Here is a 144,179-nt window from a genome sequence, read left to right as displayed (position 1 = left end):
TATCACCTATTATCTATCTTTGTTTTATCATTGATTTCTGTAGACAGAAGAAAATTCTTTTGAAGGTCTTATTGTGCAAGTACCTTTAGAAAATGTGTTCCTTTTTTCCCACTGTCTGTTGCTTATTTTCCAGTCTTCAACAAAATCTAAATTGTTGACACATTTCGTTAGTTATTTATTGAACAACATAGGCAATTTTGAATACTTTTGCTTGCATGCTATGCTTTTGGGACCATATTTATTGTCTTCCGTGTCAACAAATACACAAAAAAAATCTCATTCATGGCACATTTTGAAATGAGTAATTTTCGAAGACAGCATCGTGCTCTTCGTGAGCAAAAAATGATGCTTTGCTATGAAACCTATCTGATTTTATACACAATCTTTTGGGTCTTCTCAGCCTCAGAACAAGGATGACACTAACTACAAATAGCAGAACAATGGCCATCAGAAAGTTCAGTGTTCTTCCTGTGATAATTTGTTTTTCTGAAAGGATAGCAGGTGTGTGACTGAAGCTATTTAGGACTATTTTTCACCAAGATCTTGAATTTTTGTGAAGCAGAAAAAAAATAGGAATTTGCCAATATGTACAGGAAGACCATTTTGCTTTTAGGTACAACTGTACTGGGTCTGTTTGGGATGGAGTTAACTTTCTTCATAGCAGCCCATATGGTGCTGTGTTTTGGATTTGTGGGTAAAATACTGTTGTTAACTGTTCTGCACCAGGGAGGGTGGGTGAGAGAGAGAGAGAGAGAGAGACACAGTGCAGGGTTCTTTCTGGATCTCAATAAGAAAGGCCTGACAACAAATGGCTTTTAATAAGATAGAACAAAAAAGAGGAATATAGACAGTGAATAAATCTTATGTCCCTTCAAATGCTGGGAACCCTGTGTTCGTGCAGCATTGGATGGACCCTGCATGGATTTTCCCATGGCATGCTGTGCAGATCACACTGTGCAGATCTCATCCGTCGAGAGACATTCCTCCTTTTTGGTAATTCGAGCTATTATATATTTTTCTTACAAGAAAGCAATGCTATTCATAAAGGATGTTCGCATGAGAACTTTTTGCTGCATTTTAAGATAAAGGCAAGGCCACGCGGGTGGAGTAATTGCCAGTACCAAGTGGGAGCTGCCTGCAGAATCCTCTGTTACACTGAGGTGGCTGAGTTTATCCTGCGGCCAAGGAATTTGTGCAGCACAACACAGGCCTGAAGGCCAAGCTGTATGTGCAGCACGGCACAGCATAGACCTGGGCCTACTCAGGTTAACTGTTATGTTGATCACCGACTCCTCCATGTAAAATGGTCTTTCGGTCAAGATCACTACATTCCACCCCTTGATCCACGTACAGTTTACCTTTCTCAAAGTTGTTATAAGTTACAGATTATATATTAATAACATATGGGCTTCTCAAGCTCTAAGTACGCGGCCGTATGGAGCAGACATGGCCTGTTCAAAATCACGTACTCCTCAAATAGAATGTCTTCCGCAAGGCTCCCAATACAATAACACACCAGTGTTTTGGCTGTTGCTGAACAGTACTTGCACAGTGTCGAGGCTTTCTCTTTTTCCCACTCTGCCCCATCCAGCAAGTAGGCTGGGGGTGGGCAAGAAGTTGGGAGGGGACACAACCAGGTCAGCTGACTTGAATTGGCCAAGGGAATATTCCATACCATCTGATGCCGTGCTCAGCAATAAAAATTGGGGTAGCAGAAGAAGAAGGGGGTGAGGTTTCTGACTTCCAAGGTGGCCATTGTTTGGAGACTGGCTGGGCATCAGACTGCTTGTGGGAGGTGGTGAGTGATTGCCTTTGCATCACTTGTTTTTTTTTCCTGCTTTCCTTCACTTATTAAACTGTCTTTATCTCGACCCACAAGTTTTCTTGCTTTTGCTCTTCCTATTCTCTCTCCCATCCTGCTGGAGGGGCTGAGGGGAGTGAGAGAACAGCTGTGTGGGTGCTTAGCTGCTGGCCGGGGTCAACCTACAACTCAAGAATAATTCATCAGAATCTGGATACTGTCTAATGTTCATATGTTCTCAGGTCCACCTTTTAAAATGGAAGCTGAAAAACTGGAGAGCATGCCTAAAATTATTTGAACTCTGAGGAAAATAAAAGCCTAATTGTCAGAGACACAAATTTAAATTTGCCTATCAAAAAAGTAAAAAAAATTGAATTGATTGCATGGCATAAGTAGTTTTACAGGGAGAAAGGTACTGTTGTGGTTTAACCCCAGCTGGCAGCTAAGCACCACACAGCCGCTCGCTCACTCCCCCCACAGTGGGATGGGGGAGAGAATCGGAAGGGTAAAAGTGAGAAAACTCGTGGGTTGAGATAAAGACAGTTTAACAATTAAAGCAAAAGCCACGCACGCAAGCAAAGCAAAGCAAGGAATTCATTCACTACTTCCCATCAGCAGGCAGGTGTTCAGCCATCTCCAGGAAAGCAGGGCTCCATCATGCATAATGGTTACTTGGGAAGACAAACACCATCACTCCGAATGTCCCCCCCTTCCTTCTTCTTCCCCTAGTTTATATATGCTGAGCATGATGTCATATGGTATGGAATATCCCTTTGGTCAGTTGGGGTCAGCTGTCCCAGCTGTGCCCCCTCCCAGCTTCTTGTGTACCTGGCAGAGCATGGGAAGCTGAAAAGTCCTTGGTTTAGTATAAGCACTGCTCAGCAATAACAAAAACATCCCTGTATTATCAACACTGTTTTCAGCACAAATCCAAAACACAGCCCCATACTAGCTACTATGAAGAAAATTAACTCTATCCCATCCAAAACCAGCACAGATACTTAAGGGGTCTTTATTGTATTAGAAAAAAGACAACACAAACAGATGAAAACCCGTACGTGTTAAAAATAGGCACATATTTTAAACAGACAAAAATTAACCATCTGTACAAATGTCTAAGGAAACCGAAGAGCTCTCTATCTCTTGCTATCCTGCCTTGAAGATATATTTTAGCATTTTATTAAGATCATTGTAGGGGTTCATGTGAAAATCTATGTCCCATAAGAAACAAGAAGTCATTTGAGATGATCTCAGGTTCATTCTGTTTGTGTAACCTATGGACATCACTTAAACCACCTAACTTTAAACACTTAATTTAGGAGGCTATGTCCTGTAGGTACTCAATAGTCAGTGGAGGGAGACAGGATCCTCTATGAAAGCATTTAGGGACTATCTTCAGGAGGAGCCTTATCACTCTGCCTTGACTGTAAGGGGAGTCTAGAAAGAGAATGATTTCCTAATGTAGGTGGTTCCCAATGGGTTTGTAACACAGGCACAGCATGGTGCTGATGTATACATTGCTAGCCCCTCAATCTCATAATCCTCAGCAGTTAGAAGCACTTGGGAAGGCAGCACTTATCTGGGCAGGGAGGGGAAGAGATGCACCCCAAAAGTGTTTTTGGAATAGGTGTGCTTGGGAGAAGCAGAGACCTGCTGTCCAAGAGGAAGGCAGTCCTGGAGCAGGTAGTATTTCAGGTGTGATGTCTGTGCTAAAGCAACTGAGGATGTGCTAATTGAAGGGATAAACTCTGCTCTGGGACAGGAGCAGATGTCAATAAGAACTGCTTGCCTGGTTGTTTGGATGCCAACTCCAGAGCATAAATTGCTGGGACAGGAATGTCAGACAGTTGGCTTGTGAAGCTTAGTTTCATCTCTTTCTGTTGTTTGAGAGGGAGAGGTGGCATTCTGCTGCAGGCAATGGGAGCCAAATGGGAGCCAGAGGATGGCAACAAAACCTGGCAATGCAACAAGGATCTAGCTTTCTTTTGTGCAAAATCAAGATGCAAAATAATGTTCCTGTAAAAACAAAAAGTCCAGATGCCAAACCACACTCTCCTCTATAGAATAAGCAAAATCAAAACATGTGTACACTCATGGAAAAAAAAATGCTGTGTTTTCAGAGTACACACAACCATTAAAGAGGGATGCCTCTGCCTCTTTGAGTACCATTTATTTTATGCAGACATGAAATAAAGAATTTCAATAGTTGCCCCTTTATTCTTCACTGAATCATTCACATTCAAAACATGATGTCCAAATTGTGGTCCACAGTTTGGAACTGAGTCTGTACAGTACCTAGGACAGCCTAATCATCGCTCTACTGATGACAACACAATCCAGTAGAAGTATTTTCCATGGCTACACTGGAGTTATCAGCTGCGTAGTAAATAAATGATCCAATAATACCAACTCCCATCCTATTCTGCCCTAGACCCACAGCTCAGGTCCAGGTTTGTCAGTGAGCCACAAGGTAATAATGAAAATACTGAAAGAAGCTGTCAGTAGAAATAAATTTCCACTTAGGATTTCCACTGGAACGTCTTTAAAATCTCTTTTCAGTACATGATACTGCTTTCTAAAACTGAACATATTTGAAAAGGAGAGTCTTGTAATCTTCCTTTAGACCATCTTCATTCTCTTTTTCTTTATCTTCACTGACACCTTCTAGGTCACTCAGACTTCCCAAATTATTTTTTTTTTTTACTGTCACCTCTGTCCTCTTTTTTTCTCATGCAGGAACTTGTCAAATCCTGTCACCTCTCTCTCCACATCAGAGGATGGTGGAAAAATGCCATTGTAGTGACTATAATTCAAACTATTGCAATGATGTGACAGAAGGCCCCAGATTTGCCCTTACTGAGCTCTAAGAAATGCACACAGCCATATGTTCTCATATTTTGCTTACAGAGATGGTAATTCATATTGTTAGTTGATTGTTTTATTTCATGGCATAAAATGATAAAAGCAGGTGAACATCCTCATAGATTTTCCCTGTGGCCAGCTTTTTTTATAGAGGTTGCCTGGTATGTTGTCTTAAAACCATGTTCTTGCTAACACTATGATGATAAAAGAACAGACACTGATCATAAACTTTTATCTCCTACTGATTTTACAGAAAGATAGAGCCTTTGTATTAAGCTCATACATGCTTCTAAACATTTATATTTGTGTTGCTATTGTGTATCATGAACTATAAATTTAACTATAACATAACTATAGATTTAATTTGTTTTGTTCATGCCTTGTGTATTATGTAAATCATTGGCTATATAGTCTTTACTTGCAAACGCAGATATAATTATTAGTAATCCTCAAAGTCTTTTCAAAAGATACCATAGGCTTCTTTGAAGAGAGAAGATAATGTCAGCTCATAAAAATTGTGTTTCCATCTGTACTTTCAGTGTTTTTAAGGTCAGAAAGAGCCATTCAGATCATGTAGTCATATGTCTCTATTTTCAAGCCATAGAATTTCACCCCGGAAAATAATGTGAGCGTCATCTTTACTAAAAACTTGTCAGTTGAAAGTATCAAAGCAGCAATACTACAGTACTAGCAGTTTCTATAGCTGTTCTGCCCAATGGGAGCTGCAGTTGTATATCTGAAGGCAGAATTGGGCCTATACAATCTATTATTAAACTAGAGTTTTACTTGCAGATCTATCAAAACATATAGTAACCACACAGAGAGAAAACCACATGATTGCATTCAAAACTGGCATAGTGCTTCCAGCAATGCTACACTTAGGAACTATAGATCATACAAACAGTAGGACAGTGTCATAGCATATATCCCCTCATTTCCCCCACTTTGACAGGTACCTACTTCTGAAGAAGAAAAGGAGTTCCTGCTGCTCATGCAAGAGTTGGAAATGAAAATGCTAAAAAGGGAAGCAATGTTAAGGGGCAAGAAGCTTTAAAATCACTCTTAAGTTGCTTTGTCATTTTCCCTTTATGAAACCTATGTGTCAGGAGCAGGAATTAGTAAATTAAGGGACAGATCACACTTCTATGGCACAGCTTATGGTAAAGGGGTCTGTGCAGCTGCATTGCTACATAGCATAACCTACTGATGCCCAAGGGAAATGTGTGGGTGCTGCTTTGTGGAGCACATTTTGTCTGCAGCAATGGTCAGACAGTTCCTGAGGCCCCGGTGAGTGCTGAATGCAGCCCAGGACAGGCCTGCACAACTGCAGAAAATTAAAGGAGGAAGTTTCTTTGAACAACCAGGTCCTGCTCCAAAGCCCATTGAAGTCAGCCTGAGTCCTTCCAACAACTTCAGTGAGCTTCAGCTTGAAACACACACTGCAGTTCTGCCCAGATAATACATGTATAGCTCAAGCAAAATGGTTATATAGCTGTGCAGGGTGGGAGCAGGGGAAGGAGTGCATTCCTTGTGCTCTCTCCTTCCTGAGCTGCATTCCTGGTTTCAGTAGAGCACATCACGGTGGTTGGCAGAAATTACTCCAATGGAGGGCTGCATTGCTCATGGAAGACAAAATAAGGAAAGGGTCACCCCAGAAGAGGCATGATAAGACCTTTATGGCTCAGGAAACTCTTAGGAGCTCTAGATATGTGTGACTTCCACACAATGGGACTGCCAAGGCATGCCATCAGGTGTTCCACATGTGCTTCACCCCATTGCAGACAGGGCGTTTTGAAAAAAAACCCTTTAATCAGACTTATATTTCATATTCCTTTGTCTATGAAACTGGATTAAACAGGTAGTAACACAAGTGGTGTTAAGCCACTAAGTCTCTATGCCCTTTTGTGGAGATGTAAGAAACTAATTCCAGCAACAGACAGCTTTCTCCACCCCAGCATGCAAACAAAGGCAAGTCTGATACCCTCCTTCTCCATAAATAAAGCATGTATGTTTACATTCATCCTTTGGTCATTTGGGGATTTACAGATGAAAAGGTCCTGAATGGATCGATAAGTATCTTTGGCATAGGAGAAAACTGAGACACAGATAGTCAGAATGACTTGCCTGGGAGGAATTGTGGAATATTTATTAATTTAAATTTAAATAATAATTAAGGAAAAAACATGCATAGACAAGGCTCTAGGCATCTAACACATAGTTAATAATAACATCAGGTCCCAGCACTGAAACAAATTATTTCAAACAAGAACTTAGCCAGCCAGTTACAAAAGCTCTGTTCCAGTCCCACATCATTCCAGGAAGTATATTCCCATTGCTTTCCAAAAACCTTATTGAACAGATGTCTTTTGCAGTATGCCCAGAAGACTGGCAGCCCTAAATCATATATATTACACAAAGGAGAGGAGGTTAAGATTGTCTGTGCAACCTTAACTTCAACATAACACTCACTCATACGCCCTAGCTTTGCATGCCTTTGCAACCTCCTAGTCTTTTAACGAAGACTTTAAAAAGTATTTCTGTCTAGTTGTCTGTCTATTCAGTAACTCTGTTATTATAATTAAAATTATTATCTCCTAGTATTCATAAAAAAGAACTATCTTGGAATTAAAGAGAAACAGGGTATTAGAAATGAGTGGCAAAAATGAATTTATTTCTTTAAAAACATTGCAAAGCTCTTTTGATCTTAAGATTGCTGACAGGAAGTTTTTTTGGGGTACAAAAGACAAAAGTCAAGAGTTTGTGAGACAGGTTTTCTCCTCTGTACCATACAGGAAGGTAGATGGTGAAAAACTGAGATCCAAAGCATATACTTAGCTAGTTTTTTAAAAAAATCCATCATACTAGATACTAACACTTCAAAGAAGACTCATCCACTGATAGACTGGTCTGACACCGTATGGAGATCTGAACACTAAGCCCTTGTGTAATGTCTAAATAGCATAGGCTTTACACAGTGATTCTACATGGGATTTGGATAATCTTTGAAAAATCTCATCTACTTGACCTGTTCCACATCTCCTCTGAAATCCTTGGCTTTCAATAACAGTGTCTGTTCCCATTTCCCCTGTCATTGGTTGCTAGACCACTCAATGTGAGTGCATAGCTCATATTCTTAGCTACAGAGATTGAACCATATGCTTTAATACTGTCACCACTTTATATGTGTACTGCCCTCAAGGAATGGTACATGATGAAAGATCTACATCTCCATTACCTGAGTCCCCTATAAAGCAGAACAAGTTGCTTTCTTCTGTTTTGGGCTAAGCGAGAACAGGATGAGTGAAATTGTTCCACATATTGTAGCCAAAGAGAACAGTTTTACACTGTAAATCCACTGTAAAATCCAGTCCTGCTTAGCCTATAGTTTGGGATAAAAGGTAATTAATCTCAGGAAAATTAAATGTCTCAGAAGTGAGGCTGAATCGAGGTGCAGCTGTCCAAAGGCAATGTGATCTCTGTATTGCTTTTTGGCTGACCATTTGCATTTACCAGCTAAAGGCTTGTTAAACATGGTGTAATGAGCGAACTATAGGAGTGGGACCACCTACTGATGGAGAGTGTGACTGCAATCAGGCAAAGGAAAATTGTAGCATCTGTTCTCCAAAAAGCAGAGGAAATTCAGGGATTCAGTGATGAAGTATGAGGTTCCTTTAAAGTAACTGGAACTAGTCTAAGAAACAGAATCAGCTTTTTTTGGTAAGGAACTAGCGTATCTGCCTGGGGTCACTGGCTGCCAAAGAGCAAGATCAGAAGAAATCACTAAATGCCTTGGTGAGGGAAAGGGAGGGTCTTCCTGAAGCCTCTGTAAGTCTAATACTCTAGATCTTCAAAAGCAGGACAGAAAATCTATCTATGAGAGTCTGGTACTTCTCTCTACTGACAAAGTTAGCTTTCTTATAATCTAGTATGTTGGAGAAATCTGCCACCCATTCAGAAGATGGGAAAAGGTCTGGCTAACACTCTTTCTTCAGCAGCTATTCATAGATTGAAAAAGATTGATGTTAGTAAATCAGTGTGAGTGGGCAGCTCATACTCTCACAGCTGTAAAAACTTTTATAAGAGAATAGACTGGAGAATAAAGATTGAGAAGGTTATATGGTCTACTGAAAAAATAACCCTAGTTTAAGGAAGGTTTACTGTCTTTTACACAGTATTACCTTTTCATGCTTGGCAAATTAGCCAAACAATTATGAGGTGAATTGGTTCTCCATAAGATAAGATAAGATCAGATCAGATCTCATTTTTTCTTCCAGCTTCTGACTTGGGAAAAGTAATTTTTCAGTTAGTAAGGAACTACAGAGTGTTTTTACAACTTACTGCAGAACAAACCTTTAGGTACAGCCTAATTAATGCTTGCCTGTGCACACACAGTGGCCTAGAAGCTGAGTCCCAATATCCTCAAAGAAGTGTGTGATAAAAGCTTTGTCTGAGCAGAGCCTTGAGATGACACTGTCTAACTTTTCCTTACAGTGAGCGTTCCTAGCAATACTCACTGCTTCTCTCTCTCAAGCAAGGTTTTCTTAAAATGTAAATTAGTAAACACAAGAAAACTTTTAAAATAGCAGAATCTGAGATCTGTCAGAGGAGACATTAAGTAAAAATATGGGAATTAACTCCCCTCTCTCCATCTACCTTGCAGTTTTCCTCATCAGTCTTTCTTTCCAGTCCAGCAACCTTTGCCATCCTCTTGCACTGTACAAACTTCAGACAATTTCCCCTAGGTTCCTAGGAAATATTCCTTCTCTCTCACTTCTTAGTCTCCTCTGAGGGTTCACTTCTTGCCGTTATCAGTACCCCACTCCTGCTAGGAGTCTCAGCCAGTGCTTATATGGCACTCCAGAAACTCCCTGCTCAGTTTCCCCCAGGGAAGGCTCTATCTTCACATTTTTCAAGAGGGCTTTGCCTGCCTAAATTTATAAGGGCCATGGCAAGGCAAACTGTTTGCCTTCCTCCCCAGATGCAGCCTTTCAAACAAAACATACTGCATGTACACAGTAAAGTAAACTGCAAATAGATAAAACACCCCTTCACAAGGTGTACCACTTCTAGAATATTTGATACAGCAGCAGAATAGAGAGCCCAGTCAAATAAATAAACTTCTTCAAGAAAATTACTCCATTAAATAAAAACTTGTAAAGTCCTCAGAATTATAAATAGTTGATTAGAGTTTCCATGTTTCTTCTTTCAAGACCCTCATTCAGCTTTTGCTCGTCCTGTGATTTTCAATTAGAGCCTTCTTACATAGAAAGTATGTAAAATCAAATAAATTGTTAGCCCTGAGGAGGTGGAACACCTCCCTCATTATCCTTGCTCAAAGAAGGAGCCTTGATCTGATCTGAGGAGGGAAAAATATGCTTGCCTGGTTGGTACTCCCCAGCATGAACAATTAGACAGGAGAGTATTAATTGGTGATAAAAGTTACTCAGGAGTAGCTGGGTGCATAGGGGCTGTAACTTCTCCACAAAACAAAGGACTGTAACTATAAAACACATATCCCTGCTCAGCTCCTGTATCATTGCAGCTGCGTTTCATATCCACATGCCATCTTCGTTCAGACTCTAAAATTACAGACTGCTTTTTGAGAGAGGGCTTGAGGACCTGGTCCCATGTAGATAATCACTGTGTCACTGGAGAGGTGTTTTGGTGACTATGAGCTATGAAAGGCAATATTAAGTGCTCTCCAGATAGTCCCTTTTGGTTATATATGCTACTGCAGGCTCTTGCTTAGTGTTAACATGCTATTTTTACATATTTGAAGAAGTCCTGAGGTATAATTTCACTCTGCTAGTTTTCTGTGCTGTGAAAAAGTGCCCAAGTAAGTATTAATCACTCTGCAATGGACAAGCCAAAAATGTTGAACACAGAAAGTATGATCCAAGTGCTGCTGAGCAGTTACATAAAGGAACAATCAAATTCTCATTTATGCAAAGATCTCCTTGAACTGGTGTATGTTTCCACAAACCGTTCCTTCATGGTGAAGTTTTTTTGCATATGTAGACACACATTTAAACAGCATCATGTAGACTGACCACTAATTCTCAGCTTAAATTTTCTGATTAAAATGATTTTGCACTGGAAATGTATTATTAGTTCTCTCTCTCTAACATGATAGGTTTCTGCCCTACATTCTGCTAAGTTATATAAAAATATCACCAGAAAAATTAAAAAGTGAAAAATTGGCACCTTGTATATACAGGATATTAAAAAAAGAAGAATCATGACAAGTCAGGCAAACTTATCACTTTGCATAAGGAAATCGCCTGAAAAATAAATCCATAGAGATATGTTGTTGCATTAAATAATCTCTCTTTTATGTCCCCCATCTTAAAATGTGTTAGGAGGAGATAATCAACCCCTGAGGTCCAGCATAAAAGAAATGTGAGTTTGACAGTTTCAGAGTCTTCCTTATAGCCAGAACATATCCAAGGCCATACAGCAGAAGGAGTTGAAGGAGATTCTGCTCCTTTTCCTGTTATCCATCAGTCAGGAGAGAGAGGGACAGCTGACTATGCAAGTCATTGGAGAACCCATTTTTCTGTGGTTGTTGCTCTGACTAGCTTTCCCTAAAACAGTTGTTCAGTTGGCACTGTATTTCAAAGCTGCTGTTAGCCTGACAGTTAGTTTTCTGAACCAGAAATAATTTTGTTTTCTCTGAGCCATACTGACTCAATGGCGAGGTTTTGTGTGTATTCTTACAGTATCCTGAAAGTATCTTAGCATAATAGGAACTAAAGACAGGAATGTTATATATTTAATACATTAACTCAGAAGTTTAATTGTAATATTTAGCTACTAACAGGTGAGAGGATCAGAAAGACCAGCAGTGGAGAGAAATTTAAATACAAAAAGCAGAAGGTGATTTGTGGGTATCTGTTGTGTGTCGGAAGAAGAAAAGACCCCCAAATATTTCCAAACCAGGATATACTTCATGTATATTTTCATCTCACCCTGCAGAAAAGAAGGGAATCAGCCAAAAATACTGGATCAGAAAAATATCTTCTATGTTTTTAGGAGCAGGGTGTTCACTTCCTCTGCTAAATGAAAAGTTAAGAAAACAGTAGCCTAATGTTTCATAAATCCTTGCCTACATCATACTCCTGTGTGTGTTGATCAGCCATCTTTGGTCTTTTGAAAAACTGGTTTACAATCATGCTGTTCTTACTCTTTTCAAGGTTCTTTATCTTTAAAAAGGGATTAGAATTCATTCCACTGATGACTTCCATTGCTTGATCTATAAGTTGGTTCCAGTTCTGGAAACTTGGAAACAATAGCTATTAAATTTCTGAGATACATCGACAGAGAAAAGATAAAAGTCATTAAAGGTAATACAAGTTAAATATATTTATTAATTATTATATTTATTCTGTGTCTGTCATGAGCATTTTTCATGAGTTTTACTCATGAGTTATGTCCTGGTTTTGGCTGGGATAGAGTTAATTTTCTTCCTAGTAGCTAATATAGTGCTGTATTTTGGATTTAGGATGAGAATAATGTTGATAACACACTGATGTTTTAGTTGTTGCTAAGTAATGTTTACACTAGTCAAGGACTTTTCAGCTTCCCATCCTCTGCCAGGTGCACAAGAAGCTGGGAGGGGGCACAGCCAAGACAGTTGTTCCAAACTAGCCAAAGGGCTATTCCATACCATGTGACATTATGCTCAGTATATAAACTGGGGGCAGTTGGCCGGGGGCAGCAATCATTGCTTGGGGACTGGCTGGGCATCAGTCAGCAGGTGGTTAGCGGTTGTATCACTTGTTCTTCTCCTGGGTTTTGTTCCTCTCTCGCTCTCTTGTTGTTTTCCTTTTCATTAAAATTTGTTGTTATTATTATTATTATCATTATAATATCTTTTTCCCAATTATTAAACTGTTCTTATCTCAGCCCACGAGTTTTCTTACTTTTGCTCTTCCGATTCTCTCCCCCATCCCACCGAGGGGGAAGGTGAGCGAGCGGCTGTGTGGTACTTAATTGCCGACGGGGGCTAAACCACAACAGTCCTTTTTGGCGCCCAACGTGGGGCTCGAAGGGTTTGAGATAATAACAGATTAACCAGAGCATATTAAGGAATTTAGATCTGTTAATAGTTGCGGGCCACAATATTGATTCATCTATTCTTGATATTGGTTTACCTGATCTGCACCATGCTCAATTTTTGCTGTACATGTTAAAGATCGGTGTTGGTTTTTGCAGTTTGCTGTGTTCTGCAGTGATTAGTGATATTTTGCCTGTGAGATTTGCTATTAAAACAATGACCTTGAGCTTAATTTGGTATCTGAGTTTTGTACTGAAGCGATTACTGTACTTTGGGTACCACCTCATGGAGACAATTAGCAATTATACTTCTTTCTCTGAGAGGTTTTTTATGGAGGAAATACAGAATGGCATCTTCGCTACCTTCTTCTATGATGTTTCCTCCTTCATTACAATAACTTTTCAGTATCTTGAACATCCTTGGGTAGTTAAGATACTTCTATTGGTATTGCTTGGGAATATTGTTTTGGTTTTGTCTAAGGTTAATAAGCAATTTAAGAATATCATCCAGAGATCTGTCCCAAGGCTGGATAATTATGAGTGGCAGGGTGTGTGGGATAGCATGGGCAAATGCCTAGGACAGTGGGCACCTCCAATGTTTTGGAACTTCACCCCTGAACAAGTGCAGAATCCTGAAAAACTAGTAAAATATTTGGAAAAAGTATGTTGTCACCCTGGCAGTTCCAGAGAGACACCAATCACTGCAATGTGCTGGGGTCTGGCCCATGCCTACTGAGCCCTGCTCAAAACTGTTCAGAACCCTCAAGGGCAAGAGAAGGTCTCTGGATCTGGTGACAAAACGATGGGTACAGCGGCTACTCCAGCCCCCCCTGCGACAGGCACTGCGGCTACTCCAACCCCCTCGACGACAGGCACAATGGCTACTCCAACCTCAGTGACAGATAATGCGGTTACTCCAACCCCCACGACAGGCACTGCGGCTAAACCAGGGAACCAAACTGTGTCGGTATCAGTCGCCCCTATACACAGGAAGAAATCTTTGAAGCGAAAGTCAGCTCGTTTAGAAAGGGAAGATGAAAGAGCAGGGCCATCACAAGGAGAGCAAGAGGAAGAGGAAGAACTTGTGGATGAGACGGAAACCACCCGATCCCTATCCCTGAGTGAGCTGCGAGATATGTGAAAACATTTCAGCCGTCATGCAGGCGAGCACGTTGTCACCTGGCTGCTCCGATGCTGGGATAGCAGGGCCAGTAGCCTGGAATTAGAGGGTAAGGAAGCCAAACAGCTGGGATCCCTTTCTAGGGAAGGGGGCATTGACAAAGCAATTGGAAAAGGGGCACCAGCCCTTAGCCTCTAGAGGCGACTCCTGTCAGCTATGAAGGAAAGATATCCCTTCAAGGAAGATGTTATATATCGCCCAGGCAAATGGACCACCATAGAGAAAGGTATCCAGTACCTGAGGGAATTAGCCATGCTGGAGGTGATTTATGGTGACCTGGACGACGAGCAGTAATCCAAAGATCCAGATGAAGTCAGGTGCACACGACCCATGTGGTGGAAGTTGTTACGGAACGCACCAGCGTCCTATGCCAATTCATTGGCAATACTGACCTGGAAAGACGGAGACGGCCCAATGGTGGATGAAGCGGCTAGCCAACTGCATGAATACGAAGAAAGTATCTCTTCCTCCCTTGTCTCAGCTGTGGAGAAACTGGTCCAGCAACTCAAAGAGGATATGTCCTACTCCCCACCTGTACGGACCAGTATCTCACCTATTAGGAGTCAGCGTTCTTCTGCTCAAGAGAGAGGATATAGAGGGTATACACCACGGGGCACCCTGTGGTTTTACCTGCATGACCACGGAGAGGACATGAGGAAGTGGGATGGAAAACCTACCTCGACCCTAGAGGCATGGGTACGTGAGTTGCAAGGAAAAACAATCACCAAAGGGGGTTCTTCCAGGAAAATTGCTGCTCCGGTTTCCAGTGGACACTTCCCCAGACAGAGTAAAAGGGCTGATCTTACTCCTGATTTTAATGAAGAAACTTCTGACTCATATTTACAACAAATGGGTAATGAATACTATGACCAGGACTAGAGGGGCCCTGCCTCCAGCCAGGTGGAGGAAAGGGACAACCGGGTTTACTGGACTGTGTGGATTCGATGGCCTGGCACATCAGACCCACAGGAGTATAAGGCTCTGGTAGACACCGGTGCACAGTGTCCCCTAATGCCATCAAGCTATACAGGGGCAGAACCCATCTGTATTTCTGGAGTGACAGGGGGATCCCAACAGCTGACTGTATTGGAGGCCAAAGTGAGCCTAACTGGGAATGAGTGGCAAAAGCACCCCATTGTGACTGGCCCAGAGGCTCCGTGCATCCTTGGCATAGACTACCTCAGGAGAGGGTATTTCAAGGACCCAAAAGGGTACCGGTGGGCTTTTGGTATAGCTGCCTTGGAGATGGAGGAAATTAAACAGCTGTCTACCTTGCCTGGTCTCTCAGAGGACCCTTCTGTTGTGGGGTTGCTGAGGGTTGAAGAACAACAGGTGCTAATTGCTACCACAACAGTGCACCGGAGGCAATATTGTACCAACCGAGACTCCCTGATTCCCATCCATAAGCTGATTCATCAACTGGAGAGCCAAGGAGTGATCAGTAAGACTTGTTCACCTTTTAACAGTTCTATATGGCCAGTGCAAAAGTCTAATGGAGAGGGGAGACTAACAGTAGACTATTGTGGCCTGAATGAAGTCACGCCGCTGCTGAGTGCTGCCGTGCCAGACATGCTGGAACTTCAGTACAAACTGGAGTCAAAAGCAGCCAAGTGGTATGCCACAATTAATATTGCTAATGAGTTTTTCTCAATCCCTTTGGCAGCAGAGTGCAGGCCACAGTTTGCTTTCACTTGGAGGGGTGTTCATTACACTTGGAATCGATTGCCCCAGGGGTGGAAACACAGCCCTACCATTTGTGAGAGACTGAAAGAGTTAATGTCTCAAACATTGTGGCGACTTGAGGCGCTATTTGCATGGCGATGGCAGGTCGGTGAGCATGGGGTGGGGGTGGGGGTGGGGGAGAGCGGGAGCGGGAGCGGGAGCAGGACGTGCGGTACGTGGAGAGCACGTCGAAGGACGCGCGGTTCCGGGTTCTGCCAGACCTTACCATGTATGGCTAGAGATCACACAGAGTTGATCTGAGGAAGGGGGCTTGCAACTGCCCGAGAGACCCCTCGTGACCACCCCCCTCCCCCAGCGCCTGCGCAGAAGATTGAGAACTTTCTAGAACAAGAACCATGTAAGTCCTGAAGGGGCGTACCTGGAGGCGGGGATTAGCTTATAAAAGACATACCCCCCCCCCCCGGGAAGCACGCGCGTGCCCACCACTGGAGGATTGCCACGTCTGTCATCATCATCGCGGGATCCAAGGGTGGTGATACTTTTTCTTTCTCTTTCCTCCTCTCTTTTCCTTTCCTTTTCTCGCTTCTCTCTTCCTCTACTCTTCCAATATATGCAAGTTTGGGAAAAATTGTGACGGGTTGCCCGGAAAATAGCTCCATTGACAAATCGCCTCTGTTCGTTTGTTAAGCTCGCCAGTTCGTTAAGTTTGTCCGTTTGTGGAATTCGCCAGTTAATAAAGTTGCTGGCCAGCCTGTTCCTCTGAGTCATTGTCGTGACTCTACCGACCACGCGGCTCTGCCGAGCAGAGATGGGCTTTTGTTGGTACACAAACCGTTGGGGAATCGAAAAGATTCACCCATCTCGCAACCCACCGAGTGGGATGAGACATTAATTTGGTGTCAGAAGTGGGATTCCCTGACTTGATCAGTGAGAGGAACAGGGAGGGGATATCGATTGAGTCGAGAAGGGAGGACGTGAATCGGCTGAGTCCGAGTCCTCTGGCAGATAGATGATCATGGCTTCCTGGGTTCAGCCTGATCTGGACTGCTCCCCTTTGTTAGAGTTGTTAAAAGCTGTTGTTTTGGGTGTTTTAGTAGCTGCGCTGATGGCAGCGCAGAACTATAAGTGCACGGTAAAACGGGCTGAGTGAGAGGCGAGCGAATCGTTACAAGATTTGGTTAAAAGCTTGCAAGCGGAGCTGGCAGCTGAGCGGAAAAAAGGGGCTTTGGTTGAAAGCTTGCAAGCGGAGCTGGAAGCTGAGCGAAAAAAGTGGGATTTGGTTGAAAGCTTGCAAGCGGAGCTGGAAGCCGAGTGGAAAAAACGGGATTTGGTTGAAAGCTTGCAAGTGGAGCTGGAAGCTGAGCAGAAAAAATGGGTGCGAGCGGAAACAGCAGCGAATAGGTTGCAGAATCAGTTGCGCGATGCTTTTGTCAGGGAGTGCGAGTTGCGGTCGGAGCTAGCGGAGGCGCGGAGGGAGGATCTGGAGAGCGAGTGTGGGCACTCTGGTCTGTCTAAGGAACGCGAGCTAGTTGACGGGGGGGTAGCTGGCTACTACCCCTGGGAGGAAATGGAATGGGCGAAGTGCCAACATGAGAGAACTGCTCCCCAACTTTGCCCACTTCTTAAAACAGAATTTCAATATGAAGGGGGTGCCGATACCGCGCCAGAAATCATAACAAAAGAAATAGCCTATAGTGCAACTGAATTGGCGAAATTACAAGAAAGATATAGTAGGCTCCCTAGAGAAACGGAGACGGAATATGTGTGGAGGGTCTCCCTCACGGGGGGGGGACAGAATTAAACTTTCTAAGGAGGAGGTGCAGGGATACTGGGGTCCAGGCGTGTTTCTAACTGTCCCCGACACTCGAGCCCCCTGGTCCCTCACTCAGAGGGCGGCATACTGGGCTGGAGGGATAGACCCTTTGGAACGGGGAGATCCGGTGACCATCCCCACTCCGGGACTGGATCAAATTACCGAAAGCGTGCAGAAAGCCGCCTGCCTCCAGCTCATGCATGGCCGGCACTTAATACCCCATCAGCCCTCCCCGATGTTGCTAAAAGCCAACCCCAATCGAATGAAACCCCTGATAAAGGGCCTCCCTGACCCCCTAAAGCTATATGCCATACAAATCCAGGACCGCCTAAGGGCAGCGCTCCCAATTCAGGAGCGTTTAACAGAAATGCTAATGCCAGGGAGAAGCCAAACAGCAGTCCACTCCGGCGGAATTCCCCCTCACCTGGGGAGAGATTGCTCAGGAGCTGATCAATTATAGCCGCAACGTGGGGATCTCCGGAGGGGAACAAAGGGGTAAAGCTACGGTTAGGAGAACCGAATTAGACAATCGGCCTTTAAACGGCCTACCCCCCGGAAGAAACCTAGGGTCAGGGATGATGAGGAGCCAACTCTGGAGGGAGGGCTTACATAAGGAAATACCTATAGAACTTATGAATGGGTTATCTCTGTCTAACTTGCAATTATTAGTAAAAGGGTGGAAAGATCTGGATAAGATTTACAGGCGAGAAGAGAAGACCCCAGCCGAACCGAACTCTCCCTCTGCCCCCCCCCGCGGAACACCAGGTTACTGAAGCCAAGTCGGGAAACCTGTTCCGCCATCCCTATTAAGTGAGCTGGGGGACGGCTTGTGGACTTATGTAAGACAGCTCACAATGAATCAACAGGGAGACTTGATGATTACCTTCCCTATAGGCCCCCACAAAACACCAGTTACCTTTTTAGTGGACACCGGGGCACAAATGTCAGCTCTGTGTGCAGACATGGCTGCCCGCAATGACATCGTAACCGATAAAAGGAAAATATGGGTTACCGATGTGTTTGGAAATTCCCTGCCCCAAAACACGGCCACGGTGAAGTGTTGGTTGCCCGAGGAGGACAGCCCCATTTGGGTAGTCATGGTTGTTGGCCCTTACCCAGTAAACATTCTGGGACTTGACGTATTAAAAAGGAGAGGGTGGGAGGACTCCAGCAGGAAGGAATGGAAATTTGGGTCCCCCACCACCACCTCAGTGTGACTGTTACAGATGGCCCCAACACTTCCCCCATCTAAAATAGTAAACATAAAACCTTACCCTCTACCGTTGGGAGCCAGAGAAGGAATTAGCCTGGTGATAAAAGAGCCACAAGAGCAGTGGGTGATTATCCAAACCCACTCCCCTTACAATTCCCCAGTATGGCCCGTGCGCAAGCCAAATGGGAAATGGCGACTGACGATTGACTATCGGCGCCTTAATGCGGGCGCTGGCCCGCTAACAGCAGCTGTTCCCAATATAGCTGAACTAGTCTTCACTATCCAAGAACAGTCACATAATAGTCTAGCCACTATTGACGTTAAAGACATGTTTTTCATGGTACCTCTGCAGGAAAACGATAGGGACAGATTTGCATTCACCTGGGATGGTATTCAATACACCTTTACCCACCTACCACAAGGCTACAAACATTCACCTACCCTAGCACACCATGCTCTAGCCCAGGCACTAGCGGAAGCCCCTCCTCCCGAGGAGGGAGTAAGAACCTACCAGTACATCGACGATGTACTCATGGGGGGGCTGATATCACCACTGTGGAGAAAACTCAGAAAAATATAATTACCCACTTGGAAGGACTGGGCCTTCAAATCCCTGTGGAGAAGGTACAATTACCTGTCCCTGAGGTGAAATTTTTGGGCATATGGTGGAAAGGTGGTACAGTTTGCATACCTCCTGAAACCCTGACTACCTTAGAGCAGGTAAAAGTCCCTGAGAACAAAAAGGAACTTGTCGTGGTTTAGCCCAAGCTGGCAGCTAAGCACCACGCAGCCGCTCGCTCACTCCCCCCCGGTGGGATGGGGGAGAGAATCGGAAGAGCAAAAGTAAGAAAACTTGTGGGTTGAGATAAGAACAGTTTAATAATTGGAACAAAATAATAGTAATAATAATACTGAATTGTAATGAGAAGGAAAACAACAAGAGAGAGAGAGGAAAAAACCCAAGGGAGGGGAAAAAGGAAAAAAAAAAAAAATTGATACAACTGCTCACCACCCGCCAACCGACACCCAGCCAGTCCCTGAGCAGCGATCACTACCCCCGGCCAACTCCCCCAGTTTATATACTGGGCATGACATCATATGGTATGGAATAGCCCTTTGGTCACTTTGGATCAACTGCCTTGGCTGTGCCCCCTCCCATTTCTTGTACACCTGGCAGAGGATGGGAAGCTGAAAAAGTCCTTGACTAGTGTAAACACCGCTTAGCAACAGCCAAAACATCAGTGTGTTATCAATATTATTCTCATATTAAAATCCAAAACACAGCACTAGACCAGCAACTAGGAAGAAAATTAACTCTATCCCAGCTGAAACCAGGACAGTATCCACCCCTTATTCTATACCATTTACATCATGCCCAGGTTCTACCCTTTCTAATACACCACTTTTCCTGTCTCTTGATATATATATATATATGTACACACAGCTATCATTCCTCTGGTCCATGGGCCATCCTTCTAAAATGTTAGTTAAGTTCATTTAGTCCATGACCTTGGGCTCCATCTTTCATAACAGTCCTTCAGGACAGGAGAGATGGCATGTGGTGTCGGATTGTTGCATGCTGAAGCCAGTTCTGGTTCCACCACTGCTGCACTTTGCTTGGTTTTCATCGAAGTTCTTCTTCATTAATCTGGGTGATCCTTACTGAAATACCATTGACATGGTGTATAGTAACCATAAAAGTGATGACATAGAGTATTGTATAGCAATTACCATCATACCATTTAGTTCATTGGCTATTCTCACCCAAAATCAAATCCCCTTGAGGTACACAGCAGACTTCCCCATCCTTTCACATCACCCACCAAGTGCACCCGGGTCCTTGAGCAAAAGCAATCCCACGAATGGGCTTGCCTTTGCCTGAGGCAGGAGTAACCCAGACTGTCTTCCCCAGCATGTTTTTTATGTGCACTACAGGGACGTTATCCCCTTCTACAGTGTGTAAAAGTTTTGATTGGGCAGGGCCAGCTCGATTGACAGATCCCCTAGTGTTGACTAACCAGGTGGCCTTTGCTAAATGTGTATCCCAATGTTTGAATGTCCCACCACCCATTGCTCTCAGTGTAGTCTTTAACAGTCCATTGTATCATTCAATTTTCCCGGAGGCTGGTGTATGATAGGGGATGTGATATACCCACTCAATGCCATGCTCTTTGGCCCAGGTGTCTATGAGGTTGTTTCGGAAATGAGTCCCCTTGTCTGACTCCATTCTTTCTGGGGTGCCATGTTGTCATAGGACTTGCTTTTCAGGGCCCAGGATAGTGTTCCGGGTGGTGCCATGGGGCACAGGATATGTTTCCAGCCATCTGGTGGTTGCTTCCACCATTGTAAGCACATAGCGCTTGCCTTGGCGGGTTTGTGGGAGTGTGATAGAATCGATCTGCCAGGCCTCCCCATATTTATATTTCAGCCATCACCCTCCATACCACAGAGGCTTTAACCTCTTGGCTTGTTTGATTGCAGCGCATGTTTCACATTCATGGATAACCTGTGCAATAGCGTCCATGTTAAGTCCACCCCTCGATCACGAGCCCATCTCTATGTTGCATCTCTTCCTTGATGGCCTGAGGTGTCATGGGCCCACCAAGCTATAAATAATTCACCCTTATGTTGCCAGTCCAGATCCACCTGAGCCACTTCAATCTTAGCAGCCTGATCCACCTTGCTGGTTGTTTTGATGTTCCTCAGTGGCCTGACTCTTGGGTACGTGAGCATCTAAGTGACGTACTTTTACAACCAGGTTCTCTACCTGGGCAGCAATATTTTGCCACAGTGCTGCAGCCCAGATGGGTTTGCCTCTGCGCTGCCAATTGTTTTGCTTCCATTGCTGCAACCACCCCCACAGGGCATTTGCCACCATCCGTGAGTCAGTATAAAGATACAGCACTGGCCACTTTTCTTGTTCAGCAATGTCTAAAGCCAGCTGAATGGCTTTTACTTCTGCAAATTGGCTCGATTCACCATCTCCTTCAGCAGTTTCTACCTCTTGTCATATAGGACTCCATACAGCAGCTTTCCATCTCCGATGCTTTCCTACAATACGACAGGACCCATCAGTGAACAGGGCATATTGCTTCTCACTTTCTGGTAGTTTGTTGTACAGTGGGGCCTCCTCAGCATGCATCACCTCCTCCTCTGGCGATATTCCAAAATCTTTGCCTTCTGGCCAGTCCATAATTACTTCCAAGATTCCTGGGCGATTGGGGTTTCCTATCCGAGCCCATTGTGTAATCAGTGCAACCCACTTATTCCACGTAGCATCAGTTGCATGATGTGTAGAGGGGACCCTCCCTTTGGACATCCAGCCCAGCACCAGCAGTCGGGGTGCCAAGAGGAGTTGTGCTTCAGTACCAAGCACTTCTGAAGCAGCTCGAACCCCTTCATATGCTGCCAATATCTCTTTTTCAGTTGGAGTATAGCGGGCCTCAGATCCTCTGTATCCCCGACTCCAAAACCCTAGGGGTCGACCTCGAGTCTCCCCTGGTGCTTTCTGCCAGAGGCTCCAGGTAGGGCCATTCTCTCCAGCTGCGGTGTAGAGCACATTTTTTACGTCTTGCCCTGCCCGGACTGGCCCAAGGGCTACTGCATGAACTATCCCCCGTTTAATTTGTTCAAAGGCTTGTCGTTGCTCAGAGCCCCATTGGAAATTGTTCTTCTTCCGGGTCACTTGGTAGAGAGGGCTTACAGTCAGACTGTAATTTGGAATATGCATTCTCCAAAACCCCACAATGCCCAAGAAAGCTTGTGTTTCCTTTTTGCTAGTTGGTGGAGATATGGCTGTTATTTTGTTGATCACATCCATTGGGATCTGATGATGTCCGTCTTGACATTTTACTCCTAAAAACTGGATCTCCTGTGCAGGTCCCTTGACCTTACTTTGTTTTATGGCAAAACTGGCTTTCAGGAGGATTTGGACTATTTTCTTCCCTTTCTCAAAAACTTCTTCTGCTGCATTGCCCCACATGATAATGTCATCAACGTATTGCAGATGTTCTGGAGCTTCACCCTGTTCCAGTGCCGTCTGGATCAGTCCATGGCAAATGGTAGGGCTGTGTTTCCACCCCTGGGGAATCGATTCCAAGTGTACTGAACGCCCCTCCAAGTGAAAGCAAACTGTGGCCTGCACTCTGCTGCCAAAGGGATTGAGAAAAACACATTAGCGATATTAATTGTGGCATACCACTTGGCTGCTTTTGACTCCAGTTCGTACTGAAGTTCCAGCATGTCCGGCACGGCAGCACTCAGCGGTGGCGTGACTTCATTCAGGCCACGATAGTCTACTGTTAGTCTCCACTCTCCACTAGACTTTCTCACTGGCCATATAGAACTGTTAAAAGGTGAACAAGTCTTACTGATCACTCCTTGGCTCTCCAGTCGACGAATCAGCTTATGGATGGGAATCAGGGAGTCTCGGTTGGTACAATATTGCCTCCAGTGCACTGTTGTGGTAGCAATTGGCACCTGTTGTTCTTCAACCCTCAGCAACCCCACAACAGAAGGGTCCTCTGAGAGACCAGGCAAGGTAGACAGCTGTTTAATTTCCTCCATCTCCAAGGCAGCTATACCAAAAGCCCACCGGTACCCTTTTGGGTCCTTGAAATACCCTCTCCTGAGGTAGTCTATGCCAAGGATGCACGGAGCCTCTGGGCCAGTCACAATGGGGTGCTTTTGCCACTCATTCCCAGTTAGGCTCACTTTGGCCTCCAATACAGTCAGCTGTTGGGATCCCCCTGTCACTCCAGAAATACAGATGGGTTCTGTCCCTGTATAGCTTGATGGCATTAGGGGACACTGTGCACCGGTGTCTACCAGAGCCTTATACTCCTGTGGGTCTGATGTGCCAGGCCATCGAATCCACACAGTCCAGTAAACCCAGTTGTCCCTTTCCTCCACCTGGCTGGAGGAAGGGCCCCCCTAATCCTGGTCTTGATATTCATTACCCATTTCTTGTGTATACGAGTCAGAAGTTTCTTCATTAAAATCAGGAGTAAGATCAGCCCTTTTACTCTGTCTGGGGAAGTGTCCACTGGAAACCGGAGCAGCAATTTTCCTGGAAGAACCCCCTTTGGTGATTGTTTTTCCTTGCAACTCACGTACCCATGCCTATAGGGTCGAGGTAGGTTTTCCATCCCACTTCCTCATGTCCTCTCCGTGGTCATGCAGGTAAAACCACAGGGTGCCCCGTGGTGTATACCCTCTATATCCTCTCTCTTGAGCAGAAGAACGCTGACTCCTAATAGGTGAGATACTGGTCCGTACAGGTGGGGAGTAGGACATATCCTCTTTGAGTTGCTGGACCAGTTTCTCCACAGCTGAGACAAGGGAGGAAGAGATACTTTCTTCGTATTCCTGGAGGTTACTAGCAGCTGCATTCACTGTTGGACCGTCTCCGTCTTTCCAGGTCAGTATTGCCAATGAGTTGGCACACGACGGTGGTGTGTTCCCTACCAACTTCCGCCACATAAGTCTTGTGCACAGGACCTCATCTGGATCTGTGGGTGACCGCACATCGTCCAGGTCACCATAAATCACTTCCAGCACAGCTAATTCCCTCAGGTACTGGATACCTTTTTCCATGGTGGTACATTTCCCGGGGCGATATACAACATCTTCCTTGAAGGGATATCTTTCTTTTATAGCTGACAGGAGTCGCCTCCAGAGGCTGCGGGCTGGTTCCCCTTTTCCAATTGCTTTGTCAATGCCCCCTTCCCTAGAAATAGATCCCAGCTGCTTGGCTTCCTTACCCTGTAATTCCAGGCTACTGGCCCCACTATCCCAGCATCGGAGCTGCCAGGTGACAATATGCTCGCCTGGACGACGGCTGAAATCTTTTCGCATATCTCGCAGCTCACTCAGGGATAGGGATCGGGTGGTTTCTGTCTCATTTACGAGTTCTTCCTCTTCCTCTCCCTGTGATGGCCCTGCTCTTTCATCTTCCCTTTCTAAACAAACTGACTTTTGCTTCCATGATTTCTTCTTATGTATAGGGGCAACTGACACTGACATGGGTTGGTTCCCTGCTTGAACCGCAGTGCTTGTATCAGAGTTATCCGGAGCAGCCGCAGTGCCTGTCGCAGTGGGGGCTGGAGCAGCCGCAGTGCCTGTCGCAGGGGGAATCGGAGCAGCTGCAGTGCCTGTCGCAGGAGGGGCTGCAGTAGCTGCAGTACCTGTCATTTTGTCACCAGATCCTTGAGGGTTCTGAATAGTGTTGAGCAGGGCTCGGTAGGCATGGGCCAGACCCCAGCACATTGCAGTGATTTGTGTCTCCCTAGAATTGCCAGGGTGATGACATCCTTTTTCCAAATATTCTACTAATTTTTCAGGATTCTGCACTTGTTCAGGGGTGAAGTTCCAAAACACTGGAGGTGCCCACCGTCCTAGGCATTTGCCCATGCTATCCCACACACCCTGCCACTCATAACTATCCAGCCTTGGGACAGATCTCTGGATGATATTCTTAAATTGCTTATTAACCTTAGACAAAACCAAAACAATATTCCCAAGCAATACCAATAGAAGTATCTTAACTATGCAAGGTTGTTCAAGATACTGAAAAGTTATTGTAATGAAGGAGGAAGCATTGTAGAAGAAAGTAGTGAAGGTACAATTCTGTATTTCCTCCATAAAAAACCTCTCAGAGGAAGAGGTATAATTGCGAATTGTCTCCATAAGGTAGTACCCGACATACAATAGCGGTTTCAGTGCAAAACTCAGATACCAAATTAAACCCAAGGTCACTGTTTTAATAACAAATCTCACAGGCAAAACATCACCAATTAAAGCAGAGCACAGCAAGCTGCAAAAACCAACACCGATCTTTAATATGTACAGCAAAAAAATGAGCATGGTGCAGATCAGGTAAACCAATGCTAGGAACAGATGGATCAATATCACGTCCCACAACTACTAACAGATCTAAATTCCTTAATACGCTCTGGTTAATCTGTTATTATCTCAAACCCTTCGAGCCCCACGTTGGGCGCCTAAAAGGACTGTCGTGGTTTAGCCCCAGCCGGCAGCTAAGCACCACGCAGCCGCTTGCTCACTCCCCCTCGGTGGGATGGGGGAGAGAATCGGAAGACCAAAAGTAAGAAAACTCGTGGGTTGAGATAAGAACAGTTTAATAATTGGATCAAAATAATAATAATAATAATGAATTATAATGAGAAGGAAAACAACGAGACAGAGAGAGGAACAAAACTCAAGGGAGGGGAAAAAGGAAAAAAACCAAACAAAAAACAAACAAACAAACAAAAAGATACAACCACTCACCACCCGCTGACTGACGCCCAGCCAGTTCCCAAGCAGCGATCGCTGCCCCCTGGCCAGCTCCCCCAGTTTATATACTGGGCATGACATCATATGGTATGGAATAGACCTTTGGCCAGTTTGGATCAACTGTCTTGGCTGTGCCCCCTCCCATTTGTTGTACACCTGGCAGAGCATGGGAAGCTGAAAAAGTCCTTGACTAGTGTAAATACCGCTTAGCAACAGCCAAAACATCAGCGTGTTATCAATATTATTCTCATACTAAAATCCAAAACACAGCACTATACCAGCTACTAGGAAGAAAATTAACTCTATCCCAGCCGAAAGCAGGACAGAACTGCAACATGGTTTGGGCTTACTGGTCTTCTGGCAAAAACACATTCCGGATTTCTCTATTATAGCTCGCCCTCTGTACGACCTAATGCGCAAAAGAGCCGCCTTGGATTGGACTCCTGTTCACGAGGAGGCTCTAAAGCTGTTAGTTTTTGAGGCGGGAGTATATCAGGCCCTGGGTCCGATACATCTGACGGACCCATTCCAGATTGAATGGGGTTTTGCAATCCACGGGGCGTCAATACATATATGGCAAAAGGGACTGGAGGGCCCCACTCGCCCCCTTGGATTCTTCTCACGCAGTTTCAAAGATGCAGAGAAGTGGTATTCAGCCTGGGAGAAGGGGCTATTTGTAGTAACCTTGGCCCTACAGGAAGTGGGAAAGATTATACGGAAACAATCTATAATTTTGCGAGGGCCCTTTAAGGTTCTGAGGCCTGTCCTGACGGGCACCCCACCTCCCATGGGAGTTGCGAAAAGGGAAACAGTCAGAAAATGGTATGCTCAATTAGAGCATTACAGCCACGCATATCAGGTGGAGGAAGGAACACCCAGAATACTTCAAATACAAGACAAATCATCTGTTCCCCTGGAAAAGGAGGCTCCCCCTACCTACATAAGGGAGGCTCCTCCCTATTGAGCCCCAGCTAAAAAAATGTATGGTTTACAGATGGCTCTTCAAAAAGGGAAGGTAGGGTTTGGAAATATTGGGCAGTAGCTTTGTGTGTCGACTCCGGAGGGCAGATCATAACCGAGGATGAAGGCAGTGCACAGGTAGGGGAACTGGTGGCAGTCTGGAGTGTAGTTACTAGAGGAAAAGACAATACCGACCCTGTGTATATTTATACGGACTCATATGCTGTATTTAAAGGATGCACCGCGTGGCTCCCTTTTTGGGAGCAGAATCAATGGGAGGTAAACCGGGTGCCGGTATGGCAAAAGGAAAAATGGGAAGACATTCTGCAAGTAGCTAAGAGAACCCCTATATTAATAGGCTGGGTGGCTGCCCACCAGGGAGGGAACCACCCCGCACACATTTTAAATAACCATACTTGGGTAACTTACTTACCCGCTTGGCTGTGATGACAATAGAAGCAGAAGAGGAAAAATGGGAGCATCTATTAGAGTGGCTGCATGTAAAACATGGCCACTCAGGAATTAAAGACCTCCTCAAGGAAGCTGGGAGCAGAGGATGGCCTGTCACTAGGGAAATGTGTGGCACTGTGATTTCTACGTGTGGTCTATGTCGTACTTGGCTGGAAAAACACCCACTACAAGATCCTCCACTCCACCTCCGGGATGGGAAGGGCTTATGGGAGACCTGGCAGGTCGACTTCATAGGGCCTTTCAGGAAATCGGAGGGGAAGCGATATGTGTTAGTAGGGGTAGAAGTTGTGTCCGGACTTGTTCAGGACGAAGCTGTGGTGCGAGCGACAGGAGAAAGTACGGTGAAGGGGTTAAAGTTCTGGTTTAGCGTCCTACCTAAGCCTCAGTCAATACAATCAGATAATGGCAGTCACTTCACCGCAGGGGTGGTTCAAGAATGGGCAACGGCTGAGGGGATACAGTGGATATTCCACACTCCCTATTACCCCCAAGCAAAACGGGATAGTGGAAAGAACCAATGGACTTTTGAAACGCGCCCTAAAGCCGCACGATCCTGGTTGGCCGGGACGCCTGAGAGATGCAATAACTAAGGTCAATAGTCGATGGGGGGCAAATGGATGTCCTAGGCTCACTGCTTTCTGCCCAAAACCTCCAAGTCTTCTCCCAGGGACGAAGGAACTGAAGGGTTCCAAAGGAGTCCCACATTATCTGGGGCAACCGGTACTAGTAAACCTACCAATGGTGGGAGAGGTTCCGCTAACCCTAAAGACTCCGTTGAACCTTTATGCTTGGGTGGCTACTGACACCCATGGGAAAGATCACAAAATTAACACCAGGTGGATAATCCCTTCCTTTTAAAACCGGTCCAAAAAGGGACCGAGTTTTCCTTTTCTTTTGCAGGGGGAGAACCAGACCGTCACCTGCTAAAGCGTACCGACCTCGTCAGAGGAGCATTGGACCTCGATGAATACTGCTCATGTTGTAATAATAGTCCTAATATGTATTTACTATTTCTCACATGGATGGTGGTCCTCCTCTCCTCCGGGAAAGGAAGACACGGGGGGGAGTGGAAACCATATTCCTTAAAAGCTTGTGTGGGAACCAATTCATGTGTTTACTAGAATCTGGAATAGAACCGACCAAGGGATATGTGTTGCCCTTCCCCGGTCAACCAAACAAGGATTGAGATTTGTTGTCGTCGTCGTTGGTTTTTGTTGCATTGCCCAATATTATGTATAACTTGGAAAAGTTCTTAACTATAACACTGGTCCTGGGGACACCCCCCCCCCCCCAAAACCTGGCTCTTGGAGAGAGTAAGGGTTCTGATAAGGGACATGTGTATTTGTTGGGGTTATCCTTCCCGCAGATATAGAAACCGGGATGTTCTGTGCAGCAAGACTTATGGTAGAGTCCAGTATTGTGGCATACCCCGTACACACTACCCTTTGCAGAGCCTGCCACTCACTGCAGAACCTGACATACCTGTAAAATTAGCATATCCCCGGCCCCCTTGGTACTAGTTTGGGGATGTTCTAACAGGAAACTTTATTCCTGCTTAACACTGAAATATCATGCTGGTCTGAAATGTGGATTAGTCATCCCATCCTTACGCCCATCTCGTGTTTTCAGTTTCACCGCCCCTCCCTGGCGAGTGCGCTGGGAAGTGGCAGAAGCCCCAAAAAACTCAATGTTGAATTTAAGTGATGGAGAATGTTGTATAACATTGTCCATCTCACAACTCCAGTACTCCTGCACTCTACTACTACCTGGAGGCGGGGATTAGCTTATAAAAGACATACCCCCCCCCCCCCCCCCCCCCGGGAAGCACGCGCGTGCCCACCACTGGAGGATTGCCACGTCTGTCATCATCATCGCGGGATCCAAGGGTGGTGATACTTTTTCTTTCTCTTTCCTCCTCTCTTTTCCTTTCCTTTTCTCGCTTCTCTCTTCCTCTACTCTTCCAATATATGCAAGTTTGGGATAAATTGTGACGGGTTTCCTGGAAAATAGCTCCATTGCCAAATCGCCTCTGTTCGTTTGTTAAGCTCGCCAGTTCGTTAAGTTTGTCCGTTTGTGGAATTTGCCAGTTAATAAAGTTGCTGGCCAGCCTGTTCCTCTGAGTCATTGTCGTGACTCTACCGACCACGCGGCTCTGCCGAGCAGAGATGGGCTTTTGTCGGTACACAAACTGTTGGGGAATCAAAAAGATTCACCCCTCTCGCAACCCACTGAGTGGGACGAGGCACCATTTGCTATGGACTGATCAAGATGGCACTGGAACAGGGTGAAGCTCCAGAACATCTGCAATACATTGATGACATTATCGTGTGGGGCAATGCAGCAGAAGAAGTTTTTGAGAAAGGGAAGAAAATAGTCCAAATCCTCCTGAAAGCCCATTTTGCCATAAAACAAAGTAAGGTCAAGGGACCTGCACAGGAGATCCAGTTTCTAGGAATAAAATGTCAAGACGGACGTCGTCAGATCCCAATGGATGTGATTAACAAAATAACAGCCATGTCTCCACCAACTAGCAAAAAGGAAACACAAGCTTTCTTAGGCGTTGTGGGGTTTTGGAGAATGCATATTCCAAATTACAGTCTGATCGTAAGCCCTCTCTATCAAGTGACCCGAAGAAGAACAATTTCCAATGGGGCTCTGAGCAACGACAAGCCTTTGAACAAATTAAACGGGGGATAGTTCATGCAGTAGCCCTTGGGCCAGTCCGGGCAGGGCAAGACGTAAAAAATGTGCTCTACACCGCAGCTGGAGAGAATGGCCCTACCTGGAGCCTCTGGCAGAAAGCACCAGGGGAGACTCGAGGTCGACCCCTAGGGTTTTGGAGTCGGGGATACAGAGGATCTGAGGCCCGCTATACTCCAACTGAAAAGGAGATATTGGCAGCATATGAAGGGGTTCGAGCTGCTTTGGAAGTGGTTGGCACTGAAGCACAACTCCTCTTGGCACCTCAACTGCCAGTGCTGGGCTGGATGTCCAAAGGGAGGGTCCCCTCTACACATCATGCAACCGATGCTACGTGGAATAAGTGGGTTGCACTGATTACACAATGGGCTCGGATAGGAAACCCCAATCACCCAGGAATCTTGGAAGTAATTATGGACTGGCCAGAAGGCAAAGATTTTGGAATATCGCCAGAGGAGGAGGTGACGCGTGCTGAGGAGGCCCCACTGTAAAATCAACTATCAGAAAGTGAGAAGCAATATGCCCTGTTCACTGATGGGTCCTGTCGTATTGTAGGAAAGCATCGGAGATGGAAAGCTGCTGTATGGAGTCCTATATGACAAGTGGTAGAAACTGCTGAAGGAGATGGTGAATCGAGCCAATTTGCAGAAGTAAAAGCCATTCAGCTGGCTTTAGACATTGCTGAACAAGAAAAGTGGCCAGTGCTGTATCTTTATACTGACTCACGGATGGTGGCAAATGCCCTGTGGGGGTGGTTGCAGCAATGGAAGCAGAGCAACTGGCAGCGCAGAGGCAAACCCATCTGGGCTGCAGCATTGTGGCAAAATATTGCTGCCCGGGTAGAGAACCTGGTTGTAAAAGTACGTCACTTAGATGCTCACGTACCCAAGAGTCAGGCCACTGAGGAACATCAAAACAACCAGCAAGGTGGATCAGGCTGCTAAGATTGAAGTGGCTCAGGTGGATCTGGACTGGCAACATAAGGGTGAATTCTTTATAGCTTGTTGGGCCCATGACCCCTCAGGCCATCAAGGAAGAGATGCAATATATAGATGGGCTCGTGATCGAGGGGTGGACTTGACCGTGGACACTATTGCACAGGTTATCCATGAATGTGAAACATGCGCTGCAATCAAACAAGCCAAGAGGTTAAAGCCTCTGTGGTATGGAGGGTGATGGCTGAAATATAAATATGGGGAGGCCTGGCAGATCGATTATATCACACTCCCACAAACCCGCCAAGGCAAGCGCTATGTGCTTACAATGGTGGAAGCAACCACCAGATGGCTGGAAACATATCCTGTGCCCCATGGCACCACCCGGAACACTATCCTGGGCCTTGAAAAGTAAGTCCTATGACAACATGGCACCCCAGAAAGAATGGAGTCAGACAAGGGGACTCATTTCTGAAACAACCTCATAGACACCTGGGCCAAAGAGCATGGCATTGAGTGGGTATATCACATCCCCTATCATGCACCAGCCTCCGGGAAAATTGAATGATACAATGGACTGTTAAAGACTACACTGAGAGCAATGGGTGGTGGGACATTCAAACATTGGGATACACATTTAGCAAAGGCCACCTGGTTAGTCAACACTAGGGGATCTGTCAATAGAGCTGGCCCTGCCCAATCAAAACTTACACACTGTAGAAGGGGATAACGTCCCTGTAGTGCACATAAAAAACATGCTGGGGAAGACAGTCTGGGTTACTCCTGCCTCAGGCAAAGGCAAGCCCATTCGTGGGATTGCTTTTGCTCAAGGACCCGGGTGCACTTGGTGGGTGATGCGAAAGGATGGGGAAGTCCGCTGTGTACCTCAAGGGGATTTGATTTTGGGTGAGAATAGCCAATGAACTGAATGGTATGATGTTAATTGCTATACAATACTGTATGTCATCTCTTTTATGGTGGCTATATGCCATATCAACAGTATTTCAGTGAGAATCACCCAGATTAATGAAGAAGGAACTTTGATTAAACTAGAATATCTAGAATATCTCTCATTTTTTCCAGCAGTAAATAGTGGAAAAACTTCCTTTCTTCCTTCAGTTGGGAGTTGTACCTGCACCTTCATGCTTAATAGGACAAATGAAGCTATCTCCTGTGAACTAACACTTTATGAACTTACCTAGGCTTTTGGCTTCCAGAACATTGCATGGCAGTGAGACCCACTACTTTTGTGCAATGTGGAAATACTACTTCCTTGTGAACCTGATGGATTCTTTGGGCATCCTTTGGTTCCTGTATTTTTGAGAAAGAGTGAGCAATTGCATATCTACTGTCTCCATACCATTCACATTCATTTATTTTCCAAATTGAAGACTCCCATTTTATATAATGTCTCCTTCAAAGGAGATCTGTCCCCAGGTCATCTTATTCTATATTCTTTTTGAGGTAGAGTAACCTGTATTAGATCCAGGTTTTCACACTGTAAGAACACATCTGCAAAGGATGTCATAATGACATTTTCTACTTTAGTTCTAAGTTCTTTTCCAGAAAAATTCCTAACATGGCATAAAAAGTTTCAAAAAAGTGACTTGGGCCTCCCCCAAGCATACACAAATTTATTTCCAATGAGTAAATGCCAAATGTAATACACTTTCACAAGTTTATCTTTCAAGTTATAGAGTGCTGCTGTGAGGCAACACCCACAGTGCAATTTCCTTCAAGTTTACATCTTATGCTTTGCTGAGTAAAGGTTCAGTATCCTTAGCCTGAGAGCACCACTGAAAACCAGGCTACTCTTCCTTGGCTACTGAATATGAATTAAGCATACCTTGGCCTAAGAATGTAGACCAGGAAACTCTTTTCAGCTTTTGCAAGTTAAGTAATATGTAATACAGTAAATTTCTAACTGAAGAAAGTTATGTTTTTCCTGATAAGAATCTCAGGTTTTACTTATAGAAAAATATCAAAGGGAAACAAAAGGGCTGCATTTCAAACACCACTCCTGTGACATATATTCAGATATTTAGCCACAGAAAGGTAGAAATTTAGGTTTTTCTTAAAAATCTGAAATGCCTTCCTTTCTGATGACTTTCTCAGTGGTCTGTTTCCTGTGGTTCATCCTTACAAAAAATTTTCTCAGAATGCAACCTCATAAAAGCCTGATAGCTTTGTACAATGAGGTGACTAGCTTGGTGGATGAGGGGAGAGCAGTGGATGTTGTTTAACTCAACTTTAGTAAAGCCTTTGATGCTGTCACCTATAACATCATCACAGACAAGATGACAAAGTACGGGCTAGATTAGTGGACAGTGAAGTGGATTGAAAACTGGCTGAATGACTGGACCGAGAGGGTCGTGATCAGTGGCATGAAGTCTAGTTGGAGGCCAGTCACTAGCAGTGTACCCCAGGGGTCAATACTGGGTCCAGTCCTGTTTGACATCTTCATTAATGGACACTGGAGTGCACCCCCAGCAAGTTTGCTGATGACACCAAACTGGGAGGAGTGGCTGATATGCCAGAGCATCGTGCTGCCATTCAGAGGGACCTCCGCAGGCTGGAGAAATGGGCTGACAGGAACCTCATGCAGTTCAACAAGGGGAAGCGCCAAGTCCTGCACCAGGGGAGGAACAACCCCATGCACCAATATATGCTGGGGGCCGCCCAGATGGAAAGCAGCTTTGCATAGAAGGCCCTGGAGGTCCTTCTAAAATCTTCCACAGAAGATTTTAAAATCTTCTGTGGCCAAGTGGCCTATTGCCCCTATTACCTTCAATCTCTCCCTGTATAAATCCTCAGTATTAGAAACCTTGAAACTGTGTTTGGGATTAGGCACTAACTTCAGACTAGTAAATGGTCTCTGAACTGGAACAATGTCTAAGAACATAATGAGAATTACATATTGAGAACTGTATTTTAATAATAAAATAAAAGTCAGATTTTACCAGTAGGTGGTGCTTCTGTACAAAGCATTCGTCAGATGCAAGTGATCTCATTTTCTCCCTTAGACATAAAATGCATTCTCAGTATTCACTCCTCCCCACCTATTTCAGCTTTCTTCTGCCATAACCTGCCCACAAAAAGAAAATGAACTTAGAATAGGTATATAGCTCATATTTTTAAAAGTTTTGGAGCAACAGTTTCTCTTGATGTTTGCAACATCCTCTGAGTTGGGTTCTCCTACATGCAAATCAGTATACTCTTCTGATACCTTCCACTACTTTTCAGCTTCTCTTTGGTAGTTTATTCATAAAAATTCTGGTGTGAATTATGAATTCATACATTTATACCATAAAATCATATCTAAATCCTTACTTGTCTGTGGTATTTTATTAATGTTAATCGAAAGATCAGTAAATTTAACTGCATTCCAAAAGGTATAACATGTACAGAGCCCAAATTTTTGTTATACAGTTTGCATCTAAAGTTGCATGTCAAAATGAACAGTGATAAAAATGTTTGGTGCATTTGAACTAATCAAATTAATCCCAGCAGAAAGTCCATGCCTCCCCTGTCTCAGCCAGCGCATACACACACACACAAGCATTAGTTATAAAGAAACCTACAGGTGGTTCCAACAGTGCAAAGGCTCAGCTTCCAAAATTTGTTATGACAAATATGTTGATATGTTATTTGTTATGAGAGAATGAAAGAGAAAGACTTTATTTCAATCCCAAGGCATATCCCAGAACCGCTCAACAGAACCATGTCTGTTGTGATGTTTTCATCTCTCTGATTTTTTTTCACAATACCTCCTAGTAAACAGTCCTCATTCTCTCAGCATCCACCAACACTGCATGAGCCTTTACACTGATGTTTTGTGTGTTTGTGCATTTCCAGGGGCTCCATGCCTCCTCAGTCTGTAACTGGGTTTCCTTTCCTCCTACAGAGCTTGCACTAGCACTCATTTATCTCGGAGTACAAATATCTCCCTGCCTTCTACTCAAAGCCTCAACACCAAGTCAGAACCTGTTTCTTCTCCTAGAGACCATACCAACACACCCTCAAGATACCCACGGCATATGCGCCATGAGGCGGGGAGATCTCCTGTTGATAGTTTGAGCAGCTGTAGTAGTTCATATGATGGAAGTGACTGAGAAGATCACCAGAATGAATTCCACTCCCCCATTGGACTCACCAGACCTTCACCAGATGAAAGGGAAAGCCCTCTGTCAAGCGCATGCGGCTCTCTGAAGGATGGGCAACATGATAACCTTATTACATTTTTTTTCTTGTAGTGCATGTGTGCTATACCTTAATGGGGGAGGGAGGTCAATATGCATTATGTGCCGTGTGTGGGAAAAAAAATCAGGTACTCTGTTTTGTAAAAGTACTTTTAAATTGCCTCAGTGATACAGTATAAGGATAAACAGAAATGCTGAGATAAGCTTAGCACTTGAGTTGTACAACAGAACACTTGTATAAAATAGATTTTAAGACTAACTTCTTTTCACTGTTGTGCTCCCTTGCAAAATGTATATTACAGTAGATAGTGTCATGTTGCAGGTTCCATGTTATTTACATGTAAATAGACAAAAGGAAAACATTTGCCAGAAGTGGCAAATCTTTACTGAGAGAGAAAGCAGCTGTTATGCAACATATAGAAATTGTACAGGTGTTTTGACAGACCCAGCAGTTGGGTGGCCATGAATCAATGCTAGGAAGAGACTCAGTCACCTAACATACCTAAAACGCTCACAAATATACAGGCATATCATTAGAGTATGACCCTCAGTTAAAAAGGATCAAAGACATTTAAAGAGGACCATACTTGTAAAAATGTTGAGTTCGAGGGCAAACATATTTATTTTTTTAAATTCTGGGTCTGCATCACTTCTTAAATAAAAAATATAAGAATATGTACATTAGGTTTTGCTTATTTTCATATTAAAAAGTAAGACAGTTTGCAAAGTATTTGTGGCTTTTGCAGTTTCCTTAAGCCAAAATGTGTTCTTTTTTTCCTTGATAGTTTTGCTAATCTTTTTAACAGTCCTGAAGAAAAACAGAGGACTTCTTTTTGTATAGAAAGCACTACCCTAAGCCATGAAGAACTCGATGCTTTGCTAACCAAGATAACTGTTTTCTCTTTGCAGAAGTTTTGTTTTTGAAATGTGTATTTCTAATTATATAAAATATTAAGGATCTTTTTAAAAAATCTGTGAAATTAACATGCTTGTGTATAGCTTTCTAATATATATAATAAATATGGTAATAGCAAAAATTTTTGTTATCGTAATAGAGGGGGAATTACATTTGTGCAGTTGCACATTACCTTTTTTCTTTCAGTTTTCTTTTACTGGGCATACATTTTACAGATCCAAGTCATCTGTTGAAAGAGAGATCCGTAAAAAGTTAGAATTTACCCATGGTGTAACAACCTAAATAATTTTAATACAACATTTTACCAGTTGGGTGAACTGCGATCACCTGTATATACTGATTAGTTCTTTCATGCTGTTTTGTTCATTGTAACAGGTTAAGGGCCCTTCTGTTACTTACATCCTGTGTATCTTGTAGTTTTCCATGGGTAAAATGACAAAGTGGCATAACTTGGCCCTTTCTCATAAAGGAAGCTGATATTCTGCCTGTTAGAACTGGATGTACAGCTCTAACAGCTGTCAGTTATGTGAGTGCAGGTGAATATTTCCAGAAGTGGTAGACAGAGTAAAAAGTGAGGGATTGGCACAAACACACCTATTATATAGATAACTCCCTTCTCTCACAGATTAAAAAAATTTTAGAGAGATTATCAATTAAAGGACCATTCAAAAGTCAATTTATCTTACACAACCAATATTGGCCATTACATCAGCATTGTTTTCATGGACCTCTGTAGTCACATTATCTCACAGTGGGAATGTCATTGAACAACACTCCCTGTGTATTTACACCCTAACAAGACTTGCTTCAGCATATGGCATCTACATTTTCTCCTGCCTCATATTTTTCCTTTGACTAAAATAGCCTGACCAGTTCCTCTTTGTCCCTCTTGTTTATTAGAAGAAGATGGTATATCCAGTTGTTTCAGTTTAAACTTCTGTTGGAGGAAAACAGTGTTTAAGCAAAATGTTAGTGCCATAGTAAAACTGGCTATATTTATCTTTTTTCCAAGAGTCGTTCCAACTCTCATTTACATACATTAACACTATGGTGAAGGATATAGCTGCAATAGCTAAATATCAACACAGAAGATTTTGTTAAGGGAAATATATCCTCTATTTCCCATCTATACATGCAGTTGCTGTGTGCTGCTCAATGGTAGAGTCTACCTCTCTGTATTAGCAAATGATGAATAGACTACAGTGTGCATTCTGACCTATGCTTTTCCCTTATGCCCTTTTATAATCCTGTTTTACAGGTATTCTCAGCCATGCAGGGGCTAGTGCATAATTTGGAAACTCTTTAAGCAGAATACTGTGCTACTAATGCATCCATCTTCTCTCATGTAGCAGTCTGCAGGGTAAAAAGATATGCATGTGGGGGGGTTAAGTGAAAATGGGGCCCATAATTAATTTTAAAACACAAAACAGCCTTTCAGAAACACTTTCTTTTCCTTCAGAAGAACCTATACTCATATTCTCCTGAGAATTTTAAAATTTGGTCTGTCAAAAATATACAAATATATCAGAAATGTACCTTGTCATTTCAACAAAAAATACAACTTTATCAGTATTGTAGTAGAAACTTGTCAGTGGAGGTGGAGGAGTTGGTCTATTGAAATATGAAGAATAGCCATATTAATAGTTCACCTTGCAATTTGCCTCAGCAACACATGAAAGAGGAAAGATAGCGTTTTTAAGGGAGATGCAGTATAATACATTACTGCAAGTAACTAAGCAGAAAGTAGTGTGAAAGGTATTGCCTGGGCAATTTACATTAAGTCTTTCAAGGATTTTTATATGAACACAAACAGAACAGAATCACATGAAAATGGATGCCAGTCATCCCTCTTGTTCCTGCTACTGAGGGCAACTAACATATAGTGGCAAGATAGTGGGGGATAATGCATATTTGTAAACTGATCTAATGAAAAGAAGCACAACTTTTATTGTGAAGTCACTGTTCTGTAAACTGTAGAGTTCTGTAAACTATAACTGTCTACCTTTCTCTGTTCCCTTGTGTACCTTACCATTTATTTTATTTGCAAAGGTAATTTGGGTTTACTGTGTGATTCCTTTGTATTTAAGGAGTTTGGGGCAGAGCCCTGAAAGAGTATTAACGTTTACTTGACCTTAACCCATGCTATATAATGTTTTAGGCAACATTCTTAATTACAAGTTCAAACACTTGAAGTGTCATTCTAGACATCTCCAAGTATTATTATAAGTAAGTTAACCTCTATTAAAAGGTGTTGGCAGTTAATGTCTAACTGCTGGTGACAGTTATATGACATACCCATTCTGCACAATCTGTATATTGTATGCATTGAGTCATTCACAGTAAAGTTTTTATCATTTCGATGTTTTTCAAAAGTTGTGTTTTATAACAAAATGGCTTATATTTTTCCCAGAAGAGGAATTCAGCAAATTTTAATGAATAACATAAAAATTTCTGTTGTCCTCAGATCTTTTCCAGGTAAAGCTGACATAAGAATAAAAGAAGTCATAAACTGTTTTCAAAGATGTCAACCCTTTTTATTGTATGTATTATCCTATGTACCCTCTTTTATTTATAGTACTAGCAAAGCTGTTTTGTTTTCCTTTTTCCTTCACCTTGAAGGACATGCTCTGCAATTTTTTAAAAGCCACTTGAAACCTCAATAAAGGATGTTGCCTAAACATGCCATACTTCAGCTGTTCCTGTTTGTGCCATCTGCTGTGATATCATCAGTTATATGGCATTAATTTCCTGCCACTACAGGTGTCTTGAAGGACTGATGGAACATTGGTGTCTGTTAGAATGCTTCAGACTGTAGATGTACGAAAAGGCTTTTGCTAATATATTTTTACCAAAGATATGGAACAATCCAAGCTTTGAGCCATAGACCTTCTTCATCAAAAGTATCCCTTTGATTATTTTTATAATCAGGTGTTGCATTTTTACTGTCCTTGCTCATACCTCAGACTGATCCATACCTCAGTTTGATTCAAAGAGGTCAGTTTAATAACTCGTTAAAAAAATGCAGTGCCAGAGTCTTTTATGGAATAAGTAATGTCAGACCTGGATTACAACAGGCATTACACTTGGATTACTTCAGATGGTTTGTTGCATACTTTTTTCTTTTTTTCTTTCTTTTTCCTGGGGATTTGTTTCCATAAAACAATGGCAATTATAAAATAGCTTATAAATGGGGGCATACAAGCATTTGCAACAAATATTAAGATAGAGGCTCACAGCAGCATAAGCTGGACTTTGTTGCCACTAGATGACAAGATAACTAAGTTAAACCACATCTGTGTATCTCAAGTGACTTAATTCAGCTGTCTGTAGTGAACAAAAATGGGAACATTTCAAAAGATTCTTCTGCTGGAAATAAGGTACAATTTGTATTTTATGGACAAATCAGTAAAGTTACTGGCTTTCTTAGTGATACAGTGTGTATGGTGTATTTTTTATTAATTTAAATAATGTTCCATTTTTAATGTTTTGCACTGTAATACATGAAAGAATCAACACTGCAATATATAGTTGAATCACAGTACAAATATCATTCCCATTACCAGTCTCCATATGCTCACCATCACAACACTGGGTGTCTCCAATCACTGGGAAGGAATACGTGAGTTGAAGCCAGCTCAAGCCTGTTCTCTTCAAAGTTAATTTTGTTGGCTGTTTGATTTTTATACTCTATGTTGGGCTGAGCCACATATACCCTTCCCCCATATTGGTCTGGCTGGCTCTGGAAGATAATACTTTCTATTGATTATTTTAGGAAGGCCATTCACATAACCAGTTGACCCACTCAACTGATACAGTTGTTTATCTACAAAAAAGGCCACCCTCTGGTCCCCTTGGTGTTGAGATAAGGTCAACTTCCTTTATGATAGCTGTGGCCACTTCCTACATTCTTTTCTGAGGTTCATGAGCTCATCATCCTTGCGTATCTTCTCTGAGCCTTCTTCCATTGTAGGGGTTCGTTGATCGGTCACACACCATGAGCATCTCAGTGCCTCACAAATGTTAATGCCCCACCACACATCATCCCACAAAGTTAGAGAAACTCCATTACTCTCACTTTACAACCAGAATTGTGAACAAGAGAAGTTAATAGCCAGATACCCTCACTCATTTGAAATTGAAATCCTGTCTCTAACTTCAGTGAAGCCTGGATTTTAATCACTTAATAGAGTTTGACACTGTCTCCCATAAGATCCTCATAGAGATCTGCTCATCTGCTGGATGAGCAGACAAGTGAGGTGGATTGAAAACTGGCTGAACAGCTGGGCCCAGAGGGTGGTGATCAGTGGCACAAAGTCCAGTTGGAGGCCAGTCACTAGCAGTGTACCCCAGGGGCTGATACTGGGTCCAGTCCTGTTCGACATCTTCATTAATGGCCTGGACACTTGGACAGAGTGCACCCCCAGCAAGTTTGCTGATGACACCAAACTGGGAGGAGTGGCTGATATGCCAGAGGGTCATGCTGCCATTCAGAAGGACCTCCGCAGGCTGGAGAAATGGGCTGACAGGAACCTCATGCAGTTCAACAAGGGGAAATGCAAAGTCCTGCACCAGGGGAGGAACAACCCCATGCACCAATATATGCTGGGGGCCGCCCAGATGGAAAGCAGCTTTGCATAGAAGGCCCTGGAGGTCCAGGTGGACGCCAAGTTGAACATGAGCCAGCAATGCAGCCAGCCATGGCAAAGAAGGCCAACAGCATCCTGGGCTTCATTATGAAGTGTGTTGATAGCAGGATCAAAGAAGGTGAGTTGCATGGAAGTTTGGGCAAGACTGCAAAACTAACATGTTTTTACTTGTAAGCATCACAGATCTTTAAAAGTTGCAAGTTATTTAACTTTTAAGGAACTTGGATTAATGCCTCTTTCAGAATATGGCATTCATACAACAGAACACTTTTGAATACTATGCTGGGACAATTGTTGAATATGTCCCACAAGAGAGCACAGATTACTGATTCTGTTTAGACTACAGACTTTTGTTTATTGTAAATATGACCCATTCATACCTAACCCTGCCTCATATGCAATGCCTACATTTCAATAGGTATAACATTGAGGGGGAAGAGGGGCTAAGAAGCAGGGAGGAGCAACGATTTTAAAACAATCCTTTAGCCTGTAGGCAGCAGGAAGAAATTGGTCATGTCTCTAGTGACAAACCTTGCCTATTCCTCATAAATTCACTAATGCAGACCCAAGGCTTTACACATTCCATTAATGTTCCCATCTACGCATACAAATGGAACTCCAGTTTCCTGGAGTCCCAGGTTTTGGGAATCTCAGACTGCTTAGCCATAGCAAACTTGGGCTACATTTATTTTGTATTTGTGTGCTGTGTTTAACATTTTGCATTAAGTGTTCAGAGTGCCTGCAACAGGTAAAGATAAATCTGCAGTTCATGTAAACATGTCCAAGGTAACTTCAATTGTGGTTAGCAGGTATTACTGCTAACAACATAGCCAGAATAGCATGGCATTCTGTACTAGCAAACTTCCAGAGTATCTCTTCATCTAATTCCAGCAGATTTCTGACCATGCATTGAGGTCCATTGTGCTTCAGCTTAACAGCTACAGATAGTTCAAAGCTAACATCGTGATGCCTGTGTGAATGATGAATTTGAAATTAGTACGTTGCTTCCAAAATCTGTAAAGTGCGCTGTTCTAATTTTCTTCTCTGTTCTGTCTTTGTGCTTCTCTCTGTGACTCATTCATGTCCTGTCTAGAGCTTTCAATGTCAAGTATTTGTTCTTTCTTGTCTGGACAATGACCTATAAGTTGTTTTAGACTAGACTATATATTGCCTAATTTTGGGGTTGGTTTTTTTTAATCACTGTTAGCTATGAAGGTTTCACTTTTTTGCCTGGAGACAACTGATATAATAGAACCTTTCACTGTAAGGGGATGAAACTTAAAGGTAATATATTTGCATGATAAACAGAGTTGATGTAAAACATAATCTTGCTATGGCAGTACATTACATAGCCTACCATTTTCTGTATTTAGGAGAGCTGCTCAGTATGGGTCATGCAGTCTCACAGTGAAAATACAGCATCCTGGAATAAGAATATGTGAAGGTGTGTGTATTGGTTTTGCGTGGCAAGGTTTTGGTAGCGGGGGGGGCTACAGGGGTGGCTTCTGTGAGAAGATGCCAGAAGCTTCCCCCATGTCTGATAGAGCCAATGCCAGCCAGCTCCAAGACAGACCCGTCGCTGGCCAAGGCTGAGCCAATCAGCGACAGTGGTAGCACCTCTGTGATAACATATTTAAGAAGGGGAAAAAAAACCACCGCGCAACAGCAGCCGGAAGAGAGGAGTGAGAATATGTGAGAGAAACAACTATGCAGACACCAAGGTCACTGAAGAAGGAGGGGGAGGAGGTGCTCCAGGTGCTGGAGCAGAGATTCCCCTGCAACCCATGGTGAAGACCATGGTAAGGCAGGCTGTCCCCCTGCAGCCCATGGAGGTTAATGGTGGAGCAGATATCCACCTGCAGCCCGTGGAGGACCCCACACCGGAGCAAGTGGAAGCGCCCGAAGGAGGCTGTGACCCCTTGGAGATCCCACGCTGGAGCAGACTCCTGGCAGGACCTGTGACCCCGTGGAGAGAGGACCCCACAGTTGAGCAGGTTTTCTGTCAGGACTTGTGACCCCGCAGGGGACCCATGCTGGAGCAGTCTGTTCCTGAAGGACTGCACCCCATGGAAAGGACCCGTGCTGGAGCAGTTCGTGAAGAGCTGCAGCCTGTGGGAAGGACCCATGTTGGAAAAGTTCATGGAGGACTGTCTCCCGTGGGAGGGACCCCACGCTGGAGCAGGGGAAGAGTGAGAGGAGAAAGGAGCGGCAGAGACGTTGTGTGATGAACTGACCGCAACCCCTGTTCCCCATCCCCCTGCGCTGCTTGGGGGGAGGAGGTAGAGAAGCCAGGAGTGAAGTTGAGCCCGGGAAGAAGGGAGGGGTAGGGGGAAGGTGTTTTTAAAATTTGTTCTTATTTCTCATTATCCTACTCTGATTTGATAGGCAATAAATTAAATTAATTTTCCCAAGTTGAGTCTGTTTTGCCCGTGACAGTAATTGCTGAATGATCTCTCCCTGTTCTTATCTCAACCCACAAGCCTTTCGTTATATTTTTTCTCTCCCCTGTCTAGCTGAGGAGGGGGAGTGATAGAGCAGCTTGGTGGGCACCTGGCATCCAGCCAGGGTCAACCCACCACAGTGTGTTGCATCACCAAAACACAAAGAAGGAAACAAGCAAAAAGAATCTAGAATCTAGACTACAAACAGTTGACAAGACAAGGTGCAGCAATTAGACCACCAAAATGGCCAGTATAAATGCAACTGATTGCTTTTCACAGAATCACAGAATCATTTAAGTTGAAAGGGACCTCTTGAGATTATCTAGTCCAACCCCTCTGCTCAAGCACAGCCACCTAGAGCCAGTTGCCCAGGACAGTGTCCAGATGGCTTTTGAATATCTCCAAGGATGAAGACTCCACAACCTGTCTGGGCAACTGTGAGCAGCCAGAAAGGCGACCTGGTTAGAAGGGGAAGATTACTGAATAGAAGAAAATGTCTGCTGAAAAATTCTGACAGAAAAAATGCCTGCCAGCCTGGGAACTGTTAGCCTGGGAACCAGAAACATCCTTGAAAAGTGCAGCTGGCATCTTCGAAGTACAGCTGGGTACCTATAAACTGGAGACATCCTGAGATACCATCAATAAGTGCAAAAACAAGGACCTGTAATGGCAACTTATCGTCTGAAAAGGTGAAAAATTGTGTGGTGGGTTGACCTTGGCTGGCCACCAGGTGCCCACCAAGCCGCTCTATCACTCCCCTTCCTCAGCTGGACAGGGGAAGAAAATAAAATGAAAAACTCATGGGTCGAGATAAAGGCAGTTTAATAAAGAAAAGCAAAGGCTGTGCATGGAAGCAAAGGAAACAAAAAAAAAATTATTCTCTATTTCCCATCAGCAGGCGATGTCCAGCCACTTCCTGGGAAGTAGGGACTCAGTACGCATAGCAGTTGCTTTGGAAGACAAATGCCTTAATAACAAATGCCCCCCCCCTCCTCCTTTCTCTTAGCTTTTATTGCTGAGTACCACGTCATATGGTATGGAATATCCCTTTGGTCAGTTTGGGTCAGCTGTCCTGGCTATGTCCCCTCCCAAGATCTTGCCCGCCCCCAGCCTACTGGGTGAGGGGGTAATGTTGGAGAGACAGCCTTGATGCTGTGGGAGCACTGCTCAGCAGTAGCAAAACACTGGTGTGTTATTAACACCTTTCTAGCTACAAATACAGAGCACAGCACTATGAGGGCTGCTATGGGGAAAGTTAACTCCATCCCAGCTGGACGCAATACAAATAGTCTGGAAAAAAAAATGGGAAAGCATCCTGCGAAAGTAAGAATTGGTAACTGCCATTGGTTGTTCTATCTTCAAGAACAGGAAAACAGTCTGGAAAAATAAAAATTGATCTGAAAGAACAGAAAACATCATCATCTATTTGCTGTTATGGGAAAAAAATAGAAATTAACACCATCTATTGGCTGCTCAGAGTGGTGGTTTCCTACGCCTTCTTATGTCTCTATGATATAAAAAGGACTTAATTTTTATCCAAAATGGAACCTCTCTCTTTGAGAACTTCCTGTGCTGCATGTACTTTTCCTTTGCTAAACAGGTTGAACTCTCTGCACAAACATTCTATGATAACTTGGACTCTCACCAGGGATTCCTGGCTGACTCCGAACTCTGTGACACGGATCATGTTTGAAGTGAGACTCTGTTACTTTATTGGTCCCCCTCTGGGCTCACTTCTGGGGTCAGTTTGGTTTGTCTTCCTACCTCTGGGATGGTTGAGTCCCCCTCTGGGATCAGTTTGTCCTCCCCTTTGGGATGGTTTGGCCCCTTCTGAAATCTGCCTAATTCACTTCCTACCAGTACTATATATCCATATAAATAATGTAGCATAAGTATATCTGCTATTATATTGTTGATAAGTTTGCTTCACTAATGATAAGTTTGTAGTAACTTGTAATAGTATACACCTACTTGGTTGTTGCTATTATTGATTGTTGCTATAATATTGATCATTGTTATATTATTGATTGCTGATAGTAATTTGTAATAGCTTGACATATATATATTCACTTTATTAATCATAGGTATACTTGCTAGTGGTAATTTTTGTGGTAGTATACTTGCTAGTGGTGATTTGTGTGGTAATCTGTAATAAAGTACAGAAATTTAGAGGATAAAAGCCTACATGTCCTTGTGCATTATGGAATCCTGCGAACCCACGGTTGCAATCTCTACACACCCACAGGCCAGGTAACCCTTCAGGTCGTGACAGCAACCTGTTCCAGTGTTTGACCACCCTTGCAGACAAAAACCTCCTGTGTTTCAGTTTGTGCCTATTGTGTCTTGTCCTGTCACTGGGTGCTACTGAGAAGAGTCTGGCTCCCTCTTCTTCATTCCTTCCCATCAGGTATCTATACACAGTGATAAGAACGCCCCTGAGCCTTCTCTTTTTCAGCCTCTCCATATGAGAGATGCTCCAGGCCCTTAATCATCTTCCTAGCCCTGTGCTGGACTCTCTCCAGTAAGCCCAGGAGCCCAGAACTGGACATAGCACTCCAGGTGTGGCCTCAAAAGTACTGAGTAGAGGGGAAGGATCACCTTCTTTGATCCTGCTATCAACACACTTCATAATGAAGCCCAGGATGCTGTTGGCCTTCTTTGCCATGGCTGGCTGCATTGCTGGCTCATGTTCAACTTGGCGTCCACCTGGACCTCCAGGGCCTTCTATGCAAAGCTGCTTTCCATCTGGGCGGCCCCCAGCATATATTGGTGCATGGGGTTGTTCCTCCCCTGGTGCAGGACTTTGCATTTCCCCTTGTTGAACTGCATGAGGTTCCTGTCAGCCCATTTCTCCAGCCTGCGGAGGTCCTTCTGAATGGCAGCATGACCCTCTGGCATATCAGCCACTCCTCCCAGTTTGGTGTCATCAGCAAACTTGCTGGGGGTGCACTCTGTCCAAGTGTCCAGGCCATTAATGAAGATGTCGAACAGGACTGGACCCAGTATCAGCCCCTGGGGTACACTGCTAGTGACTGGCCTCCAACTGGACTTTGTGCCACTGATCACCACCCTCTGGGCCCAGCTGTTCAGCCAGTTTTCAATCCACCTCACTTGTCTGCTCATCCAGCAGATGAGCAGATCTCTATGAGGATCTTATGGGAGACAGTGTCAAACTCTATTAAGTGATTAAAATCCAGGCTTCACTGAAGTTAGAGACAGGATTTCAATTTCAAATGAGTGAGGGTATCTGGCTATTAACTTCTCTTGTTCACAATTCTGGTTGTAAAGTGAGAGTAATGGAGTTTCTCTAACTTTGTGGGATGATGTGTGGTGGGGCATTAACATTTGTGAGGCACTGAGATGCTCATGGTGTGTGACCGATCAACGAACCCCTACAATGGAAGAAGGCTCAGAGAAGATACGCAAGGATGATGAGCTCATGAACCTCAGAAAAGAATGTAGGAAGTGGCCACAGCTATCATAAAGGAAGTTGACCTTATCTCAACACCAAGGGGACCAGAGGGTGGCCTTTTTGTAGATAAACAACTGTATCAGTTGAGTGGGTCAACTGGTTATGTGAATGGCCTTCCTAAAATAATCAATAGAAAGTATTATCTTCCAGAGCCAGCCAGACCAATATGGGGGAAGGGTATATGTGGCTCAGCCCAACATAGAGTATAAAAATCAAACAGCCAACAAAATTAACTTTGAAGAGAACAGGCTTGAGCTGGCTTCAACTCACGTATTCCTTCCCAGTGATTGGAGACACCCAGTGTTGTGATGGTGAGCATATGGAGACTGGTAATGGGAATGATATTTGTACTGTGATTCAACTATATATTGCAGTGTTGATTCTTTCATGTATTACAGTGCAAAACATTAAAAATGGAACATTATTTAAATTAATAAAAAATACACCATACACACTGTATCACTAAGAAAGCCAGTAACTTTACTGATTTGTCCGCAAAATACAAATTGTACCTTATTTCCAGCAGAAGAATCTTTTGAAATGTTCCCATTTTTGTTCACTACAGACAGCTGAATTAAGTCACTTGAGATACACAGATGTGGTTTAACTTAGTTATCTTGTCATCTAGTGGCAACAAAGTCCAGCTTATGCTGCTGTGAGCCTCTATCTTAATATTTGTTGCAAATGCTTGTATGCCCCCATTTATAAGCTATTTTATAATTGCCATTGTTTTATGGAAACAAATCCCCAGGAAAAAGAAAGAAAAAAAGAAAAAAGTATGCAACAAACCATCTGAAGTAATCCAAGTGTAATGCCTGTTGTAATCCAGGTCTGACATTACTTATTCCATAAAAGACTCTGGCACTGCATTTTTTTAACGAGTTATTAAAGTGACCTCTTTGAATGAAACTGAGGTATGGATCAGTCTGAGGTATGAGCAAGGACAGTAAAATGCAACACCTGATTATAAAAATAATCAAAGGGATACTTTTGATGAAGAAGGTCTATGGCTCAAAGCTTGGATTGTTCCATATCTTTGGTAAAAATATATTAGCAAAAGCCTTTTCGTACATCTACAGTCTGAAGCATTCTAACAGACACCAATGTTCCATCAGTCCTTCAAGACACCTGTAGTGGCAGGAAATTAATGCCATATAACTGATGATATCACAGCAGATGGCACAAACAGGAACAGCTGAAGTATGGCATGTTTAGGCAACATCCTTTATTGAGGTTTCAAGTGGCTTTTAAAAAATTGCAGAGCATGTCCTTCAAGGTGAAGGAAAAAGGAAAACAAAACAGCTTTGCTAGTACTATAAATAAAAGAGGGTACATAGGATAATACATACAATAAAAAAGGGTTGACATCTTTGAAAACAGTTTATGACTTCTTTTATTCTTATGTCAGCTTTACCTGGAAAAGATCTGAGGACAACAGAAATTTTTATGTTATTCATTAAAATTTGCTGAATTCCTCTTCTGGGAAAAATATAAGCCATTTTGTTATAAAACACAACTTTTGAAAAACATCGAAATGATAAAAACTTTACTGTGAATGACTCAATGCATACAATATACAGATTGTGCAGAATGGGTATGTCATATAACTGTCACCAGCAGTTAGACATTAACTGCCAACACCTTTTAATAGAGGTTAACTTACTTATAATAATACTTGGAGATGTCTAGAATGACACTTCAAGTGTTTGAACTTGTAATTAAGAATGTTGCCTAAAACATTATATAGCATGGGTTAAGGTCAAGTAAACGTTAATACTCTTTCAGGGCTCTGCCCCAAACTCCTTAAATACAAAGGAATCACACAGTAAACCCAAATTACCTTTGCAAATAAAATAAATGGTAAGGTACACAAGGGAACAGAGAAAGGTAGACAGTTATAGTTTACAGAACTCTACAGTTTACAGAACAGTGACTTCACAATAAAAGTTGTGCTTCTTTTCATTAGATCAGTTTACAAATATGCATTATCCCCCACTATCTTGCCACTATATGTTAGTTGCCCTCAGTAGCAGGAACAAGAGGGATGACTGGCATCCATTTTCATGTGATTCTGTTCTGTTTGTGTTCATATAAAAATCCTTGAAAGACTTAATGTAAATTGCCCAGGCAATACCTTTCACACTACTTTCTGCTTAGTTACTTGCAGTAATGTATTATACTGCATCTCCCTTAAAAACGCTATCTTTCCTCTTTCATGTGTTGCTGAGGCAAATTGCAAGGTGAACTATTAATATGGCTATTCTTCATATTTCAATAGACCAACTCCTCCACCTCCACTGACAAGTTTCTACTACAATACTGATAAAGTTGTATTTTTTGTTGAAATGACAAGGTACATTTCTGATATATTTGTATATTTTTGACAGACCAAATTTTAAAATTCTCAGGAGAATATGAGTATAGGTTCTTCTGAAGGAAAAGAAAGTGTTTCTGAAAGGCTGTTTTGTGTTTTAAAATTAATTATGGGCCCCATTTTCACTTAACCCCCCCACATGCATATCTTTTTACCCTGCAGACTGCTACATGAGAGAAGATGGATGCATTAGTAGCACAGTATTCTGCTTAAAGAGTTTCCAAATTATGCACTAGCCCCTGCATGGCTGAGAATACCTGTAAAACAGGATTATAAAAGGGCATAAGGGAAAAGCATAGGTCAGAATGCACACTGTAGTCTATTCATCATTTGCTAATACAGAGAGGTAGACTCTACCATTGAGCAGCACACAGCAACTGCATGTATAGATGGGAAATAGAGGATATATTTCCCTTAACAAAATCTTCTGTGTTGATATTTAGCTATTGCAGCTATATCCTTCACCATAGTGTTAATGTATGTAAATGAGAGTTGGAACGACTCTTGGAAAAAAGATAAATATAGCCAGTTTTACTATGGCACTAACATTTTGCTTAAACACTGTTTTCCTCCAACAGAAGTTTAAACTGAAACAACTGGATATACCATCTTCTTCTAATAAACAAGAGGGACAAAGAGGAACTGGTCAGGCTATTTTAGTCAAAGGAAAAATATGAGGCAGGAGAAAATGTAGATGCCATATGCTGAAGCAAGTCTTGTTAGGGTGTAAATACACAGGGAGTGTTGTTCAATGACATTCCCACTGTGAGATAATGTGACTACAGAGGTCCATGAAAACAATGCTGATGTAATGGCCAATATTGGTTGTGTAAGATAAATTGACTTTTGAATGGTCCTTTAATTGATAATCTCTCTAAAATTTTTTTAATCTGTGAGAGAAGGGAGTTATCTATATAATAGGTGTGTTTGTGCCAATCCCTCACTTTTTACTCTGTCTACCACTTCTGGAAATATTCACCTGCACTCACATAACTGACAGCTGTTAGAGCTGTACATCCAGTTCTAACAGGCAGAATATCAGCTTCCTTTATGAGAAAGGGCCAAGTTATGCCACTTTGTCATTTTACCCATGGAAAACTACAAGATACACAGGATGTAAGTAACAGAAGGGCCCTTAACCTGTTACAATGAACAAAACAGCATGAAAGAACTAATCAGTATATACAGGTGATCGCAGTTCACCCAACTGGTAAAATGTTGTATTAAAATTATTTAGGTTGTTACACCATGGGTAAATTCTAACTTTTTACGGATCTCTCTTTCAACAGATGACTTGGATCTGTAAAATGTATGCCCAGTAAAAGAAAACTGAAAGAAAAAGGTAATGTGCAACTGCACAAATGTAATTCCCCCTCTATTACGATAACAAAAATTTTTGCTATTACCATATTTATTATATATATTAGAAAGCTATACACAAGCATGTTAATTTCACAGATTTTTTAAAAAGATCCTTAATATTTTATATAATTAGAAATACACATTTCAAAAACAAAACTTCTGCAAAGAGAAAACAGTTATCTTGGTTAGCAAAGCATCGAGTTCTTCATGGCTTAGGGTAGTGCTTTCTATACAAAAAGAAGTCCTCTGTTTTTCTTCAGGACTGTTAAAAAGATTAGCAAAACTATCAAGGAAAAAAAGAACACATTTTGGCTTAAGGAAACTGCAAAAGCCACAAATACTTTGCAAACTGTCTTACTTTTTAATATGAAAATAAGCAAAACCTAATGTACATATTCTTATATTTTTTATTTAAGAAGTGATGCAGACCCAGAATTTAAAAAATAAATATGTTTGCCCTCGAACTCAACATTTTTACAAGTATGGTCCTCTTTAAATGTCTTTGATCCTTTTTAACTGAGGGTCATACTCTAATGATATGCCTGTATATTTGTGAGCGTTTTAGGTATGTTAGGTGACTGAGTCTCTTCCTAGCATTGATTCATGGCCACCCAACTGCTGGGTCTGTCAAAACACCTGTACAATTTCTATATGTTGCATAACAGCTGCTTTCTCTCTCAGTAAAGATTTGCCACTTCTGGCAAATGTTTTCCTTTTGTCTATTTACATGTAAATAACATGGAACCTGCAACATGACACTATCTACTGTAATATACATTTTGCAAGGGAGCACAACAGTGAAAAGAAGTTAGTCTTAAAATCTATTTTATACAAGTGTTCTGTTGTACAACTCAAGTGCTAAGCTTATCTCAGCATTTCTGTTTATCCTTATACTGTATCACTGAGGCAATTTAAAAGTACTTTTACAAAACAGAGTACCTGATTTTTTTTTCCCACACACGGCACATAATGCATATTGACCTCCCTCCCCCATTAAGGTATAGCACACATGCACTACAAGAAAAAAAATGTAATAAGGTTATCATGTTGCCCATCCTTCAGAGAGCCGCATGCGCTTGACAGAGGGGCTTTCCCTTTCATCTGGTGAAGGTCTGGTGAGTCCAATGGGGGAGTGGAATTCATTCTGGTGATCTTCTCAGTCACTTCCATCATATGAACTACTACAGCTGCTCAAACTATCAACAGGAGATCTCCCCGCCTCATGGCGCATATGCCGTGGGTATCTTGAGGGTGTGTTGGTATGGTCTCTAGGAGAAGAAACAGGTTCTGACTTGGTGTTGAGGCTTTGAGTAGAAGGCAGGGAGATATTTGTACTCCGAGATAAATGAGTGCTAGTGCAAGCTCTGTAGGAGGAAAGGAAACCCAGTTACAGACTGAGGAGGCATGGAGCCCCTGGAAATGCACAAACACACAAAACATCAGTGTAAAGGCTCATGCAGTGTTGGTGGATGCTGAGAGAATGAGGACTGTTTACTAGGAGGTATTGTGAAAAAAAATCAGAGAGATGAAAACATCACAACAGACATGGTTCTGTTGAGCGGTTCTGGGATATGCCTTGGGATTGAAATAAAGTCTTTCTCTTTCATTCTCTCATAACAAATAACATATCAACATATTTGTCATAACAAATTTTGGAAGCTGAGCCTTTGCACTGTTGGAACCACCTGTAGGTTTCTTTATAACTAATGCTTGTGTGTGTGTGTATGCGCTGGCTGAGACAGGGGAGGCATGGACTTTCTGCTGGGATTAATTTGATTAGTTCAAATGCACCAAACATTTTTATCACTGTTCATTTTGACATGCAACTTTAGATGCAAACTGTATAACAAAAATTTGGGCTCTGTACATGTTATACCTTTTGGAATGCAGTTAAATTTACTGATCTTTCGATTAACATTAATAAAATACCACAGACAAGTAAGGATTTAGATATGATTTTATGGTATAAATGTATGAATTCATAATTCACACCAGAATTTTTATGAATAAACTACCAAAGAGAAGCTGAAAAGTAGTGGAAGGTATCAGAAGAGTATACTGATTTGCATGTAGGAGAACCCAACTCAGAGGATGTTGCAAACATCAAGAGAAACTGTTGCTCCAAAACTTTTAAAAATATGAGCTATATACCTATTCTAAGTTCATTTTCTTTTTGTGGGCAGGTTATGGCAGAAGAAAGCTGAAATAGGTGGGGAGGAGTGAATACTGAGAATGCATTTTATGTCTAAGGGAGAAAATGAGATCACTTGCATCTGACGAATGCTTTGTACAGAAGCACCACCTACTGGTAAAATCTGACTTTTATTTTATTATTAAAATACAGTTCTCAATATGTAATTCTCATTATGTTCTTAGACATTGTTCCAGTTCAGAGACCATTTACTAGTCTGAAGTTAGTGCCTAATCCCAAACACAGTTTCAAGGTTTCTAATACTGAGGATTTATACAGGGAGAGATTGAAGGTAATAGGGGCAATAGGCCACTTGGCCACAGAAGATTTTAAAACCAAAGGAGCATTCAAACATTTTTACAGCAAGCAGAAGACATTTTGGGATTTGGAAGTATATTTTAAACATGTAGGAGAAACTGTTAAATTTAGACATGGTCATTTCAATTTATTGAAATATTCCACTTTTTCTGATACCTCATTGACTGAGTTGAGCTTTACTTAGGCAAAATCTACTATAACTTTCATGAAAGGCAAAATGTTTTACTTTCTTTTGACACATTTATACTTGAAACTATATGGCTTCACTATTGAATTATATCAACTGCTTTTATCACTACTTATTGCAATGTTAAATAACAGATGGGTCTTGTTAGACAACAGAGAAAAAAGGATGTTCTATCTCCAATTGCTTTCTTACCCTTCAATCCTATAGAGACAAGTTTGTCAAAATTTGCAGCAATCCCTTTCATGAGTCACAGAGTTAGTGATTAATAGCCCTCACTGCAGCAAATGTAGGTATTTTTCTAGCAAACAGGACATTTTTTGCTTTTGTAACTATTAAATAAACTGTATTGGGTCTGGCTGGGATGGAGTTAACTTTCCCCATAACAGCCCTCATAGTGCTGTGCTCTGTATTTGTAGCTAGAAAGGTGTTGATAACACACCAGTGTTTTGGCTACTGCTGAGCAGTGCTCCCACAGCATCAAGGCTGTCTTTCCAACCCCCCCACCCCCAAAGGACAGTAGGCTGGGGATGTGCAAGAGTTTGGGCAGGGACATAGCCAGGACAGCTGATCCAAACTGACCAAAGGGATATTCCATACCATATGATGTCATGCTCAGCAATAAAAGCTAAGAGAAAGGAGGAGGAGGGGGGGCATTTGTTATTAAGGTGTTTGTCTTCCAAAGCAACCACTATGCATACTGAGTCCCTACTTCCCAGGAAGTGGCTGGACATTGCCTGCTGATGGGAAGTAGAGAATAATATTTTTTTTTGTTTTCCTTTGCTTCCATGCACAGCCTTTGCTTTTCTTTATTAAACTGCCTTTATCTCGACCCATGAGTTTTTCATTTTATTTTCTCCCCCTGTCCAGCTGAGGAAGGGGAGTGATAGAGCGGCTTGGTGGGCACCTGGCATCCAGCCAAGGTCAGCCCACCACATAAACACATATAAGAAACCATAAATATCAAACTTGGTCATTTCAATTTACTGAAATATTCTACTCTTTTCCTGAAAACCTGTTGAAATAAATCCAACAAGAATAAAAAATACATTCCTGGGTTTTGTTTTGCTTTTCATTTCCAGTGACGTTATTTTTGGTTGCTTAGGAGATGCTAGGACTCACAGGCTGGCAATTTAGCATGTATGATAAGATTACATATGATTTTAGATGACAAACCTATAGCTAAACCCGAAAGTCTCTTAATACAGGATGGTGGAGCCTGGGGATTTGTTTTAGAAGTGTTTGATAAAAGTGAAGATCAGGTTTGAGACCACCTAAGGAACCTGAACATACACAAGTCCATGGGACATGACAAGATACATCCCAGGGTCCTGAGAGAATTGGCTGATGTAGTTGCCAAGCCGCTCTCCATCATATCTGAAAACTCAGGAGAAGTCCCCAGTGACTGGAGAAAAGGGAATAACACATAGATTTTTAAAAAAGGGTAAAAAAGAGGAACCTGGGAACTACTGACCTGTCAGCCTCACCTCTGTGCATTGTAAGATCATGGAGCAAATCCTCCTGGAAGACATGTCGAAACATATGGAAGGCAGGGAGGTGATTACAGACAGCCAACATGGCTTCACCAAGGGCAAATTGTGCCTGACTAATCTGGTGGCCTATGATGGAGTGACTGCATCAGTGGACAAGGGAAGAGCTACGGATGTGTATTGGGTCTGGCTGAGATGGAGCTAATTTTCCCCATAGCAGCCCTCAGTGCTGTGCTCTGTATTGGTAGCTAGAAAGGTGTTGATAACACACCAGTGTTTTGGCTACTGCTGAGCAGCGCTCACACAGCATCAAGGCTGTCTCTCCAACATTACCCCCTCACCCAGTAGGCTGGGGGTGGGCAAGATCTTGGGATGGGACATAGCCAGGACAACTGAACCAAACTGACCAAAGGGATATTCCATACCATATGATGTCATGCTCAGCAATAAAAGCTAAGAGAAAGGAGGAGGAGGGGGGGCATTCGTTATTAAGGCATTTGTCTTCCGAAGCAACCGCTACGTGTACTGAAGCCCTACTTCCCGGGAAGTGGCTGGACATCACCTGCTGATGGGAAGTAGAGAATAAATCTTTTGTTTTCCTTTGCTTCCGTGCATACCTTTGCTTTTGCTTTTATTAATCTGCCTTTATCTTGACTCATGAGGTTTTTTTCCATCTTATTTTCTCCCCCTGCTGTCCATCTGAGGAAGGGGAGTGATAGAGTGGCTTGGTGGGCACCTGGCATCCAGCCAAGGTCAACCCACCACAGGATGTCACCTACCTGGACTTCTGTAAGGCTTTGATATGGTCCCACACAACATTCTTGCGTCTAAATTGGAGAGATATGGGTTCGATGGATGGACTAATCAGTGGATAAGGAATTGGCTGGATGGCTGCATCCAAAGAGTTAGTCAATTGCTCAATGTCCAAGTGGAAACCAGTAATGAGTGGTGTCCCTCAAGGGTTAGTACTGGGACCAATACTGTTTAATATCTTCATCAGTGACACAGTGGGATTGAGTGCACCCTCAGCAAGTTTGCAGAAGACACCAACCTGAGTGGTGCAATTGATTCACTAGAGAGAAGGGATGCCATCCAGAGGGATCTTGACAGGTTGAGGAATGGGCCCATGCAAAGCTCATGAAGTTCAACAAGGCCAAATGCAAGGTCTTGCACCTGGGTCAGGGCAATCCCTTATATCAATACAGACTGGGGGATGAATGAATTGAGAGAAGCCCTGCAGAGAAGGACTTGGGGATATTGGTGGATGAAAAAGTGAATATGAGCCAGCAGTGCTAGCAGCCCAGAAACCCAAACGTATCTTGGGCTGCATCAGAAGCAGCATGGCCAGCAGGTCAAGGGAGGTGATTCTCCCCTTCTACTCTGCTCTCGTGAGACCCCACGTGGAGTACTGCATCCAGCTCTGGGGTCCCCAGTACAAGAAAGACATGGACCTGCTCGAGCGGGTCCAGAGGAGGGCCACGAAGATGGTCAGGGGGCTGGAGCACCTCTCCTATGAGGAAAGGCTGGGAGAGTTGGGGTTGTTCAGCCTGGAGAAGAGAAGGCTCCAGGGAGACCTTATTGCAGCCTTTCAATACTTAAAGGGGACTTATAGGAAAGATGGAGAGACTTTTTAGCAGGGTCTGTAGTGACAGGACAAGGGGCAACAGTTTTAAACTGAAAGAGGGCAGATGTAGATTGGAAATAAGGAAGGAATTTGTTACAATGAGGGTGGTGAGACACTGGAACAGGTTGCCCAGAGAAGTTGTGGCTGCCCCATCACTGGAAGTGTTCAAGGCCAGGCTGGATGAGGCTTTGAGCAACCTGATCTAGTGGAAGGTATCCCTGCCCATGGCAGTGGGGGTGGAACTAGATGATCTTTAAGATCTCTTCCAACCCAAACCATTCTATGATTTTATGAATCTATATGAGAAGGTGATATCACTTTGCAAAGCCGGGGACACTTAAAAACCCATGCTAGTTAAAAAACCTACACATATTCATTCAAATTTGTTCACATGGAAGAAACTTGACTTTACATGCATACTATTTTGTTACAGCCCCCAAAGGAACAAATCTAAAGAGATAATCTGTATTTTCTAAGAAATACAGCTAGTATTGTTACACTGCAATGTTACTTTTTTAATAGTGTTTCAAAAGTGAGTATGAGAATGCATTTCTATAGATACTTCTTTAGATTCCTTGTGATTCTTCACAGGTGTTATGTAAATAAGTGGCATACAAGTTTGTGGCAGTCAAAAATATTACAGATTGATCTGCATTTTGAACAGTTTTTTAAAATTGAAAAAAATCATTTTGGCAGATCAGGACTGAAATTTCGAGGTTTAAAACAATATAAATATTAAAACAATTGATATGAATTATTCAAAATTTCATTTAAAATACTGTCTTTTAAAAAATATTTTTTTACTAAAACTATTTCATAAATTTAATAGGTGCTTTTGGTGATGGTAATGTACATTATTTGGTTAAAATATTCTGAAACATTTTTACTAGAATCTCATATAAGCTGATATGGCCAATTACAAGGGAAACGTACTGTTACACATAGGTGTGAATGGCAAAAGAGTACATACTTAGGTGCAGTATTTAGTCTTGTATTGTAAACAGAAGATTGACCTCTGCTTAGAAGGGAAGCTTTTTATGATATAAAAAATGAGAATTCTTTTTGCTACGAAATGATTTCTTTGTGTGTGCGAGTGTGGAAACAGCTGTTTATGTATCTGTATGTAACAATGTATATTTTGCACAGTTGCTTCATATAAATATGCAGTTTTGGTCCAGGCATATATTATATTAATCATTTGAAACCTACACTAAGTTCACTGAAAACCAAATAGAGAGAAGTCTACTGAAGGAAGAAAGAGCCTCACATATATGTTTTCTTTTAAACCCACACTTGTTTCTCTAATTACCGTACCTCCTCACTTCAAATAAGCTTTTTGTTCATAAATGTATATAAGGAAACAGTGAAAACTCACTGTAAAATTGTTATGTCTGTAACTAGGAGAACAGTAGATATTTTTTGACTTGCTAGTAATTATTTTTCTTTCAGGTAAAAGCAAAGTATTTTTTTCATATTTTTGATCAAAGCAGAATAACAATTTTTGTGTCGTGATATTTTGATTAGCTTTCACACTTTAAGGTTTATACTTTTAAAGGGAATTTCTAAATAAAGAATAATTGGAAATGGAATCACTGGAACATCTTATATATAAGAAAAAAGGCTCAGTCTGAAATATTTTAGGCTTTAATTCAAAACAAGGAAGTTGGCAGAACTGATAAAAGTTCACAAAATATGATGTCACTACATCTAATATTTTCAGTTAAAAGGATTCAGTGGAAAATATTTGTTCAGGTCCTGTTATGCCTACTAACAAAAATTAATCATTGCTAATTAATCAGCTTGGAAGATAAGAATCACAGAACAAGTCAAAAGCATATATGAATTTGGGCAAGTCTTTCCTTTAGTTGGGCAGAAGTTTGGAGAAACTTCTCGTATGTAAATAATTATCTATATTGCAGATTCTTGAGATGAAATACTGTGACTGAGTTTGCACTTATATTTTATGAAAGCTAAACTTTCACCTGTGGATGACACTTAAGGCAGAAAAGATCCTCTCTTAGACTGATAACTATGGATGAGAGAGAGTGGTTTCCATGTAATGGACTTGTGCCTAAAGAATTTATAATGTTTATTTCAAAGTTAGGAATGAAATCCCCTCCTGGTTAACAGTGATTAACTTCTGATAAACTCTTTGGTCCATGTTAAATAAGTGGTAACCCTCTCTGTAGAAGACATTGCAACAATATTCAGACAAAACCCCTTATGTTTTGGGAGGGATACATTTTGATTTTTAATGGGATTAATGTGTATTTTTTCCAGATGTAGACCCAGTCAAAAGACTGTGAAAGTAATATTTTTCTTTTTAATCTAAAATGTTAAAATGTCTGACTTGCTTTAATGTCACAATCATATCAAAACAGACTCTACATTGTTATCCTATTCACCAGGCTCAGCAAAAGGCCAAAAGCTGTACAGACATGGAAAGTGAACTACTCCCATATGGTCAGATATTTTCCCTTAGGCCCACTGGCACTAGTACGGTTGCTAATTGCAGAGCCAACATGGAGACTTAGAGTTAGATTGTAGAAATCTTCTACACTTATCTGAAAGATGGTTCTGACAGTGCTGCTGAAATTGTTGGGGACTTATCTGGAGCAAGCTAATATGTCAATTACTAACCACATTCTTCTGCCATGCATTGAGGAAGAGGAGCTGATAGTGAAGCTTTCTGTGAAAAACAAACCAACCTGCTGGAGAACTGGAATACCTCTCTTTGCTGGTTTTGGCTGGGATAGAGTTAGTTTTCTTTATAGTAGCTAGTATGGGGCTATGTTTTGGATTTGTGCTGAATACAGTGTTGATAATACAAAGATGTTTTAGTTGTTGGTAAGTAGTGCTTATACTAAACCAAGGACTTTTCAGCTTCCCATGCTCTGCCAGGTGCACAGGAAGTTGGGATGGGATACAGCTGGGACAGCTGACCCCAACTGACCAAAGGGATATTCCATACCACATGATGTCATGCTCAGCAATATAAAGCTGGGGGAAGAAGAAGGAAGGGGGTATGGTATGGTATGGTATGGTATGGTATGGTATGGTATGGTATGGTATGGTATGGTATGGTATGGTATGGTATGGTATGGTATGGTATGGTATGGTATGGTATGGTATGGTATGGTATGGTATGGTATGGTATGGTATGGTATGGTATGGTATGGTATGGTATGGTATGGTATGGTATTTGGGGTGATGGTGTTTGTTTTCCTAAGAAACTGTTATGTGTGATGGAGCCCTGCTTTCCTGGAGATGGCTAAACACCTGCCTGCTGATGGGAAGTAGTGAATGAATTCCTTGCTTTGCTTGTGTGTGTGGCTTTTGCTTTCCCTATTAAACTGTCTTTATCTCAACCCACAAGTTTTCTCACTTTTACTCTTCTGATTCTCTCCCCCATCCTGCTGTGGGGGAGTGAGCAAGTGGCTGTGTGGTGCTTAGCTGCTGGCTGGAGTTAAACCATGACACTCTCCCAGTAACTTCTGTTCTTTTGTAGGCACTCATAAGTCTTTACAGACTACTGTTTATCAACAAACATCTTGCAGATTCCATAGCTTTTCAGTATATGTACTCACTCAGCTAGTATTCCCATAGCACAGGGATTTGGGAAGGTCAAACCCTTTCTAGATCTTATTTTCTCAAATGTCTGGGGATGACTGGATTTTTGTGTGATTGTCTTTATTTTTCTGCAAGTTCTAGCTCAGCTGATGTGGACTGGATATCTTCTGTGTACTTTCAAGTTTAAGTAATCCAGAATTTAGAATAGGTGCTTTTGTATATAGAACTCAGCAACTAAAATAAAGAAATGCTTATGATTTCCTGCACACATAGAAGACTTCTACAGAACTGTCAGTGAAGCAGCTTTCATAGCTGAATGGATTTATGAATCACTGAAAGAATAATAAGAGTAGCAACTCAGAATGTATTCCACCAGCCACAGCTATTATACTTTCTGTGATATGAATTAGAAACAGATAATGATGTATGACATATCTGAAAAAGCACATAGTTAGTTTAGGATTTAACTTATTTTTTTTGTTAACCAAATAGCCTTATTACATTCTTTGATACACCACTGAAAACCATCAGCTTATTGTAAAGTTATACATTGATATTTAACATGTGAGTTTTTGATTTATTTGAGACTTTGTCTTTAGTTGTATAGCTAGCCTGAATGTTGACCCAGAAACAGTGCAAACCTCAAAAGGAAACAAAAGAAGAATTAGAAAGTTAAGACTATTTTTTTCTAACACAGCAACTATTTCAGTTGTATGTTTTTTTTATGTAGTTAGTATCTATATATGCTTATTTATATAGAAGTGGGGTTCAAAAAGTGTATGTGTCCTCTAAAACACTTGTATAGCTGTCCTTTAAAAACCCAAACCGTTTGTACATGGTAATGAACTTACAGTAAGTTACAAAGTGTGGTCAGAAAAGTTAGAAGGAGAATTCTGAAGTTTTATAGTATTAAATACTTTCAGATTATGGCAACTGTCTTGTATAAAAATTAGTGCGTGTGCACAATACCTCTTTCTGAAAAAAATTGTTTAATTTTCTAATGCTTGTGAATTCAAATTATACTCAAATATACTCCAGTTGCTTTCAGCTTGTACTTTTACAATGAAAACTTTTAAAATTCAAACATGTCTGGCCATACCTTAGGTTAAGTGTGGAGTGTTGGCGAATTCTTAGGATCTTACTTGATAGAAACTGCAGATATTAGGATTTTTGAAAAATCATACTCTTAAAGTTTATTTGAATTAGCCAATAGGTTACTTTTTCAATAACTCATTAAAGTGTGAAAATTCACACAAGGAAATCACCTAAAAAATACTGAAATAATTTAGCAGTATGCTTCACCAATCTTGAAGAAATATCTTGAAATTAGCCACTAGAGGGCTGTCCTCCTCAACATAGGTAAATCACAATAAATTTTATGGGCTGCCGGGTTCTTAGGCCTAATTATGTTATTTGCTTGTATAAAACATTTTGAAAGAAGTGAAATTTGTATGTCATAGCTGAGCAGATGGGAGCATATGATTATTATAGAATGTTAAGACTTAATCTAAGGTCAAATCATTATGTCACTGATTAAAAATAATTAGAAATTTTTCAAGTTTATTGTAAAGGTTTGTGCTATAGTAACTGCAAATAAAAGGAATAAAGGGCAAAATAAAGCAACAGTGTTTAGTTTTGTCTTTAGTGGTGAAATAAAATGCTATTTAAAGAAATAAAGAGCAAAACATGAGCAGTAATCTTTACTACTGAGAAAATGTCAGGGACAGAGAATATTTCATTTTAGCTACCTGAAAAACTTTTCATGAAATATGTAGTTTCAGTTTTTGGAAATGGAGCTGTTATACACAGTAAATATTTCCTGATATGTTATCTTGATATATTCCAGATTTGGGATTACTGGGGATACAGAAGTCACTGTAGAACAATATGATAGTTTAAAGTAAACACTGCTTACCCCAATTGACTGAGGGCAGATGGTGGTATATTATGTAGGTGTTGCTGTTGCCAGCCAGTCACAGAACCAATATGAAGAGCGTTGGCTGTATTAAACCCAGAGAGAGATGATATATCTGCACTACTCAGAGAATATTCTAGATTTGAAAACAGAAAAGACAATAATTAAAAGAGAATTAAGGAGGAAGGAATTAAACAATAACTAGCATAATAATTTGCACATCACTTAATATGCCTTTTAATTTTAATTACACCAATCATATTAAGTTGCACTAGGAAAAACAGACTCTCCTCTTCAGTCAACTCATTAATTTGGGAGCAAATAATGCACTAATAATTATTCTGTAATTTACCAGGGCTTTTCTGGATCTGAAAGATCAAAAGTATTCTTAGCCTGTATATCCATCATAACTATATATGCATTTTCACGGAGCAAAAGACTTGAAAAACATCGTAATATATTTCATTTATGATCCTCCTCACAGAAACTAGTAGGTAGTCTGTGTCTGAGCAATGCATATCTTCTCTAAAAGCATCTGATATGTATACCAACATGTTTTATACAGTAGCAATGTGCATGGAAAATGGAAAGCATGTCTTGGGGCTTCATTTCTAGTCCCTTCTAAGTAACTATGTAATAGCCCACAAACTTATTAAACTCCATTGTGAAACTGCTTGCTCCCACTACCCTTATGACTTTAGGAAGGTGCATTCAAGACCTAGGTGAAATTATCTGTTGTATTAAGAGGATTAGGAAGTCTCTTTTAAGTTACAGTTCTTATTAAAGCCAATGGAAAAAAGCTATCAAAGCAGTTTTCTATTCAAACAAAATATATATTTTTAAATCAATATGTCTCAAGTCAGTGACAGATACAGAATAAGTAAATGAAGCATGAAAGCATATCAGCTATGAATTTTTTAGTTTAGCCCAGCAATCATTGGCTAATTCATTACTACTGAGACAGACATTTATCAGCATCTTGTTCCCTCCCCCACCTTTTACATCTGCACTGATACTTACCAGTACCATATGTTGTTGAGATGGCTGATGGGTATCCTCCCATCCCTTGCCCTGGTAGAGTAGGAGTTGCTATGGAAACCACTGGAGTAGCCAATGACTGAGCAGACTGGGAGTTAGTTATCCTCTGATTCTTTTAAAGTAAGATAAACATATTATTGACTAGCTTTAAGTCAGTTAAGTGTATTAGCTTTCTGGGTATGCTTTGTGCATAAGAAATACAAGCTGATATAAATTTGTAGAAATTAATCATTTAACATGTGGTTTTCATGAACTCTGTCAACTCTATAATTTACAATCCTTCAAGAGACCAGTTGTCACCATAGTAACCCATTACATCAGTATCTCCTGGGTAACTGAACTAGTAACAAGTAAGATTGCTTTTATTGTGGGTAGAAAAACTGATGAAATATGTAAATGCTATTCCTATTGTTTTGCTTTTCATTCAAATGAAAAAACAAGAAAGCATTAATGGATTTTATGCTTAATTCAGTGAGTGGCACCCCAATAGAACTGAATACTGAACTCTTTATAGCAGCAGATGGTGCTCTGCCTACTTTGCTTTTTGTAATAGCAAAACAAACTTCAAGGAGTATTAGGTAGCAAAGCAGTTACACATTTATCTTTAACTCTGAGGCACTAGATGCTGTAACGTAAAATTGCATTTGAGAACTCCAGTCCTGTGAGTGGCAGGACAAAACATCCAGAGAGCCACCAAAAAATGTAAGAAGGCTGTGTCATCTTCAATAGCACAAGATTACACACTATCAAAACTCCAAGCTCTAACAACAGGAAAGCTTTATTTTAACATGCATAATTTGAATATGTGCAAAAAGTGCATCTTTGTCTTCTATATTGCTAGATTTCAAAAATTATGATTCTTTTGTTTATAATATAGTAATGGTAAAGTTTTCTATTTTATTTCAATCACCACTTCTACACAAATATAAATCAGACAAAAGAACTGTTTTTTTCCCCATTATTAAGATGAAGGTCACTACCACTTACCAAAAGCAGATCAACATCCTCACACTGAGAGCATAGGAAAGGAGCATTAAAAATTGGTGAATGTATATATTTACCAGGGTGCAGATTTTCTAGTCTAATGAACAGCTTCATCTGATAGGGGTAGCAAATTAAATATTTTCTGAGCATAGCTTAGAAAAATAACAGTTCATAGATCTGTTCTTTGTCCTTTTAATGAGATGTTTGTCTCAACTGTGAAGACAATCTATTCAGTTTTCAGCACAACTCTTTGTCTTAGAATTAGTTATTTCTTCCACAACCCCAGTGGCTGCAGATAGTGTTGCTATACCTGGTTTCAGGAGACCTGACCATTCACAGAATCCCTTGGAAAGTATCAGTTTTTAAGGACCTTCAAATAAATCATTTAATGAAGACAGCTTGTCACTGCCTTGGTTGATTTTGAGTATAGCCCTGTAGGAGACTATTTATTACTTATCCTCTCAGAAGACAGCATCACATTTATGGGGGGTTTAGTTAGATATTCAAAGTTAATTTATAATGCATCAAGTTAAAGTAGCCAACTTGAAAGTTGTTTTAATAGTGTGTCTGTTAAATAATAGAAAAATGTGTTTATAGCATCACTTAAATTCACCATCAAGATATTTTTTTTAATGAAGTTCACTTTTAATGTTAAATCATTCATGAAAGACTTGCTTGCAACCACTAATCAACAATTTTACTTGTAACCACTTTCAGTAGGGAACTGAAAGATGCTCACATGACACCTTAACGATTCAACCTTCTATCATACTACTCTGCTTACATTTTTTTAATCCTGGCAGGAGATACAGCAATCTGATGCCCCATTTTATCTTGCTCTATCTATTTACTACCTCTCATCATTATAAAATTTGGCCTTTGGAGATCAGTGTGATAGAATTCAAATTAATTTATTTGTAGTTAATCTGCCATCTTCTGAGAAACCGTGTGGCTAAATATTTAAGAAAAATATAGTGTAGTAGTAATACTTCGGGTTGAATTCAGTCTTTATAATAAATCCAGGAAAGGCTCTTTCAGCTACTAGGAAGGAGAGTGCACAAGTTTAGACTGTGCAAGACACAGTTCCCATTTTGTAACTCAATAGAAAAATGAAGTAAAAATGACTTCATCAAAGCAATCAAATAGGCTCTGCAAAATGTCAGGCCTTAAGGTTAGATAGAAAGACTAAGTAAGCAAGAATATGGAATGTTTTTCTACTGATTTTAGTAGATTTAGCAGGCCTTGTAATTCTTAAATATCTCTTATTTGAAAGGGGAAAAAAAGCTTTGAGAATGCATTACCACTGATGGCATTGTATTTTTGCTGCCAGGTGGAATAAGCACTCGGAGATCTGGTTTATGGTTGTTCATTCCCAAATTCATTGGGAGCGGAGATTTTGCTTGCATATTCTTATTCAAATTGCCAGGTGAGCCCAGCAGACCTGGTGAGTTGCAGGGGTTGCCATACCCATTTCCTGTTTAAAAAAAAAGATAAAAGAAAAAAAAAGAGAGAAGGGTCATAAGCTCAAAGGTATTTCTTAAGACTGAACATTAAAAATTTCAAATAAAAAATTCAAATACATGTATCAAGTAATGTATCTATATAGGAAAATACAACTCATGCCATATTTGGAACAACTAGTCTTAAAATGCTTTCCTTCATGGCAGACAACATTTCACTGATATGCTGCATTTTAACTTGATTATATGACTCTATTTATAGTACTATAGTATATACAATGATATACTGTGCACTCAAAGGAGCCAAGATCTAACTTTGGCCTTAAAGAGAATTAGGAAAGTCAGATGATATTATGGCTTAAAAAAAAAAGAAGTCAAAGCTATGCTGTGTTTTCTCAACAAGTACAGAGGATTCTGACTTGCCTGACTCAGCCCTTTCCAGTTCATGATTTTGTTTTGTTTTTAATCAAAGGATGAATACAGCAAGGCTATAATTTCCAGAAAAGGCAGGGGAGGAATAGGAAGATTCTTAAATGTTTTTGGCTCTCTTTCCCCACACTTTTTGGACCTGATTCTGTCAACACTAAAGTCAATGGGAGCAAGAGCATGTCCTTATTTGGAATATGCCTCCATATTCTTCATCTTAATTTCTTTGCTGCTTTCTGCAAGCCCCAATAACAATTCTGAGAAGCAAATGCTTAATTATTTGTTTTCAGAAATGAGTTTCCTTCTCTCACTAAATAATACTAACAACTGTATATCAGTACTGTTACTGACCTACCATCCCGCTAAAAATGAGACCTCCCTTTTTAATCTAATTTCATCTCCTACCCTCACAAAGTTTGGGGAAAGAGATGACTTTTTAGCGTAGCCTTGAAATTCTGTCACTACAGGGTCAAGAGAGATACAGAAACTGCCCAGCCATAGTGAGGCAATAGTATGAAAATTAATTAATATAGAAAGAGAAAAATTTTGCATATAAATACCAGGAAAAAAAATTTTAGGGAAGACATTCTGTTCTGGGCTCATCTTTTGTTTACAGCTAGCAAGCTGCAACACACAAGCTAAAAACAGTGTGGGAAGATGAACTAGTGAGCACAGAACAGACCTATGAATTAGAATCCCTGGAACTTCACAATTTCCTTTGTAGTCCCAAAGTCAGTGAAGCACTCAGTATCTCACTTTTTTCATATGTGAAATGGGGGTTACAGCCCTAATGAACATAACTGCATAATGGAACTAAATTTAATAAAGTCTATGAGGTGGCCATAAAAATAACAGTAAATTATAGTGAATCTGTTTTCTAGTTTGGATAATGAAGTATGCCCAAGCATTACTACCATTAAATAATATTTTTAATCTGCAAGCACATGAACTAATTGTATTAATCATATCAACAAATTCATGAAGAAAATTGATCAAGGACTATTAAATACAAAAATACCACTTCAGGCTCTGGAACACCCTGAACCGTGAAAACTAGGATTGGGACACAGAGGAAGTATTACTAAGTGCTTGACTCATATTCTTTGGGTACCTGCTATTAGCCACTGGTCTGCCCTGGCTTTTTTATTCTTATGCTTTTACTTATAATAATCTTCCAACACTTTGAAAAAAGAATTAAGATCAAAACTTAAATGCACTCAGATCACTTCAGAGATTTTAAACAAAAATATTCTTTGTAGTTAGTCTGGTTGTTTATTTCCTTAATAATATCTTACAGTTAGTGAGACAAAATGAGTTAATTTTTAAAAAGTATATTTTACACTTATCAAGCAAAAAGAGCACTGGCAAGAATTTACCATTTCATGTTAGTAGGATTTTTCTTAAGCCAACAATTGCTCTCAACATGGATTTGCTATATTTTAAGCTCTAATTAATGCTATGTGTTCTTACAGGTGAAGAGATTAAAAGGGGCATTTTAAATATACAATATTGCTTTTTTCTAGAAACTACAGTGCCTTTTAAAAGCTGAACTTCAGTTTGACAAACTGAAGACTGGAAAAACAGTTATGACATGGTGAAAGGATCAAGAGAAGAAACTGAAGCAAAAGAAGAGCTTTTCTGGTGCTGGTTTCATACAGGAGCTATTTTACCAAAAGGAAGTAAAACTGCCTTGTGAAATCTGTTGTATGACAAGCATTTGTTCAGAGTGTGAAAATAAAGCTGTTTGAAGAAACAATGTAGTTTTTAAAAATTCTTCAATATGCTAAAATATTTAAGGAAACAGCATGCACTGTAGCCTATATGTTTGTTTTTATGCTTGCAATTTTTGGAGAAAAGAAACCTTTACAAGAAAACACTCCTGTTTCCTACAGAAGATTTGCTTAATATAATTTTCTATTAAAAAACTAAGAGAAAGAATGCATCCTTATCAAATTATACTGTTCAGAAACTTTATTCAGACCTTTAATATTATTTACCTACTGATGTAAAATACTTTGAACAGTGATAACATTTCTTACATTTATATTTTTAGAACTTTTATTTTAAGAACTACTGCAGTCTTCTCTTTACCAATGGATTTCTGCTGTTCATGGCATATTATGCCAGCTAGCATTTTGGAGCCATAAAATAGACATTCTTCCTTCCAGCCACCAAATTGTTATTCTTTTGGTATAATGTGGATTCTGGAATGTAAGACTGTGGAACTTAAACCAATGATATAGAAACCCATTATTTAAAAATCACTGATGAATACATGCATGTGGCTTGCAGTTAAGAAAAATCTGCATTTAAACTATCTATTTAAACCATATCCTCCTTACTCAGAAAGCTGTAGCTTGCTCTGAGGCAGCTGTCCCAACTTCAGATAAATCCACCAAAGAGAATGGTCTCATTTACATTCAGAGGCACACACACACAAACAAAAAGTATAAAATGCAGCATTTTTTACCCTTTCTTAAATATGTTATCACAGAGGCTCTACCAACGTCACTGATCGGCTCAGCTTTGGCCAGCGGCAGGTTCGTCTTGGAGCCAGCTGGAACTGTCTCCGTCCAACATGGGGGCAGCTTCTGGCATATTCTCACAGAAGCCACCCCTGCAACTCCTCCTGCTACCAAAACCTTGCCATGTAAACCCAGTACAATAATGAAAATAAAACCAGTAGATGCACAAGTTTTAAAGGGCATATGTCAGAATTTGTAAAATTTACAGTATTTTCAATTTTGGAAGTTTTCAGAGAAAATTATTTTTCTTAGTGTTGTTTGTTATACTGATCTGAAAGAGTAAAAATATTTTACACATAGAAGAGCTTGTTTCTAGACAGAACTAGTGGAGCAGCACATGTCATGAAATGCAGTGCCAGACTTTGTATTTGGACTAATGCCACAATATAAAGACAAATGCTTTCTGAGCATAGAATGCTCTTCTTGGGCATGTTCCCATATACTGCAATTAGGCACAAGTGCCATTAACTAGAGAGAATTTTGTCCAAGTGCAGATTGCATGATTAATCCTTATGATATCCCTTTTTAAAAACTCACATCCAGAAAAGCTATTTTTATGCACTGGTAGTTAGTCAGTCAATAAAAATTAATACAGAATATTAATCTAGTCATGGAAAACTACTATTTGAACTATGTTGCAAATTAAAGTACAACTATCTTAAATGGTCACTTCTGTATTGTAAGAATTTAAGGGTAAGAATAAGGCACAAGTTTATTCAGGATAGGACGGACAGTGAAGTTTATTTCTCTTCCTTCATACCCCATTAGTAACATCTGCACCTTACGTATAGTTTGGATCACTGGTATGACAATGGTTGCAAACTAGCTGCAATTCTCAATATTCTCAGAGTTATGGAAATGCTTCTCTACTGAGCATTTAAGTTTGGAACCTTTCCACATATTAAGGTAACACAAATAAGGAGTGAATAATTTATTTCCATATCTCTCAACATTCTTGAACAGCATTGTCATGAGTTCAAAGTCTCAAAGTATGAAAAATCAGATGATTTTTGTATTTTGACTTCTTGAAGTTTTGATCCTGTTGATTTTTTATTTTATCATTTCAAAGAAACAAAAATATAATTAATGAACAAAACCTCTATGGTAGTCCTAGAAGAGTTAAGAACAAGACAATAAATATGTCCTTTCTTTGCTTTTTTCTTTCATTTACTCTAATGCTTTTCACTGACCATATGGGTTGAGAATTTAGAAGATGTTTAGGAACCTGGGATGCCTACTTCCCATTAATTTTAATAGGAAAGAACTTTCAAATTTTTGAAGGAGTTTTAATAAATATTAGTAGTCATTTCAAGTTCTCAACAAGCATATGCTCTTACTTGTGGAAATTATCATAATTCTTCCAAGAAGAATATGTACATTCCATTTAATGGAGGATTCCTATTTCTTATTGGGTTACATTAAATACAAATACCATATTGTGGGATAATTGCTGGAGGTGACTTAGAAATTAAACTTATATTCACACTTTTAGGTAAGGCACAGCATTGAAGAAGCTTCCCGGGTGGAGTGCGACTGACATGCAAGGAATCCATTCCATGGAAGTTCCCTAGGCCTGCAACCTTAGATGTTGGTAACGCCAGGGGAACTTGGTGTGCTGACTCTAAGAGGAACTGCTCAGAGGGTGGAGCGGTGTGGAGATGCCGCGGCCAAGCTCTGCGATCATATGGGAACTTAAAGGTATCATGGAACTGATAAGCTGCATATTTGCTACCCTGGGCCAACAGCCTGCCACGTTTTTGACAAAATGCTGTCCTTTTGGTGAACTTTGCTCATTATAACATCATTATAATACCAAAACACACCTCCATCCCAAAAGCTACCCGCCTCCAAGGTGCAACCACTCCTCACTGAGCTTGTGCTCTGAATTTTCCTAGCTTATACCTTTAAAAGCGAAGCGAGAAAACTTTACACCAATCCTAAACAAAGGTATGTATGACTAGAGTCACTCAAGCTCCACCTGAAAGGTGAAAGATAGTATAAAATGGCTTAAGAGAAAGAGAATGTTAGGGAAGACACCATCGTGTACCACTCTGACGTTTGGGATCAGTCAATGGGCTGAGCCTCTCTTCCCCCCCATCAGGACGCCTTTGGGTAAGAGTCGAACACTTGGTTATTCCAAGTGCCTCCCCGGGAAACTTAGAAATCTCTCTAGAGTTGCTTTATTATCTTTTAACGCGTTTGTGTCCGGCCGTGTTACTCATATTCTTGGTATTTGCATGTGCTTTGCAGACAGTGAATTTATCACCGGTAATCCAAAGAACCTGTGTGTCTGTTGCTCTAATAAACTGCACTCTTCACTGATCTAGCCGTGGTAGTTCTCATTGAACACGACCAGACTCTTTAAGTGTGGCCGTGATAGTTCATGCGACACGACTAGACTGGGGGTGTAAGCGCGTTATTAGTGAATCCATAATCGTGAAGTTCAGTATGCTGAACACGACCGGACTTATAACGTTGTAAATTAATGCTGTCGCCTTAGCGAAAGCCCTGAGAAGGCTCTGGTTCTGATAAGTGGCTATACACACAGTCCTTAGAAAATAAACCGTTGACCAAGTCTGAGACTAGGACTGGACCTAGCCGCACCTAGACTCCTCTCTGAGAAGGAGTTTAGAAAGCAAGGGGGTCCTGTCTGAACCTCGTGACTCAACGGGAGGGTTTCCCCCCTCCAGCCACTCCTCAGACTCCTATTTGTATGCGACAGTAACTCTTAACGCAACACATATATGTGACATTATGACTGACCACCAAGCCTGTCAAAAGGAATGTTAAATTTAGAATGGGTCTATATAAATATGAGATCAAACTATGCTATAATTTACCCTGGAATTTATAATATAAGAAAAATAAATGAAACAAGAATAAATGCAGTAATAGAAATTTTGCTATTTTCACATTCAGTTTTACACTCCACTCGATTCAGTTTCCCACTACTTAGAAGAATGATAATTTTGCCTAATAGTAATTACAAGGCAATGAATAGGTGCCTTTCTCTTCTTGCATCTTATGTGTATATATTTTTTATACAACAATATGCATTGTTGGAACAGATCTTATTGTTTACCACCCAAACAAAATAAATACCAACAATAATGAACTAATGCCAGGAAGTTGTACTGGTGTTGACCTAAACATACTTTTAAAAAAGCTAATTGAAGGTTCTTACTTACATGTTGCATGTTAGTCATCTCATAGTACATGACCTTTACTAACTTCAAGTGGTAGAAGAAAACAAATCTGCAAATATGCTCATCCAGAAAAAGAATATCTTTACATTAAAGTACCTGCCCATTTCCACATTACACTAATAGACCTTTGTCCTGGTTTCAGCTGGGATAGAGTTAATTTTCTTCCTAGTAGCTGGTATAGCACTGTGTTTTGGATTTAGTATGAGAATAATGTTGATAACACGCTGATGTTTTAGTTGTTGCTCAGTAATGTTTACAGTAGTCAAGGACTTTTCAGCTTCCCCTGCTCTGCCAGGTGCACAAGAAGCTGGCAGGGGGCACAGCCAAGACAGTTGATCCATACTGGCCAAAGGGCTATTCCATACCATATGACATCATGCTCAGTATATAAACTGGGGGGAGTTGGCCGGGGGGCAGCGATTGCTGCTCGGGGACTGACTAGGCGTTGGTCGGCGGGTGGTAAGTGGTTGGGTTGCATCACTTGTTTTTTTTCCTGAGTTTTGTTTTTCTCTCTCTCTTGTTGTTTTCATTATTATTATTATTATTATTATTATTATTATTATTATTATATTTCAATTATTAAACTGTTCTTATCTCAACCCAAGAGTTTTCTTACTTTTGCTCTTCTGATTCTCTCCCCCATCCCACCGGGAGGGAGGAGGGTGAGTGAGCGGCTGTGTGGTGCTTAGTTGCCAACTGAAGCTAAACCATGATAACCTTCTTTACTGAATTACTGAGACCCAGCTGAGACAGATGTGGTATATAAAATTTATTGACTTGCTGTGAAAGAATTCTCAGGCATCTTGTGAAATATCAGCTGCTTTTTGTACTGAAATAGGAACTCTTTGCTCTTGTTATAGCTTAAGAAATCAACCATTTCAAATAATGTAAATATAAATGTAAAGATTCCTACAACAATATAGGGCTAAGTTGATATCTGACAGTGACATCCTCTCTCTAATTAGCTTATTCTGGTGATACAGGTAGTATAACTGTTACTAGGAAATTCTTGCTCTTCAAAGTCTAAAGCTATGTAAAGGGCTCTGTTGGCACTACAGTTTTCCTGTACTGGGAAAAAGCCAGTATTTGGGAATCATTAAAATGCTGTGAATAATATAGGCAATTTAGGTGTATGTGATGGCCACCTGCACTGGGAGTGCACAAAGAAAAAGGTTGCATTGTGTATCATCTCATTTCACGATTATTGAGGAGTTATTGAGAAGATTTCATTTTGGGAGCCAAGCAAAACTCCACTGCTCCCATTGCAATGGAGATAAATGGTCTGATCAAATTTGCTAAGGAAAACTGTGTGTATGATTTGCTTATATTTGCAATATATTGTCAAGAAAATGGCTTCCCTACTCTATAGCTCTTATTTTTCAGTTTTGCTACATCCCTGGGCTGGTTAAAGCACTTAGGCTCAGATCCTACATAGTCTGAAAGTCTGGGTCTTACTGCTTAATCTCATATTTACTATCATTAACAGTCCCCTAAAATTCTTGCCCAAAGTTCCAAATTGCCCAGGCACAGCGCATATGGTGAGAGACAATTTTATAAATGAAGGCTCAACTGTGAAGAGATTACCTCTCATCCCTATTCATGCTGTTCTGGCATTCCTAAAACCTCCATATGCATGTGTCAGGGCCCTGATGGCACTACTGGGCCTTACTGGCCTTGCCCAGGCTCCCCTGGGGCCTTCCCCCACCCCTGCCCATGGCCCAGGACCCCATTTCAGCCCAGCCCAAAGATGCCATAGGAGTGCTGGTCTTCAGCTCTGCCACAGCCATGCCCTGCCTGGCCATGGGCCCCACTGAGTTGGGCCGGACACGTGGGCTGACGTCCCAGGCTGGCCTCAGCCCATCCCAGTCCCCAAGGAGGTGCCTGATGCCCTGGGCTGGAGGCTGCCCCTGGCCTGCCCTGCTCCCTTGCTGGGGGTGATGGGACAGGCCCTGGCTGGCGAGGCCCTGCCATGCCTGCCCATGAAGCCCCCATAGCTCCAGGCTCTCCAGCCCTCAGGGAGCCACCCACCTTCATGGTACCCTGACAGCATGTTCCTTATCATGAAGGAATTAAAAACCAACTCTCTCTCTTCAGATCTTCATGTTGAGTACTGCCAACTACCTTAATGAACTGTTTACATGGATGAAGTAGTCAAAATTAATTCTAATCCATGAACTAGTGCCATCTAAAATTTGGAACATCCTTAGAATCTGTTGTTACATGTTGAATATTTGCAGGTGCACACATCAATTGCTGAAAAAGGGCATGTATGTCCAATACTGCAATGACCAGGCTCAGATTTCCTTCAAGACAGAGAGGCTGCTTCTCAGGCAGAAGTTGAAAATAAAGGAGTAGCTCTTTGGCCACTTGACAGTGCAGAACACACTGCAAAACACATTTTTGGAAATCTAAGGTAGTGTCACAAATCTAGGAGGCTAAAAATCTGAAATACTTTTTCAACCAGAGAAACAGATGAGTTTATTCACACACAGAGTGAAAGACCATGAGAACAAAAATCTGACTTTGTCTGTCACAGGCCATTACATTTCATGCAAATACTTTAATGCTGAATCAAGTACATGACTAAGTATATGGCAAACTAATCTGATCACCAACACTGTGGTTTATGTTTTTCTACTATAATAAAATACATATTTAAATGTTTTTAAAGTAGTTCTTGCACTAAGCATTCTCCCACCTTAGACTATGTAAGGAATTCACACCTTAAAATAAATGTAAAGGTGGCACCTGACTACAGAATTAGCCTGTGATCACCTACATGAGGAACTGTAAGCAACCCTTCAAAACATTTCTTATTGCAAATAGGTTTCCCAAGCTGCAGGCAGACATTTCAGAACATCTCTGGACTCCCTCCTTCCAACCTTTGTAATAGGGGTATATCACATATGCTGTGAGGGTATGGTATGTGTCTCAAACTCTGTCAACACAGAGAGAAGGGGAAGTGCTCTGCCTGCTTAAAGCTGACATCATCTTTATTCCTCCCTTTTTGCTCAACACAGAAACAGGGCAATAGATGATCCAAGTCCAGGTCATTTGTGTTTTTTAATTTTCCAGTACAGTTATTGTCAGTATGCTTATATTCTGATATTGTCTAATCATAACATCTTATTATTTGCTTTTGCAATTCTTTAATTGCATCTAATTTCAGGAATTTCAGAGCATAAAGCTTTAATGCAGAAATGCTATATTTCCTATATCTTTACCTCTGATTGTATTGAATAATTTCTTTCCACTTCCACAACACTGTTTTGTTCTAATATGTTTATATCAATATCTATGTCTATCTCAGAAAACATATATTTCAAATTATCTTGTTTGGTTTGATGCTTTATCTAATCAGCACAGTAAATAAGTTCTAATTAGTGAGAAAAATCACAAGAAAATTACACAGTGGTCTTCAATTTTGTGCTTTATAAAGACTACACTTTTGTAGTTCAAAAATATGGGCACCGCACAATGAGCATCAGAACCACATTCCTGTGCATTATCGGCTCTGGTGGTTTTTAAAGTCCAAATATCAGGGACCAGATAGTCACTTAAAGGTGTCTTACCATGGTGAAATAGATATCCTACCACTGTCACTGGAGCTGTAGCTGTTACCATGAGGAGTAGACACAGTGCAGTATCCCCTACCTTGCATAGCATTCCTTCCTCACCGACTGTTCACATTTGCATAGGTTAGTGTCACTCTCCGCACTAGGAATGCAGAATTCTTTTACACTAAAGTCCAGTCTATTAGAAGAGGTCAATGCCAAAAATCTAAGATGGTTTTCAACAGTGCTCATCTAAAATTTAGCCTGCAAGACAACTTTTCTGAAAATCTTGCAGTAAGTGGCACAGACCTGATCTCCTAGCATGCACAGGATGCACAAAATTATATCAGGACCTCATCTGTCTGAGATACCCCCCCCCCAATATATTTTCAGAACTTAGCTGCTCACTTATGATTTTCAGTTAATTCTTAGAATCATAGAATCATAGAATCATTTAGGTTGGAAAAGACCTTTAAGATTATCAAGTCCAACCATTAACCTAGCACTGCCAAGTCCACCGCTAAACCATGTCCCCAAGCACCACATCCACACATCTTTTAAATACCTCCAGGGATGGCGACTCCACCACCTCTCTGGGCAGCCTGTTCCAATGCTTGGCAACCCTTTCAGTAAAGAAATTTTTCCTAATATCCAATCTAAACCTCCCCTGGCGCAACTTGAGGCCATTTCCTCTCGTCCTATGGCTTGTTACTTGGGAGAAGAGACCAACCCCCACCTCACTACAACCTCCTTTCAGGTAGTTGTAGAGAGCAATAAGGTCTCCCCTCAGCCTCCTTTTCCCCAGGCTAAACAACCCCAGTTCCCTCAGCTGCTCCTCATAAGACTTGTGCTCTAGACCCTTCACCAGCTTTGTTGCCCTTCTCTGGACATGCCCCAGCACCTCAATGTCTCTCTTGTAGTGAGGGGCCCAAAAGTGAACACGGTATTCGAGGTGCCTTACCAGTGCCGAGTACAGGGGGACAATCACTTCCCTAGTCCTGCTGGCCACACTATTTTTGATACAAGCCAGGATGCCATTGGCTTTCTTGGCCACCTGGGCACACTGCCGGCTCATGTTCAGCCAGCTATTGACCAACACTCTCAGGTCCTTTTCTGCCAGGCAGCTTTCCAGCCACTCTTCCCCAAGCCTGTAGTGTTGCATGGGGTTGTTGTGACTCAAGTGCAGGACCCGGCACTTAGCCTTGTTGAATCTCATACAACTGACCTCGGCCCATTGATCCAGTGTGTCCAGGTCCCTCTGTAGACCCTTCCTCCCCTCAAGCAGATCAACACTCCCACCCAACTTGGTGTCATCTGCATCCTTACTGAGGGTGCACTCAATTCCCTCATCCAGATCATCGATAAAGATATTAAACAGATATTAATAAAATATTAATAAAAGATATTAAGAATATGAATTGCAGTATACAACATAAGACAGTGTGGTGTCCTAATGAGCAAGAATGCACAGACAAAATAAAGAGTGAAATCACTGTCTCACTGAAGCAAAGAGTACAGTTTCTACAGACTTCACTAGGAAAAGAATTTTATCCAAAGAATCCAAGTTATTCTAGAGGAATATTTGTAATTTATTGTCATAAAGGAAAAAAGTCAGTCATGCCTGTCTTTAAAATCCTACTTACAAAGCATCACAGTTTGGATAACTCAATTGTATATTACATGTGAACTTAGGGCTTTCTTACTTTCAGTCCTTCCAAGTTGTCTTTTTATAAATACAAATATTGAGACATTGAGAATTAGAGGGACGATGAGACAGAGAATAACTAAATAAATTACTAAGTCAACACTTACAAAACTGATGGAAGCCTAACAAAGGCCAAATTTTCACAGATTTCCATCGAGGTCTACTCAGAATGAGCTTACATGGACCTCTTTATGGATAAGATGTCACATGAGTTAGCTGAAAATACACATCCAACCTTTGCATATGACACACAAAGTCAATGTGAGATTTTTTTGACTTTTAGATGGACAGCAGCCTCCATCCTTTCAAATCCATTCTCAAAGGTTTGCTGATGTGATATTTACCTGTATGAAAAGAGTCTGAATTAGCTCTATAAAACAGATCAGTTGTCTAGGGCAGAAATAGGACTTCATTTTGGAAAGGCCTATGTTGACGGCCTACACAGACATGAATTTCAGGTACTGTAAGATAGACAATTAATTATTTCCTTCATACTATATATTAGAGCTGTCAAACAAGTTCTAGTGTTGTGTTGTGGTTTAACCTCAGTTGGCAACCAAGCACCACACAGCCGCCTGCTCACCCTCCCCCCTGGTGGGATGGGGGAGAGAATCGGAAGAGCACAAGTAAGAAAACTCGTGGGTTGAGATAAGAACAGTTTAATAATTGAAATATAATAATAATAGTAATAATAATAATAATGAAAAGGAAAACAACGAGAGAGAGAGAGGAACAAAACCCAGGAAAACCAAGTGATGCAACCACTCACCACCCGCCAACCGACGCCCAGCCAGTCCCCGAGCAGCGATCACTGCCCCCCGGACAACTCCCCCCAGTTTATATACTGAGCATGATGTCATATGGTATGGAATATCCCTTTGGCCAGTTTGGGTCAGCTGTCCTGGTTGTGCTCCTTCCCATCTTCTTGTGTACCTCCTCGCTGGCAGAGCATGGGAAGCTGAAAAGTCCTTGACTAGTGTAAACATTACTTAGCAACAACTAAAACATCAGTGTGTTATCACATTATTCTCATACTAAAATCCAAAACACAGCACTATACCAGCTACTAGGAAGAAAATTAACTCTATCCCAGCCGAAACCAGGACATGTTGTTATTGCTTTATCATGAATCTCCCACTAGTAGGTACTTTCCTTAAAACATCAACTCCTAGACTTGAAGAAGAGCCAAGAAAGAAAAGAGCAATTTATCCAGGAAGTCATTTTATGATACAGTGTCAGAATCAGCATATATATCAATCTTAGTGCACAAAGTGGATCTTCCAACTGTTTTTCTTTACAGTTCTTTCTGAGAGCAGTTAACCCAGTAAAATTGGATGTGCTCCATGTTTTCCTACTGAGTTTATTTTCTTCAAACATGTGTTCACTTCTCAAACTGAAACAATAATCGTGCCATTGTAATTTGTAATCTGTATTTGTAATAATGTAACATTGCTAACCTTGCTAACAAACCACTGAGTTCACTGAGCAGAAGGGATTACTTTGACAACATTGCTTTTTATCAAAGCAAGGTACTCAGTAGTTCATGGTACTCGATGCCTTCTTTGCCTCAGTCTTTACAAGTAAAACTGGCTTTCAGGAATCCCAGGGCCCTGAGACCTGAGTGAAAGTCTGGAGCAAGTAAGACTTACCCTCAGTGGAGGAGGACCAGGTTAGGGAGCACTTAAACAGATTGTATCTATATAAGTCCGTGAGGCCTGACAGGTTGCACCCACGAGTGCTGAGGGAACTGGCTGATATCATTGTGAGGCCACTCTCGATAATCTTTGAACAACCATGGCGATTGGGAGAGGTTCCTGAAGACTGGAAGAGATTAAATGTCACTCCTATCTTCAAGAAGGGCAAGAAGGAAGATTCAGGGAACTACAGGCCATCAGCCTCACCTCAGTCCCTGGGAAGGTGATGGAGAAAATCCTCCTGGAAAGCATTTCCAAACACATGAAGGACAAGAAGGTGATCGGGAGTAGTCTGCATGGATTTAGGAAATCATGCTTGACCAACCTGAAAGCCTACTACAATAGGGTGACTAGCTTGGTGGATGAGGGGAGAGCAGTGGATGTTGTTTAACTCAACTTTAGTAAAGCCTTTGATGCTGTCACCTATAACATCATCACAGACAAGATGACAAAGTACGGGCTAGATTAGTGGACAGTGAAGTGGATGGGAAAACTGGCTGAATGACTGGACCCAGAGGGTGGTGATCAGTGGCACAAAGTCTAGTTGGAGGTCAGTCACTAGCAGTGTACCCCAGGGGCTGATACTGGGTCCAGTCCTGTTCGACATCTTCATTAATGGCCTGGACGCTTGGACAGAGTGCACCCCCAGCAAGTTTGCTGATGATGCAAAACTGGGAGGACTGGCTGATATGCCAGAGGGTTGTGCCATTCAGAGGGACCTCCGCAGGCTGGAGAAATGGGCTGACAGGAACCTCATGCAGTTCAACAAGGGGAAGCGCCAAGTCCTGCACCAGGGGAGGAACAACCCCATGCACCAATATATGCTGGGGGCCGCCCAGATGGAAAGCAGCTTGGCAGAAAAGGCCCTGGAGGTCCAGGTGGACACCAAGTTGAACATGAGCCAGCAATGTGCCCTTGCTGCAAAGAAGGCAAATGGTATCCTGGGCTGCATTAGGCAAAGTATTGCCAGCAGGTTGAGGGAGGTGATCCTTCCCCTCTACTCAGTACTGGTGAGGCCACACCTGGAGTCCTGTGTCCAGTTCTGGGCTCCCCCATACAAGAGAGACATAGACATACTGAAGAGAGTCCAGAGAAGGGCCACGAAGATGATGAAGGGACTGGAGCATCTCTCCTATGAGGAAAGGCTGAGAGAGCTGGGACTGTTTAGCCTGGAGAAGAGAAGGCTTGATGAGGATCTTATCAATGTATATAAATACCCAATGGGAAGGAATGAAGAAGAGGGAGCCAGACTCTTCTCAGTAGTGCTCACTGACAGGACAAGAGGCAATGGGCACAAATTAAAACATAGGAAATTCCATCTGAACACAAGAAAACACTTTTTTATTGTGAGGGTGACTGAGCACTGGAACAGGTTGCCCAGAGAGGTTGTGGAGTCTCCATCCTTGGAGATATTCAAAAGTTGACTGGACATGGTCCTGAGCAACCGGCTCTAGGTGGCCAGCTTGAGCAGAGGGGTTGGACAAGATGACCTCCAGAGGTCCCTTCCACCTAAACAATTCTGTGATAACACAGGCCTTAACAAATACAGTTCTCATTACTTCTAAGGGAATAGGACTAAAGGGGTTAATCTTTTGCTCTGTGTATTTTGAAAATCCTTCCCCTGTTGGGTCCCAAAGCACTTAAGTAAATGCTTAAAACTAAGCTTAATTTAATTACTGATTATTTAAATAAATGCTAACAGCTGACTAGCAATAGTCTTAAGCATAGGCTTGGAATGAAATCTGCTCAGTAGATGGAAGTCTAATGAGGGACTCAATGTTGCAATCTTTACTTAAGCTTAAATTCCTAAAATCAAACTCTGATTCCACTAAAGTCAATGGAAAAACTATCTTTGACTTCAAAAGGATCAGGATTTCAGCCACTGGACTCAGTAGGAGTTTTGACTGAACAGGGCTATATAATGGACCCAAAAGTTTTTATGGAAAGGCTAATATGAAGGAAATCAGACATTTGTATACATGGAATTAGGTGAAGTGCAAGATTTTCAATAGTGCTGAACACCAGTCTCTTCCTACTGAGAAGCACAGATAACACTTCCCACCCTTCCAGTTGGGGGAACTAAGCCAATGCTCAGCACTTTCTAATATCCCACCTCCAACATGGAGCTATTTTAGGACTCAGCCTTTGGAGGAAGTCCCTTGTTCCATTACAATGCTAAACAAATTATTTTCTCTTTACTTGCACTGGTGCCTGCACCCGTTGTGAGGTCCCCACCCATCGGGCCACCTAGGGGTTTGAAACGAAATACTTCAAATGAGTACAATAAAACATAACAGGCAAATACACAAAACATTTTCTCTAACTTCAAATGGCTTGATCCAATACCCAATTCTGTTTTCCTCTGACTCCAACAGGCATCAGATCAGGACCACAGTCATAAAATTATGATGTTTAATGCTACACATAGAAGATATTTGCCTTTCGAGGAAAAACAAAATATGTAGTACCTAACATTTCATTAGTTTATTTCCATACTTCCACAGCATATGAAAAAATAATTATATTGGAAAGTTATGTCTAGTATTCCTTCATTTGAAAACTATATTTAGTTCAGTATTAGTTTGAAAAGCAAAGGCTTCTACATAGGCTCAGAAGACACTGAAAGTTCCTGTAAGAGAACCTAATTCTGACACTGTAATACATATTTGCATAACTTTTCATTTTATTTTTCTCAGACTTTCATAGACATTCACTCCAAGGATTTTTAATACTTCTCTTTGTGCTTGGAGACCTCAAATGGTTCTTTGAACACTGTATACTTAAGGGTGTTGATGTTGCTTCAGACAGACAGATTGAATGAACCTAATCCCCCTTTATCCTGTTCAGAGGTGACCCCTCATCATCACTAGTACAGAGCATAGCCTCTTGCTATACAAGGCACTCAAGTACAGAGCTCAACTAACATTTACCTATCAAGGAACTTGTGAATGCATAAATAAGAAATTCTGTGTTTAGCCACTAGACTGCTGATTTAACAAGTGGTCTATTTTACTTGCTTCAACTTGTTTGCATTGGCCACACATTCTTCCCTGTCCTCTTAAGTTTTATGGTGTAGTGAGTTCTTGCATGAATTAAGTAGACAAGCTGCCCTTTTATGAAACAGCAAATTGTCTGCCCTTTCATCCTTTATTGATTTCCTTTAATCTTAGTCAATATTCAGCTTTTTCTAGAACATTGCTTTTTTATTATTTTCTCAATTGGGAATAGAAACCTCTTTGGCTCTTCTTTTGATTTTTCAATGCAGTAATTTTGGGAAACTGTTATGACTGGTAAATGACTGTTATGAGTTCTTGTTTCTCAGAGTACAGTTTAAAGTGACCTAAGGCACACAAGCAGACAATAGAAAAGAACATTTAAAGGGACGGGATTGAGCAGAGCCTACCTGTGTTACCTGCACTCAGAGGCCGATGCATCACACCAGGAGACATGCTATTTCTTTGTAAAGAAGGATGGGCCAGTGGCAAAAGGTTGGGGTTACCCAGTAAGCTGATTGGGTTACTGTATACCAAATTGCTGTGGTTGGACACTGGGATAGAAACTGGCATCTCAAAGTTCGGTGGTGGAACAGCCTGTACAAGTAAAAAAGGGGAAATAAAGACAAGAATAGTACAGAAACACAACAATCTTCAAGTATAGTTACTCCATATTTAGTTCAAATATTTTGTAGCTAGTGGTTAAAATATTTAAGCTCTCACCCACTGAGACAAGAGAAGAGTTTTAAACAGAGTTACCAAGGCTTTTAAATATGGTTTTCAAAATCATGATTCCATCTTCCTTTAATGCAGCTTGTACAAAGAAACAAAGTTCTACTCAGGGACGTGTAGCAAATACAAGAACTTTACATATATACCATTCTTTGGGGTTTTTTTTGGGGGGTGGTGGTGTTTGTTGATGCCTTTTCAACCAGGCCTTCATCTGTTTAGAGACAGAGATACTTATAGCTCCCTTCTAGTGAACTATTTCTGTCTCCTCTGCTTTCATCACTCTTATGAAAATTAAAAATAAATGTATAATTATTATCAGATGTTTTAGAACAATATAAATACTTATCCCCAGAAAATTATCTGAGGAAACACTACTGGCCTTAGCTGTTAAGAGGAAAAGATAATTTTATTTTCATTTGGCAGCAGCTTTGTTCTCTTACAAGACCAGGCACAGGCATTGCATTGTTTTATAAATTTTGTTAGTGATTTAATGGCTTGACTTGTTGACTTTTTGTTCAGTTTTGTTTTCTTCCCTCCAGATTTCTTAGCTACCTTTTGATGATCAAAAGTAAATTAATATAACTTCTCTGAAGCTATACTGATTTGTACAGTTAAGGATCATGTCTTATATTTACAAATTTACATTATATACTAGCTTTGAGCTCCATCTTGCCCATTAGATTTAGGCTTACACCAAGAGAAGGAGCTCCTATTGCATTAAGGGACAACACCTACTGATTCTTCCTTTTGTGGTAAGCAGCTTGCCGGTGCACACAGACTTTGAGCTCTGTGTGTGAAGTATTCAAAGGGATATCCTATCTTATATAAAAAGAAATGCTAACATTTTGCAGTTCTGTAGTGTGTCTCTGAAGCAATTTCACAAAAAGATAATAAATTGTACCTTGTAAGATCCCTGCAAGGTAGGAAGTTATACCCAAAACACAGCTCAGGAAACCAGAAGAGACAAGTTAATAGCTGGACTAGGACTATATCTGGTTTTAAATTTGACATCAAAAAGTTAAATTTAATGAAAGCAACTAGAAGGAAATTTCATTAATTTTTAGGAGGACAAAAGTGATGTACCATGTTTAGATTAGCTGTATTGTTTCTAATTCCTAGATCTTTCTCAGTTTTATAGAAAAGGCATTTTTTTCCCAAATACTTATGGAGGTAAAGAAGGTGACAGAACTCACTTCCAGCCAGGAATGAGTTCTTCCATTTTTTAATTTTTTTTTTTCCCATTTCTTAAGACTTTAAGTGGTTATAACGTGCTGCTTTGCTGGAACAAAACCAAGCAGCATGAGAGACAATGAAGGATCTGAAGAACCATTAAAACCCCAGTTTTTAAAGATGGAAAAGTAACTTGGTTAAATCCTATATGATTGAAAATTCTGTTGCCTTGGTTTGAACAAACCAAAGGTCATCCTTGAAAGAGGATAGGAATGGCAATTGGTATGATTTTGACTTGAAAAAGGGTTAAGTGTTTCAGCTTATAACAGTCACCCAAAGTGTTGCAGTCATTGCTTTATTGAACTGAGTTCCACCCTGAAAAACCAAATTAATGGTGACAGCTTTAAAACTTTTTTGTTGAGAAAAACAGCTATACAAAAGAAGCAAATGGAAAGGGAGGCAAGAAAGATGGAATATATGTGTATACTTCCCTGATGTTTTATATACATGTTGAGCATTCTTAACAAGCCATTCCAAATCCTCATTTGTCAAATTTGGTACTATTCTGGTCTCTCTGAAAAAATATTTATTATTTAATTTTTTGCAAAAACATGTTTGGCATAGATGTGTGAACTTCTTCAAATTTTAATTAACTCGTGAAAATTTTTCTTCTGAGAATTAATATAAAGAACACTTATACTGTGTGAGACAGAGCATCCTTAAGAAGTATTATCAGCTTAGATATCAGATTTTGCACACACAATTGACTAGGACTACAGAAGAGACTTTGCTCATTCTGGGTATGCAGACATCCTCTTTTGTAGCTAACCATAGAACCTACATGTGGGAATGAGGGATGAACACATCCAAATAATTGCACTAACTCTTCTAAAAGCAAGCAGTTATCTATGCAAATTCAGATGCTTCTTTGAACCTGGGCAAATCTTTGGGTTTGCTAATCTTTCTTCCACGCAGAAGAAGGGTCAAACAGAACCTCCATGTTCTGTTTGTCAGCTTTATAAATCTAATCTTAAGCATAATGACAAAATAGCCTGCCCCTCCATCTTGTGCAAACAAAATAGCACATGCAGAGTTATTTCTCTTAGATATCTGGCAAGGCATATGACTGATGGTTAGAAATTTTTTACTTGGTTAAAACAAAATTTAGCTCTTGTTAAAGCATTAAAGAAATGCTGATGAGGTCAAAGCAAATTCTCTGATAAAGCTGTAAAATGACCCCAACACACAAACATATCTGAATCCTACCATTAGGCTCTCATGCAGCCTGTTTCTCTGCAGTGAGCAAGTAGCTGTAACCCTTCAGTGCTCCAACTAAGTTTGGCAGAAACACTTAAGAACTGAAATGGCATATAGAGAATGCACTAATTACTATATATAAAGGAATTTCAGTTCTACATTGTTTTTTCTATATCACCAAAAAAAGTATTCTGTGGGTTTGTTAGCCTTTCCACAAAGAAAGATTTCCATCATTATTTTTTTAGATATAATTTGGGCAAGTGGTGTGGTAAAACAGTTCTGTAAATCAAGTGAATATAATGTATATATATAATTCACTTGTTTCTGTAGGTTTCGCCTTTAGTAGACTTTGTGTATGTGTCAGAGGCAGAGACTTGGAAGAAAAATATGTTATGTAAATTTTTCTGACCACAGTATTTAACTATATATTGTGCTATTAAAGACTGTTTGCAGCTGAAATGTTTTCCTTAAAAAGCCAGAACTGAAAGGGTTATGGTTTGTTACTGCAACAGTTGTCAGCAGACAGCCATCTAACCTTTGGTACTTACAAGTATTTTATGGTTCTTGATCATATTATCAAATTCTTCATTAATTTTTTGGTATTTTTCTTCAGTGCATGGGGTGAGAGCATAAGAGGAGTCAGGATCAGGGCTTTCACAACCTTTGCTTTCTTTCTTGTTCAATGCCTGCCAGGTTCAGAGAAATATCAAAAAGTAAAAAAAATGAAAGGAGGCTCAGAGTACTTACACATAATCTTTGCCTGCTAATCATTAGATCAATATCTTCATCATTTTTCCTGTACTTGTCCTCAGACTCAGAGCTGTGACCTACTGAATCATCTGCATCAGGGTCTGGACTGTCACAGCCATTAAGTCCTTTCTTTCTCAATGTCTGAAATACATAATTTGGAAAGTTCGGTACATGACAGCCTGCAAGAGAGACTCAGCAGTGTTACAGTAACACAAACTGCCCAGCAGTGGAAGGTTTTATACTGTACTTTAAGGAAAGAAACTGGCTATAGATCCACCACATCGATGCTATAAGGCTCCAATTACCAGTGGCAAAGAGAGGAGCATACAGACTTCTTTCTTCTGAAATTGGAATCCATCAGTAAAGAATGAAGCTAGCAATCTGGCAAAGCGTCTGTGCTAGTGCACACCCCTCCCACCATATCTGATAGCATTAAAGGGTTAAGGCACTTAGAATGCAATTTATTTTAACATATTTAGGCATTTCAAATGTTAATAGCCAAGGATGCATATCACTGTGTTTTCCTTTACTCTAAAGAAAGACACAGGAGAAAGAAATAAAAAAACCCTGAAAACAGATTTAGGAATCCATGTTCTTGACAGAAGAAAAAGGAGCAGTAGCTAAATTGAATTCCTCCTTTGAACTGGACACAAGGGATGACACTAACAGTGCCCTGCCACTCCTAAATGTATGCTCTTGATAGGACAAGGGAGAGGAGAGAGTTGCTAATGTGACTGTGAAATAACGATTAAGAGCTTCTAGACATGTTTATTTTTCATTGACCCCAGTTACAGTGCCACAAATGTGCAGTGCTGAACTTCAATGTTCATGTTTAATGTTAATGAGAAGCAAGTCTTTGTGGCCTGTCCAAGTATAAGCACCAGTACACAAAGTGAGTAATTGTAGGTTTCCTCAAATTTAGCTTTAAGAGTTCCTAGGTCAAAAAGTCTTCAAAGAATCCATTTGGCTGTCTACAAACATTATCAGTAAGTTTGCAGTTAATTCTGAGTTGAAACCTGGCTGAGTGGTCCCAGCTACAACATATAGATTGCATAGCACTCTTGTGTTGCTAAGTGGTTACGCTTGTGATATGTGATTAGTGTGGGATGCTCCATGAAGCACTAGTTGGTTTCTTTTTGACTTCTCAGAATGGCTGCATCTCATTTGAGCTTTTTGTTCCATCTGGAAAAGTACGTTTCCTAATTATTTCCTTTATGGCAATGCCCATTTCATCACTGTTAAATCCCTCAAGTATTACAATTTCATACTTTGTTTCTGTAATATTGTATTTATATCTTTAAAGATCAGAGTTCACTTTCTATATTTTAGCTGAGACAAGAACAGAGCCCCCTTATTCCTGCAAAAACTATTCTCCTTGTGGAGAACCCTCGAACCTCACATTTTCATCAAGCCAGCAAAGTGATGGCCATCTGTCCTAAGAGATCTGAACCTTTCAAACTCATGTTGTGGACCTCTGAAACAAAACTAGGCAATTGCAGAAGGCTAGCTTCAACTCAATGTAGATCTTTTCAAACTTTGTATCAGTACAAACTTCACATCTAATCCCATGAGATACTCCTGACACAGACAAAATTATAAATCCTTTTGAATCAAACCTTAAGAAGCTGAAACAACTTGAGTGAGTCTCTCCACTTTTTTTCCATTCCCTCTTTTCTCTTTCTCTTATCTCTTAAATGTTAGCTAACAGAACTGACAGACTACAATGTGTCATGGATGATTTCTACTACTACTAGCCTGAAACAAACCAATTATAAAGAAGGCCTTTGCAATCAGCTGTTTGATAAATTTAATAGATAAAATACAATATATTAAAAGTGAATTTTTCCTTTTAGATCTGAATAACTAATCTCAGCTAATGTTCATCTCTTCATATAAATACAAAACAGTTGTCATCTGAATACAGAATACATAAAATGTTGTTTTCAAGATCCATTGGATCAAGCTGCCCAGACATGAAACCCAGATCAGTAGTCTTGGGACCTTTTCTTGAGCTCATCTAAGTCACTGACAGAGTCCTACTGATTGTGGTCCAAACAGTAATGGAGTCTGACCACATGTTATAAAACAAACTTTACTGAGGCAGTAAGAAAGATGAGCAATAACGTGCCCATACAGCAACTCACCCGATCACTGATAGCCAAACACAGGATCATAAGTGATCCCATGGCTCCAGGCGGACTGTCAGGGACACTTAGTATCCAGGTCATCTGACAGCAACAGCCAATCATGCAAATGCCTTTTGAATGTGGGTAAGAGTCACACCGCCCCTTGGCTCCACCAATGGTAATGTAATTTGAGAGAATCATACCTTACATGGATAATGTGGGTGGCATCCCGCCTATGCTGCAGATGTCAGTCAAGGGGCAGGGTGTCAGGGGGCAGGGTGTCACTTCCACCCCTTGATTCGCTCAAATCATCACTTGATGTGGAGTTATAGGCTAGGGTGTTATTTGGTGGGTCATTAGCTATATAATAAGCTAGGTGATATTGGAATTTGCTTATATCCAGTGGCCCCCAACCTGGGTCAGGGAGTGGCTTGACCATGACTGGGAAAATGCTTTACAAGAAGATCTACAACCCCATCCGCTGATACAAAACAAAACATAAACAATGACAATAAACAAGATAATTACAAAAAGTACAGCCAAAATCTTTTTGACAGCTACCCTGAGATCTGGGAACAAATAGGTAAGCCATGACCATGATTTGCCAGTTCCCCAATCAGTATTTTCGGTTGCCACCTGATGCAAGGGCTTTAGTTGTTCATGGATTTTCTTAAGGTTGGTCTCAATGTGTTGATCTTGGTTGACAGAGACACAGCAGGTAGTATTTACTAACGCACAAATGCCACCTTGCGTGGCCAACAAGTAGTCTAAGGCTAGATGTTTTTGAATGGTAATCTGTGATACTTGAGTGACTTCTTGCTGCAGTGCTTGGATGGCATCGGTTGTTTCCAGGGTAGCAGAGAGATTGACGATCACTTTCTCAAGCTCAGAGACCCCTAGCCAAGGAAGGAGGGCCTGGGCAAACTAGCGAAATCCAGATCTTTGTTTTACCAAAGGTTTAATGCCACGCTGATGTTGCAGGGCATCTTCAACATGCATCCCAGGCACTATTCGCCCGAGTGTGCAGGTCCCCTCCCACCTCCATGGGAGGGTTTTCATGGCACGATTGCCACACAGCCATTATAGGCTGGGTGCACTTATTGTGCTAAGGTCACAGCAGTGAGTAGTGCCTCTCATGCAATTGTCAATATTGGCACGGTAGGTTTGCATGGTGTAGGATGGACCCCGCCGCATGGTTTATAGTTGGATGGATCATAGCCTGTAAAGTTCTGTAGGACATAGAATTCTGATCTGTCCTTCACCAAGACAGCAGTGGACAGCTAGTGGTTGAGAGATTAGCCTGAAGAGAGTAATATCTGACAAAAGTTTTAGGTGCATGGCCCCACAATGCCACCAATACTGGCATTCCCAGCACGTGAACCCTTGGTACCCAGATGATGTGAGCGGCCATAATGGTGGCCTGCTTAGAAGGGGAAAATTACAGAACAGAAGAAAATGTCTGCTGAAAAATACTGACAGAAAAAATGCCTGCCAGTCTGGGAACTGTCAGCCTGGGAACTAGGCCTGTGAGCTAGCATCTTCGAAGTACAGCTGGGTACCTAGAAACCAGAGACATCCTGAGATAACATCAATAAGCACAAAAACCAAGGAACTGTAACAGCAACTTATCATCTCAAAGGTGGAAAACAGTCTGGAAAAATAAAAATTGGTCTGAAAGAACAGAAAACATAATCTATTGGCTGTTACAGGTGAAAAATAGAAACAAACAGCATCTATTGGCTGCTCAGAGTGGTGGTTTCCTACGCCTTCTTATGTCTCTATGATATAAAAAGGACTTAATTTTTATCCAAAATGGAACCTCTCTCTTTGAGAACTTCCTGTGCTGCATGTACTTTTCCTTTGCTAAACAGGTTGAACTCTGCACAAACATTCTATGATAACTTGGACTCTCACCAGGGATTCCTGACTGATTCCGAACTCTGTGACACGGATCATGTTTGAAGTGAGACTCTGTCTGTTACTTTATTGGTCCCCCTCTGGGCCCACTTTTGGGATTTGGTTTGTCCTCCCCTCTTTTAGGAATCATTGAGTCCCCCTCTGGGATCAGTTTGTCCTCTCACCCCTTTGGGATGGTTTGGCCCCTTCTGAAATCTAATTAACTTGATACCGGTACTATACGTCCACATAAGTAATCTATCATAAGTATATCTGTTATTATATTGTTGATAAGTTGCTTTACTAATGATAAGTTTGTAATAACCTGTAATAGTATACACCTACTTGGTTGTTGCTATAATATCGATCATTGCTATACAACTGATTGTTGCTATACTATTGATTGCTGCCATATTATTGATTCTTGCTATATTATTGATTGCTGATAGTAATTTGTAATAGCTTGATATATATATATATTCACTTTATTAATCATAGGTATACCTGCTAATGGCAATTTTTGTGGTAGTATACTTGCTAGTGGTGATTTGTGTGGTAATCTGTAATAAAGTAGAGAAATTTAGAAGATAAAAGCCCCTGTGTCCTTGTGTATTACGGAATCCTACGAACCCATGGTCACGATCTCTACACACCTGTAGGCCGAGCAACCCTTTAGAGCATGACACCAGATGCAGGATGTTGTGTACAAATCCAACAATCAGTTCCCTTTCTAACATTTGCCAGCACCTGAGATGCATGAATTAACAAGTTAGAATCCCAAACAGCAAGGCCCTGGTGGACTGTCCCTAAGAACAGTATCTACAGCAGATTCAAAATTGGGGCTTGCACAAAACAACCAACAGTAGTACAAGCAAAATGACTACAATAAATAGCAATATAGCAGGAGGATTTTTTTCCAGATTGTTGTGGTTTAACCCTGGCCAGCAGCTAAGCACCACACAGCTGCTTGCTCACCCCCCTCCCACAGTGGGATGGGGGAGAGAATCGGAAGAGTAAAAGTGAGAAAACTCGTGGGTGGAGATAAAGACAGTTTAATAGCGAAAGCAAAAGCTGCACACGCAAGCAAAGCAAAGCAAGGAATTCATTCACTACTTCCCATTGGCAGGCAGGTGTTTAGCCATTTCCAGGAAAGCAGGGCTCCATCACACCTAACAGTTACTTGGGAAGACAAATGCCATAACTCCGAACGTCGCCTCCCTTCCTCCTTCTTCCCCGCAGCTTTTATTGATGAGCGTGATGTCATATGGTATGGAATATCCCTTTGGTCAGTTGGGGTGAGCTGTCCCAGCTGTGTCCCCTCCCAACTTCTTGCCCACCCCCAGACTACTTGCTGGAGGGACAGCATGAGAAGCAGAAAAGGCCTTGACACTAGGTAAGTACTGTTCAGCAATAGCTAAAACATCCCTATGGTATTAACACTGTTTTCATCACAAATCCAAAACATACCCCTGTACTGGATTTGCGTGGCAAGGTTTTGGTAGTGGGGGTCTACAGGGGTGGCTTCTGTGAGAAGATGCCAGAAACTTCCCCCATGTCTGACAGAGCCAGTGCCAGCTGGCTCCAAGATGGAACCACCACTGGCCAAAGCTGAGCCAATCAGGGGTAGCGCCTATGTGATAACATATTTAAGAAGGGGAAAAACACTGCTGTGCAACAGCAGACAGAAGAGACGAGTGAGAATATGTGAGAGAAACAACTCTGCAGACACCAAGGTCAGTGAAGAAGGAGGGGGAGGAGGTGCTCCAGGCGCCAGAGCAGAGATTCCCCTGCAGCCCATGGTGAAGAACATGGTGAGGCAGTCTGTCCCCCTGCAGCCCATGGAGGTTAATGGTGGAGCAGATATCCACCTGCAGCCCTTGGAGGACCCCACGCTGGAACAGGTGGATGCACCCGAAGGAGGCTGTGACCCCGTGAAGAGCCTGCGCTGGAGCAGGTTTTCTGGCAGGACCTGTGGCCCCATGGGGGAGCCACGCTGGAGCAGTTCGTGAAGAACTGCAGCCCATGGGAAGGACCCATGTCAGAGAAGTTCTTGGAGGACTGTCTCCTTTGGGTGGGACCCCACCCTGGAGCAGGGGAAGAGTGTGAGGAGGAAGGAGCAGGAGAGACATCGTGTGATGAACTGACAGCAACCCCCATTCCCCATCCCCCTGCGCCACTCAGGGGAAGGAGGTAGAGAAGTCGGGAGTGAAGTTGAGCCCGGGCAGAAGGGAGGGGTAGGGGGAAGGTGTTTTTAGTTTTGTTCTTATTTCTCATTATCCTACTCTGATTTGATTGGTAATAAATTAAATTCATTTCCCCAAGTTGAGTCTGTTTTGCCCATGACGGTAATTGCTGAGTGATCTCCCTGTCCTTATCTTGACCCACGAGCCTTTCTTCATATTTTTCTCCCCCTCTCCAGTTGAGGAGGGGGAGTGATAGAGCAGCTTGGTGGGCACTTGGCATCCAGCCAAGGTCAACCCACCACAGTCCCATACCAGCTACTATGAAGAAATTTAACTCTGTCCCAGCTAAAACCAGTACACAGATCAGTCCATCCATCCAGGGTGGTCCAGTAGTTGGTCTGAGTCAGTGGCTCTGGGCTTATAATGGACATTATCACTTCCTGAAATACAAAATTGCTTCAAGTACAGCCCAAAGGGGCAGTCCATGGATCTAACATTGAGATTGGGCCCCGGTGTCCACAACAAAGGTGACCGGTTGCTGGTCATTCATGACAGCTTCTAACCGGGGCTAGGACATGGGGTAAGCAAAAGGGTCTGCTGGAAAACAGAGCTAGGAGGCGGATCTCCATCTGGCAGCATATATCCACCCACCAGTTCTCTGGCAACACCTTAGAGAGAGAGGAAGGAAGGACCAAAGGGGTTAACTCCATTGGCCGTTCAAAAGCTTTAACAAAACATTGTTTGGCAATTTATCAATTTGTTGCGGGGTGGGGTGTGTGTAAACACCCTTTAAACCCCCTTTCCAGCAGGAGCCGCTATAGGCGGCCCCTCTCTGTTTGGCTGGAGGAGGTGCCCTGTCCTCTGCCTGGGTGAGGATTCCTCTGCATCTGATGGCCAGGCACAGAAGCCATTGCCATGGCACCCACCCCTGCAGCCAGGGCATGCAGAGCTCTGGTGTCTCGAACCCATGGTCCCCCTCACTGAGGTAAGTTAGAGCTGCCTCAGTGCACCAGAGCCTCCTGAGCCACTCCACCCAGCATTCCGCTGGCTTTTTATGAAACTGGTTGCCCAGGGAGCAGAACTGTTCCCTGGTATAGGCTTGCACCCAGCAAGTGCTTGAGGCAGGTAGGGGAAGGGCTCCTGCTCCTGGGCTATGACTGCACCAAGACCTAAGAGTGGGGTCAGCAATTGCCTCCTTAATCACAGGATATAATGAGAGTGGAAGGGAATATGGAGGAGCAGGTGTGTCTTCCTCTGTAGGTTTGGGAAGGGGTCAGGGTCTGGTCTGGTGCCAAAAATGTCCCATCCCAATTATCATCCTTATCATTATCCTGGTAGATAGCAGCCCTAACTGGGGCTGTTGTACTGGAATGATCTCTCCAGGCCTCGAGGGCCCACTATGCCAAGGGAGCTAACTTACACTCATCCCTCTTGACCCCTTGCTTAGCTTCTCCTGCCTGTTTGAGGGTGCCACACAGCCCGGTAATTTCAGCCCAGGCAGCATCTAGGGCACAACTCAGGAGACCAATCAAGGTGTCAGGGGACAGGGCATCACTGATTCGCATGGACTCTCTGTGGAATTATGTTGATGTGAGCTGGATCGGATTACATCCTTAACTTTCACCAAGCTTGAAATGATGGTCTAGCTCCTCTATTTACAAATGGCAATGATATTCTTTGTCCCCAGAGACCAACACAGCTGCAATTGAATGGGCATAGGTGAGAAAAGGGAGCTACTTTATTATTACCTTCATTATTACCAGAAAACCCGTAGTAAGAGCAATATGAGAAGACAAGGGGGAATGTTTTGCAGCCTCCCTGAATCTTTTCTTCTCCCTCATTCCCAAATGCTTGTCTGCTGCATTCATAAGACTGTACCTGAGTGAAAGAAGATGCACCTTGTCCTCAGCTCGCTCACAATGCCCTAAAGCTCTGTGACTGACTACTTAGCACTCATGTGAACCAGTGGTGGATCACTTCTGTGGTTCGTAGAGGTTCAGGAATGCACTGCCATCTTTCAAGTGTTCAGAGGAAGAAAGGCAATGCAATGCAGTTAATGTCTTGCAGCAGTCTCCAATAAGTGATTGGGTTCCCTCACAACATAGTAATCTGTTTTTATTTTCATAATTGTTTATTTTCATAACCTTGGAAAGCAGGTACAATAAATCAGTTAGAATTGCTGCCATACCAGACCAAGAAGAAGCAATCTCTATTTTCACCAAAAATCCAAAGACCAAATTTAACAAAATCATGCTGGTATTCTACCCCAAATTAACTTTAGCCCTAACAGAGTAGAGACTAACTTGTATTTTGCAAAACCCCCCAATCCCATGTATTTGGCTGGTACCTTGGCTAGCATGGCTACCCTAGCTCACTAGTCCAACCTCCTCCTTCCTGCCCTGCCCCCAACATCCTGCTTCAATGAGTTGGGATAAGGTTAGACAACAGAAATGTCCACCAGTGTGCTGCAGTCAGAGGCACATCTCCTAGCTTTGTGAGCAGTAGAACTAATACCTGATTTCCTATGGATTGCATTTTGGGGTAAAGTGCAATGTCCAGAGAAGTTTTCCTGTTGCTGGGTCTCTTGGGATTTCTCCTGCACCCTACCCATCTTTCTGTGGATTCTTTGTTGCCTATTTGTGTAAGGACTTATGCTGCAACTCTGGCTTCAGCTGGGGCCCTTTCCTGATCTCTTTTTTTCCTGTATGAGAGCATATAATTTTCATGAAACTTGTTGGAATTTCATTGTCTGTGAGACCTCTTTGTGCCAAATTTGCTTGGTACTGAACAAAGACTGAAAAAGTTATAAGGGAAATACAGAAGAACAGACTGATAAACTGCACAGACACACACACACACTCTCACATACGTAGTCAACCTCTCCTTAGGAGAGCAGGCTGAAAGTGATATACTTATCCTCTGCATCGAGGCACTGAGTGGTATCTAGGACAAATATAATGATCCTGAGCATCATTTTTTACTTTCCTCCACATTATTACCAAACTCATGCCTCTCATAAAGGTCCTTTATTGTTGTGTTTCAACACAACTGATACTTGTTGGTACAACACAACTAAAAGTGGGACTGATCAATACCCAACTCATCAGTCCTTATTCACAAGCTCTCTGGACTCCATGTCAATTTTTCCCTCTCTCCCTTTGCTCAGTGTCACCTTTTGATTATGGAGGCTGACTATGAACACTGGAGAAGAATGGACTCATTAAGGCGGCCAACCAGGTTTCAGCAGGCTAGAGTCTTTGACTCAGTCTTGCAGTGACTTAAAAATAATTTTTCTTACCATGTTAAACTGTCATAGCCTCTTGAAATCCCTGGAAAATAGCCAGACCTATAGCATCCTCCTGGAGATTGACTAGTTTCCAAAGATGTAATGACTATTCAGGGAATTTTAAAGAGGATAAAGTTACACAATTGTGTAGTGCATTGCATTCTAGAGAACCCCAAGCCAGATTTCAGTTATTTCTAAAGAAAATAAGCCATTTTTGTACTATGGAAGCTCTAGTTTTTCCAAGCAATTAAACAATTAATTATATTGGACTCCAATAACCTAAGATCAGCAAAGGCATTTAAAAAAAAAAATGGTTAAAGGAAAATAACCTTTGGCTGAAATTGCATATGCCAGCAATTTAAATTAAATCCTGCTCTATAAATCTCTGAAGAGAAGTGCTGATTTAGTGACATACTGGCTGCTGTAAAATGAAGTATAAACAACTATTCACTTTCATTTAATGCAAAACTTATCATCACTATAAAACCACAAAAGAATATATGATACTATCAGCCAGGTCTGATTTTATCAAGGCAATGAAAATCATCACAATTTCAAGGCTTATAAGGAGGAAAAGCCTTTCATTTTTCTAGCCCGCTCTCTACTTCTACAGTATTATCTTCTCCTTTTAGCATTATTGTAACAGGCAGACTGGAGAAGGCTAGAAATTGAAGGTGTGGAGCTCCATAATTTTTTTTCATCCTATCTTTTAGTTTGCTCACTTTTGTAAAGGGGAAGCTCCTTTGTTCTTAATAGGTTCATCTGCTGCAGAGCCAATCTCCACAGTGCTCTAGCACTTGAGAAGCCACAGATATTTGGGCTTGGAAAGGCTCATATTAACTGCCAAATGATAAAGACGAGGTTGATCAATAAGGTCCCCAAAAGGTTTAGACAAGTCCATTCTGTCTATTCCATTTTTATATCCTCTGGACCAAAGATCTAACTATCTATTGCAAGGTTAATCACTATCTTAATTTGTATTATGAAAAGTACCATCTCATTGGCTCCTTGTCCATAACAAATGAAGCCTTCACAGAATCAAAAATTCCAGTATTGAAAAATTTAGAGTTACAAGTCTACTTTTACTAATCCCCAAATCTGTGATGTTGTCTAGAAGCCACCACAATGATCTTTAACTGATAACCCCGTTAACAGCCATGAGTACCCACATAGTTGTAATTTGGTAAATTATATTCAGCTGTCAGAAAACAAAAACCACAAATGCCCTCCATTTTCCACTAGCACATTCTTTTCTCTATCTGGATGGGAGAAATCTTCCAGACACAAATGAAAAATGGTTTGGTTTCTCTTTTGCTCACTGGAACCACATATCTATGTGGCAAGGCACACAATAACCAATTCTAAAGGAATGATATGCTATTGTGTTGAACCACTTTATTAGTTACAGCCATTCCAAAGCATACAGACAAATTTATGGAGCCCCCCCCCCCCCCATTTAAATCATGGACCTGATTCATTTAAGCATCTATTTGCTCTCTGTACGATAGAAACATTAAAGTTAGAAAGTGTTGAGTGAAGACAACCTTCACTCTCTTCTCTTGCACAGTTATATAATGATGACATTTTATTATAAAATTGCACTATACAATGTATGGTGCAATCAAGTAATGAAACATTCAAGTGAAATGAAAAACAAAGAAGAGACAGGTTGCTATGGGAACCGTTCATCTGAATTCCCTGACTTCTGAGTAACTAAAATCTCAAATTTTATGTTCCATTAATGTAGGGTTCTTAGATTTTTAAATTTAATAATGAACATAAACTAGTATGCTAATACAAATGCACTTTAATTGCATGTTTAAGAGAATCAGATAAAACATTATTACACTTACTGTTATCTAACAAGCTCCAGACAAAAAAGTATACTAATAACACAGAAAGATTGAACATTTCTTACCTCTACTATATAAGTTATAAAATGCTTTTGTGGTTTACACTCTTTTTGAAATAAGCCACAGGGCTTATATAATAGCTGTACTTTTATAACCACATGTTAACCCTTTGGTTACTAATTTATTTTCATCAAAGTTTCAAAGAAAAAAATTTGCATTGTCTGGTCCTGTACATCTGTCTTCAAGTGAATACACATAAGCATGCTTTTCACAACAATTCACCAAACCCTCTGCTTGGATTTGCCTCTCACTTATGCATGCTCTCTCCTCCTTCAAGTACCTTCTCTAATCACACCCCTTGTGAAACCAGATAATGCAGACACCCTTTGACAGTAACATCTGCATCTCTTTGCTTTTGATTGATCAACCAGTGTGTTATGTTTATATGCATATATTGTAAGCTCCTCAAGACAGGCAGTTTTGCCTGTTTACAAAGTTCAGTCAATTCACTTCAACTCATGCTCGTCATGTGCCGAGACATATACTTTATAATATTTTGTAATACATATATAAAACCAAAATAATCCATGGTGTTTTGAAAGAACACTGGGACAGCATAGGTTTTGTTTCTTTGTTTCCTATAGCTGTGCTACATAACTTGGGCACTGGGGAGCCCTGCAAAGTGTGTTCTAGGAGGCAGCACTTGATGCAGCCCTCTGATCCAGGGAGACGCATAGCCATATGGAGGTACAGTTTGTTCTCTCTGATCTTGCAATTTGTAACAGACCGGTCAGTCTCAGCACATCTCCTGTTGCCTCTCTGCAGCATGTCCCCTACATCCACGTGAAAGAACACACCTTACCTTCTGGCTGCTGTGCCTGGATTACTCCTCTAGAGAGATGAGGAGACTGGAGATACGGAAATTGCAGAGTTGCTCCCTAGAAGAGGACAAGCATGCCCTTTTCCTTTCCATTCTTACTCCCTTACCAGTGCTTTTCTATTTAGTATTGATTTCAATTAAGCAGGGCAACTTTGGCTTTATAAAAGAATATAAATAGAAGGAGGATAAGTCAAATTCAGAGATCTCATAGCAATTAATTAAACCATGCACCTTTCCAGATTATCTCACAAGCAAACACAAACAAAACACTCTGGCATAAAGCTTTATAATATTTCTATTAATGCATATATGTACAAACTAAGCTTATACACCTACATTCATAATTATTTCCCAGTATGTGCAAACTATTTCTGTTCATCATTGCATTTGTAAATTGTTTTTTTAAAAATTCAAATATGAATAATTCCTGAAATTTTAAGTAAGGATATTTCATGTAGGATATATCATAGAACAAAAGGTTTGACATCCACCCCCCCCCCCCCCAAATCTACCAGGCAGCTGATGTAGAATTCCCACACTAACTCTCAATTGACAAAATCATATTTTCCCAGCTTTGACAGAACAGAGCTACAACAACATCCATGACTTCTACTCGGGACTGAGTACAGTCACGCAGGAATTCATTTGGGGCCAGAGAAAATGAAGAGCAAGTGAAGAGGAGGGAGCACATCAAGCGATCTGCAAACACAAGCATTGGCTCCCTGCTCCATCAGAACTCAGCAGTTTACAATCTGACATAAAGCAATATCCCTCACCATAAGCTATTTGACTCATCCCCACTATCTACACCTGTCGGCACCTTGGCACCTGTTGTCTAATTTAGCAGTGGCCAAGTGCCAGCAGCCAATTGTAGTAGCAGTGCTGCAGCATGGCCATAGATGGCTGTCTCTGAGGCCTGTCTGCTGATTGGGACTGCTCATCTCTGCATTTCGGGAGCCTGCTTTTTTTACTGGTACTATTGTCACACTTTTTAGCTCTCATGTGGTCAAAACCTATAGGAACATAGCATTTGTGCTTTATGCATACATGCATACATACACCCACACCTTCTTAGTATATCACTTCTCAATTCCTTCTTTTTGTCCAAATCTAGACCCAAATAGGAGGATTTTTTTTTTGCTCTCTGAAGTCTTCACATTTGAACATGACCAGCCTCCATTTATGTGGATTAGTGGAGATAAAAACAATTATGTGCTTTTCTACACAATACTGGTATTTCCTAAATAATTATTTAATGTGTGAGATTAATTTGAGGTGTTAAGTTCCAGTGACATAAATGCAATAGTGACCTAGTTGTGATTACAGCTTTTGTTGAATTATTACCAATCTGATAAAATCGCCTTTATAAATATGTAAGGTTTAAAAAGGAAAAAAACAATTTAGTCTTGTACAAACAAAATTCCTTTGAAATATTAGCAGATTTATTACTCAGAACAGAAGTATTCTCAGGGTGTTTGTGTTTTAAGGATGGAATAGTTATCACTCCAAGTAAGATAACTATGTGTGAACCAAATTCCTGATTCTTGAGCACTGCCATGAATATAACCTCATGCTGAGGGTCCAAAGGCCTGTAGTAGGCCCTTTTTTTGAGTAATGGAAATACATAATGGGGAAATCCTAATTGTAACTGCTCAGCAGTGGTAAATTGTGAACATGAGCCAGCAATGTGCCCTTGCTGCAAAGAAGGCAAATGGTATCCTGGGCTGCATTAGGCAAAGTATTGCCAGCAGGTCGAGGGAGGTGATCCTTCCCCTCTACTCAGTGCTGGTGAGGCCACACCTGGAGTCCTGTGTTCAGTTCTGGGCTCCCCCGTACAAGAGAGACATAGACATACTGGAGAGAGTCCAGAGAAGGGCCACGAAGATGATGAAGGGACTGGAGCATCTCTCCTATGAGGAAAGGCTGAGAGAGCTGGGACTGTTTAGCCTGGAGAAGAGAAGGCTCGATGGGGATCTTATCAATGTATATAAATACGTGAAGGGAGGGTGCAAAGAAGACAGACTCAGATTTTTTTCAGTGGTTCCCAGTGACAAGACAAACGGCAATGGGCACTATCTGAAACATAGAAGGTTCTGTATGAACATCAGGAAAGACTTTTTTATTGTGAGGGTGACTGAGCACTGGAACAGGTTGCCCAGAGAGGTTGTGGAGTCTTCATCCTTGGAGATATTCAAAAGTCGTCTGGACACGGTCCTGGGCAGTCTGCTCTAGGTGGCCCTGCTTAAGCAGACAGTTGGACAAGATGACCTCCAGAGGTCCCTTCCAACCTCAACCATTCTGTGATTCTGTGAAGGAGTGAGAGAGTCAGAGGGAAGTTGTATAGAGGAGTTGGATAAAACTTCCTAACTGCATGATTATCAAAGAAAACCGGTCCTTTGAACAACTCCTCTTTTTCCTGAAGCATGACTTCCTCAAAAGTCATACTGCTCCTGTCACTCTGCCGTTCCCTTGGAAGAAATCAGAAGGAAGGAATCAGAAATGACAGAATTAACAAAAACATGGTTAGATTTTGAAAAGATTTTGGAGAATTTAGGAAGCTTTCCAGGCAAGGGAATTCTGAATTTCTGTTACTGCTTCTCAGACTACAAACAGTCCAGCCATGATGGATGCAAATCATGCCATCATGGAGACAAAAGATAAGCCCCTTGTATTGGGTTTGCGTGGCAAGGTTTTGGTAGCGGGGGGGGGGGGCTACAGGGGCGGCTTCTGTGAGAAGATGCCAGAAACTTCCCCCATGTCTGATAGAGCCAGTGCCAGCTGGCTCCAAGATGGACCCGCTGCTGGCCAAGGCTGAGCCAATCAGCGACGGTGGTAGTGCCTCTGTGATAATATATTTAAGAAGGGGAAAAAAAACCTGCGCAATGGCACCTGCAGCCGGAAAGAGGAGTGAGAATATGTGAGAGAAACAACTCTGCAGACACCAAGGTCAGTGAAGAAGGAGGGGGAGGAGGTGCTTCAGGCGCCAGAGCAGAGATTCCCCTGCAGCCCATGGTGAAGACCATTGTGAGGCAGGCTGTCCTCCTGCAGCCCATGGAGGTTAATGGTGGAGCAGATATCCACCTGCAGCCCATGGAGGACCCCACGCCAGAGCAGGTGGATGACTGAAGGAGGCTGTGACCCTGTGGGAAGCCCGTGCTGGAGCAGGCTCCTGGCAGGACCTGTGACCCCATGGAGAGAGGAGCCCACTCTGGAGCAGGTTTGCTGGCAGGACTTGTGACCCCGTGGGGTACCCACGCTGGAGCAGGGGAAGAGTGTGAGGAGTCCTCCCTGAGGAGGAAAGAGCAGCAGAAACAATGTGTGATGAACTGACTGCAACCCCCATTCCCTGTCCTCCTGTGCTGCTTGGGGGGAGGAGGTAGAGAATTCGGGAGTAAAGTTAAGCCCAGGAAGAAGGGAGGGGTGGGGGGAAGGTGTTTTAAGATTTAGTTTTTATTTCTCATTATCCTTCTCTGATTTAATTGGTAATAAATTAAATTAATTTCCCCAAGTCGAGTCTGTTTTGCCCGTGACAGTAATTGCTGAATGATCTCTCCCTGTCCTTATCTCGACCCACGAGCCTTTCATTATATTTTCTCTCCCCTGTCCAGCTGAGGAGGGGAGTGACAGAGCGGCTTGGTGGGCACCTGGTGTCCAGCCAAGGTCAACCCACCACATCCCTTTACACATAATTATCCAAAGGCTAAGCTGCTAGCATATATCCCAAGAGGGTGCAGTTTAGCTCCCATTTCTTTTACTAACTTCCTGCATGGACTTTGTTAATTCACTTCTCCACAGTTCTCCTTCAATCAAAAGTTGAATGATAGTAACTACCAATGTAATCAGGATGCTATAAGAAGGAATACATAAAAAACAAAACAAACAATGTACTTATTATAGAGGCTAAGTTAAATTAACAACACAATAGTCAACTTAAGTACTCCAGGAAGGAATAAAACTTGAGAAACAGAGCAACTTCTAGTTATTATCATTGCTTGAGAAAGCAGAAGTGGCAGAGGCATATTCAAGATCTAGTCATAGAATCATATCATAGAATCATAAAATGGTTTGGGTTCAAAGGGACCTTTAAAGATCATCTAGTTCCAACCCCCTGTCATGGGTAGGGACATCTTTCACTAGATCAGGTTGCTTAGAAAACCCGTCCAACCCGACCTTGAACACTTCCAGGGATGGGGCAGCCACAACTTCTCTGGGCAACCTGTTCCAGTGTCTCACCACCCTCACAGAAAAAAATGTCTTCCTTATATCCAATCTAAAACTACCTTCTTTCAGTTTAAAACCATTGCTCCTTGTCCTGTCACTACAGGCCTTGGTAAAAAGTCTGTCCCCATCTTTCTTATAAGCCCCCTTTAAGTATTGAAAGGCCGCAATAAGGTCTCCCTGGAGCCTTCTCTTCTCCAGGCTGAACAACCCCAACTCTCTCAGCCTTTCCTCATAGGAGAGGTGTTCCAGCCCTCTGATAATTTTTGTGGCCCTCCTCTGGACCTGCTCCAACAGGTCCATGTCTTTCTTGTACTAGGGACCCCAGAGCTGGATGCAGTACTCCACGTGGGGTCTCACAAGAGCAGAGTAGAGGGAGAGAATCACCTCCCTCGACCTGCTGGGCACACTCCTTTTATGCAGCCCAGGATACGATTGGCTTTCTGGGCTGCAAGCGCACATTGCCGGCACACGTCCAAGTTTTCATCTGCCAGTATCCCCAAGTCCTTCTCTGCAGGGCTGCTCTCAATCCATTCATCCCTCAGTCTGTATTGATAATGGGGATTGCCCAGTCTGTATTGATACTGGGGATTGCCCTGACCCAGGTGCAGGCCCTTGCACTTGGCCTTGTTGAACTTCATGAGGTTGACATGGGCCCACTCCTCAACCTGTCCAGGTACCTCTGGATGGCATCCCTTCCCTCAAGTGAATCAACTGCACCACTCAGCTTGGTGTAATCCGCAACCTTTCTGAGGGTGCACTCAATCCCGCTATGTCATTGATGAAGACATTAAATAATATTGGTCCCAGTACGGACCCTTGAAGGACACCACTCGTTACTGATCTCCATTTGGACATAGAGCTGTTGACTGTAACTCTTTGGATGCGGCCATCCAGCCAATTCCTTATCCATCTAACAGTCCATTCATCAAACCCATATCTCTCCAATTTAGCAGCAAGAATGTTGTGTGGGACTGTATCAAAGGCCTTACAGAAGTCCAGGTAGATGACATCCGTAGCTCTTCCCTTGTCCACTGATGCAGTCCCTCCATCGTAGAAGGCCACCAGATTAGTCAGGCATGATTTGCCCTTGGTGAAGCCATGTTGGCTGTCTCTAATCACCTCCCTGCCTTCCATATGTTTTGATATGTCTTCCAGGAGGATTTGCTCCATGATCTTACCATGCACGGAGGTGAGGCTGACTGGTCAGTAGTTCCCAGGGACCTCCTTTTTACAATTTTTGAAAATCGGTGTGATGTTTCCTTTTCTCCAGTCACTGAGGACTTTGCCTGACTGCCATGACTTTTCAAACATGATGGAGAGTGTCTTGGCAACTACATCTGCCAATTCCCTCAGGACCCTGGGATGCATCTTGATGGGTGCCATGGACTTGTGTATGTTCAGGTTCCTCAGGTGGTCTCGAACCTGATTTTCTCCTATGATGGGAGGGACTTCATTTCCCCAGTCCCTGACTTGAGGTTCAGGGACTCAAGAGATGCAGGAAGAGCAATTGCTAGTGAAAACGGAGGCAAAAAAGTTGTTGAGTATCTCAGCCTTCTCCATATCAGGTGTCACCAGCTCTCCTGTCCTATTTACCAGGGGGGTGCATTTTCTTTAATCTCCCTTTTCTGGCCAATGTACCTGTAGAATCTCTTTTTATTATTATTTGCATCCCTTGCCAAATTGAGCTCCATCTGTGCCTTAGTTTTCCTGAGTCCATCCCTACACATCCAGGAAGCATCCCTGTATTATTCCCAGGACACATGTCCCTGGTTTCACTGCCTGTGCTTTTGCTTTTTACACTTTAGAATCGGTGGGGAAGGGGATACCAACAGGAGAGCTGAAGGTAAGCCAAGGGTTGGCATGGCATCGCCTGAGGGTGGCAATGCTAGTGGGAACATTTACGCTGCTCCTGGGAGCACAGAAGGTTCAGGAGCGCATCTGAGATGCTTGTACACCAACGCATGCAGTATGAGAAACAAACCAGGTGAAATGGACGTGTTGGTCAGTTCACAGAGCTATGATGTCATTGGTATTAGTGAGACTTGGTGGAATGAGTCCCACGACCGGAGTGCTGGGATGGAGGGCTACAGGATGTTCAGGAGGGATAGGCAGGGCAGGCGAGGTGGAGGAGTTGCACCATATGTAAGGGAGAGGTGTGACTGTACAGCCCTGTACATCCAGTTAGGGATGATGTGGTTGAGAGCCTCTGGGTGAGGATTAAGGGGATGGAAAACAAAGGAGATGTCATAGTGGGTGTCTACTACCAATCGCCCAGCCAGGATGTTAGCACTGATGAGTTATTCTATAGGCAATTAGGAGAAATCTCTGGATCGGTAGCCCTGGTCCTTATGGGAGATTTCAACTTCCCAGGCATCGACTGGGAATACCGTACTGCTGGGACAAGCAGGTCTTGGAAATCCCTGAAGTTTGTGGAAGATGATAACTTCTTGTCACAGGTACTCAGTGAGCCAACTAGGAAAGGTGCCCTCCTAGACTTGTTGTTTGTGAATAGAGAAGGACTCGTGGGAGATGTGATGGTAGGTGGCTGTCTTGGCCACAGTGATCAGGAAATGGTTGAGTTTAAAATTTTCAGTGTAATGAGAAAAAAGGTCAGCAGAGTTGCTACCCTGGACTTCAAGAGAGCAAACTTTAAGCTACTCAGGGAGGTACTTAGCAGTGCCTTTGAGGGCTTAGGAGTCCACAGGTGCTGGTCGGTCTTTAAGAACCACCTTTTAGAAGCACAGGAGCAGGCAATGCCATTGTGTCCTAAGTCAAGCAAGTGGGACAGAAGACCAGCTTGGCTGAACAGGGAACTCCTTGTGGAGCTCAAGAGGAAAAAGAAATCGTATATGCAGGGAGAAGACCTGAAAGGCCAAAGCTCAATTAGAGTTGAAACTGGCCAGTGATGTATCTGACAACAAGAAGGGCTTATTTAAGTATGTCAACAGCAAAAGGAGGTCTAAAGAAAACATTGCACCAATACTTGTTGAAGATGGTCACCTGACTAATAGGGATGAAGAAAAAGTGGAGGCATTCAATGCTTTTTTTGCCTCAGTCTTTAATGATACTGATAGACCTTGGGCTGCCTGGTCCCCTGAGTTGGAGGACCATGAGGGCAGGAACAGTGCCTTTCCATTTGTGGATGCTGAAATTGTAAGGGGCCAGCTGTATCAGCTGAATGTTCACAAGTCCATGGGGCCTGATGGGATTCATCCCAGAGTACTGAAGGAGCTAGTAGATGTTATCTCAGGATCCCTCTTGACCATCTACCAAAGGTCTTGGGAGTCTGGGGAGGTCCCTGCTGACTGGAAGCTAGCCAATGTTATTCCAATTTACAAGAAGGGCGTGAGGGAAGACCAAGGGAACTACAGACCTGTTAGTCTAACCTCAGTACCTGGAAAAATTATGGAGAAGATCATACTGGGTACTATTGAAAGGCATTTAAAGAACAATGCAATCATCAGGCACAGTCAACATGGGTTCACAAAGGGAAAGTCCTGTTTAACTAATTTGATATCCTTCTATGCTAAGGTCACCCGCCTGGTGGATAAAGGGAAGGCAGCGGATGTAGTTTTTCTGGATTTTAGTAAGGCTTTTGATACTGTCCCTCACAGCATCCTTCTGGACGAGTTGTCCAACTGTGAGATGAGCAGGTTCACAGTGCGCTGGGTGAAGAACTGGCTGAAGGGCAGAGCTCAAAGGGTTACAATGAATGGGGCTACATCTGGCTGGTGACCAGTGTTCCTCAGGTGTGGTGTTCCTCAGGGCTCAATTCTAGGGCCAGTTCTGTTCTATATATTTATCAATGATCTGAATGCAGGAGTTGAATGCACCATTAGCAAGTTTGCTGATGATACCAAACTGGGAGGTGCTGTTGACTCTCTTGAGGGACAAGAGGCCTTGCAGAGGGATCTAGATAGATTGGAGCATTGGGCAATCATCAATGGCATGAAATTTAACAAGTCCTAGTGCCGGATTCTGCACCTGGGACGGAGTAACACTGGGCACAAGGATAAATTGAGAGAGGAGTGGCTGGAGAGCAGCCCTGCAGAAAGGGATCTAGGGGTGCTGGTTGACAGTAGGCTCAATATGAGTCAGCATTGTGCCCAGGCAGCAAAGACGGTAAATCACATCCTGGGGTGCATTAAACACAGTATAACCAGCTGCTCAAAAGAGGTGATTATCCCTCTGTATTTAATGCTGGTGCAGCCTCACCTTGAGTATTGTGTGCAGTCTTGGGCCCCACAATTTAAGAAGGATGTGAAGGTCCTTGAATGCATCCAGAGGAGGTCAACAAAGCTGGTGAAAGGGCTGGAAGGCAAGTCCTATGAGGAGCGGCTAAGGACACTGGGTTTGTCTGGTTTGGAGAAAAGGAGGCTGAGGGGCGACCTCATTGCTCTCTACAGCTTCCTGAGGAGGGGAAGTGGAGAGGGAGGTGCTGATCTCTTCTCCCTGGTATCCAGTGACAGGACACGTGGGAATGGCTCAAAGCTGCACCAGGGGAGGTTCAGACTTGACATTAGGAAGCATTTATTTACCGAGAGGGTGGTCAAACGCTGGAACAGGCTTCCTAGAGAGGTGGTTGATGCCCCATGCCTGTCAGTGTTTAAGAGGCATTTGGACAGTGCCCTTAATACTATGCTTTAACTTTTGGTTAGCCCTGTAGTGGTCAGGCAGCTGGACTAGATGATCATTGTAGGTCCCTTCCAACAGAAAATATTCTATTCTATTCTATTCTATTCTATTCTATTCTTTAGGTTGACCAGGAGGTCCTTACTCAGCCATGCTAGTCTCCTGCCTTCCTTGCCTGATTTCTTACACATGGGAATCAATAGCTCTTGTGCTCTAAGAAAAATGTCCTTAAAGAGCTGCCAGCTCTGTTCAGCTCCTTTGTCCCCGAGGGCAGTTTCCCAGGGGTCCCATCCATTCATTCCTTAAACAACTGAAAGTTTGCTCTCCTAAAATTCAGCATCCTGACTCTACTCTTCACCTGGCCCATATCCCTCAAGATTGTGAATTCCACCAGGGCACGATCACTGCAGCCCAGGCTGCCACCAATCTTGACATCTCCAATTAGTTCTTCTGTGTTGGTGAGCAACAGGTCCAGTAATGCTTCTCCTCTGGTCAGGCTGTCTATCACCTGGACTAAGAAATTGTCCTTGATGCTCTCCAAGAGTCTCCTGGACTGCCTACAGCTTGCTGTGCTGCTTTTCCAGCCGATGTCAGGGTGATTGAAATTCCCCAGTAGGAGCGTGAGTCAGAGAAATTTGACCAGAACTGAGGATCTGAGGGCAGAGTTTATTGAGATACTAGGAAAATCATGGGTGAGAGGGTAAAATAGGAAAAAAAAGTTATCTTCACTCAGAAACTGAACATCTGTAGTGATCCTGACCGGAAGACCATTGTATATCGAGGAATTAGTGATCCACAGAACAGTTAACCTGAGTAGGCCCAGGTCTGTGCTGCGCTGTGCGGCAGATTCAGCTTGGCCTTAAGGCCTGTGTTGTGCTATGCAGATCCCTTGGCTGCAGGATAAACTCAGATAGCTCAGTGTAGCGGAGGAGCCTGTGGGCAGCTCTGACTTGATACCTGAGATTACACCACCTGTGTGGCCTTGCCTTTATCTAACAGTGCAGCAAGAAGTTCTCATGAGAACACCATTTATGTTTTGACTGTAGAAATGATAGAGTTGTTTCCTTGTAAGAAAATCCTATAACAGCTTGAAAGACCAAAAGGGGAGAATCTCTTCTATGGACGGGGTCTGCATGGCATGCTGCGTGTGGGTTGGAGTCCTGTTTGATGCTACACTACTTGGGGCTCCCAGCATCTAAAGGGACATAAGATTATCTATGCTATTCTCTTCTTATAGTGTTAGCTCTAATAAAAAGTGTTTTAAATGATACCTTACAGAGTTTGAGTGCCTTTCTTATTGGGATCATAACAGACCAGCACCTCCTGGTGCAAAACAAATGGCTGCAAGGTGGGTGTACATTCCCTTCCTCTGACTCTGCTGTGAAGGTGGTAACCTCCAACAGAGGAAAGGCAGTAAATAGCTTAGGGGTACTAACATCTTAAACTATCAGAGCTCTTTGCTTAGAAAGCCTAAGTCAGAGTCTCATAGAGCCATGTTACATATAAAGAAGAGAGCTTTTTGAATTGAGAATCCCAAACCCAGAACAGCCTTAACTGAGCTAGGGACTATATTTGTTTTAAAGAACTGACCTCCTTTGTGATTCATCATTTCAAATTATTTTGGGTCATGGACATAGGTAGTTTTTGGGGGACTGTGTTCCCAAGAAAAAAGGTAAATCTTTATCAACTTTAGGCTATCTGAGAAAAATGTTCAGAATTTGATAACATTCTCATACCTTTTTTTTTAACATGCTCAGATTGTATACAAGAAAGCACCATAATGAATCCCTGCCTAACAAAGAGCTGAAATCTACAGGTTCACAAGAACTACTCCCGATCATCTCATCCCTCTAAACTTTGTTTCTGGACATAGAAATGCCACTGAACTTCACAGCAACCTGTCCCAAAATCTAGGAATGCCTTAAATTTGGATCAACTACAGACTGAACCAGTAATGCGTACCTATGTCTTCAACCACCCTGAAACAGCTATGCTGAGAGATGGAACAACAGTATTTCCTATTGACATTATTGTGGCAAGAAAATCGAGCTAATTTACTTATTCCATTATCTTGGCTATCTTCTAAACCATCCCTGCTGCCACAGTAGCTAAAGCTCTTTTCTTAACTTCTGCAGAGCATTTACAATGCAATAGAATAAACTAGTGGAAAGGTAAAGAGTATCAAAAGAAATAATAAAGGGATACTTCAGGGACTCTCTTATTTATTTAACATTTGAATATGAAAATTCAATTTTAAAATCAATCAGAAGCTGACTGTGCCAAAGAAATCAGAGACTGTGACAAGATCGAATTTGAGCTTACCTCAGAACACATGTAGCCTTGCGTCTCTATAGAAGATTTAAAACCAAAGATCTGACAAACAAGTCTTGTAAAATCTTGACTGATATCAATGGGCCCAGGCTTTCACTCAGCACTTAAAGAAGTAAAAGGGACTAACAATGTCCTAAATAACCAAAATTTCAATGAAAATCAGTAATGTTACAAGATCCTTTCTGTGAAAAGGCCAAGGACCATATAAGAAATGGGCATATAAGACCATATAAGAAATAGGCATATAAGAACTTCTCCAGTTCAGAACTGCATTTTACAGAGATGTTGAGGTAAGGTATACCTCTGAAGGGATTGTGGCCCAAGGATAAGTCCACGCTGGAGAAGGTACACCTCGAAGCATCTGTGGTTGTGGATATGTGCATGCTGCAGCAGGTACACCTCGAAGCATCAGTGGCTGTGCATGAGGTCATGCTGGAGCACCTCAAAGTGTGTGGCCATGGATAAGCCCAGGACAGAGCACGTACAGCCCTGGAGGGACTGCAGCTGTGGGTAAGGCCACGCTGGAGCAGGTATATCTCTGAAGGCATTGTGGCTCATGGAGAAGGCCACGCTGGAACAGGTGCACCTCAAAGCGACTGTGGCTGTGGATAAGTCTATGCCGCAGCAGGTATACCCCTGAAGAGACTGTGGCTCATAGATAAGGCTCCACTTGGAGCAGGTACACCCCTAAGGGACTGCGGTCTGTGGATAAGTCCAAGTGGGAGCAGGGGCAAGGGGAGGAGTTTATTGCAATGTTAAACCCTATGCTCTGGTCCAAAGCGACCAGGGGTGGAGATTGTAATGGATATATACTTTTAAATTGTTGTAACCCATGATATGAGTTGCATCTTATAGGAAGTACTATAGGAGGAACCACCTGAACCAATGGAGGACAAGCCTTACAAGAAGCAGTGCAAGTGCAGCAGTGACCCGACCTGAGCTGGCTTTGGTGCCCAATAACTCCATGCAACACACCACCTCTCCTGTCCTGAGTGACCACCGTAACAGATAGAACCCAAAGTCATGGACTAAATGAACTCAATGGACATTTTGTGGACATTTATGGACATTTTAAAGACATTTTATAGGGGTGGTCCATAGACTAAGGGAATGATATCTGTGTATTACATCAAAGAATGGGAAGGGGGGTGGTGGTTAATGAGAATGTACTGGATAGTGTGGGACCTGAGCATGATGTAAATGGTATGGAATAAAGGGTGGAGAATGTGCTGCTTTTGGCTGTGGTAGAGTTAATTTTCTTCTTAATAGCTGGTATGGGTCTATGTTTTGGATGTGTGCTGAAAACAGTGTTGATAATACAGAGATGTTCTCGTTATGGCTGAGCAGTGCTTACACAGAGTCAAGGCCTTTTCTGCTTCTCACATTGCCCTGCCAGCAAGTAGGCTGGGGGTGTACAAGAAGTTGGGAGGGGACACAGCTGGGACAGCTCACCCCAACTGACCAAAGGGATATCCCATACCATATGACATCACGCTCAGCAATAAAAGCTGGGGGAAGAAGAAGGAATCGGGGGATGTTTGGAGTTCTAGCATTTGTCTTCCCAAGTAACCGTTATGCATGATGGAGCCCTGCTTTCCTGGAAATGGCTAAACACTTTCCTGCTGATGGGAAGTAGTGAATAAATTCCTTATTTTGCTTTGCTTGCCTGTGCAGCTTTTGCTTTCCCTATTAAACTGTCTTTATCTCAACCCACGTGTTCTTCTCACTTTTACCCTTCCAATTCTCTCCCTCATCCCACTGTGGGGGGAGTAAGCTAGCAGCTGTGTGGTGCTTAGCTACCTATTGAGGTTAAACCATGACAGATATGCTAGGTCACAAGACCCCAGAATAAAATAGCAGGAATGGATGAGTACTTTTTTCATCCCTGCTACTTGATTGGTCATGCAGATCAGTAAGAAGCGGACTTATTTGTAGAACGTTTAGTCAGCACTTTTGCTCCATCACTTTCAGTGAAGGAAGAGGTGTAATTAAGAACATTTCTCCCATGAAAAAGACTGTACAGAAGGAGTGGGAGGATTTATCAGATTTCTTGAAGGGAGGGGAATACAAAATGTAGTCTGTGGGAGAGATGAGAGATTTCTATAACCATCAGAGATGTAGTGTTTTGCTTTGTACTGGGTCTGGCTGGGATGGAGTTTATTTTCTTTATAGCAACCTGTATGGTCCTGTGTTTTGGATTTGTGACTGAAAGAGTGTTGATAACACACCAATGTTTTAGCTATTGCTGAACAGTGCTTGCACAGCATTGAGGTTTTCTTTTTCCCACTCTGTCATCCCAGGCTGGGGGTACACAAGAAGTTGAGAGGGAATACAGCCGGGACAGCTGACCCCAGCTGACCAAAGGGATGTTCCATACCATATAATGTCATGCTCAGCAATAAAAGCTTTGGGGAAGAAGAAGGAAGTGGGGGACGTTCAGAGTTATGGCGTTCGTCTTCCCAAGTAACCATTACACGTGCTGAGGCCCTGCTTTCCAGGAAGTGGCTAAACATCTGCCTGCTAATGGGAAATAGTGAATGAATTCCTTATTTTGCTTTGCTTGCGTGTGAAGCTTGCTTTCACTTATTAATCCATCTTTATCTCAACCTACAGGTTTTCAGCTTTTGCTCTTTCGATTCTCTCCCCCATCCCGCTGGGGGTGAGTGACTGGGTGGGTGCTTAGCTGCTGGCCGGGGTCAACCCATCACACACCTCAAGTCCAAGCCCAGGACCATCATACTTTTGTTCACACTATAGCATAAAAAGTCTGTGTGACTTCAGAAGTGAATCCCTCATGGGCATTGTCATCAGATGAGTTTAGTTCTAGAAAATAAACTCCTTACTATTGATGTAGGTCAAGTCGGATTTGTCATATATTGGTTTCTGCAGAGGTCCTAACAGTGCAAGGGTTCTGCTGATGAAGCCAGTTAGTCAGAACCCCCTATACCCGCCAACATTTGAAAGCTATAAAGGAAGATATCTAGGAACAAAGAAATGAGAGCACACCTTTTTATTCTTTTAAGCCACATTTGGAATAGAAACAATTTTTAAAGGGACAGGGTAGGAAAATGGTCAACAAGGAGTGTTCCATTTTAGCTACATTGCTTTGATGCATATCCAAGAGCTTACACTGAAGCCATAAACATTCCACACCCTGCTGCAAGAGCCTTGTGGTAGGAAAGGACTATGGAATAGGTCTAATAAAGGATTTAGGGACTTAGAAAGCTTGATTTGGCAATACTTAATATTTAGGCACCTGACCTCCAGGGTGGAATTCATACTATGCTGGGATTTGAGGCTTCCTATACAGGGCACAGGAAGAGTTTGGTACTACAGAACAGGATTCAAATCTAGCAGAGTGTTAAGTTGTGAGTGACTCAGACCAAGCAAACGGGGTTTCAGAAATCCCATCCCTCATCAAAAGTTACACTGCTTATCCAGGGCTGCAGAGACACCTTCATCCACGTGGGATTCAGAGCACACTGTCCCCTCCTACAACTAATCTTTCAGAGACTTAAGGAAAAGTCAGTCTTTTCTTTTAAGAAACAACTAGTGGTTAGAAACCTGTTACAAAACTGGAAACAGGTTCTGTTTCTTCCTCAAACTGAATGGGTTCAAATCCATACCTCCCATATTTCTATAAGGGATAGGATTTACCCAACTTCCCATGCTGTAGACAGTTCTAGATAGGTCAAGTCTCCACACTTCCTGGTAACATTGTGCTTTTGTGCATTAAAGAATGAAGCATTCATTGGGTCAGAGTAACAGAACTCAATAGGAGACAGAGCTCTGTGGCTTGTTACAGAATTTTTGTTTGAGGGAAGGATCTGTTGAAATCTGATTTCTGCTCCAAAGGCTGTGTTTGCATTTTGCATTAAACAGGCTCTCATTAAAATGCAGAAATAATTCTTTAAGAAAGGAATAAAACTGAGGTTTCTGTGCTTTTGATAGTATACAAACATTGACTTTATTTTGTGAAAAGCTTGATCCTATCTTTGCACATTGCATTAAGCATACTTAGAAAACACTTGCCACGGATATCTCCCCTAGGACTGAGAGTTCCCAGATCTTTGGGGCTTAAAGAAGGAAAAGGCTCTCCATTTTGTGTTAGATTGAGTTAGTCCTGAGTAAGCACAGAAGTACAGGCACCTAAGAATCTTCAAGATCAAATAGGTCTCTCACCAAGTTCATGTGCCTCCAGATTAGACTTTTGGATAAATGACCTTAGTTGTCACATTTTAAAGCTTATGTTTAGTCACTTTTGTAAAACACTTTCAGATATAGGATGGAAAGTACTGAGTGCAATTATGAAATTTATTCAGAAGTTAAACAATATATGTGGGATGAGGGGAAATTTACACCTGAGAAGACAAGCTTCTTTTCATATAGGCTACAAAAATACAGATTAAATGCTAAAGCACATACTTTAACTCCTGGAAACAAAAGTGTAAAGCTTCCATTTTATTTATATCGGCTTGAACATGCTAGAAGTATGTATTAATCAAGCCTTGGATTATAACAGTGAAAGTATAAATTATGTGGTTTTATGTTTGGTCATGTTATAGCCATGATTCTATTGTAGTAAGCTAAATATACTTTAAACACCATACATTCCATTAGGAACTGCTTCTTTGTCAAGATTTTGATCTCTTTTGAATCAATCTGTAGCAGCTGTGTGTTGTTTAAAATACTGTTATTGGCTCTTCTATAATTTGCTTTCTTTGAACAGCCTATGTGCAGTAACATTTGATCAAAGACATAAACGTATACTTTAACAACCCAAAGGAAAGTGCATGCACAGTTTTATAACAGTGTACTATAAAATGTAATTATAGTTGTCTATAGAACACACAGGATGATATAAATAAATAGATGTGAGATTTTTTAATGCAAGTCTATCCAATATATAACAGATTTTTCCCTCTAACACCAGTCTCTATCATGCAAAAGCATTAATGAACCATTTAGAATAAAGATGATGCGACTTCTTTTAATAGTATATTTACTCATCCATTAACTAGCAACCATATATAAAAACACCCATAGCAAAATTAAGTAAGGAAAGCAAAACAACCTCAAGTTGTAGGTTTATAAAAAATATCATAAAGAACATGTTGATTTAAACCTCTTTTAAAGGCTTTTTTTTATTCAAAGAACAATGGATATTTAACTACCACAGACATTCAACAGTTCTGGACTATGGACATTAATTCACAACTGACCACTAGATTTGTGATTATTAAAAATGTAGAACAAGAAAGCATATGTGTTTGAAGTATTGCTTACTACAAAAGGTTGTAGAAGCTGTAGAAATTGATGTCTGTGCTAGGAATCCTAACCAGAGAGTTTTGAAGTCAAACTGACTTCAAAATTACCATTCTGGGCTTTAAATCAGGGTTCCAATTAAACCTGAATGGTGGACTTTACATATCAAAGCTTTTTAGCATTTTAATAGCAGAGGACTTTTTTACTTAATAAAACTATGAGCAGTGGCTAAGGGCCCACATCTGGACACACATACACTAAAAAAACTTTACTTGTGTAAGTGTATTAAGAACTGTGAATTACTCAGTGCTGTGCAATCTTCAACACTGGTTTGACTGAGAAAAGCTGACAGCTTATGGGATCCCAATATAACAAAATACCTTGGAGAAAGTTCAGTAATTTTTGTTGGGCAAGTTGGGTAAGTTCAGTACAAGTTGGGCAAGTTCAGTACTTTGCATTAAAGATAGTTGTGAGATAGCAAAAGATATGGTATTTCTACACTTGTGATTAATATTACTGTGTAAGAATTCAGGTGAATAATCACATTTTGTATTTACCTTACAAAGCAGGGATGTCAGTGATGAAAATGAAAAATGGGTTTGCTCACAAAATCCTTTGTCTCTAGACCATAGCTATAAGTAGCTCACTATCTAGATTGAAAATGGTAATGCAGGGTAGTGTGTCCTATTTTTCCATGCTTGCAGTGAAGATAGATACAATATGGAAAGTTATCCTTGATAATTACTAATGCACCATACAGACACAATTACACCATGTACTGCATAAAGGAATCACTTGTGGTCTGCCTCCAATACAAGTATTGGCAGTAGGGGGCCAACATGCAAGAAGGCAAGATGCTTTACAAGGAGGAAGGAGACTAGAAGAGTCGATGTACCTAAACACAAGGACCTTGATTCTTTTTGGAGTGATTTAAGTCCCCTTCCATCAGTTATAGTCCTTTGTCTCCAGAGCCTTATCACAAGCAGCATTACAGGAACTGAACAAAACAATACTGAGGCCCAAATAACCCTGTGAACTGTGCTGACATTTCCTCATCCTGTTGCTTGTTGCTGTGTTTGACCAGGTTATTCAGATTTAAAAAAAAGAACAACTCCATACAGAACAACAACAAACATTCCTGTTTTAAATAACATGTTCAACCCTTCCTGGTGTCTTTTCTCCCTTCTAGTATTACTGATACCTCACACCATGATGATAATGATGATGTGATATAAAAAACACAGTAGCACAAAACAAGAAGGACTTTCTCTAAAATGACAGCTTTCCAAATGAAAAATTTATGCTTTGCAAAGTTCTCAGCAGATTTATTTTTAAGTTAATTAGATCCTTCCTATTTGCATTCCCCCTACCCCCTTGCCCAAATGTAAGTTTTGGATAAATGGAGAATTACAAGTAAGAAACTTAACTCATATATGTATTTCAAGAAGTGTTCCACAGCTAAAAAGTTTGATTTTTCAGTAAAATAAGTCAGCTGTCTACTCATTCACTTTTACTACTCAGAATTAGAGTAATAATTTTTTTCTTTTATAGTGATATGTGAAGTTTTGAGGGTACAATTAAAAGTGTGAAATCAATCAAAAGCATCTATTTTTTTCATTCATTCACACTAGATATATAACATTCATGGTATTTCTTAACAGGACATTGCAACCATTGCTCATCTGAAAATAAATTTAAAACCGTGGAAAGTCAGAAAAAAGGACCTTATGGAAGTCAGCTATTTTTGACAGTAAGACAGCTTCTGTGAAACAAAGCCTTGTCTTTCAGAAATTGTTTACGATCTATGAGAAAAAAAAATATCCTTGGGCTAAAATGTTTATTGGCACCTAGAAGTCTGAAGAGAGCAAGTCAGGCCTGTGGGTTTTTTGAGGGCACTTTTATAATCGCTTGCATTCTCAAAGAGATTTGTGAATGAATAGAGCTGTATTACTCAGCCTTCTATTCCATGCCTATTACTCTCCATTTTCCTTGGCAAGACTGAGAGCCAAGCTATTTTTAGTTAGGCAGTTTTCTATTTTTAGACAAATATCAGTTAAGAAACATTTGTTAGGAAAAAAAAAAAAGAAGAAAAACACAAGAAGGGGAAGGAATGAAGCTTCCCATCTCATATTGTGAAGCAAGCCCTTCAACCTCTAACTCCAGGCATTTCAGCTGCTTCTAATCTTGGAAAAATAAAGAAAATTAAGAGTTAAAGGATTTAAAAATAAACCTACCCTCTGGCAAACAGACTAAAATGCAACAAGCTGTTACTATGTGAAACAGTGACTTTAAAACCAAAGAACATTCTCCGATGGGACTGGGATAAAACTTTGGAGCTATTAAGTTATAAGAATGTTTTACAGACATGTAAGATTTTTCCAGCTTCCCAGCCAGATATATCATTTTTTGGAGAAAGAAACAGTCATCTGTGAAATAGACCTAGCTCTAAGAAATACATATTTAAGTTCCCAGTCTGACAAAGAAAGGAATCACGAACAGAGTTTGAAACACACTTATATTCTGCACATATTCTTCACCCTTGTCCTCACAGTATTTTTATAACAATCTGGCCCAAACATTTTCTAAGATATTAAAGTATTTTAAAAATTATTGCTAAGAACAGAAGAATAAAAAAAATAAAGTGGGACCCTGACCAATAGTAAGGATTGATCCTCAATCAATATAAACCAGGAAGTCAAGAACTTTCTCAAAAAATACCCCAAAGCAGCTTTTGCTCTAAGTGCAGATGAACTGAATTTGTATCCATTCAACTTTTCTCTGTCCCTATTCTCTTCTTCCAGATCATGGAAAAATAAGCTATCAGGTGAGCTACTTCACTTTCATTTGAGACACATTAAGATTACAAAATATGTTTTATGCCAACCAAATCCTTGTTGAAAATAAATCATAGTAAAAAACTGGCCCTTTTTGGAGAGAGAACAAAACAAAGCAATTCATTATGCAACTTTCCCTTAGCTGTATTTTTCACATACTGAATTAATTTGAAATATTTTCAAAATAAAAAATGGTGTCAAAATTTGATCATCTACTTTTCTTCTTATAGGCTGTAAGGCATAAAAAGTCTATCAGTTAGGTGCACAACAGCAGGATGCTGTAGATTTATCAAGGAGAGCTTAAAAAACAGCCTGTGGATAAAAAGACAGAGTCAAAATCTCATGTGAATAAGTGGGAGGAAAGGAATAAATTGTTATCTACTGGATATAGTAAAGGGATTAATTTGTACAGTCCCACTGACGGGGACAGAAGTCTCATTGAGGGACTACTTTAGACAGAACAGAATTGCTTTCCACAATTTTCCAGCTTTGAAGGGTTTTTTGAGGTCTTGTAATAGCCAATATTTACTTAAAGCCCACATTTATGGAATAATGAGATTACTTAAGAACATCAGGTTTTGTTTTAAAAGGTGTATTTCTAAATTATTTGCTTGAAAAAATGAAATTAAGATTGATAAAATGGAGAGTTTTAAAAATATTTCTGAAAATGGGATTTCCCCCCTCCCCCCCAAAGATCTTTTTCTACTAACCATGGTTAGGAAAAATATAGAAAAAGTTCACATGAGGATATTAGGTTACAAACACATCTTCTAAAGGCTCAAAACTCAGAAGACAAACAAAGGAAGACCAAAGGAATATTACAGAAATCCTCAAGATCTTGAAGCCAATACTATGATTCTGTCATATATGAGGTTAGCAATAATGGTTTGGCTAATATTTATTAAAAATGAAACAAGAATCAAACATTTTAAAAGCCTAAATCATCATGCAAACAAAAGTCTTTGTCATGTTGATCCTGGCCAATCATCCCCTAGTCTGTGGAAACTGATAACAGTAACTTTTTTTTTAACAAGTTGGTCTCCAATCGATTTACAAAGGAAATCAATATTGCTTTCCCTATTTTACAGGCAAGGAAACTGAAGCATTAGGAGGAGATGTGACTTGTCCAAGGTCACACAACAGCATTTGGCAAAGCTATTAATAAAATCTAAGTCTCATGAGTCCTAGTCCAGGGCACTATCCAATAGACTGTACTGTCTTCAGATCATGCCGAATAACCTTTCTTACATACAGGCTTACTTTCTATAATGTCCCAGATCTTCAGCCCACGGTATTTGAAATAATTCTTCTGATTTTAACAGCTGAAGAGCTGGCTTGATGTGTATTTCACAGCTTGTTTATATGTAGTATTATGTTATGATGACAAGAGAAGAAAATACTCTTATTACATTAAACAAACTACAACAGTTGCCTTACTTTGTCTAAAAGGAGAACATTTAGATAGCTATGGGGCTTATGTACTACAAATATGCAGATCTTAATTGATATGAAGAGGCTTTCAGAATCTAATTAACCTCCCAGCTAGTCATTAGCTCTGTGACCTTTAGAAATAATTGACAGAAGGAAATTTTCCCCCCTTCATCTCATTCAGAACTTCCTCACCAAGTGACTAATCCTATATGTGCTATAGGACCCACAGCACACCTGTAAGAATTGAGTTTTGAGAGAGTGAGTGGAGAGGTGGGTGAAAGGGCATAGCATGCTTGACAAATATTGAGGTGAAAAAAACCAGAATAAGACAATGCATAGCTGAGAAGCCAAATGAGGGTAAGCTTTTATTAAAGCAGGAAGATGTGACAGTGTATTGTAAGAACCGACATCTTTCTATGAGCTTGAACTCTTTCTAAGTGTAAAAATGATTTAGAAAAAAAAGAAAAAATAGAAAGAAAAGAGTAGTTGAAGTTAGATGCAAGGAAAAGATGGAGTCAAAGGCAAATAGTGAGAGAGAGATTTCAGAAAAAGAAAATACATTGGGGTCATGGAGGAATTCTTGTAAGACAACTGCAGAGATTATAGATGGATGTGTGTGCATGCATGCAAAGTAGCAGTTTTAAGGACAGGACTTTCTAAAATTCAGAGAAGATCTGCTGGGTGATCATCATTGAAACAGATGTATACATATAATGAAGCTCTGTTAGGAAAGAGAAAAGTGGAGGAAGTTCACGTTTTTCCTCTTTTTTCCCTACAAGCAATTAGCAGTATGGCAGACAGGAACTAAGGAGGTGGATGTGTGTGTGCCAGAAAATGGAAGAAATGGTTGATGGGATGAATTTGAAAGGGCTGACCTAGTTGGAGAATTTGAGTTCCATGTAGTGACCACTGAATCAGCAGAGGAATAGAAGCCAGTTGGAGAAAGGGTGAGAATAAGAGCAGCAGGGTCAAAGAAACTGGTGGACTGAATGCCTAAAAAGCTGAAAGATGAAGTGGTTAGTGAGTTGTGGAAGAGTGATTCATGCGCACACAGAGCAAGGATCAGAGTGTTAGAATCAGTGTCTAAGAAACAGAATAAAAAAACAGGGCTTAGTACAAACTCACAAGAGTTCTGCTAAAGCCGAGACAGTACCTGATGCCGTGACGTGAAAGAAGTGACAGGGAAGAAGGGACAGTGAGAGAGAAAACAGGCAGGAAATTTCTCCTTAAATCAGCCAAAACTTAATGGTTTAGCTGAAGAACCACATTAGATTTCTGTAATATGGCTAGGATTGTAATTATATTTGCAGCCAAGATGCAAAATATTTCCCTGTATTCCTACTCTAAAATATGCCCCCTACAATCAAAGGACAATGTCCTCTCTGAGCTCCTAAGTGGCAGGTTTACAGGGCTTTGGCACTGGATTCTATTCTCACTTACAGTAACGTGACAGAGAAATTTTACTGAAATAAGTTGCGTTATATTCACTTCTGTTTTATAGAAACAAGATCTGGCCTCATTATGTTAAATAACTGCAAAAAAGCATAATGCACTTACTTGTCAGTCATACAAGTCATACAGTCATACAAACTCCAACATTTATTCTTGTTCTCTATTTCCTCATTTCCATAAGAAACTTCTTGCCTAGTCCTATACAACTGTGCTGATAATGTTAAATGAGACCCCTAAGATAAGTTTTTTCTATTAAAGCAGATAGTAACTGAAGGTATTGACACACTTCTAAGGAAAGAATGGAACTATAGTTGTGAAAACAACTACTTCTGCACAAAAAAACCTGTGTACTAAATGCCACAGGAGTTTGTAATGAGAGAAAATCTAATCCCATTTTAACGTAAAGAATTGCAAATCTTCTAGCAATTACATGGCAGAATTTAAAATGACAGCTGCTGAATGTATTGGTATTTACATACAGAATTGGGAAGTTAGCATAAAGATGAATATAATATTTTTTCTCAGTGTCCGAGGGTATAGCAAGTACACCCTACACAGGTTCTGTTATTCCTTAAAATAAGCTACTATATTCCAACATATTCAGTTTACATGGCAAGGTTTTGGTAGCGGGGGGGCTGCAGGGGTAGCTTCTGTGAGAAGATGCCAGAAGCTTCCCCCATGTCTGATAGAGCCAGTGCTAGCTGGCTCCAAGATGGACCCACCGCTGGCCAAAGCTGAGCCAATCAGCAACGGTGGTAGCGCCTCTGTGATAACATATTCAAGAAGGGGAAAAAAACCTGCTCCTCTCTTCTGCCAGAAGAGAGGAGTGAGAATATGTGAGAGAAACAACTCTGCAGACACCAAGGTCAGTGAAGAAGGAGGGGGAGGAGGTGCTCCAGGCGCTGGAGCAGAGATTCCCCTGCAGCCTGTGGTGAAGATCATGGTGAGGCAGGTTGTTCCCCTGCAGCCCATGGAGGTCCACGCTGGAGCAGATGTCCACCCTGCAGCCCTTGGAGGACCCCACGCCAGAACAGGTGGATGTGCCCTGAAGGAAGCTGCAGCCTGTGGAGAGGAGCCCACATAGGAGCAGTCTGTTCCTGAAGGACTGCACCCCGTGGAAAGGACCCATGCTGGAGCAGTTCGTGAAGAACTGCAGCCTGTGGGAAGGACCCCACACTGGAGCAGGGGAAGAGTGTGAGTAGGAAGGAGCAGGAGAGACAAAGTGTTATGAACTGACCACAACCCACATTCCCCTTCCCCTTGGGCTGCTGGGGTGGGGGGGTGTGGGATAATAGCTGGAGGTGACTTAGAAATTAAACTTATATTCACACTTTTAGGTAAGGTACAGCATTGAAGAAGATTCCCGGGTGGAATGCAGCTGACATGCAAGGCCATTCCATGGAAGTTCCCTAGGCCTGTAACCTTAGACGTCAGTGACGCCAGGGGAGCTTGGTGTACTGACTCTAAGAAGGTACTGTTCGGAGGGTGGAGCGGTGTGGAGACGCCGCGGCCAGGCTCTGCAATTAAATGGGAACTCAAAGGTATTGTGTGTGACCAGTAAGCTGCACATTTGCTATCCTGGGCCAACAGTCTGCCATGTTTCTGACAAAATGCTGTCCTTTGATGAACTTTGCTCATTATAACATCATTATAATACCAAAACACACCTCCATCCCAAAAGCTACCCGCCTCCAAGGTGCGACCACCCCTCACTGAGCTTGCGCTTTGAATTTTTCCTAGCCTATACCTTTAAAAGCGAAGCGAGAAAACTTTACACCAATCCTAAACAAAGATGTATGACTAGAGTCACTCAAGCTCCACCTGAAAGGTGAAAGATAGTATAAAATGGCTTAAGAGAAAGCAAATGTTAGGGAAGACACCATCGCGTACCACTCTGACCTCTGGGATCAGTCGACGGGCTGAGCCTCTCTTCCCCCCCATCGGGACGCCTTTGGGTAAGAGTCGAACACTTGGTTATTCCAAGTGCCTCCCCGGGAAACTTAGAAATCTCTCTAGAGTTGCTTTATCATCTCTAACGCGTTTATAGCCGGCAGCGTCACTCATATTCTTGGTATTTGCACGTGCTTTGCAGACAGTAAATTTATCACCGGTAATCCAAAGAACCTGTGTGTCTGTTGCTTTAATAAACTGCACTCTTTATTAATGTGGCCGTGATAGTTCATGCAACACGACTAGACTGGGGGTGCAGCGCGTTTAAATTAACGCTGTCGCCTTTACTCTGATGAATGGCTGCATATACAGTCCTTAGAAAATAACCGTTGACCAAGTCTGAGACTAGGACTGGACTTAGCCGCACCTAGACTCTTCTCTGAGAAGGAGTTTAGAAAGCAAGGGGGTCCTGTCTGAACCTCGTGACTCAACGGGAGGGTTCCCCCCCTCCTCAGCCACTCCTCAGACTCCTACACGACAGTAACTCTTAACGCAACAGGGGGAGGGGGAGGTAGAAGATTCAGGAATTAAGTTTGAGCCTGGGAAGAAGGGAGGGGTGGGGGGAAGGTATTTTTTATTTTTGTTCTTATTTCTCATTATCCTACTCTGTTTAATTGGCAATAAATTAAATTCATTTCCCCAAGTCGAGTCTGTTTTGTCCGTGACAGTAATTGTTGAGTGATCTCCCTGTCCTTATCTTGACCCATGAGCCTTGCGTCGTATTTTCTCCCTGTGTCCAGTTGAGGAGGGGGAGTGACAGAGTGGCTTGGTGGGCACCTGGCAGCTAGCCAAGGTCAACCCACCAACATGTGCTTTTTAACTGAAGCATAGGTGAATGCAAGACTGTGGAGTGAGTGGTTTGGTGGGTAAGGACATAAAGACTTCAGTTTTAGGAATCCAGTTAACTCTAAACAGAAGTCTCAGAATGAATATTTTTTTGCAGAACTAAGACATATCATAAAACCTCCACACAGATTTCGGTGAGACTTAGAATAATTGTCACTGTTGCTTAGAATAGACAAACTTGAGTGTTGAATGCAAATTTTTTCTCCTTCAAGAGTGTGCATTGATTTTTAGCCACCAGTGGATGCTATAAGTGTATTTACTGGCTAATAGCTGAAACAGGTTAATCTGGTAGATAATTTTTATGAGCTGAAGAACTCAGAAATGCCAAACTGCATGTTGATCAATTTAATTTTGAATAAGACATCTGGAAAAGACAATTTCATGTGCATCACTGGGATAATCAGAAATATATACCTATATATTGGATAGGACCAAGATAGCTTTGCTTGACTTGCAATAATACAAGTATTAAAATTAAATTTAAGTCATTTTCCCTTGAAAAAATAGTGTAATACTTATTAGATGCATGATACTTGGTGTCTTCTGCTACTTCAAATAATAAATTGTGGCCTGAAGGCTCATTCCTTCAGAAATGCTAAATATAATTCAGCTCAGTAAATAAACTGAAAATGCCCGATTAATAAAATTAACAATTTTAACTAAACCTACATGAAAATTCATGTAATCTTTACATTTGAATAGCAGTGGTTTAATTTGAAAGTAATTAACTACATATTAGGGATCTACACTTTTGATTTTCTTTAAATATAGGTTGTTCAAAGAAGTTATATCACATTCTAATGACCACGGTAAAAAAAAGTAACTAAATAGTTAATATTATGCAGAATGTGAACAGAAACTGAATTCTAAATTAAAGACCTTTATATGGCTGACAGTTTTTTTTCAAATTTTTATAAGGCCACCTAAAAATGTTTTATTTTGTTGATTCTGTGCATAAATCTGTGAGCACAGCTATGCCCTTTTCTTCTGCTGAAATATAGTTATATAGTTAAAAGTCATTTGGTTGAAAATGATCAGATTTAATAACACTGATCCTCAGCTGCTGTTGATTGCTCTGGAAGAACAAGATTAAAAACTTGTAAGTGTGAAATGTAGCTGTCTGAAAGCAGAAAAAACGGACTCCTTACAAGGAAAATATGTGTAATGTAGTCAGTTTAACTGATCAATTTAAATATTTAAGTGTAGCAGATTTATATTCAGTACCTAAAAATATATCCAAACTACAAGAGCCAAGCCATCTCTCAGATTGCATACTTTTGTGGGCTTTATTTCCCTATTATACTAGTAATTGTGATGTTAATTATCAAGTAAAGGCATGATAATTACATGTCTTTTTTGCTAATATGGGACTCTTGTTCAAAACCTACACTCTGCACAAGTACTCCTTTAATCCTGAAACAGTACTGGCTTTGGTGTGTGTAATGGGAGTCTTGTGGACGAGATGATTGTATTTAGGGAGTTAGTGATCTTGAGCAGCCCACGTCTGCTCTATTGGGCCTTGTACTTAAGGCTTGAGTAGCCCCTACGTTAGCATGAGTAGCTGCTGTAAGGAAACCTGCCAGAACGCCTTGTGTCGGCCTGTGCTGTGTGCTGGTGGGTGTTATGACAGAGATAATGTTCCAACCTGTCAGGAGAAGATATATGATTATGTTTGTTACACAAAATAAAAGGCATGGGAGAGAAGAGGAACCTCTCCACAAATGGGATTTGTGCAGCGTACTGGGGGAAAAATCCACCCAGGGTCTGTCTGATGCTGCATGAAAGCAGGATTCCAGTATCTGAAGGGACTTAAAATTTAATCACTATCTATATTCCTCTTTGTACTCTATCTCATTAAAACAGCTATTTTATTAAGCCATTTGTTGTCATGCTTTTCTTATTGAGATACGGAAATAACCCTGAGATCTCTCTCTCTCTCTCTCTCTCTCCCCCTCTCTCCCCCCCGCCCTGGTGCAGAACAGTGTGACTTAAGTATTTTGCATTACAGGCAGAATATTGAAAGCTGTAACAAAAAAATATTCAAATGACTTCATTCAGATTTGACAATACATATGGAAAAAACATATAAAATGCACTTCATTTAACCTTTTCTGCTTATTGTTAATTACTCAAAATAAATAATATTAATTTCAGTTACCTACTTTTATTTGGCTGCTTTTACAGGAGTAAAAAGAAATGCACACTGAATTTTTAGTGTACCCACAAAATTACACATCTGCTTGCAAAATTGCCTATCAGCCTGACCAAATTAGGCCACTGTTCATGCAGGAAAGGGATTTTGCAGGTACAGTGTTCTTTCTTAAAAATCTCAAAGTTACAACAAATAGATATTATTTAAAACTTTAGATTTTCACTCAAGTTTCTTGAAAAATCATAGTCCTCATGATCAAAAGTCTTCATTCATGTTATAAGCATATTATAAATCCCTTACCAGTCACCTACTCACCCATTCCCACAAGAAAGCCTTCAGGAAAGAATAAAAATATCACAGGAAGCTTTTCCTGTTAAGAATATTCAGGCTATGTACCACTAAAAGAGGACAGGGGATCATTTTGGGGACAGAATTTGTATTCTACAGAACAGAACATGGGCTGACCAGAGGTAACAGGGCTAAATGTATTGGTAGCATTTATGAGCAAATTCTCATTGATTTTTATATCTTTAAGACAGGACCTCATCCTTCCAATACTTTTTAAAATTATACCATTAGATGCCTAATCTTAGGTGCTTTGAAACAATTTTTAAATATTGCTCTGAGTGTTTTGCTATTACAACAAGATCTTAATTGAGTACCTCTGTCTCAGAGCAAACTCAAAAAAGAATCCTCACAAAATACAAAATCTTACCTCAAAAATATCCAAATTTGTTTGACTCTCATGTGGCTCATTGTACTCCGTATATTTCAGCAATACTTTGTCCATATCAGTGCTGGCATACTGAAACAGTTTGTTGGTGCTGTTGAAGATGATTAGAGAAATCTCACAGTCACATAAGACACTAAGCTCATAAGCCTTCTTCATTAACCCAAATTTCCTCTTCATAAATGTCACCTGGAAAAAAAAAAGAAAAAAGGTCCACATAACATGTGACTGCTGTAGTCTTTGAGTTGAACAACTTTAGAAGAGCATAAATAAATAAAGATCCAAAATAGAATATAAGTATCCATGTGGATGTGTTATGTAACTGAGGAAATATATGTAATTCTCATTGCACAAAACTCAAGCTACAAATAAATAGTATGGGACATAGTAGCACTATGTAGTGTTGATGCTACTTTTGCCCTTCTTAAAGACTCTGTTTATACTGCATACATCTTTCCCATCAATATTTTAAAACTGCACCTCAGTGTAAAAGAGATATGGTGTTCATACAAAAACACAATAGTTTTGAAGAAATATCTAGTTGTTACTGGATCTGGCTGGGATGGAGTTCACTTTCTTCATAGCATCCCATATGGTGCTGTGCTTTGCATTTGTGGCTAAAACAGTGTTGATAACACACCAATGTTTTGGCTATTGCTGAACAGTGCTTGCACAGTGTTAAGGCTTTCTCTCTTCCCCCCCTACCCTCAGCCAGTAGGCTGGGGGTGGACAAGCGGTTGGGAGGGGACACAGCCAGGACAGCTGATCTGAACTGACCAAAGGGATATTCCATACCATATGACATCGTGCTCAGCAACAAAAGCTCAGGGAAAGGAGGAGGAAGCGGGGACATTCATGGTTATGGCATTTGTCTTCCCAAGTAACTGTTACGCGTTCTGAGGCCCTGCTTCCCAGGAAGTGGCTGGACATCTGCCTGCCAATGAAAGTAGTGAATGAATTCCTCTTCTTGCTTTGCTTGCGCTTACAGTTTTTACTTTTTTTAGTAAACTGTCATTATCTCGACCCATGAGTCTTTTCCCCTTCCTTCTATTTTTCTCCCCATCCCATGGGAGAGAGGAGTGAGCAAATGGCTGTGTGGGTATTTGGCTGCTGGCCAGGGTCAACCCACCACACTAGTGTTAGTAATTCAAATACATCTTATTTAACACTCAAGTTCTCATGTGAGAAATGAGAAATAAAGCAAGAATGAAGAACAAACACTAGATGGCCAGCAACAAATATCATCTTTGAAATAAGGTCTTACCATGTCAAAGTAGATGCTTAGAAATATGAACTGTCAGTTTTTAGTATGTGACTCTGGTCATATTATATAGGTAAAAATAGGGATGTGCTTAGAAATTCTCAGTAAATCAACTATTGCCCTAAAGCTTTATGCAAATCCTAAGCAGTATGTACATAATTATCATTTTCCAAAGGGACTGTTTTGACAAAGACCTGCACATCAAATAAATGCAGGGTTTTTTTTTAATTTCTGCACTAGCTTACAAGTTCCAATAAGATATGTAGCTTAGAGTAAGAAAACAGCATGAGATGTTTAAGCTAATTGTATGATTGAATTTGTTTCTTCTTCTTCTGTTTCTTCCTACATGCACTTTCCACTAAGTGTATACAATGACTGTGGGGTTTTTACATCTTTGTTCTTCTCCAGGAATTTTCAGTGACAAGATTTTTAAAGAAAAATATGGCTGCTGAGAGCAGCCCTGCAGAGAAGGACTTGGGGATACTGGCAGATGAAAACTTGGACGTGTGCCGGCAATGTGCGCTTGCAGCCCAGAAAGCCAATCGTATCCTGGGCTGCATAAAAGGAGTGTGCCCAGCAGGTCGAGGGAGGTGATTCTCTCCCTCTACTCTGCTCTTGTGAGACCCCACGTGGAGTACTGCATCCAGCTCTGGGGTCCCTAGTACAAGACAGACATGGACCTGTTGGAGCAGGTCCAGAGGAGGGCCACAAAAATTATCAGAGGGCTGGAACACCTCTCCTATGAGGAAAGGCTGAGAGAGTTGGGGTTGTTCAGCCTGGAGAAGAGAAGGCTCCAGGGAGACCTTATTGCAGCCTTTCAATACTTAAAGGGGGCTTATAAGAAAGATGGGGACAGACTTTTTACCAAGGCCTGTAGTGACAGGACAAGGAGCAATGGTTTTAAACTGAAAGAAGGTAGTTTTAGATTGGATATAAGGAAGACATTTTTTTCTGTGAGGGTGGTGAGACACTGGAACAGGTTGCCCAGAGAAGTTGTGGCTGCCCCATCCCTGGAAGTGTTCAAGGTCGGGTTGGACGGGTTTTCTAAGCAACCTGATCTAGTGAAAGATGTCCCTACCCATGACAGGGGGTTGGAACTAGATGATCTTTAAAGGTCCCTTTGAACCCAAACCATTTTATGATTCTATGATTAAATGAAAGGCCCTTTAAAGAGCAGCGAAGGAACCTTCAGCAGCCTCCTTCCATGTGCTTATAACCCTTCAGCATAACTTACAGGTATGAGACAATAGTGATACATTCTGGTAAAAGAACTATTGTCCTGGAAAGCCTGAAGCATAATGAGCTACAACTTGCTGAATAGTCCAGATAAAGAAGAGTTAGCTATATATTTTCTATTATATAGCTATATATTTTCTATTATATAGCTATATTATTTTCTATTATATATCGTATTAATTATAGTTATAACAAATAAAATGTTCATGATTAATCTGTATTAAAAAGGCTTTGTACTTCTTTGTTATGCCCTGTTTTTAGTATATTAGTACATAAATAAATGGTCAATAACTTAAAATAGCAATATAATTTAGTTTTCCCAAATCCTAAAATGATGGTGGATCTTCAATATTATTTTTTTTCTTCTTGAGTTAAGAGGAGGGATAATTTGAAAATGTGTTAATTAACAGATGATATAGCAACTCAGAAATTAGTAGGTTAGGCAGTATCAAGTATGCTTCACACTTTAACTTATAAATTAAGATCTAAAGAACAGATAGGGATGCAAGAATAATAATGGTGAATCTCTGCTATTTCGTTTCCTTTAGTTGAATCAGACAGATAAGATTAAATCCATTATTTATAGATGTATATATATGTACATGTTCTAGGCAAAGACATCACATTAATGAAAAAAAAATCAATCAAAACCACACTGGCTAATACAGTATACAAGATAGCGGACTTTTTTCTTTATCCTATTGCTGTTTCTGGCAGGTATAAATAGATGTTTAGGATAAAACCCATGTTTACTAGTTCTGTGCAGCTAAAATGTTTGTAAGGTAAAAGTCAAAGAATATTTCATCCCCTGCTGAGCAAATGGTCAGGAAGCACATTTGTCTGCATTTCCTTTCATAACAGGAAGTATGTAACTTCTTCCTCTCCACAGTGGCTTCAGTTCTGTTTCCCACCTCCAGCTCTTTCTCCCCCAGGGTTTTCCAATCCATTCCTTGCAAGAAAGCAAGGCTGTGCTTGTGTCTGCATTAGTTTTCAGCTCTACTGTGTTGGGAGATGGCTTCTTTAATATTGCAGTCTCTTTACTTAGGCTTCTTGCTCACACTTCAAATTAAAAGTAATTTGACCTAAAACTTTACCTTACACTAATTCACTGTAAATTATGCTCAAAACATACATTTGTAATACAAACACACTTAACTACATTCTAGAAATTCATGACTCAGTTTAGCATCTCTCTTAAAACTTTACCTCTGAGGTAGTCTGGCACAACATGAAAAGTGCTATCAGGGCTGTGCAGGTTGCTACAATTTGGGAGTCATGAAAACTTGGGGTGTATTCTTTGCTTACATAAACGTAACTTTTCTTCTGAAAAAAATAGGACTAGGGCCTAACTGTAATGATATATTCCAAGGATATTTCTTCCTATGTGCAATTTAATGTAAGCAAGAGGGGGAATTCAAATATATGTAAAAGATAAAGAGAATATTATATTTAAGACAAAGGTTCATTGGACAGAATGATGCTTAGTTGCACAGTTAAGCATATATGTTTTCATGTAAAAAGAATTCTTTGGGGGGAAAAAAAAATCCTAAAAGATCTTGAATAAAATCAAGACACCCCATGAAGGAAGACTGAAAATATCAGGAAACTGATGGAAAAAGTTTATTCTGTAACTTGCATTCATTTTAGCGCTAATATGCAAGGCTCTCTTCTGTTTCTACAGGGGAGGTTCTGAATCAGCCAATAATCTTTTACTCTTTCCTTTTAAATAGAGCTGAAGCATAGATAAAAATAGATGCACAAGCCTGAAATTAGTTTTGAAGCTAGCAGCATTAGCTAGAACAAATCTAGGTCTTTCTGCAAATGGTCATTTCCTTCCAGGATATTCTTCCCCTGCCCCATAACCTCACTGTACTTATATACTTTAATTCATTCTCTGTTGAGATAACTGCAGCAAGTCTTGTTTTATACCTCTACAGATTTGCTGGAATCAAAGAATGATAAAAAGTTTAACACATGAAAAAGTTAAGCATCGAGTGTTTATTACTGTAATAGCCCATAGAATTGCAGAGACATGCTATTTGAAAAGGGTGTCTTAATATTTAAGTGTCTTAATATTGAAGTATACACTTCCTATGGTATTTAATAACACTTAAGCCCCCGGCAGCTCATTACAAATTGAAAGATGTTGCAAACAAAGTGTGCAGTCATTAGCTAAGCTCAGCTCAGTTTAAATTGGGAATCTCCCAACAGCATGCATCACAAGCAGGAAAAAAATGCAGAACTAATGTACAAGACAATCAGAGGGATAAAAAATGGTGGCTTGCCATGTAAGACCAGATCTTTCTTGATAATAACTAGAAATATCAGCATATTAAAAGTAAGAGCATGTTCCAAACCTGATATTAGAATGTTGTTGGGTCAATATGCCCTCTTCCTGAGTCAATGTGCCTCTGAATTTAGCTCACAGACCATGGATTTAATGAAACATTTTGTAAGTGACCTTGTAAACAGTAATACAATACCATTACATCCTTACACCTATTTATTTTAAGCCTGGGCAACCCTGCTTGGACTGGTGTAAAGACAGCTTCAGATGATCCCAGTCTATGGTTGACCCCAAAAGGCCCTCATTAAAACTAACAAAAATGTTTCAAACAGGTAACAACAGAAATGGGAAAAATTATAAGGACTTTTCTTAGGGGAATGAATGAAAATTTTCCTTTGTGTGTTGACCATGACAGAGCTAGTTGAAATATTTTTTCACTTGAAAATAAATTTCAGCCATGTTTTTACAAATATCCTTCCTCTTTTTTCAAACAACCCAGATTTCTTCACAGCAGCCTTCTCCAATCTGACTGATAGGAATTACTGCATAAAGAACTTGTAGCAGTCAGGAGCTTCCAACATCAGATGTCACTGCTAATATTTTTGGCTACCAGTTCTATTGGTGGTGCCACTGATATAAAGTATGCAGTCTATTCTGATGGCTCATTGGCAAGGCTATCACAATCTCATGAGCTTGAACAGCACTATCAAAAATGTCTTATTTATCCCACATTTACTAAGACTATATTATCCAATGTCATCATAATAAAAAGGAAGTCTCTGGTCACATTGGCTACTTATAACAGGATTCTCTTGAGACCTCTAATTTAGATTTAATACCATGATGGTAACCAAAATACCTAAATAAATACACATTTATTCTAACCCTGTCAGTTATTTATATTCCTTCTTCCTGTGGCTTAAAGCAAAGTGAAAGGGATTTTTTTCTGATAGCTATGGGTATTTCTGAAAGTTTCACAGCTGAAGAGAATTTGGAATCATGCACAAAAGATTCAAACATCCTTGCCCCCTTTGTCACCATACAGTAACTGAGGGCCAGGAAAATATAGTCAACTGGCAGCCCACATGAAACAACATTAAATGAATGGCTCCTAGTTAAAAGCCTGGATTCTACACTTAAGTCAACGACAGAGCTCTCATGCACTCCAGGGTAACAGGACTGGGCTTCTAATGTCTAGGCTGCAGTAGTTTTCTTTTAACTTATAAAAGTTTCAAATAGTTTCAGGAAAAATAGATTGTACCCCAATATTGCACATTTCTATGAGATTTGCAGCCAGAGACATATAACTCTTTAGGCAGTTTTAACTTACATTTAATACCAGGATGGTGACTAAAGTACACAAGTCCAACCAACTAGACTTGCTCAGAAGAAATCCTCTTGAAGGGAGATCAGCACTATTTTTGTCCTTTCCAATCTGCTAATAGAAGCACTTTGAACAGTAGAAGAGTTTCCTACCATAGCAGACAGTAGTGTGGAAGAAAACAGCTGTTATACTGATAGGACAAATATGTTCAATGGTTAACCTAAATAGCTAGTCAGGACACTGGGCAAATGATTGGAAAAGCAAGGACAGAAATTGTCTTCCACAAGCCTTGTAACAACGTAAACTCTTTTGCAGAAACTGTTATCCAAACAGCTTCCTCCTTGCAGTGGTAGAGGGTGGAAGAATTCAGCTATTGCTGTATCACGTGGTTCTGATACATGCTCCACCTATTTTTTTCCCTGTACATGCTGCCCTGCAGAGAATTTGTGATTGAAAAAAGCCAAGGATGCATAATCCATGTATATCATATTCCCATCTAACATGCCTTGTACTTTGAAACCACACTGAGTTTGATTATAAATAACAATAAGTCAGTTTCAAGTCAACAGATTTGCTGCTGTTCTTGCAAACATCTTCTGGTGAGCTAGTAAGAAGGAAAAAAATCCAGTCTTATAAACTAAATAGTCTTCTTTCCATGTCATGGCAAATGGAGCTATAAATAAGCATTGGAGAACTGTGCTTCTGTTGGGATTTTAACTTAATTAATCAAAAACTTTTAACAGTTTTTTCCTCTGCATCCATTTAATATATTCTATACATTAAAAATATATTTACAGCAGGAATATAAACCAGCTAGCATTTTAACATTACCGTACACATATAAATTAGAAAATAAATAAATGATGCAACTCCCCACAGAAGCAGCAATAGCTTATGAAATATATTATATTTTAAGAAACAATAAGACTTCTGAAAAAGTATCTCATATAAATGGTTAAAAAAACAATCAGCTATTAGCAAAAAATCCAGTTGTGTTTAATCATTTATATATGGCTAAAACTGAAAAGCCTTATCCCACAGTTCAACTGAACCAATGGAAATCTTTTTATGGACTTCACTGAGCTTTAAATCAGGGTGCTAAATGTAAAGAGGACAAAACCAGTGGAAACACTTTCTAAATTATATTTCAATATATTAATAGAAATGCGAAGTAGAATCAAGCCAATTATAGTATGTGGAGGCTAAAGCACAGTAAATCTATATCTTCAGCTTCACAGTGTATCTGGCTAACCAGAACTATGGAAATTATCAAATCCTAGCAAGATAAATGCTTTCTGCACTAATACTACAGTTGTTAATATTCTAGTGTTATAGTTTTGTTGATAATTATTAGTTCTGAAAGCTGGTGCTAGAAGTCTTGAAACTCTACAGTGAATGACTTAAACACTTGCTGTATCCATTTTTTTAAAGCAAATTTATCTTCTTGAAAGATACCTGATTGACAGAATTGGAGATTTAAATCCTCCATAAGTCCTGTATTTGAGTAAACAAGTTGATGCTGAAGGTGTTGTATAAACTAATGTTACTAATAGCAAAATTTTGTAGTTTTATTTACAAAATGATAATTCAGGTACACTTTGAAAAGAAACCATGGTAGTATGGGAGAGTTCAAAACAGTGTCATAACAGTTAATGATACATGCAGTTCAATATTTCAAATCCAATTTCCATTCCAAATTATAAACCAATTAAAAGAAATGTGGTGGTGGTTTTATATTGACATTATTGCTTTTTATCTTGGCTGACAGCAATAAGTAACCTTTAAGGAAATTACAAAATGTATTCATCATAAATCCTTGTATTTTTTGCTTTTAAATGTGATTTTCTGCCATGAAGAACACAAATGACTACTCACAATACAGAATTTACAAATTCTGGGAAAGCATACTTTAAAATTATAATTTGTCATTATGCCTAGATTGAGTTATTTATGGCATTATAAAATCCTTGAAATCTAACAACATAATCATTTATTATAAAACAACCTTAATATATGAAGAAAATAATAGATCAAATGAATAGAACGAATATACTAATAGTAACTCAATATCAGGTGCTTAAAAACAATTACAATTACAAAAAGATTACTTCTAAATTTCAGCCACATGTATGCAGAACACTAATTATAGTGTTAAACAATCTTATTGAGAATTTCTCACAGTTGGGAATCTCCAGTTTCAGCAAAACACCCATCGGATACATCAGATGTAAACAGCAGTAGCTTTTCACTGATTTTATTTTAAGATGGCAATTGTTGAATTTTATTTTTCTGAAAACAGAAAAGCAGTCACTCTAATTTATGATCCTATTTTAACTAGTAGCGGTAGTATTGCTAATATGTGACATTGAGCTACTCAGTCATTTTATTTAAAACAGTGATAATAATTATTTAACCAATCCTGATAGACCTATTTAGCCATAGCATTGGTAAGGGAGACTTTATTTTATGACTGTAACATGACAATATTATTGTGTGTTGTTTTTAGAATGTGTTATGCTGCACAAATTCTTTTTAAAATCCACGTTCAGACAAGAACATACCAGATTTTTGTATGAAGTACCATCATTTTTTTATGCAGGAGGTAAAAATAAAAGCACTGCAAACATGTAGAAATGCAAATAATTTGAATCTGTGAATTTAAAAGAAAGTCCTCATGCAAATAAAGGCAGAATATAATAGGTCACAAAATACAGTACTATAAGCTTGAATGCTGTAACAACTTGCATATGTGCTTAACAATATATAATATACAGTAAAGCCAAAGGGACTACGAGAAAGGACCCAAAGTAAAGCATACACATCAGTCTTTGTATAATCAAGGCCTAGAGTAATATATTCCTATCTACACATTACTAAATCTGAAAAAGCTATGTGTGAGGTTTCTGATTGTTTCCAGAAGTACCTTTTCTTTGATAGTCTTCCATACATTGTGTATATGTATACATATGTATATATACAAAATTATCACTGTTTTAAACACTTCTGAGAATAAGGCACCCTAGAAATATATGATGTTCAAATACAGTATTTTTGCTACTCACCTGTCTGTTACGTTCATCCATAATCCTTGTAATCTGAATCTTTTTTCTCCCCATAGTCCCCGTTTTTTTTCCTCTCCTTCCTTAAAATTATGTATTTTCCCTTTTCTTTTCTTCCTTTTTCCCGTTTCCTCAAAACAAGTCTCCTTCTTCAGCACTTGAACTACTCAGCTCACAGTCTCCTCCATCCTTTCATGCTAAACACACAAACAAAATCAAATGTTACTATAAAATTGATAACTAGATGAAAGTTACTATAGGGAGTTGACCAAGTGTCCTAATTATAATTTAGTGTACAAGTAAATTATAATAAATATCTACTGCATCTATAAAGTAAGAAATGCATAGGGAAATATCAATAATATCATTCAGAAGTTTCTTTTTATGAACAAGCCCACAAATATTTCAAGAAATGAGTAAAAGGACTGAAACGTACATTGTCAAAACTAACAGAATTGGGTAACTAGTTTTAAATATCACTCACTGCACTAATATGAAAAATTACTTAAATCAGAGAGTTAATGAACCTTTCTGTATCTATGCATGCTAAGTAGACCAGCTAATTCATTTCTGAAGGGAACACAATGTTGTGTTGTGACAGCAGAGGTGATAATGTCTGTCATTATGCAAATAGGATGCACCTTTATTAAAGTGTTCTTTGATATATGAGAGATCAGCTAGTTTAAATCCAAAACTTTTAACCTTATTCTTTAAGAATATAGATTGGTGCAAGTATTACTCAAGATACTTCAAGAAAAAAGTAGTGTTTTCCCTCATTTCATTTTAGAGAAAATTTCAAACCGTTTTGACAAATTATTTATAACTAGCAAACATGCACATCTTTCCTTCTAAGAATTTTTGCACCAGAGGCCAAGCTATGTAACACAGAGTAATAGGGAATGCAGAATGTTTTGAACAAATATTTTCAGTTTTAGTAATGAACTGATATCAGCTCCCTGAGCTTTACGATACCAGTTCTATTGCAAAACAGTCAGACAAAATATATAAAAATACATAATAGCATGTAATAAGCATTCCCTATTTCACAAAATGTCATAAATCACAAAATTAATTTTTATCACGTGCAAAATATTTTAAGCAATAAAAGATAGGATAAAAATATAAGAAAATACACAAATTATGTTCATCTGGTACTAAAATAAAATATGCTTATTTTTTCTGGTTTTAACCTGTTTATCTATTTTTATATTTAGATATTTTGAATAGAACAGCATAGAGTTCTTTTAAATACAGAAGAGAAAACAAATTTGAACAAGATTCACTTAAAATTATTTTCAAATGTTTAAGTTAGTTCCATATTATATTAAAAAAATTTACTTGGAAATCAAAATTTAATAATTTTAAAACAGAGGCTGGTGTTTCCTTATTTATTTTAAGCTCATCGTCTCGCAGCCAACCTGATAAATTCCCACAATATGTTACATAATGCTAAGCCAATATTCTCGCCATTTAATCCATTATTTGGCTCTGATTCAAAGCTACTGAGGTAGAAAAGCTAGACCTCACTCATTCTGATCTTCAATTCTCTCTTGATCTTCTTTGCATACATTAAAATTTAAGCCACTCAGTGTTTTATTACTCTAAGAAAAAAATGAGTTAACAGATAAGCAGTCAGTTGGAGATTTATAACTGGCCACTATGATATAATTAATTTGCTGGGAAAAACAAAATTTCAAGTATAATATTCACTACCTTTTTGTACATGAATGCCTTTTTATATCACCCTAAATAATTATTGTAATACAGAATATGGCATGTAAAATGGAACAATTCATATTGCCAATATTATAAAGTGCAAAGGCTGCAACATTTTTTTGCTGCTTTTCACCTATTTGAAAAGAGTTCAGCAACTTTTCACTGCTTAAAAAGATACAAAGGCACTTGATAATATTAAAAAAAAAAAAAGTCCAAAACACTGAAATAAAGTAGTTTAATGTATTTATAAAACTTTTTTCTAAACAGAGCTAGGAGACAGTCTTATCTGATGTTCAGTGTTGACAAACAAACCCAGTCTATTTTTAGAAACAGTTTTAAATTTCCTTGGACTAAGTTTCTTTCCTGTTTTTCCTATAGTCTTACCTCTGATACAAGGAGTGTTAGAATGGTTTTTCCTATGCACATGCAGGACCCAAAGGAGTCTAACAGGCTTTCTCTGTAACAGTAAGCCAATATGCTCATTCACAGCAAATGCATATGGAACAATTTCCTTTAATTCAGCTGAACCTGGTGGAACTATTGGCTTACAGCACTATGCCCGCCTATGGTCTAATTCATTTCAGTGTAGAAGGTCAGGGTGGACAGATTTGAGCAGTGGTGACATGATTAGCAAGAATGAGAGCTGCTTTGCAGATAAAGATTCTGATGCTGAATGAGTTCAGAAAAATCACTGAATACTTAGGAAATCTACCAGGAAGGGCACAAATCTTAGTGGAGTGGCAATATGGTGAGTGTCACTTATCAGTTCTGCATTTAAGACTAACCTTCAAACAGCAAAAACTTTTATAGACAGTTTAGAGTCAGAACACTTAATTCCTATGATCTACACAAAATTATATTAAAATAATTCATGCAACACTTGAGGAGCTGAATTTTGTTTATTACCTGGAGTAATCCACTAAATACACTAATTTTACTTTAAGTGGAAAAATAGATGAGCAGGAAAATAAAGGTGAAGGGGAACAAGGATGATTTTGTTATTAAATATTATCATACAGTCTGAGAGAAGCTGAAGGAGAAGAAAGAATGTGTTAGACCATATATACCCAATATACAATTTGCAAAGAAACATAATTCTGCTTCTGACAGGCAGCAGGTTACATTTTCTTGCATTGATAAAAAAAATCACTCTCCCATTTGCTTTTTGCTTACTAGTCTAATTTCAAATAAAAGCTATTCAGTTTGTCTAGCAAATTTATTTATTTTTTTTCCTTGATACCTTCAAAGGTTGGCGACTTCTGTGTCAAAAAGAATGTAAATAACTTTGGAGACCAACAAAACTCCATGGCTGTTTTAGGACTTCAGCAGTGCTCCCAATACTTTTCTGAAAGTTCCCACAGGATTAAGGATTACAGTATTAAGTATTTAAAGTTCTTGTTAACTGATAAATTGTATTTCCCTAACAAAAATAAAGCAAGAAAACTAGCACTAGTTAGAAAAAGTACTACAAAACTCAAATAATACTGCAGGCTTTCATTACCTAAAAGAATCTAAAAAGGCACTTAAAATTATTCCAGAAGCTTTGTCAAAATAACTTTTCACAAAAAAGAAACCTTCCAACATAATGACATGGTTACATCCAAACAATTTGCATTTAAAGAAATACAGTTACATGCTATGGTGTTACAGTCTTCTGCATTTTTTTTTCAAACTCAAACATTAAAAAAAAATCAGACTGCTTACAAAAAGAGGAACTTCATTTTTGGCGGGCTTCTCTTCACTATATAATTTGTCAGAGACAATCTGCTGACAGAAGATTGATCTGAGCCTTGAGAAGGGAAAAATCCTAATGGACAAGTGCAGCAGATCATTCAATCACACCTATCTCTCTTTTGTACATTCACACAGATGTATACATGCACACGCGCACACGTGCACACTCACACACACTATCCCCTCTCTGCAGAACAGAAGAATCTTGATAGAATGGCAGGAAACATGCACAGAGTGGTCAGGGAAGGATATGATGTCAGCAACCACAAACAATAAAAGGTATAAAGGTGCTTCCTTCCCTAAACTGTTCCAGAAGTGCAAAATGGGAACCAAAACTCTCCACTTCCTTCTCCAAGCAGAACTGTCTGAATCTGCTCTGCTGCAACACCCCAGACAGAGAGTTCTTTGAACAAGTCACACCAGGGACAAGAAGGAGTATCAAAACAGGAGATTCAAAATGTTTAATTTATAAACAAGAAGGCAGCCAAAGAAAAACTAAGTTAAAATGTGCTAGGGATTAGTATTTTCATGGTTGCTTTACAAAAGAAACAAACTTGCTGTAAAGATGTCTCTGTTCCATTAGGCAGCTTGCATTCTCAATGGATTAACTAGATTAAAATTAAAGAATCAAACCAAATCTTCAAACGAAAAATGCTGTCCCCATTCTCTTACCAATTCTATACTGATAAATAAAAATCAATTATAGATCTATGAAATAAATGCAAGTCTTTTTGTTTACTCAAAAGTTTTGAATCAGATTCAAAACAAAAATCTAAATGTACTGAATAAGAAGGCATCAGCTACTTGTCTGATGAAAAATTAGGTGCAAAGACTACAACAAAACCATGAAAATCCACAGCAGGGAATATATATTCAAATAAAATGATCACTGAAATGTTATCTGTAAAAGCCCTAGCTGATCAAGTTCCATATACAGACAGACAGCCATACTTAAAGAAACAAATGGGCAGACTGCATCAAATAAAGACACCAAGTCTTTCAAAGTCTGTCACCTTGAGCTGGATAAAGTTGCAATAAATACAGAAAAGGGTGAAAGTAATGTTTATCTCTCATATCATCCCACTGAGATCAGCTGACAATACGTTCAACATAAAAGTGGTCCTTCACATTCAATATAGTTTGGTTCCATGGTCATTACAGAGGACACAGTTTGGCCCGTTAACAGAAACTTTACGATAAAATTATATATGTCATCACCACAGCAATACATCAGTAAAGTAGAAATGGCACAATATACAGTATGGTTATCCAGGCAGAAAGCCATGAACAATGAGTCATCTTAAGGTTTCAAACATATGTCCACAACACTCTGATTCAGAAATTAGACATAACCTACATTTATGTGTTTTGATCTTATATTTATATTTCACTAATTTTACTACTGATTTTGAAAGCATCTGCTGAATTTATAAGATTCTCTTCCATAACTGGTAGTCCCTGTATTTATTTGATTTTTTGTAAGGGATAGCATAATGTGTTTATTTTTAACAGTCTCAGCTTCAGAAGATATAATTTATTTGTTTTTCCCATTAATATTTGACTGTATTCCTATTATAATGACAAAGTAGCAATGAATTTCAGAAAATTCCTCTCTTTCCTTTATAGATTCCTTACCTCTAATGTTTGGGGTTTTTTGCATTCTTCTTCTAGCTGAGAAAAAAGCTGAGTTACTGCCTTGTTAATCATTACTATTATTTTTATTCCTAAGAGGAAGAGACATGAGAAGATCTAGCATTGTGATTTTTTTTAAAATTTGGAATTAAACACTTGTAAGAACAGATATGTGCTTGCTACGCTTGATGAAGAAAGGAAGACTTGCCTAGTTTATATTTTTGAAGATTAGATGAAGAAGAATATTTGATTTGTAAAGCAAAGAATGCAGACAGTAATGCATATTCTAAGGGCAACAGTTGAGTGAAATGCTAGTATACTAAAAAACATGCCCATAAAAAGTTGATTTTAAATCTACAATGACCAGTAGGTGATATTTCAGTGATATTTCACCCAGTTCAAAAAATGGAAAGCAACTAGTCTGAAGGGACAAAATTTACAGATTCAGGATTAGGCTCATGATGTACCTATGGCAGCTAGACAGACATAATGGGAGTTGACCAATAAATATGGAATAGGATCCTTAAAATTCCTGGGACATTGGCGGCTCAAGTGTATTATTGAATCACACAAGCTAATAATACAAGGGAATAAGGGATTGAAAAATGAATCACCTAATTGGTCTGAAATGGACACAGTGACTAGGAATGTGAACCTGTCTGAAAATGGAGTAGGGAAAATGGACCGGTTGGAATTTCAGCTAGGAGACTGGATAGTTTTGAGCTAATGATTGGATTGGATTTCATTATAGCTAATAGGTGTACAATAAGTGTCAGGAAAGGCATTTTACAAATTCAGTCATTTAGTGGGCAGGAGGAAAAAGGGAAACATTTCAGTGGTCAACAAAGTATGATTTAGCATTTTCTGTGTTGAAAAAGTCTCTTGGAACTACGCTGGTCTTGGTCTAGCTATATTTAAAAACATCTTTCATACTGGGTAAGATAGTAGTTGGAGTAATGGCTGAAAGATGAAATAAGATACAGGGGTAGGATTACTACTGATGAGCATAACTTCTATGTTCTTATAGATCTGGATGCTTGAACAAAAGACAGTAAAGAACTTTGATGGCTACTGTTTTATGGAGGTTTGTGATTTGTGACCATGAAAGAGAAGTTGAAAATTGAAAGATATTGGGACAGAGCTCAGTTACAAAAAGAAAAAAAAAAAAGGGAGTAGAGCCCTAAAGTAAAATTAAAACAGCTTTTGAGTTATTGCCTGATGGGGAAGGCGACTCGAACTGTGAGCTGCACATTAATACTTGATACTGCACATCAATTCTTGAATCTTGCTATGTTTAGAGATATAAGAAATCTTTGTAAACAAACAGTATCAAAGAAATATCTGAGTCCCTTGTCAGTTCCCCTGCCCTAATGGAGACAACCTTTAACACCCTGAATTTGGCTAGGTATTCAACCCAAAAGGGTGAAATATCTCTTAAGGATGTGACCTAATCTGGGTGCTGGCTGCACAGCTCAGCCTCCTATCGGGGAACTGAAGCAAGGAAATGTGAAAGTTTTCAAGCAGATGTCCTCGAGCCACAGAAATTCCTCAAAATGTGACCAAATCTGAATTGTAAAAAATAAATGGTCTTTTGGGTGTACAAGCCCTTCTTCGGATCCACAGTGTACCCAGAAGCTCATCTTTTTTTACATCTTAATCTTTTTCTAATGACAAATTCATAAATTAGGATACATTGCTGCTTTTAAATATTCAAAGTATACACAATTTAAATAGCAACACATGAACTCAGAATATATCTGTTCTAAAAAAAAAAAAGAAAAAAGAAAGAAAAGGACAATGGCACCGGTATAGCAAAGCAACACTTATATTATGATTACAAAGATCTGATATCTCTTTTATGCCACAGGATAGGAAGTAATCATTGTATGTATATTATCTGATGTCTCATGTCTGGAATTTTGCATGTTCAGGATAAAGCATCTGTTAGAAAAATTGAAGGTTCTGACTACCGAGAAATAAAGCACACTGCCATATTTGATAGTACTAGTGCACCATCATTCGTTTGCCAAAGGTACTTGATTTCTGCCTCCTGGCTATATCTTGACAAGAGGCATCTCTCTATGCTGGAAGATCCAAAATAGATTCCCACTGGTTTGAAACTATAAAAGACACATAAATAGACAATGCTGTAAGAAAGAAAAGATAACATGGATTTTACTATGAGGGTGAAAACAGAAAAAGATGCCTAGTGGAAGAAGAAATGGGTAAAGTGCCTGAAACAACTGACTTCTATCTATTCAGGCAGGAATTTTCTGTTGTTCTGGCCTAGTGAGATATTCTACAGATTTTTTTTGTCCTTCGTGGTAGAGAAAGGGGCAAACAATATATGTATTTGTGTTAACAATACTCACGTGAAAAGAGAGATAGAGAACTGAAGAAACAAGATATACAGCACACTGATGATTTATGCTTTGATACGATAAAGAGCTAAAAGAGCTGCACTTTAGATACTTGAATCAGTTAGAAAAGAATAAAAAGCTCCACCTAATTTAGCATGCTGTTCAACCACATCATAGTTCACATTCAGTTTTTGAAAATTGTTTTAGGTAGCTAATTCATACTTTCCACATGAGGATTTGCGCTTCTAACTTTACACAGAATTGGAGTCTAACAGCTCTCACCTCAAGACCTGTAAAAGCAAATTTTCTACTGAAACAGAAGGTGTTTACTACAGAGGTAAACCTAACACTGCTTGCAACTACAAAAGTCACAAGTAAGCATCACACCTTGCCTACTGAACCTGTACCACCTGTAGCACTCCTGTAGCACATGCAGCTGGATTTATTTCTTACACATACAAAACACATTGCATTTGGCACCAGCCAATGCATAAAGTCAGCATCCCTGACAAATATCAGTAAAAAACAGACATATAAAATGTGCTTAATTTGTAGAGGGAAATGCTGCACAATTTGCTTGACAGTTTCCATTCCATCTTGAATGAGCTTGCCTTTTTCTTTTTAAACGGATCATTGCAAACATTGCTCATTTTATTATTGTCTGAGAAGTAATTGTCGCGGATGGAGTGAGGGTGCACTTCACTTGTAAGAGAGAAGTAAAAATATAGTTTATTGATACAGAATAGGGAGTTAACAAAGTTCAATGCGACAGTGATTTAACAAGATTCGATGGCGAGGTACACTTGATCATTTACTGCATAGAGGACAGGGTCAGACAAAACTGTCAGGGAGACCCTCCCGTTGAGTCATGAGGTTCGGAAAAAGATCCCCTTGCTTTCTAAACTCCTTCTCAGAGAGGAGTCTAGGTGCAGCTAGATCCAATCCTAGTCCCAGACTTGGTCAATGGTTTATGTCTAAAGGATTATATGTGTGCAATCAATCCTTTATATCACTTAGCTAAGATTTCAAAGTTTAGCATGCTCTTAGTCACTTACCGAGGATCTGTTGCGGCAAGGAATCTCTCAACCTCGAGGAGTAACCTTGAGAGGCGTCCCTGCTCAAGGGGAGATCCTGGCATGCAGCCAGCTGCCGTGCAGGAGAGCTCAAAGGGCTCTTGGGCTGCTCACTATTTATGGGGGATAAGATGATTGACCCATAGTCATATTTGCATGCCGACCACAGATTTTAGTTTCTTTGGTGGGTGCATTGCACAATAGCCCTAGGCTATTGTGTTGTTATCTGTCTCCTGAATGCACTTTGAGCCGATGCAGCCATCCTGACCAGATGCATGGGTTCTCATACAAACACATACAAGTACAGTTTCAGGGGCTTCATCAGGTATGACAAACATTTTTGTTCAGTGTCAAGACAGATGTCTTGAGCTTTGAGGGTGTTACTCTCACAAATAAATCCTTGTTGTTCCCGTACAATGCATGCATTAACATCGACAGTTTGTTAGGGTTTGGAATAGTAACATGAACACAGCATTTCCATCTGACATCCGGTGGGGTGCTGTAAGAGAAAATAGAGACTTGTTTCGGTGGGGACAGTCCGAACAGGTTACCCCATTAAGAAGAAGGAAAAATCCATCGTGAACTAATTCTGTGTTTTGCACCACTGCTATCAGTAGCTTCCCAGGCAAGTGGGCCACGAGGTTTAGTTAAAGTCATAGGCACAGTACCGATGGATGGTAAATTGACCGTCACAGGCTGTCCTGGCTGTAATGTCATTGGATATTCTCTTTTCCTAGTAGGTGGAGCGCTAAGCTCAGTTTTTGCAAAGAATGCTCGGCTTACAGGGCTTCCAGTAGGCCCGTATCGATTATTTAATTGATGGAGTACTTTGGGAAGTCTCGTATCCCATTGAGCTTCCTGTGGTTTGAGATTCTTTTCCAATAAGCCATTAGCTCTTTCTACCATCCCATTTGATTGAGGGTAGTATGGGGTGTGGAATACCCATCTAATTCCCTCTTGTTTTGCCCAATCTTGCACTTCCTAACACGAAAAGAGTGAGCCATTATCACTCTGGATAACATCAGGAGTAGGTAGATTTGAGAACCAAAATGATAGCCCTCGCACTGTATTTTGCCCATCAGCTTTCCGACATTTAGTCGCCATAAGCAAGCCGGAGACTACTTCCACTCCTGTAAGGATGTATCGATATCCCGCAGAGGATTTGAATGGTCCAATATAATCAATTTGTCATGTAGACCATAAAGCTTTTCCTTCATTGATATGTAAAGGTGGTGCTTTAGCAGGATGATCTGCTTGTAATTTC

General features: G+C 40.6%; 1 protein-coding gene across 12 annotated transcripts; it reads right to left on the bottom strand.

Moving 5' to 3' along the window:
• Positions 1 to 50,486: 50,486 nt before the first annotated feature.
• Positions 50,487 to 134,457, bottom strand: LOC140650503 (myocyte-specific enhancer factor 2C-like). 12 transcript variants are annotated; one of them, XM_072858868.1, is made up of 10 exons: positions 134,404 to 134,457; positions 125,219 to 125,422; positions 85,163 to 85,306; positions 84,964 to 85,101; positions 81,667 to 81,853; positions 80,463 to 80,510; positions 64,995 to 65,167; positions 62,692 to 62,821; positions 61,672 to 61,807; positions 50,487 to 51,647 (listed from the first exon to the last, which is right to left on the bottom strand). In XM_072858868.1, the coding sequence occupies exons 1-10, from the start codon at positions 134,455 to 134,457 to the stop codon at positions 51,536 to 51,538; spliced, it is 1,326 nt and encodes a 441-aa protein (XP_072714969.1). In that variant the 3' UTR covers positions 50,487 to 51,535. The 12 variants fall into 12 exon arrangements, with proteins under 12 accessions (XP_072714969.1, XP_072714970.1, XP_072714974.1 ...); XM_072858869.1 differs by lacking the exon at positions 84,964 to 85,101 and adding an exon at positions 63,697 to 63,720 and having other exon boundaries at positions 50,487 to 51,743; XM_072858873.1 differs by lacking the exon at positions 84,964 to 85,101 and adding an exon at positions 63,697 to 63,720.
• Between the last annotated feature and the right edge of the window lie 9,722 nt (positions 134,458 to 144,179).

The sequence above is a fragment of the Ciconia boyciana genome, chromosome 4 (assembly GCF_034638445.1).
Source record: "Ciconia boyciana chromosome 4, ASM3463844v1, whole genome shotgun sequence".
Classification (NCBI taxonomy): domain Eukaryota; kingdom Metazoa; phylum Chordata; class Aves; order Ciconiiformes; family Ciconiidae; genus Ciconia; species Ciconia boyciana.
This window is presented reverse-complemented; position numbering and strand designations above follow the sequence as displayed.

Coding starts and splice junctions, on each gene's coding strand:
- LOC140650503 (XM_072858867.1), bottom strand. CDS start 134,457: ATGGGGAGAAAAAAGATTCAGATTACAAGGATTATGGATGAACGTAAC. Junction 81,854..84,963: donor TCAAGAACCATAAAATACTT/GTAAGTACCAAA, acceptor TTACTTGTACAG/GCTGTTCCACCACCGAACTT. Junction 51,744..61,671: donor TCTGCCCTCAGTCAATTGGG/GTAAGCAGTGTT, acceptor TTCCTCCTACAG/AGCTTGCACTAGCACTCATT.